This window comes from Psittacula echo (genome assembly GCF_963264785.1).
Source record: "Psittacula echo genome assembly, chromosome: 19".
Taxonomy (NCBI): domain Eukaryota; kingdom Metazoa; phylum Chordata; class Aves; order Psittaciformes; family Psittacidae; genus Psittacula; species Psittacula echo.
Genome location: NC_137755.1, coordinates 5,881,900 through 6,025,333, shown reverse-complemented (window position 1 = coordinate 6,025,333; position 143,434 = coordinate 5,881,900). Strand labels below are relative to the sequence as shown.

At 50.8% G+C, this 143,434-nt stretch overlaps 1 protein-coding gene and 1 pseudogene across 2 annotated transcripts; one reads left to right on the top strand and one right to left on the bottom strand.

Moving 5' to 3' along the window:
• Nucleotides 1-54,961: 54,961 nt before the first annotated feature.
• Nucleotides 54,962-129,445, bottom strand: LOC308228605 (olfactory receptor 14C36-like; the record flags this gene model as incomplete). The annotated part of the gene is made up of 3 exons (XM_080631977.1): nt 54,962-55,095; nt 85,028-85,519; nt 128,959-129,445. 3 exons carry the CDS (start codon nt 129,443-129,445, stop codon nt 54,962-54,964), a joined length of 1,113 nt encoding a protein of 370 aa, XP_080488103.1.
• Nucleotides 93,631-125,108, top strand: LOC308228513 (olfactory receptor 14J1-like; annotated as a pseudogene). The gene is made up of 2 exons: nt 93,631-94,597; nt 124,975-125,108. The product of its transcript is annotated as an olfactory receptor 14J1-like (transcript).
• Nucleotides 129,446-143,434: the final 13,989 nt, after the last annotated feature.

The following is a 143,434-nucleotide window of genomic DNA, read 5'->3' as shown; positions in this document are numbered from 1 at the left end:
AGTTGAGGTCCGAGGTCGAGAAGTCACCTCTTCTTCTTCTTCGTCATGTGATGATGACTCCTGATCAGATGGTGGCCCGGCTGGTGAACACATTGTTTCTTCATCTCGCTTCACCCTTCTTGCCTCTTTTTTGCTTTTTCTCTTGCGTATGGGGGCAATCGATATTGGTACGAATTGGTCCTCTGGTTTAGCTGCAGTGATTATCACTGTGGTTTGAGTAGCAACAGTACTTGTCGTGGGGGGTGGTGTAGCTGCTGTGCTTGGAGCTGGGGTAGTTTTGCTGTCTTGCAGTCGAAGTTTGAGTAGCTGCTGTAGTTGTCGCTGGGGTAGCTGCACTGTCTGTTGCAGTCAAAGTTTGAGTAGCTGTTGTACTTGTCGCTGGGGGTGGTGTAGCTGCTGTGCTTGGAGCTGGAGTAGCTGCGCTGTCTGTTGCTTTGCCCTCAAATCCAGGGACATTTTTTTCCTTTTGAAGGCGCTGGATAGTGTTGAACAAGGCCCGGTAAGCATAGGCCAAGCCCCAGCACGTTGACATGATTTGTCCCTCTCTGGTATGACCAGGATGACAACACACCTCATTTAAGTGTTTTACTAATTCCTCTGGATTTTGCAGTTGTTCGGTGGTGAAATTCCAAAGCACTGGAGGGGCCCACTGACCTAGATACTTGCCCATACTATCCCACACACCCTGCCACTCGTGGCTGTCCAGCCTCGGGGAAAATCTCTCGGTCCCCCTATATCGTCTTCTAACCCCAGACAAGACCCAAACCTGACTCTGCTTAACTCTTGAGATCAGACGTAATGGTTGTGGACAAAACACACTCTGTATGCGTGCCAACATGGTGATCCCCATCACAATCAGCAAACAGGTCTCAACAATATTAAAAGGCCATTCAAAAACTTCAAAACTCTCAAACGATGCTGTAAACGGTCTGGGAGGGGCACTGGGAGGGTAAGAGAATGTCTCCTTCATAGGTTGACCACCCAGGAAGGAGAAAAAAGATGTGTAATTGCTAAGCACTTCTATTATATACTTCCCAAAGTATAAAGGTGGTGACCACACTGGGAACATACGCCAGATCAGTTTCATGATCAATGATTCTATTGTATTACAAGTCATTACCATAAAATACAATGAGACAAGAACCTTAGCCCAAGCCCCACACTTGAAAAACACTAACACAGCAAATACTGGCTCTAAGTAAGCTACGGCATATTGAAACTGTGAGATCAAAAACAACAATTTTGAGAGCCAATAAATCAGCATTGTGACAAATGACTATTAATCCAAAACACTGAAAGCTTATAACAAATACGATTAGACACACTCCAGTCAGATCTGTCGTTATCTCAACCCTTCGAGCCCCACGTTGGGCGCCAAAAAGAATTGTCGTGGTTTAAGCCAGTCGGCAAGTCAGCCACACAGTTTCTACTGCCCACCCACCCCCCCCCAGAGGGATGGGGAGGAGAATCGAAAGAATGTCACTCCCACGGGTTGGGATGAAAACAGTCCAGTAACTAAGGTATAACACAAATCACTACTGCTAACACCAATAATAATAATGATAAGGGAAATAGCAAGGGAAGAGAATACGATACCGCCTGCCGGAAAAGAGCCCCACAGAGAAGAGGACGTGCCCTTCCAGGGCACTCCCAGTTACATCCTCGGGCATGACATGCTGCGGTATGGAATACCTCTTTGGCTAGTTTGGGTCAGGTGTCCTGTCCCTGCTTCCTCCCGGCTTCTCCTCCTCCCTGGCAGAGCATGAGACTCACAAAGTCCTTGGTCAGGGTAAACATTCTGACCAGCAACTGAAAACATCGGCTTTATCAGTATTATTCCCAGGCCGAAAGTCAAAACCACAGCGCTGCACCAGGTACTAAGAAGGAGGAAAACTTACTGCTGCTGCTGAACCTAGAAGAGTGTGAAACCCACGGGTGGAGATGAGAACAGGTCAGCAACTGAAATCAAGCACAATATGTAATGTTAATAATAATACCAGCAGCACGAATAATGATAATAATAATATTAATAATAACAATAATAAGGGGTCACCCAAGATCTCCATTTTCCCCCTCCCCAATGATCTGTGGGGTGATTTCTGGTGGCTTTAGCCCCTGTTTGAAGGCTCTGGTGGTCCCTCAAATTACTCTCACACCCACCCCCCCCGAGTTTGGGGACCTCCCCATGAGCCCCTACATTCCCTCCATTTACCTCCATAGGCCAACATGGGGCACCAAAGAGAGACTCAGGGTGCCCTGGGACAGATGTACCCCTATTTTGGGACATGGAGGGGTTCACTGAATTCCTTCATCCCCCTGGGGAGTTTTGGGGAGATTCCTGAACCTCAGAATCCCCCCTGAGCCTCCAGATCCCTTCTGAACCCCCAGGTTCTCTTCCTCCATCACAGCTCCTCCACTGGGGAACATGGGGCACCAAGGAGAGACTCGGGGTGCCCTGGAATGGATGTACACCACCATGTTGTGGGACATGGGGAGGTCTCCCAAATTACTGTGCCCACTATGGGGAATCTTAGAAACCCCCCCCATGAACCCTGAAATTTCCCATGAACCCCCAAATCCCTCTGAAGCCCCAAATTCACCCCATTTATGGCAAAGGGACCACATGGAGCATCCCATGATGTCCCAGGTGCCCTGGGATGGATATACCCTCCATTTTCAGGAGATGGGGTTCCCCCAAATTCCTGCAACCCCAGAGAGTCTTTGGGACCTCCCCAAACCCCAAAACTCCCCTGAATCCCCAAATCTTCCCCTGAACCCTCAAATTCTCCCCACTTTCTGCCATGGGGAAACACAGGGCATCTGATGAGACTCAGGGTCCCGAGGGACAAAGGTGCCTCCACTGAGGGACGTGGGGGTCCCCCAGATTTCTCCCCCCGCAGAGCTTTTGCCCCTACACACACCACCCCCCCTCCCCGCATAGGTCTCCGCAGTAGCTGCAGGAGCTGCAGCAGCACGAGGCTGACGTGAAGCTGCTGCAGCAGCAGCGCCAGGACCTGAAGAGGCTGCACGAGAAGCACCTCAAGAGGCTCTTGGCTCTGCACAAGCACCTGCAGCCAGGTGGGACCCCAGAACCCAGCACCCCTGAACCCAGCCCCCCTGCACCCCAAAATCCCAGCGGGGAGCCCCAAATCCCCCCAAACCCAAACTCTGCAGCTCCAAATCCACCCTGGCTCAGCGCAGCAGCCAGGAGTTCCCTGAAAAAGGAGAGGTCTGAAAAGTGGGGTCCACCCAGCACCTGCCCTGGGGTCCCCCAAAACTCTCTGGGACTTCAAATCTACTGGGGGGACCCCAACATTGCTTTGGGTTCAGCAGTGAATTCAGGGGGTCAGACGGGGTGGATCCTCCAAAAGTGGCACCCCAATAAAGGGGCACCCCAAAACAATGCTGCCCCCCCAAAGGGCCCTAGAGATACCCAAAGCAATTGTGGTGCTCCCAAAATCCTGGGGAACCCCAAATCTCCTTGAAGCAACAGACAAGCAGGCAGGACCCCCAAAGAGAAGGCCTGTAGCACCCCCAAAGTGAACTGCACCCCACCATCACCACGGGCCCTGCCAAATGAACCCATGGACCAAAAATTCTGGAGGTGCCCCACCAAACAACCCGCCCCCAACTGGGGGTTCCCCTAGAAAGCTGCTCCCCCACCAAAGCCACCCAGCCCCAAATTGCTCCTTGTTGCCCCCAAACCATACCCCATGGGGCACCCCTACTCCCCCCACTCTGGTATCAGGGAGCCGGGGAGGGCAGCCCCAGAGTTGGGGGTGCCTAATTTGGGGTCCCCCAAAAGACCACCAGCAAGAAGGTCATGTGGGGAATGAGCAGGAGCACGTGTGGCAGGGACTGAGAGCACTGGGAGGGACTGGGAGGGACTGGGAAGGACTGAGAGGGACTGGAAGCACCTGCAGCAGGTAGTGGGAGCATTGGGAGGGACTGGGAGTTGAGCACAGCTGCAAGCGGGAAGACCTGCGGCAGGGACTGGGAGCACTGGGACATTGAAACCCTGGCAGTATCTGGGGCCATAGTGGCCTATGTTGTTCTGTATTGGTGCAGACTGGTCCATACTGCTTCATACTGGTATGTGTGAATTTTCAGCCAACACCAAGTTGGGTGGGAGCATTGATCTGCTGGTTTCTACTTGGTTTCTGTCATTGCTCAGGTGGAACTTTGACATCACATAGTGCTTCCCACACTGCTGTTGCTGCTTCCTCTGCCTCTGTGAGGGAATCTCCTCTGATTAAGACATCATCTCTAGAATGGTACATTTTCACCTTCTGAGGAAGTGAGACCTCCTCCTGTGGGTTTGTGGTGTTCATGGGATGGAGCTGAGTCCCCTTCTAGCCCCAGGGCTACAACCCCAGGATAAGGTGCCTCAACTGATGGGGCTGAATCCCTTCCTTCAGCAGGGGTAAAGGAGATCCCAGCCTGGCCTGGCCTGCCTGTCCTCTTTGATGATGGGACAAGAAACAGGCTGCCCGCTGAAGTGGTTGTTGTCACCATCCCTGGAGGTATATAAAAGACATGTTCTAAGGGACGTGGTTAATGTGTTGACTTGCCAGTGTTTGGTTAATGCTGGACTCGTTATTCTTAAGGGTGTTTTCCATCCTAAATGGTTCCATAATTCTACAAAATCTCATTGTTCAGATCAAACTCTGTCTCTCATCAGAGAAATGACACTGCAGGCAGGCAGTGTGTCTGCCAGCTGAGGGAGGGAACATCAGGGCTTGCTTCGGGCTGTTTCCCATGGTGTTCCCCTGGAACCCCAGGGAGCCCAAGGATGCTCTGGGTTAGCTGGTGCGTGGATGTGTTTCAGCAGCCATACACTGCCTGCTTTCCTCTGCAGAGGGCTCCAAGTGTAGGTCATGACAGGCCACGTCTGTCTTTGCTGGTTTGCAGTTGCGTTTTTTTCCACTTGTGATGTTTCTGTCTTCAAAGACATGTCAGTTTTCATCTCCTGCTACTTACATATCCATGTACCTTGTCTGACCCATAGTCTTTGTGTCAGTGGGGGTCTGGCATTGTATTTGAGCTGGGGATGTCCAGCATGGAGAAGAGGAGGCTCCAGGGAGACCTTAGTAAGCCCATACCTAAAAAAGCCTACAAGAAATCTGGAGAGGGGCTTTTTACAAGGGCCTGTAGGGACAGGACAAGGGGAATGGCTTTAACCTAACAAAGGGGAGACTGAGATGAGCTCTTAGGCAGAAGCTCTTCCCTGTGAGGGTGCTGAGGCGCTGGCACAGGGTGCCCAGAGAAGCTGTGGCTGCCCCATCCCTGGCAGCGTTCAAGGCCAGGTTGGACACAGGGGCTTGGCGCAAGCTGTTCTAGTGGAAGGGGTCCCTGCCTGTGGCAGGGGTTGGAACTGGATGAGCTTTAAGGTCCCTCCCAAGCTTGTACATAAATATTTAGTGCCTCTCCAACTGAAGTGTTCCAGGCAGGTCAGGTTTTGATAAAAGCTACTGGTGTGCTGAATGCACAGTGGGTTGGTGTGATTCTGAAAAGGGATTAGAGCTCAGCTGAAGCAGTGACCCCTGGTGTCACAGAGAAGAGTGTGTGTTTCCTTCCTGTCACTGGGGGATTTCTTGGGAGAAAAAATCCCAGCTATTTCTGGAGTCCCCAGCTGTGCAGTTCCCAGCAGGGCACTGCAGGTACAGCTGAAAATTACCTGCCTGTTTCCTTGGTACGTGGTTGAGTTGCTTTGGAGTTAAATTCTACCCTACAGATCTAACCCCAAAAGGAATTGTTCCATATTTTCTGTGGTAATTGGAATGTATTTTTGTTATTAAAGGTAATATTTCATTCCCTCCTCCCCTGTGTCCTAGGAGAAAAAGCAACAAAGGTCCCCCTCAATCCATCCTTCTCATAGAGTGGTGTGGTCATCCCTTGTCTCTGTGCCTCCAAAGAGAGTAGTGCTGAATTCCAGTTACAAATTGAGGGAAATGTTTGGTTGTTGTACTCAGTTATTAAGAGATTGTTAAATGTGTTTAAGTCCCATGATCTATGCGAGGGGGTTTCTGCAGTAACTTAACTTGTCCAGCTGATTTCCATGCTCTAATGTAGAGCAAAATGTTTAATAACAAACAGGATAGAATAGAAATGAGTGAAATTATGGTAGGCTGTAGAATTTGACTTGGTTCCAGTTGCTGTTGGTAACCATCCAAACAGGGTATCCCACAGGGATGTTGTCATGGTCAGCGTGTGGGCTTGTTCGGGACAGGTTAATGGTTGGACTCGATGCTCTCAAGGGTCTTTTCAAATGCAATGATTCTGTGATTCTACGAAAAGTTGATTTTCAGCCTTAACTCTGTCTCTCAGCAGAGAAATGACACTGCAGGAAGGCAGTGTGTCTGCCAGCTGAGGGAGGGAACATCAGTGCTTGCTTCAGGCTGTTTCATTTTTGGGTTGTTTTATTCTCCCCCCTCTCAGGAGACTGATCCCCCTGGGATGGCATCTTTGCTGCCTCTCGTCACCCTGTCACTGCCATTTGGGACCCTGGTTGGTGGGACCCACAAGGCATGTGATGAAAATTCTCTTCCACCTAACTACCAGATCAACCAGTCTTTAAAGTATTCATAGGTCTTTTATTTATACGTGTGTCTCTATATATTTATATGTACACTGTAATGTGATGAGGTAGTGGATTTTTCCTGGAAGCTTCATCCCAGCCCTGGAACTAGGACTTTCCTTTAGGGTATCTTAGAGCTGTCTGTGAAGGAGAAGGGGTATTGCAGCACAGCAGAAATAATGGCAGAATCCCAGCCCCTCCAGCATGTCTTTGAAACCCTCCCACTGTCCCGCACACCATTAATCAGTATCTCTTGCAGGACTGGCTGCAGGGACATCTGCCTCAATAGACAAGAGCAGGACTGCAGCAGAAGTAGCATGAGCGCCTGGCAGAGTTTGACTAGGACTAGTAATTGGTAGTGAGGGTGCTAGTGCTCAGTCCAAGTGTGTGGTACGTGAACGTTTGAAGGGCGTGAGATCCCTGTGTAAAACCACATTTAGGGTTCCCCAGTGTGACTGGGACACCCTTGTAATTCTCTGCTGTGTATCCCAGCCTCTGGGCACAGTGGGCACGGGCCACTTGCGGATTGTGGTGGCAGTTTGTGAAGGCAGATGGGACACAGCCGACTGCCTGAGCCAGCGTCTCCCCAGAACCTGGGCCCCGATGATTCGCAGTGCTGGCTGGAGGTGAGTTCACCTCCAGATACTGAGGTGTCAGGGCAGTGGGTTCTCCATAGCTATGCTATGCTCTGCTGTTCTATGACATGCTGTGCCTTGCTATATGCTGCATGCTGTGCTCGGACCTCCCCGAGCCGGCTGGGCCGAGGCTGGACCTCCCGCGGCTACTCCCGAAGCACCCCTGGGTGCCCAGTGCCATGGGCACGATGCTGCCACCACCACAAAGCCGTGGTGGTCGCTGTGGAGACGCCCATTGTGACGGGGCCCTCACACTGAGCGTGGGCTATTTAAGGAGCCAGAGCCCTGCAGGAACCAGTGCAGAGGAGACCCCTCCCTCGGGAGGCTGCATCTCCCGTGGCTGCCCTGCGCATCCAGGTACGTGTTCTTTGACTTTGTAATCCTCTTTTAGTGTTGGCTTGAAACACATGGTGGGTGCAAAGCAGGAGCCTTCTGTGTGCAGGAGGCATGTGTGTAACCCACCATCCTTCATCGGGCTTCTTGGCTCCTAAGAATAGGTAATTTCCCATCCTCTGTTTGATAACTTGGAACTTCATTACCCAAGCTCTGATACTTATGAGGCAATAGTAATGAAAGGTCCCCATCCACAGCTTCTTCAGCTGCTTTGTCAGCAACATGATTGCCAATATTCTCTGGAGTGTTATCAAACTGATGTGCCTCAAAAGCAAATTTTGACTTTCTGACAATTTCAGAAGTGTCAGTAGCACCATCAGCTCAGCTTTCTGTGCTGATGTGTTGGGGGAGGAGGAATGTAGGGCTTTAGCCTCTATTATGTTTGGTTTAGCTCTATTATGTTATGGTCTGTAAACAGTTGTGAGTCAGCTCTCCTGCTTCTGGATCTGTTGTCAAAACCACTGCTGCTACAAACGGTTTGATACTTTCAAGTCTACGTCCTCTTGTCATAGAGGAATAGTTAACGCTTCTGCATCTCATGATGGTCCTTGTGCTTCGGCAGCCCATACTTGCGGATATACCCACTTTCTCTGTGATATCCAGCTCTGTGCCTGGTTTCTGTAACAAAAACTCTTAACTCCGCAGCTTTTTTTTTTTCATTACGAACACAGACCAGAATTTTCCTTCCTTAACCCTAATGGATGCATGTAATTTACTCAGTATATCTCTATCCAATAACAGCACGGGGCACTCGGGCATGCAAAGAACTTGATTCTCAACATCTGTTTGCCAGTTTCTCAAATGTAAAGGAAGGCCGGGTTCCTGTCCACCTGTGGCACCAATGCCTGAAGCTGTTTGTTTGCTTAATTGCCCTTTACAAGTATTTATAACAGAATAAGTAGCTTCTGTTTCTACAAGGAATTTTACCTTCTCATTCCCCAACCTAACTGTAGCCAGGGGCTCTGCTGGGGAGGGATTCGAATCTTCCCCCGCTCCTCCTCAATCTTCATCTAAAGGAATCATTCTCTCTGCCTGTCGTGATGGTCCACTAAATCTCCAGTGTTTCTTTTGATCTGAGGGCGTTTTCCCTTTGAGTGCAACCTGTGGAGTCTGTTCACAACCCTTTCCATGTAATCCTTGTTTCTTCTCCTCCTGGGCCAATCCCCCCTTTCCTGCTTTCTTGTGGGATAGCTACAGGAAGCAATTTTTCTCTCTTTTTTTTTCTCCTAAAGATTCCAGTTTTACTCTGGAGCTTATCTTATGCCCCCACATATACATTAACAAATTCCTGGTTGAAACCTGACACACTATAACCAACAAAACACAATGTTGTATTATATTAATAATTATATGAATTCTATTAATAATACCTATATTAATAATCAGGGATTGAAAGCCCTCCCCAGTACTATTGAACCACTTGAACCATTTCAGAGAACTTGCACCAGAGCAATAGTGGTCCGATTGTGATAGGTCTCCAAGGCCACATCCATTGTTTTTACCAAATCACATTGGTCCTCCCCCTGAAGATTTTGTACCTTTTTCCTTATGTCTTCCCTGGATTGACTTTTTGTTAAATGGCCTAACTCTTTCCTTCTTTCCTCTGCTGCAGGATCAATAGTAGCATATTTATGCATCACATCTTTTAATCTTCCCACAAATCCAGAAGGTGATTCATTTACATCTTGCTTTATTTCATATAGCTTAGACCAGGTCACTGCCTTGGGGATCGCATTCCTAATGCTGAATAAAATCCACCTCCGCTATTGTTTCAAAGCTTGCCTGTCCCGATTATGGTCCCAGTTCAGATCAGGGGTAGGTACGTGAAGATTCCCTGTACCTGTCGCTGTGCCTGCTGTTATTTGTTGCTGTACTGCAGTCTGAGCCTTACGAATAATCATATTCCTGTCAACACTCTAGAAATCATGATGCGTAATTACCAGCCACTTGTTTCCAACTCTTCAAATCGATAATAGTAAAGGGAATCTTCATTATGAGCAGACCATCATTACGCACACCTTGACTTAGAGGTGCAATCACAGTTTCCCCTCATTTTCCCCTAGTTTGCTCTGGTGTAGGGCAAAATCCTTCAGCCCATTGCCCCCTGCCCCCCTCCCCCCTTTATCTGAGGTGCCTGTGCTGGTGCTTGTGCTTGATTCTCATTGTCAGCACCTTCAGCCCCATTATTCACAGTACCCCTTCACCAGGGGGCTACCATCAATTCCAAATCCTCCTCCGCATTCCTCAAATGTTTAGTGCATAGTCGCCCTATGGTGAGGCACTGGGAGATGACAACTGCTCCTTGGAACACAAGCTGCTGGTGGAGGAGGCAAGAGCAGCTTCTATCCTGGTTCCTGTCTTGGTGCCTGGACAGGCAGCGGGGCTGCTGTGACACACTGTGACATCACCTGCCACACACTGTGACGTCACCTGCCATGCACTAGGACATCACGGCTCCCACTGCTTATATTGCATGCAGTGACTCCCCACGGCAGTCACTGTGCAGAGACGACTCTGAGAACTTCCCAAAGCAGCACCTGCAGCATCCTTGGGCAGCATCCGAGAGGAGGGACCTTCTGCATTGGCAGCGCCAGCATCCCCAGGTGCATCAACCTTACATGATGGCCCAAGGGCTCATGGGGATCTTCTATCTTCTGCCTGGGAGTCCCTGTTCCAGGGGCACCCACAGTTCCTGCAGTTGCTGCAGCCCTGGCTTGTCTTAGGAACTGAAGCAGTTCTTTGGTGTGAAGGGTTTCATGGCTGCCTGGTCAGGCAGCAGGGCTGGTGCTGACATCGGGGTTGAGCTCCCAGCCCCCTGGGTGGTGTTTTGGCTGGGATAGAATTAATTCTCTTTCCTGTGGCTGGTGCAGTGCTGTGTTCTGCCTATATTCTGGCAATAACGTTCGTAACACACTGATGCTTTCGTTGTTGCTCAGTAGCACTTACCCTGATCAAGGACTTTTCAGTCTCTCATGCTCTGCAGTGAGGAGGGGCACAAAAAGCCAGGAGGAAGCAGACAGGACCCCTGACCCAAACTAGCCAAAGGGGTATTCCATCCCACAGCACGTCATGCCCAGGATAGAAACTGGGGGAGTCATCCTGAAGGGATGGGATTGGGTCAGGCTGGGTATCGCTCAGTGGGTACTGAGCAATTGCATTGGGCATCACTGCTGGTTAGCATTATCCTTTCTCCTGTCTAGTTTTATGCTCTGTCCCTTTTAAACCACAACAGCTCTACAGCAGCAAAGTTTGCTGTACAGCTCTTCATAGTGATTTTAGCGATAGAAGATTTTACCTTTCCTGTTGTTACTCTGATTCTCAGTCTACAACTGAGGGTTGCTATTTTGCGGGGGGGTCTTGTCTGGGGCTGGGGCAGGGTGGGGGCTGGCCCTGGCAGTCTGCCCTATCGGGTCTGGCCGTAGGACTGCATTATTGAGTCAGTGGGATTTGTGCTCACAGTAAATAGCGCACAGTGTAGGGAACATAGGAATCTGGTTTGTTTTCTATGCGGATTGAAGTAAAAGGAAGCACTTGGCGGGATGGAGCCATCCCTTTCTTCTAGGGTTGTGGGATGAAGGATGCTGCGAGCGTGCTGTGTGCAGGGGAGCTCAGTGTGGCTGCTGCAGGGCTTGAGGTTTGTCTTTTACTGAGACTGAACCTACGGCTCTGGCAGCAGAGGGCAGAGGCTGGTCCCCCCATGTCCACTCCCAGAGCACCCCTGGGTGCCCAGTGCCACGGGCACGATGCTGCCGCCATCACAAAGCCGTGGTGGTCGCTGCGGAGACGCCCATTGTGACGGGGCCCCCACGCTGAGCGTGGGCTATTGAAGGAGCCAGAGCCCTGCAGGAACCAGTGCAGAGTAGAGCCCTCCCTCGGGAGGCTGCATCTCCCGTGGCTGCCCTGCGCATCCAGGTACATGTTCTTTGACTTTGCAATCCTGTTTTAGTGCTGGCTTGAAACACATGGTGGGTGCGTGCTCTAAAGGGAGGAGAAGCTGTCAGGAGATGTGCTGGTGCCATCCCAGCTGTAGGAGCAGGGGATGGGTGAGGAGCAGGCGCTGGGCTTGTTCCTGTGCTTGGAGCTCAGCTCTGCCTGCAGAGGTGCTGGGGGCGAAGCAGGAGCCTTCTGTGTGCAGGAGCTGCTGGTGTCAGAGGTGCTGAGAAGGTGTCAGGGCAGGAGCAGCCCCTGGGCAGTGCAGCTGCTGGTGCTGTCACTGGGAGCTCAGCACAAGGGGACCTGCCTGGCTCTGGCCAGGCCCGCGCAAGCCCCCCGAGCATTGCGGAAGGCGGCAGGAGGGGTGCTGGCAGGTTCTAGTGATCCCTGTGCCAGGCATTCCACAAGTCACAGAAATTTCTAAACTGAAAAGTAGAGAAAAAAAAACCCTCAAAATAACTTTTATCCGTTGCCCTTTGCAATCTTCCTGCACTCGGAATCCTAAAATGTGCTGTGCAATCTGCAAGGCTTGACAAATCCCAAAGGTTTTAATGAGCCCCATGGTGTATTTGGGCTGAGTCCATGAACCTCAGGTGCTGAGAGGAGACTGAGGAAACCTTTCAAGAAGTCCAAGTCAGAAACAAAACCCCAAGGCCCTTCAGCATTAATGGACCCCACTGAGGGCTCTTACTGACAAAGCCTCCCCAGGGACTCGTTAAAACAAGTAACTGGAGGCTGTGACTCCTGGGAGACAAGATGCAGGTATCTGGTGGTGAGAAAACCCTTGGTTTGTTTGATGAAGCAGAAAGGCCAAGCCCTGACCACAGCCCTTGGAGAAGAAGAGCCTGAAATCCTGAGAAAGAAAGTTCTCCTCAAAGGCCTTGATGAAAGAGGCAACTGCCATAGCCCAGGGCAACAGAGACCTTTTGTTCTTTTGGGCCTTCCAGCCTTGCCAGAATCCTCACTCATCTCTGCTGCAGGCTGTCCTGCACTGGCCCATGCCTGCACCTCTTTCCCTTCAGGCTGTTGACACCCATCTTGCTTTCCCACCTGGCTCTCACCTGGCATTTCTGTACCTTCAGTCACATCTCTGCACCCATCGCTGCCTGCTCCTTGAAACACAAAGCCATGGGCTGAGCCAGACTCCCTCTGGGTGACCTCCTGCACCACAACTCCACCTTTGGAGAGACATTTCCCTTTCCTAACTTCTAGTCTGAACCTTCTAAATGGCACTTTGCAGAGGTTTCCTTCTCTTCCTGCTAGCAAGAAAACTCCATCATCTCTGAAGCCACATTTCAAGTAGTTGTAGGCTGCTACTATAGTGTCAATTCAGCAGGTGGAGTGAATATCCCTCAGCAAGGCCATCTACAGGAGGCTTCTAGAGGAATGGGTGATGCCATCAGGATAGAGAGCTAAGCAGCATGGGAGAGCAGTGGGAAAAGCCAATGGTCTGGATTGAGAACTTCCTGGCAAAAGCCAGAAGTAAAGGTGGTGTCCTTGGGTGCAAGGTACCCCATGTTCAGGGGACAGGGCACCTCATTTGGGACAGCTTCCTGCCTGTAGCACCCTCTCTCACTGCAGGAGGTTCCTGCATTCTCCAGGCTCAGGGATGGATCCTGCATTCCAGGCAAGTTTGGGTAGTGCAGGAGAGGGAGACAGGGAGGTCGGCTCATGGGGCATGAGGAGCAGTGTTCAGGCACCCCCAGCAGTGGGCATTCCCCATGGGCCACGCTGAGGCATGTTCCCATGAGGGAAACTTCTCAGACAGCCTCTGCTTTGTCCAGGCTCTGCAGCCACACTCCAGGAACACCTACTCCTCCTCCACCTACAGACATCAACTGCTCTCCATTGCTGGGCTCCATCCTGCTTGTAAGGATTGGTTAAAGCCCTGAACCATCACCTTGCTTCTTGCTGACTTCCCTCCACCCTCCCTCACCTCCCTGCACACTGCTCATTGCCACCAGTAACTCACTGAAGAGTTAAGAAGCTCTCAAGGCTTTCCTCAGGGGGTGACCATGTTTCTCCATTCACCATTGATGGATCCATGGAGTGCCAGGTGTGAGGTTCCTGCAGAGGCAGAGCTGCCCCTGGGCAGAGCCCTGCTGCCGGGAGGGGTGTGCAGGGCAGAGCTGAGCACACAGCCCATGGGATGGGCTCTGGGAGCACTGAGAGGGAGCAGAGCTGGGCCCAGAGCAGCAGCTCCTGGCAGGGACAGCTCCAGGCAGCAGAGACATGGGCAGGGAGTGGGGGAAAGTGCAGCCCAGGCCTGGGGAGGGTGCGTTCAGGCAGCTCTCTTGGTGCCTGGCACTGGAGGTGGCTGCTGGCCATGCTCTGCTGGGCACAGTCCTTTGCTTCTGCCCATGAGAGCTCCATGATCTGCCCTTTGAAACCGTGCTGCCCTGCTCTCAGCTCTGGACAGGGACCCAAATCCTGGAAGTGCCCCACCAAGCCCCCCCACCCTAAATGGGGATGCCCCCAGAAATCTGCTCCCCCCAAATCCACCAGTACCAAAACGCTCCTTGTTGTTCCCAATCCACACCCCATGGGGCATTCAAACACCCCCATCCCCCAACACCCCCCCGTACCAGGGACTGGGGGGGCAGACCCAGGGTGGGAGGGTGCCTGATTTGGGGTGTGCCCCCAAAAAAGACCAAGGAGGTCTGGTGGGGGAGGGGCAGGAGCACCGGTGGCAGGGACTGGGAGCACTGGGAGGGACTGGGGAGGATTGAGAGGGACTGGGAGCACCTGCAGCAGGTAGTGGGAGCACCGGGAGGGATTGGAAGTTGAGCATGGCTGCAAATGAGAAGACCTGCGGCAGGGACTGCGAGCACTGGGATATTGAAACCCCAGCAGTATCTGGGGCCGTAGTGGCCTATATTGGTTTGTACTGGTACAAACTGGTCTGTACTGCTCCATACTGGGATGTGTAAATTTGCAGATGACACCAAATCGGGTGGGAGCGTTGATCTGCTGGAGGGTAGGAAGCTCTGCAGAGGGATCTGGACAGCCTGGATCCATGGGCTGTGGCCAACGGGATGAGGTTCCAGAAGGCAAAGTGCTGGGTCCTGCACTTGGGCCACAACAACCCTCTGCAACGCTCCAGGCTTGGGGAAGAGCGGCTGGAAACTGCTCATGGGAAAGGAGCTGGGGGTGCTGATTGATGGAGCTGAACAGGAGCAGCTTATGCCCAGGCAGCCAGGAAGCCACCAGCATCCTGGCCTGGATCAGCACCAGTGTGGCAGCAGGGCCAGGGCAGTGACTGTGCCCTGCACTGGGCACTGGTGAGGCTGCAGCTCGAATCCTGTGTTCAGTTCTGGGCCCCTCACTACAAGAGAGACATTGAGGTGCTGGAGCAGGGCCAGAGAAGGGCACGGGAGCTGGTGCAGGGCCTGCAGCACAGTGTGATGGGGAGTGGCTGAGGGACCTGGGGGGTTCAGTCTGGAGAAGAGAAGGCTCAGGGGGGACCTGACAGGAGGATGGAGCCAGGAGGGGCTGGGCTCTGCTCCCAAGGAACAAGGGATGGGACAAGAGGAAACGGCCTCAAGCTGTACCAGGGCAGGTTTAGATGGAGCTGAGGACCAATTCCTTCCCCAGAGGGTGCTCAGGCATTGGAACAGGCTGCCCAGGGCAGGGCTGGAGTCACCCTCCGTGCAAGTGTTCACACACTGTGTAGATGAGGCCCTCAGTGCCATGGGTTATTGGTGGCCTTGGCAGTGCTGGGGTAAGGGTTGGACTGGAAGAGCTTAAAGGTCTTTTCCAACCTGGATGATTCTATGACACTATGATCCTTTTTGCTGAGGCACCGGGAAACCAGGTATTTTCTTTTGGTGCTCCCTCGGTGAAGGGAGGTGCTCCTAAACCTGGTGAGGGTTTGAAAGGTTCTTGTAACGCTGATGGCTCTGCATTTGCAAGCGTCTTCAGTGCTCTAGAAACTTCAGTCTGTCCTTCAAGTAATTTCAGTTCCTCTGCAACCCCTGGTAGGTAGGCGTGCCATTTTCTGCCAGTGGGTTTGTGCAACTCCATCCTGAGGAGCAGTTCCCTTTGGGATACTGTCAATTGAATGGATTGAATGGATAGTTTGTACTGGTTGTTCTTGATCATGTTCTCAGTTTGTTTTACTGATGTAATTAAAGTCAAGAGTCTCTTTTCCCACTCAGAATGTGTCGGTTTAGTGTCTTATAAAGAGGCGACTTGAACATTAAAGTTCTTCTTAGTCCATCAGGGCCAGTTTGAATAGGTCACAGGAAGAGCCATGCTCAGCAAAACCCCATTCTACTATGAGAGGGTGGTGGGGTTGTACAGGCCTCAGTGACTGGTATGGTTTTAATTCCTGTATTAGGTATTTCCTGCTTCCTCATGCTCTGGAATCCATTCCCATGGTTTTCCCTTTCGTAACAGTGAGTACAGGGGGCAGGCAACAATAGAGAATCCAGGTCCATGTTTATTCCAATGTCCTGGAGCACACATAAGTTGTTGTAATTCCTTCCTAGAGTGGGGCATCTGCCCTTGTTCTGTTTTTCTGCAGGTGTCTGCAGGAGTCACTGCACTGCTGCTATCCACCAAGTACCCCCTGATTTGACTGCTTTCTGCTTGGTTTCTGACATTCCTTAGGTGGAACTTCAACTTCTGCACCAGGGAGTGCTTGCCACACTGCTGTTGCTGCAGTTCTTTGGGGCAACCTCCTCTGATTAAGACATCATCTATATAATGGTACATTTTTCACCTTCTGAGGAAGTGAGAGCTCCTGTGGGTTTGTGGTGTTCATGGGAGGGAGCTAAGTCCCATTCCAGCGCCAGGGTTACAACCCCAGGATGAGATGCCTCAGCTGAGCAGGCTGAATCCCTTCCTTCAGCAGGGGTAAAGGAGATCCCAGACTGTCCTGGCCTGCCTATCCTGTCTGATGATGGGACAAGAAACAGGCTGCCCACAGAAGTGGTTGTGTCACCATCCCTGAGGGTACATAAAACACATGTTCTAAGGGCCATGGTTCATGTGTTGACTTGCCATTGTTCTGTTAATCATAGAATCATAGAATAGTTAGGGTTGGAAAGGACCTTAAGATCATCTAGTTCCAACCACCCTGCCATGGGCAGGAACACCTCACACTAAACCATGCCACCCAAGGCTTTGTCCAACCTGGCCTTGAACACTGCCAAGGATGGAGCACTCACAACCTCCCTGGGCAACCCATTCCAGTGCCTCATCACCCTAACAGTAAAGAATTTCTTCCTTAGATCCAACCTAAACTTCCCCTGCTTAAGTTTTAACCCGTTAGCCTTTGTCCTGTCACTACAGTCCCTAATGAAGAGTCCATCCCCAGCTTTCTTGTAGGCCCCCTTCAGATACTGGAAGGCTGCTCTGAGATCTCCACACAGCCTTCTCTTCTCCAGGCTGAGCAGCCCCAACTTTCTCAGCCTATCTTCATACGGGAGGTGCTCCAGTCTCCTGATTGTCCTCGTGGCCCTCCTCTGGACTTGTTCCAACAGTTCACAGTATCACAGTATCACAGTATGTTAGAGATTGGAAGGGACCTCAAAAGATCATCTAGTCCAATCCCCCTGCCAGAGCAGGAACACCTAAATAAGGTTACATAGGAATGTGTCCAGGTGGGTTTTGAATGTCTCCAGAGAAGGAGACTCCACAACCTCCCTGGGCAGCCTGTTCCAGTGTTCTGTCACCCTCACTGAGAAGAAGTTTCTTCTCAAGTTTAAGTGGAACCTCTTGTGTTCCAGTTTATACCCATTACCCCTTGTCCTATCATTGTTTGCCACTGAGAAGAGCCTGGCTCCATCCTCGTGACACTCCCCCTTTATATATTTATATACACAAATAAGGTCCCCCCGCAGTCTCCTCTTCTCCAAACTATAGAGACCCAGCTCCCTCAGCCTTTCCTCATAAGGGAGATGCTCCACTCCCTTAATCATCTTAGTCGCCCTGTGCTGGACTCTCTCCAGCAGGTCCCTGTCCTTCTTGAACTGAGGGGCCCAGAACTGGACACAATATTCCAGGTGCGGTCTCACCAGGGCAGAGTAGAGGGGAAGGAGGACCTCTCTCGACCTACTGACCACCCCCCTTCTAATACACCCTAGGATGCCATTGGCCTTCTTGGCCACAAGGGCACAGTGTTGGCTCATGGTCATCCTGCCATCCACTAGGACCCCCAGGTCCCTCTCCCCTACACTACTCTCTAACAGGTCGTTCCCCAACCTATATTGGAACCTGGGGTTGTTCCTGCCCAGATGCAGGACTCTACACTTTCCCTTGTTATATTTCATCAAGTTTCTCCCTGCCCAACTCTCCAGCCTGTCCAGAGCTCGCTGGATGGCAGCACAGCCTTCTGGCGTGTCAGCCACTCCTCCCAGCTTAGTGTCATCAGCAAACTTGCTGATAGTACACTCAATTCCCTCATCTAAATCATTGATGAATATATTAAATAATACTGGTCCCAGTACTGACCCTTGAGGCACTCCACTAGATACCGGCCTCCAACTAGACTCCGCCCCATAGACTACAACTCTCTGGCTTCTGTCCTTCAGCCAGTTCGCAGTCCACCTCACTACCTGATCATCCAGGCCACACTTCCTCAATTTAGCTATGAGGATGCTGTGGGAGACTGTGTCAAATGCTTTGCTGAAGTCAAGGTAGACCACGTCCACCGCTCTGCCATCATCCATCCACAATGTTATTTCCTCATAAAAGGCTATGAGGTTGGTCAAGCATGACTTCCCCTTGGTAAAGCCATGTTGACTGCCCCTCATAACCTTCTTATCCTTGACATGCCTTAAGATGGCATCAAGGATAAGGTGTTCCATCACTTTCCCAGGGATGGAAGTGAGGCTGACCGGTCTATAGTTACCCGGGTCCTCCTTCTTGCCCTTTTTGAAGACCACGGCCTGTGACTGTGAGGCCGCTCTCAGCTGCCTGTAGAAAGCCTTGTCAACTTCCTCACCCTGATCTGGTGGCCTGTAACAGACACCCACAACAGTACCGCCCCTGCCAGCCTGCCCCTTAATTCTCACCCAGAAACTCTCAACTCACTCGTCCCCTGTCCCTGGACAGAACTCAGTACATTGCAGCTGCTCTCGCACATAAAGAGCAACCCCACCACCCCGCCTGGCTGGCCTGTCTTTCCTGAAAAGGACATAGCCCTCCATGAGTATATTCCAGTCATGTGAGCTGTCCCACCACGTCTCTGTAATTGCCACCAGATCATAATCTCCTGACTTAACACAGGTCTCCAACTCCTCCTGCTTATTTCCCATGCTGCACGCATTGGTGTACAGGCATTTCAAGGAGGGAGCTGAGCTCACTAATTTCACCATAGGATTATAGGAGGCCTCCCAATCTTCATCGATTCTAGAGTGCTGCCCCACTGGGGCAAGCCCAGTTACAACCCCATCCCCCTTCGAATCTAGTTTAAAGCTCTCCAAATGAGCCCTGTTAATTCATGCCCCAGCATCCTTTTGCCTCTGTGAGTTAAACCTTTCCCACGTGCCATCATTCGGACTGGAGCCTTATAAAACCAGCTATTATCAAAGAACCCAAAGCCCTGCCTAAAGCACCAGTCTCGTAGCCAATCGTTTACAGACTGAATTTTCCCATTCAGTCCCACATCATCACCGGAAGATGGAAGAAGCGAGGAGAAGATCACTTGAGCCCCAGACTCTTTCACCATCCGCCCCAAGGCCCTGTAGTCTTTCTTCATCCCCCTCAGACTGCGGGAAGCAGCTTCCCCCCCACCTGTCTGGAAGACCAGCAGCGGGTAGTAGTCTGTGGGGTGCACCAGGCTGGGGAGCGCCTTGGTGATATCCCTGATCCAGGCTCCAGGCAGACTACACACTTCCATGTCCTTTTGATGTTGAGGACACCAGAACTGCACACAATACTCCAAGTGAGGTCTCACAAGAGCAGAGTAGAGGGGCAGGATCACCTCCTTCGACCTGCTGGTCACGCTCCTCTTGATGCAGCCCAGGATACGGTTGGCTTTCTGGGCTGCGAGTGCACACTGAAGCCGGCTCATGTTCGTTTTCTCATCGACCAACACCCCCAAGTCCTTCTCCGCAGGGCTGCTCTGAATCTCTGCTCTGCCCAACCTGTAGCCGTGCCTGGAATTGCTCCAACCCAGGTGTAGGACCTTGCACTTGGCATGGTTAAACTTCAGAAGGTTGGCATCAGCCCACCTCACAAGCGTGTCGAGGTCCCTCTGAATGACATCCCTTCCCTCCAGCGTATCAACCGAACCACACAGCTTGGTGTCATCGGCAAACTTGCTGAGGGCGCACTCAATCCCACTGTTCATGTCACCTACAAAGATGTTGAACAAGGTCGGTCCCAACACTGATCCCTGAGGGACACCACTCATACCGATCTCCAGCCGGACATCGAGCCATTGACGACAACTCTTTGCTTGCGGCCATCCAGCCAGTTCTTTTTCCACCGAGTGGTCCACCCATCAAATTCATATCTCTCCAATTTAGAGACAAGGATGTCATGTGGGACAGTGTCGAACGCTTTGCACAAGTCCAGGTAGATGACATCAAATGCTCTGCCCCTGTCCATCAGTTTTATAGCCCCATCATAGAAGGCAACCAAATTGGTCAGGCAGGATGTCCCCTTAGTGAAGCCATGCTGGCTGTCACCAACCACCTTGTTGTTTTTCATGTGCCTTAGCATGCCTTCCAGGAGAATCTGCTCCAAGATTTTGGCAGGCGCAGAGGTGAGACTGACTGGTCTGTAATTCCCCGGCTCATCCATTTTCCCCTTCTTGAAAAAGGGGGTCATATTTCCCTTTCTCCAGTCGTCAGGAACTTCACCTGACTGCCATGATTTTTCAAATATGATGGCCAGTGTCTTAGCAGCTTCATTTGCCAGCTCCTTCAGGACCCGCAGATGGATGTCATCAGGTCCCATGGACTTGTGTACGTTTAGGTTTTAAGATGGTCTCGAACCAGATCCTCTCCTACAGTGGGCCCAAGGTCTTCATTCTCACATTCCCTGTGTTTGCATTCCAAGACTTGGGTGGTGCAGTCAAAGCCTTTGCCAGTGAAGACCGAGGCAAAGAAGTCATTAAGAGCCTCAGCCTTCTCCAAATCCAGGGCAGTCAGTTCTCCTGATATCTTCCGGAGGGGGCCTACGTTGTCCCTAGTCTGTCTTTTATTCGCTACATACCTACAGAATCCCTTCCTGTTATCCTTAAAATCCCTAGCCAAGTTCAGTTCTAACTGGTCCTTAGCTTTCTTAACCTGGTCCATAGCTTCCCAAACAACATCCCTGGATTCTTCCCAGGCTGCCTGTCCTTGCTTCCACTTTTTATAAGCCTCTTTTTTCCTTTGAATTTTCCTCAGCAGCTCCTTATCCATCCAGTCAGGTCTCCTGGCCGTCCTGCTGCACTTCCTTCTAGTTGCGATGCAACACTCCTGAGCTTGTAGCAGGTGATCCTTGAATATCAACCAACAGCCTTGGGCTCCCCTGCCCTCTAGGGCTATATCCCATGGAACCTTACTAAGCAGGTTCCTGAAGAGGCCAAAGTCTGCTCTCTTGAAGTCCAGGGCAGTGAGCTCGCTGCACGCTCTTCTCACTGTCCTGAGGATCTCAAATTCGACCATCTCATGATCGCTGCAACCAAGGCTGCTCTGGAGTGTCACATTTCCAACGAGCCCTTCCCTGGTGGTGAGTACGAGATCAGGCATGGCACCTCTCCTTGTTGGCTCCTCTATCACTTGCAGAAGGAAGTTATCTTCCACACAATCGAGAAACCTCCTGGATTGCTTGTGCTGGGCCGTACCATTGCTCCAACAGATATCAGGGTGGTTGAAGTCCCCCATGAGAACAAGGGCCTGCGAGCGTGAGGCTGTTCCTATCTGTCTGTAGAGTGCTTCATCCACAGAGTCCTCTTGATCAGGTGGTCTGTAGCAGATGCCCACAGTAATGTCTCCCATGGCTGTTCTCCCTTTAAACCTGACCCATCAACTCTCTGTTGACTGCTCACCTGTCCACAGGCAGAGTTCCATGCTCTGAAGCCATCACAAAGGCCTGGCGGTCGCTGTGGAGACACCTATTGTGACGGGGCCCCCACGCTGAGCGTGGGCTATTTAAGGAGCCAGAGCCCTGCAGGAACCAGTGCAGAGGAGATCCCTCCCTCAGGAGGCTGCATCTCCCATGGCTGTCTTGCTCATCCAGGTACTTGTTCTTTGACTTTGCAATCCTGTTGTAGTGTTGGCCTGAAACACATTGTGGGTGCGTGTTGTAAGGGGAGGAGAAGCTGTCAGGAGATGTGCTGGTGCCATCCCAGCTGTAGGAGCAGGGGCTGGGTGAGGAGGAGGCGCTGGGCTTGTTCATGTGCTTGGAGCTGAGCTCTGCCTGCAGAGGTGCTGGGGGCGAAGCAGGAGCCTTCTGTGTGCAGGAGCTGCTGGTGTCAGAGGTGCTGAGAAGGTGTCAGGGCAGGAGCAGCCCCTGGGCAGTGCAGCTGCTGGTGCTGTCCCTGGGAGCTCAGCACAAGGGGACCTCCCTGTCTCCATCAAGGCCCGCGGAAGGCAGGAGGGGTGCTGGCAGGTTCCAGTGATCCCTGTGCCAGGCATTCCACAAGTCACAGAAATTTCTAAACTGAAAAGTAAGAAAATAAACACTTTCAAATAACTTTTATCAGACGCTCTTTGTAATCTTCCTGCACTTTGAAACCTCCAACGTGCAGTGCCATCTGAAAGACTTCACAAAACCCAAAGATTTTAATGAGCCCCATGATATCTTTGGGCTGAGTCCATGAACCTCAGGTGCTGAGAGCAGACTGAAGAAACCTCTCAAGAAGTCCAAGTCAGAAACAAAGCCCCAAGGCCCTTCAGCATTAATGGACCCCACTGAGGGCTCTTACTGACAAAGCCTCCCCAGGGACTCGTTAAAACAAGTAACTGGAGGCTGTGACTCCTGGGAGACAAGATGCAGGTGTCTGATGGTGAGAAAACCTTGGTTTGTTTGATGAAGCAGAAAGGCCAAGCCCTGACCACAGCCCTTGGAGAAGAAGAGCCTGAAATCCTGAGAATGAAAGTTCTCCTCAAAGGCCTTGATGAAAGAGGCAACTGCCATAGCCCAGGGCAACAGAGACCTTTTGTTCTTTTGGGCCTTTCAGCCTTGCCAGAATCCTCACTCATCTCTGCTGCAGACTGTCCTGCACTGGCCCATGCCTGCACCTCTTTCCCTTCAGGCTCTTGACACCCATCTTGCTTTCCCACCTGGCTCTCACCTGGCATTTCTGTACCTTCAGTCACATCTCTGCACCCATCCCTGTCTGCTCCTTGAAACACAAAGCCATGGGCTGAGCCAGACTCCCTCTGGGTGACCTCTTGCACCACAACTCCACCTTTGGAGAGACATTTCTCTTTCCTAACTTTGAGTCTGAACCTTCTAAATGGCACTTTGCAGAGGTTTCCTTCTCTTCCTGCTAGCAAGAAAACTTCCATCATCTCTGAAGCCACATTTCAAGTAGTTGTAGGCTGCTACTATAGTGTCAATTCAGCAGGTGGAGTGAATATCCCTCAGCAAGGCCATCTACAGGAGGCTCCTAGAGGAATGGGTGATGCCATCAGGATAGAGAACTAAGCACCATGGGAGAGCAGTGGGAAAAGCCAATGGTCTGGATTGAGACCTTCCTGGCAAGAGCCAGAATTAAAGGTGGTGTCCTTGGGTGCAAGGTACCCCATGTTCAGGGGACAGGGCACCTCATTTGGGACAGCTTCCTGCCTGTAGCACCCTCTCTGCTGCGCACACCCCACTCTCTGCTCAAGCTCACAAGTGTCTCACAGAAGCTTTGCACTTCCCCTGCAGCAGCAACCCCTCACTGCAGGAGTTTCCTGCATTCTCCATGCTCAGGGATGGATCCTGCATTCCAGGCAAGTTTGGGTAGTGCAGGAGAGGCAGACAGGAAGGTCGGCTCATGGGGCATGATGAGCAGTGTTGGACTGGACTCTGCTCCTAAGGAACAAGGGATGGGACAAGAGGAAATGGCCTCAAGCTGCACCAGGGCAGGTTTAGATGGAGCTGAGGACCAATTCCTTCCCCAGAGGGTGCTCAGGCATTGGAACAGGCTGCCCAGGGCAGGACTGGAGTCACCGTCCCTGCAAGTGCTCACACCCCGTGGAGACAAGGCCCTCAGTGCCATGGGCTAGTGGTGGCCTCGGCAGTGCTGGGGTAAGGGTTGGACTGGACGAGCTTAAAGGTCTTTTCCAGCCTGGATGATTCTATGATTCTATGATCCCTTTCGCTGAGGCATCAGTGAACCAGTGAACCATTCTGTTGAAGTTCTATCATTGAAAGAGGGGTGCTCCTAAATGTGGTGAGGGTTTGAAAGGTTTCTTTAATGCTAATGGCTCTGCATTTGGAGTCATCTGCAGTAGTCTGGAAACTTCAGTCTGTCCTTCAGGTAATTTCACTTTCTCTGCAACCCCCGATAGGTAGGCATGCCATTTTCTGCCAGTGGGTTTGTGCAACTCCGTCCTGAGGAGCAGTTCCCTTTGGGATACTGTCAAGTCAATTGGATGGATTGAATGGATAGTTTGTACTGCTTGTTCTTGATCAATGTTCTCAGTTTGTTTAACTGATGTAATTAAAGTCAAGAGTCTCTTTTCCCACTCAGAATGTGTCGGTTTAGTGTCTTATAAAGAGGCGACTTGAACATTAAAGTTCTTCTTAGTCCATCAGGGCCAGTTTGAATAGGTCACAGGAAGAGCCATGCTCAGCAAAACCCCATTCTACTGTGAGAGGGTGGTGGGGTTGTACAGGTGCCACTGACTGGTATGGTTTTAATTCCTGTATTAGGTATTTCCTACTTCCTCATGATCTGGATTCAATATGCATGGTTTTCCCTTTTGTAAGTACAGTGGGTGAGCAACGATAGAGAATCCGGGTCCATGTTTCCTCCAGTATCCTGGAGGACACATAAGTTGTTGTAATTCCTTCCCAGAGTGCGGCATCTGCCCTTGTTCTGTTTTTCTGCAGGTGTCTGCAGCAATCACTGCACTGCTGCTATCCACCAAGTACCCCCCGATTTGACTGCTTTCTGCTTGGTTTCTAACATTCCTTAGGTGGAACTTCAACTTCTGCACCATGGAGTGCTTGCCACACTGTGGTTTCTGCAGTTCTTTGGGGCAACCTCCTCTGATTAAGGCATCATCTCTAGAATGGTACATTTTCACCTTCTGAGGAAGTGAGACCTCGTGTGGGTTTGTGGTGTTCATGGGGAGGAGTTGAGTCCCCTTCCAGCCCCAGGGCTACAATCCTAGGATGAGATACGCCAACTGACCAGGCTGAATCCCTTCCTTCAGCAGGGGTAAAGGGGATCCCAGACTGTCCTGGCCTGCCTGTCCTGTCCTGTCTGATGAGGGTACAAGAAACAGGCTGCCTACTGAAGTGGTTGTGTCACCATCCCTGGAGGTATATAAAAGACATGTTCTAAAAGACATGGTTAACGTGTTGAATTGCAAGTGAGCTGGTGCCTGGATGTGTTTCAGCAGCCATACACTGCGTGCTGTCCTCTGCAAAGGGCTCCAAGTGTAGGTCATGACAGATCACATCTGTCTTTGCTGCTTTACAGTTGTTTTTCCACTTGTGCCATTGCTATCTTCAATGACGTGTCGGGTTTCATCTCCTGCTACTTACATATCCAAGCAACTTGTCTGACCCACAGACTTTGTGTCAGTGAGGGTCTGTCACTGTATTTGATCTAGGGGTGTCCAGCATGGAGAAGAGGAGGTTCCAGGGAGACCTTACTAAGCCCATACCTAAAGAGGGCCTACAAGAAATCTGGAGAGGGGCTTTTTACAAGGGCCTGTAGGGACAGGACAAGGGGAATGGCTTTAACCTCACGGAGGAGAGACTGAGATGAGCTCTTAGGCAGAAGCTCTTCCCTGTGAGGGTGCTGAGGCGCTGGCACAGGGTGCCCAGAGGAGCTGTGGCTGCCCCATCCCTGGCAGTGCTCAAGGCCAGGTTGGACACAGGGGCTTGGAGCAAGCTGCTCTAGTGGAAGGTGTCCCTGCCCATGGCAGGGGTTTGGAATTGGATGAGCTTTAAGGTCAGAGCGCAACACACACTGCAGCACGGGCTGGGCCATTGCTCTGGCTCCGGACAAGGCACAACTGCCATTGGAAGCTGCCAGCGAATAACAAGAGCTGAGAAGCGGCTGCTGAAGGGCTCTGCTGCGGGGCTGAAAGCCAAGGGTGGTGCAGGGGAAAGGAGAGACTGCAGAGCCTCAGCCCTGGGGCTTCTTTCAGAGGAGGTGGCGGTGCCACCCTTGATCCTGGCTGTTCTCTAGGCCTGACCTGCCCCCAGTGGTCTCCAGTGACCTCTGCCGAGGCCAGCAGCAGAGACAGGATGTTCCTGCACAAATGTCTGCACCTGATCCTGGGCCTGACTCAGTGCTGAGAACTCTTCTGCAGCCAAATGCAGATCCTGTTTTACAGTCATACAGTCACAGCCTGGTTTGGGCTGGAAGGGACCTTAAAGCTCACCTATTGCCAGCCCCTGGGTGCCCAGTGCCATGGGCACGATGCTGCCGCCATCACAAAGCCGTGGCGGTTGCTGTGGAGACACCCATTGTGACGGGGCCCCCACACTGAGCGTGGGCTATTTAAGGAGCCAGAGCCCTGCAGGAACCAGTGCAGAGGAGTCCTCTTGCTAGGAGGCTGCATCTCCCGTGCCTGCCCTGCGCATCCAGGTACGGGTTCTTTGACTTTGCAATCCTGTTTTAGTGTTGCCTTGAAACACATGGTGGGTGCGTGCTCTAAAGGGAGGAGAAGCTGTCAGGAGATGTGCTGGTGCCATCCCAGCTGTAGGAGCAGGGGCTGGGTGAGGAGGAGGCGCTGGGCTTGTTCATGTGCTTGGAGCTCAGCTCTGCCTGCAGAGGTGCTGGGGGCGAAGCAGGAGCCTTCTGTGTGCAGCAGCTGCTGGTGTCAGAGGTGCTGAGAAGGTGTCAGGGCAGGAGCAGCCCTTGGGCAGTGCAGCTGCTGGTGCTGTCACTGGGAGCTCAGCTCAAGGGGACCTGCCTGGCTCCGGCAAGGCCCGCGCAAGCCCCCCGGGCATTGTGGAAGGCGGCAGGAGGGGTGCCGCTGGGCTCTGGTAAAGGCCAGGCCAGCACCGGGCATTGCGCAAGGCTCCAGTGCTCTGCTGGGCTCTGCCAATGCATTCGGGAAGGTGACAAAGGCCCTGGCAGGCGCAGGCACAGCCCAGAAGCCCAGCGGGCACTGCGCAAGGTGGGAAGGAGCTGGTGGGCTCTGGGCACACCTGCGCAATCCTGACTGCGGCAATGCCCGCGGGAGCCCCTCTGCTCCCCCAGCAACAGGGCCAGGACAGGAGCTGTTGCTGGGCCTCCCCTGTCCTTGGCAAGCACTGTCCCAGCCCCAGCAACACTCGGGAGCTGCGCTTCCTGAGCCAAGGAATGCTGCTTCCAGCTGCGTGCCCATACAAAGAGCCCAGCTCCAAGAGTGCAAACGTCCAGCCCCTGCTGCCACAGCAAAGGGGCCAGGACAGGGGCAGTGTTGAACCCCAGCCGGGAACTCAGCACAAGCAGCCGCTCGCTCAGCACCTGGTTGGAATGGGGAGGAGAATGGGAACAGTGTGAAACCCACAGGTGGAGATGAGAACAGGTCAGGAACTGAAATCAAGCACAATATAATATTAGTGTTATTGTTATTGATAAGAATGGAAACAACAAGGGGAGACATACAGAACCAAAAGGGGAAAGAAAGCTCCTATAGTAAGCAGTGACGCCTAATACCATTGCTCAGCACCCACTGAGCGACATCCAGCCCGACCCAACCAGAAAGGTGTCCCTTCTTGGTGACTCCCCCACTTTCTATGGCCTGGGGTGTCATGGGCCCACTGGGCTGAAAAGCATTTATTGTAGAGTATATGAATTATAATGGTAATATATATGTTGCCATAAAAGTCAGCCAGAGAAATTCTCTAAGGCTCAATTTGGAGTTTCAGAAAGCAGCATTCTTTATTGCAGCGCTGGGTGCACAAGTGAATCGTTTCACAAAGGTGAGCACACCCGGTACTTGCCAACAGCATCTCTATATTTAGCAAACTCATGCATATCCACAGCTTTTCCAGGAACTAGTTATAATATTTGCATCCTAGTTACACATGCGCTTTCTTGCTGAGTGGGAGTCTTTGGTGGGCACCGATAGTCTTCCTCACTGTGTTTACTGAATGACCTCAGTGCTTGCGCACACTCACAAGGCCCGAGTGCCCAGTTAGCAGTTGGTATGTCCTTGCTTCTGCTCTGTTCCAGTCTCGCTCCACACTGAGCGCCACTCTGCTGTCTTGAAGGCTGGCATCCTTGGTCTTATTTACTGTCTCCTTAGCTGTTATCAGTCCCATGATGTTCCTTTCCCCCATCAGCCAAACATTCCTTTCTCTCTACGTGTTAATAAGTTAGAACAGTTTGGCCTATTCTACTATGTTAAAGGCACACACATTATTGTTAGTTTAAGATTTACGGTTACAGTTCGATCAGCTGTATCTTTATCCTTACCAAAGCAATTGGTAGGGCTTGTATCCAAGTTCAACAAGTTTCTTGACATATTTTACTTAATTGTAACTTGAGTGTCTGATTCGTATGTTCCACTTTTCCACTAGCCTGAGGTCTCTATAGGGTATGCAGATCACGCTTCATTCCCAAACACTCTCCCACCTTCCTATTTACTTCTGCAACAAAATGCAGACCTCTGTCCAAGGAGAAGCCTGCTGGTACACCATATCAGGGTATTATCTGATTCCAAATATGTTTTTCTACTTCACGAGCCATATTGGTGCGACAGTGGAAAGCCTCTAGCCAAGCAGAAAATGTATCTATCAGTAGCTATATATATATATATATATATATGTATATACACTCAGAACTTGGAGCTTTAAAGCCTCAGTCATTGATTCTGTTCCCCCTTGAGCTGCCTGGTGGTTTTCTTCTCATAAGAGGCAGGGCAATTATTACTTCCTTGTTTGGTGTAACCCACCATCCCTCATTGTGCTTCTAGGCTCCTAAGACTAGGTAATTTCCCATCCTCTGTTTGATAACGTGGAACTTCATTATCCAAGCTCTGATACTTATGAGGCAATATTAATGAAAGGTCCCCACCCACAGCTTCTTCGGCTGCTTTGTCAGCAGCGTGATTAACTGGAATGTTATCTGATTCATTGATGACTGGAATGTTATCAAACTGACGTGCCTTAAAAGCAAATTTTGACTTTTTGACAATTCCAGTCATTTCTGCAGAAGCTATTTCATCCCCCTTTCCTTCTCGTCTCAAGGATAATATCCACCATTGATGACAGTATTTTACTAGAGTCTCTCAAGTAACCGAACCCCTCAGGGACCACCACTTTGTTCCAAAGTCTCCCCAGTGACCGGGGTTCACTGATTTGTTTCCAGTGTTGTGAAATGCAACCCAATAGGTATTTCTTCAAACCCCCTGTGGAGGCATTGGTCCTGACCTCCACCCAGATTGTTGTAAAATGCAACCCAAGGGGGACTTTTTTAGGATTCTCCCTTGGAGGCAGTGGTACCCATGATCCTGACCTCCATCAAATACCAAAATCCAGACAACCAAAACCAAACAACCATTGCCTGTGGGGAGATGCTGGGGAATCTGGGCTTGTCCAGCCCGGAGAAGGGAAGGCTGATGGGGACCTGAGATCTTGGGAAGGGAAGGCTGTTGGGGACTGGCTGCCTGTACCAGCAAGGAGGACATGGAGAATACAGAACCAGGCTCCTGACAATGGTGCCTGGTGTGAAAACAAAAGGCAATGGGGGAGAGTGACAGAGGAGAGGTTGAGCCAGGACTTGAGGAAACCTTGTTCCCATAGGCTCAGGCAAGTGCTGCATCAGGTCACCCAGAGAGGCTGTGCAGTCTCTGACCTTGGGGATTTCCAACTCAGACTAATCAAGCCTTGAACAGCTTGCTCTGACCATGTTCCTGACAGGTGGACTTGAGACCTCCCTTCCAACCTCTCTTCTCTTAAGATCCTGTGATGATGTTTGGCCCTAATACTAACTGGAGCAGAGCAGATACTGATGGGACATGAATCCTCTGGTAGGTGACCATCTCAACTGACATCCTCAACAGCAAAGAGGTGCTGACACTTCAGCAACTCGCTCTCTGCAAAGAGAGGAGTCCTGGGCAAGATTTTCAGTGCACCCACCTCTCTGTGCAGGACACAAATGATCTTGTTTTAATGCCTGGAGGCCTGTCAGTCGTCAGTTGATGTCTGTGAATATGAAATACTCACACAAATAAACAAGCACATTTCCATCAGCTCAATCACTTGAGTACAGTCAAGACCTGGCAATATTTTCCCACCATGACGGAATGGGAAATTCCAGGCAGTGTATTAATGGCAAGAGCAGAAATCTTGATCTTCCCCCTGTACCTGTATTATGCGTACTCTGTCTATCATTTCATCGCCCTCACCATTAAGGTTCTTCCTCCGCTCCTGATCAAATGGCCATGTCTAAGGACATCTTCCCAGCACACTATATGGACATGTGCCCTTCCCATTGCTCTCAGGTTTCCTCCTCCACTTGCTCTTTGGTCATTCAGATCCTCTCAACTCTGGTTCCTGCTTTGAGCTGCAGGGAGTTGGGAACTTCGCCTTTTCTCAGAAGTCTGGTTAGCCCTTTGGTCAACACCTTCATTGTGTTTATGTCTCTCCTTTCATAATTCTCATTTTGAAACTGTTCTGTGCAAACCCCTTATGAAAGGGTGGTCACGTTAGATGCTGCTTGGACTTGTCATAAAGCCGAGGAGTTCTTATGTAGTGTGTAACTTGTGTCTGTAGGCACTGAAGAGAAAGCTTCTCTGTGCCTGGTGCAGCCCAGTTGCCCAAGGAAAGCTGGAGGGAGCTGGTGCAAGGGAGCTGCACCATCCAGCTGCGGAGCTCAGTGGAGCAGTCGCGTGTGAGGAAAAGCACGGCAAGTGCCAGAGGCCGCTGAGGGCACAGTCCCCACACACCCCGGAACATGTCTGGCTGGTGGGGGGACACATACAATTGGGTAAGTTATATAACTGTAGTCCTCTTGTCCTACTGCTACTAACCCCTAACTTGGGTTAGGGCTACAGTGACAGTCTGTTGGTTACCTTTGAGCTTTCAACTGCTAGTACCTGTGAGCTACGTGCTTAGTTCTCTGTTGAAACTGTTACCGTATGTTACCATTAGGGATGTCCCTGCTTAGAAGCAATTTCCAGAAGCAGATGCAAGGTGTCTACAGGCCCAAATTCTAATGCATTGTTTATCATGCCTCACCCGAAGGGCAGGTTCCCACCCTCAGAGGGGCCCCTGTAGAGCGAGCATTCACGTTTAGGTGCTAAGTCACACTCCTGCTAAAAAGTCAAGTTATTTCAGCTAGGAGCTAGTGGCTTGCTCTCAATTATCCCCCTTTTCTTTAAAATTGTGCAAATTCTTTTGCATGGTCAATTGTACGCACACTTGTTGAGCTACCACACGAACTTTCCTCTGCCTCCACAAATTAACAATTGTTTATAAAGCCGTAGTCAGTAGTAGCACAAGCACAGGGTGGACCAGTATATTAAAAAGTTGAGTTGCTCTAGGAGCTTGCCATTTCATCCCTACCAAGAAAATTTCCCACCAGTGGTGCTCTTCAGTTTTTTTGGTGTCAGGGATGATTTCTTTAATTTTTTCTACATTATGCTCATCAGTCCGTAATGCTTGGTGAGAAGTTTCATTGACCTCCTGTATCATCTTCTTGAGGTCTGGGTGGTACATTTTCTTCAGCATTTCTATTTTCATTCCAATCTGTAGGTCAGGTATATCATGGTATAACACATAGGTATCTTGTATTAGTTGGTTAGTAGTTACAGGGATGGTGTAGTTAAAATTGCATCCAATGATTTTGGTAAAATTGCACGCACAAAACTTAGTAGCATTTGTTTCTTCAATACAGCTATCAATTGCTACATTCTCACACACGGTTCTTATACAAGCACATCCTTGTCCAATATAATACACTTGGGATCTTGCACAAGTGACAGGGATCATTTAGAAAATGCAAGTACTATCCTCAGTATCGAGACAGAGATCTTCGTTTTCAGTTATGGGATTATCGCAGATAAACCCTCACTGTTCTCTTGAGGTACATGCCTCTGTACTTCCAGTTTGTCAATTTGAGGTCCTGGTGTTGTATCTTGCCCATACATTGTGGCCCATCATCCCGGTGTATCATCCCTAGAGACAATACAGGAAATATGTCTAATATTTTGGCATACTCAATTGTCAACACAAAAGCAGTAATTTGTCTTTGAAATGGGTTATACATGTTTCCACCATGCTTGATAAGTTTTCTTGAACTTTGTGTTAGCACGATTTCTAGCCACCTCTTGTGGCTAAAGTCCTATTTCTCCTTCCCTAATAATAGCTGCTGCAACAGACTGTAACCAAAATTGTGACTGTATACAGCTTAAGGCTAGGGACACTTTTCCTTGCAAATTCCCTAGGAAGTTAGTAACGTGATAGAGGTCCTGGGAGGTGCGTTCTGCTAACCCTGTTGTAAGATCACTTACAAACTGCTGTGTTTCAGCAATGGTAAGGAGAGATGATCTGAGCGAAATTTCTATATTTCCTAACTCTGAGGTGACTGTACTTAATTTATTTCCTAAGACTTCTTGATCAGCAGAGTTTAAGACCATCCCGTCATATCCCTTCTAAGTCTAGTACAGGGCGTGCTAGACTGAATCCAGGTTCCCCATCCTATAAGGCTTTGGTTAATAAAAGATACACCTTCCAATTTTATGGTTGAGATATGGCTTGTAGCTTTACCACCACTTTTTTTAAAGAGTATTTGGGGTGTAGCATGAATTTTTGTTCATTTGATTGCCTTACCACATAAGGTCCTGCAAATGAGAGGTTGCGATATTTGACTGTGCATTCTAAAAGGGAGAAGGGTGTAGGGGAGAAGGGTGTAGGGGAGAAGGGAGTAGGTGTAGTATGTGTGGAGACTTCCACTCTCAGCCTAATTGTTATTCTATCAAGTCCTTGTTTCCAGTTAAATGCTAGAGTATTTGGTTTGGTCACTGCAAGATTAAGTCGGCAAGTTTCCCTAGAAGAACAGCTAATTAAAATTTGATTTTGATCTGGTCTTATTCGAGATATTGCAAACTCAGGGGTATAGTTTTTAGGCCCCTTAAAGAAAAGTTTAGGATAGGATATGTTTCCATATATTTGGGCACATATCAGAATCTGGGTGTTATTTTTCCCAGATATTGTTGTGGGGTATTTCCCCCAGCGAGGTCTTACAGGTATCTTACGGGTCTTATCTTGAGTATTGGGTCCAACCGTATGTTGTAAATAAATTCCTCCTTCCATCTTTCCCCTGAAGGAAAGGTTCGAATTACATTTCTTAGAGGATTGATTTTGTGGTATTTTAACGTTAATTTGCCTAGAGGCTCGTCTCCATCTGTGGTTCTCTACTACATATCCTACACAAGATAAAGCGCAGTCTTCCTAGATATTTAAAAGAGTAAGAACACTCTGCACTCATGCAAGATACAGATAAGGTACGGTCTGGATTTTGGCTAGGTATCGCGTAAAGATTTACCGTAATAACTGGCCATGCAATCGATTTTAGTTCGAATTGGCATGCAAGAGTGACAGGTTGGGAACATCTCTTGATAAATATCGGCACAAGCTGTCATTTTTCCCATTCTTTATAAGTGGCTGTGTGACTGTTTATGGTCAGGAGAATATATATTATTTTTGTGACCTCACTCTTGTCATCTGTGTAATCAGTCCAATGTTTCCATTGTATGCAGTGGTCCAATCTAGTGAGTCATCATATTCTATATCAAAGCGCTTTTTACATACCCTGGAAGTCTCGGCGGTTCTCTGAGTTACAAGGTGAATACAGTCACTGCCGTATAATCACGGGAGTGGTTCCAATAAGCTCTGCTTTCCGTGTCACCGTAGACTTTTCTGGTGCAGGGTCTTTCTTTATCTTGGAGTAGTGCAGGCAAGTAGCTATCCAGCAAGCGGTTATCCCGCAAGCTTTCACTGCAGTGTATGTCGTCAGGAGTGTCTGGTACAGTCCTTTCCACTTTTCACCTACTGGATGCTCTGTGAATGATTTAATGTAAATCCAGTCTCCCAGCTTACACATCATGTAATGGGTGATCAGGACCTCCTGATCGAGTGTACCTTACCTGTTTGTTAACTTTCAGTCGTCGTATACTTAATTCTGTAACATAATCCCTCACATACTCTTCTGCCGCCTGATTTAAATCTTCCCCTTGATATTGTACAGTATACAGTCATCCATAAAGCATTTCAGAAGGGCTTAGTTTTTCTTTTAATGGCGGTTTAACCCTTATTCGCAACAAGGCTAGAGGTAATGCTTGACTCCAGTTTAAATTAGTTTCTTGACAAACCTTTGCTAATTGTTGTTTAATCAGGTGATTCATTTTCTCTACCTGCCCACTAGCCTGTGGTCATAAAGGGGTATGTAGCTGCCAATCAATTTGTAATATCTGACAGATTGGCTGTACAATTTGTGCACAAAAATGAACACCTCTATCTGAGGATATGGTTGCTGTCACTCCAAATCTGGGGATTATTTCATTAAGGAGCACCTTGGTTCTTTGTCGAGCCTCATTGCTCCAGGTTGGTAAAGCTGCTGGCCGGCCAGAGAAGGGATCTGTTAGTACTGAAAGGTATGTGTACCCCCTTTTCTGGGTAATTCAGAGTAATCAATTTGCCACTGTTGTCCAGGGACGTTGCCCTTCCCAATTGCCCTTAAATTGGGTTTACTAGTAGTCTGGGGTTTATTATGGAGAAAGAGTTTACATTGTTTTGTTATTTGTGTTACTGTGATGTACAGGTTACGTCTCACTATTTGTCTCCTTAAAGTATTATATAGGGCGTCTGCTTCCCAGTGTGTCTTATGTTCTTCTTGAACTATTTTCCACAATATTCATCCTGGCACTACTAATTGTCCTTCAGGAAGAACGTACATTTTATCTTGAAGTTGTGGCTTTAAATCCTGAGCTAGTTTTAAATCTTCCTTTGAATGAGAAATTTCAGAATTAGTACTTACTACCTTTCCATCTGCTATTGTGACCAATAGGTTTACCTCTCCTTCTTCTGCCCCTCTTTTTGCCTCTAAATCTGCCAGCTGGTTCCCTTTCTCCTGATCTGTGTCATCCATGTCCTCTGCAGTGCATCACTGCCCCTTGATTCGGCAATCTTATAGCTTCAAGAAGCCTCAGTATTTCCGCAGAGTGGTTGACTTGTTTTCCGTGGGGCGTCAAAAGCCCGCGCTCTTTCCACACAGCCCCATGGAAGTGAACTACTCCAAACACATCTTTTGAGTCTGCCCAAATATTAATGTCTCTTCATTGGCTAATTCTAGTGCTCCTGTTAGAGCAGTAATTTCAGCTTTTTGCGCTGATGTTCCCGCTGGGAAGGCTCGGGCTTCAATGATTCTCTGAGCAGTCGTTACAGCATCTCCTGCTGTCTGAACTCCCTTTCTAACAAAGCTGCTTCCATCAGTGAACCAGGCTTCTGTTCTCAGCAAGGGTTCTTCTTTTAAATCAGGCCGGCTTGAGGAAGTGGTTTTGATGGTTTCTAGGCAGTCATGAGTTACAGGTTCCCCGATTGCTGCGGCATTGCTGAGAAAGGAGGCTGGGTTGACAATATTAGTAGTGACTGTATCTACATCATCTGGTTCTAGCAATATCACTTGGTACTTAAGGAACTGAGAGGGAGACAGCCAATGCCCCCTTTTTGTTCCAGTAGCACAGATAAGGTATGAGATACCAGGACAGTCATCTTTTGTCCCATCGTAAATTTCAAGCTTCCTGGATATTTAGGACTATGGCTGCTACTGCCCGTAAGCATCCAGGCCATCCTTTGTTTACTTCTTCTAGTTGCTTTGAGAAGTAAGCTAGAGCCCTTTTATAGGGTCCTATATTTTGAGCTAGGACCTCGAGGGCTATTCCTTGTCTCTCATGTGAAAATAACCAAAAGGGTTTGGTGACATGTGGCAGTCTGAGGGTTGGGGCGCTCATTAATTCCTTCTTAAATTCATTAAATGCCTGTTTTGCTTCCCCAGTCCACTGTAATTCCCTCATTTCTGTTTGCAGCGATTGGTATAGGGGTTTTACTAATATACCATAATTATAGATCCAGAGTCGACACCAACATGTCATCCCAAGAAATGTCCAGAGTTCCTCAGGTGTCTTGGGTCCTGACACGGTCCAGGTGAATTGGGTTTTCCAACCTGATCTGGATTTTCCCATTCAAGAGCAAACTACTTTTGTCTCTCTGGCTCCAAGGGTAGGCAGAAGAAGGCATCTTTTAAGTCTAAAACAGTAAACCAAACAAGATTCTCTCTTAGTTTTGTTAACAAAGCATAAGGGTTGGCCACGACAGGATAAAGATCTTCTATAATTTTATTGATAGCTCTTAGGTCTTGTACTAATCGATAACTTTTCCCATCCAGTTTCTGGACTGGCAAAATAGGGGTGTTATATTCAGATTCACATTCTACTAAAAGGCCTGATTTGAGAAAGGAATCTATGACAGGTTTAATTTCTTTCCTGTCTTCTAGTTTGAGGGGGTATTGTTTGATTCTTACTGGTTGTGCCCCAGGCTTCAGCCTTACTTGGATCGGTTTGGCATGCTTTGCCTTACCCAGTATTCCATCAGCCCACGCTCCTGGATAGGCTTGATCCAGGATGTCCAAGGGGACCTGCTTTGTAACCTGTGGCTGGATTAGAGCTAAACTTAACATTTCGATTAATTGATCATCTCTAATTTGTATCTCACCATTTTTAAACTTGATCTCTGCTTCCAATTTTTCTAATAGATCCCTTTGTAATAATGATTTTGGGGCATTTGGCATACATAAAAATTTATGCGTTCCTATCATTTTACACATTTTATATCGGAGAGGTTGCATGTATGGTGCCTTCTGTTGCGGGCCTGTTGCCCCAATCCCATTTAAAGATTCATTATCAATCTAAGCTAATTGTTGATTTAACACAGGAAACGTAGCTCCGGTGTCTACTAGAAATGCTACATTGGTGTCTTCTTTCTCCAGCTTCATTAAAAACAGGGGATTGGCTGGGGTTCAACCCTCTGGTCCCCCCTATTCTATTTCTAATTCAGCAGGGTGTGGGAGGTGTCCCTCCTCCCGTCTCAGTTTGGGACACTGCCTTTTCCAGTGCCCTTCCTGTTTACAAAATGCACACTGATTAGGCCTTACCCTGTTGTTAGGCACCCTCGTTCTACGACCCCGAAAGCAATCTTTCCATGTGCCGTGAGTTTTTCCATTTCCCTGATAGTTTCCCTAAGGCTGCAGTGATCGCATGAGTAACGGTTTGACTTAATAATTTTTAGCTTTCATTACTGTCTCGGTTGTGATACACCCTCCATGCTTCCTCAATCAGCTTTTCGGTATCTCCCTGGTCCTCTGCTCTGAGTTTTTGTAGTTTCTTTCTAATATCATCTGAGCATTGTCCTAGAAGGAGGGATATCAGCTGCTGCCTTCCCTGGTCTCCGAAGGGGTCTATGGTAGTACAATTTTGCATTGCCTCCCATAATCTATCAAAAAATTCTGTAGGAGTTTCACCTGTGGTTTTTTTTGACATCATATAAAGCTCTCCAATTCACAGACTTAGGAATTGCGTGCTCCGATCTAAATGCAGTCCATGTTTGATATCTTTTGAGAAGTTGATAATGGTTGGGGATATTCTAATCCCATTGTGATTTAGCTGTAGGGACATAACCATCTGCATTTCCCTGCAGTGTTTGTGCAGCGATTAATGCCTGAACATGGGTTCTGGCGGCTTTAAGTATTAGTTTCTTTTCAGTGTCTGTGAGCGAACTCATGTCATAGATGTTGGGGATGGTGTCCTCACTGTCTGCCAGGCCTGCCACCACTGCTGGCTCCTTGGGGGCAGCCACCCTCCACGATGTTCTCAGACAGGTAAGGAAGCACACTGAGCAAAGCACTCATATCATAGATGTTCCCCACTACCACCGCTGGCTCCCTGAGGAAGCCACCCTCCACCATGGATCTGGACAGGTCAGGGAGAGCATAGAGCAAGGCAGACAGATCATAGACACCAGGGACGGTGTCCTCATTGTCTGCATGCTCTGCCACCGCTGCTGGCTCCTTGCGGCAGCTGCCTTCCACCACGTTCTCAGACACATTAGGGAGAGCACTGAGCAAGGCACTCATACCATGGGTGTTGGGGATGCTGTTCTGATTGTTCCCCAGCCCTGCCACTGCTGCTGGCTCCTTGCAGCAATCACCCTCCACCGCGTTCTTAGACAGGTCAGGGAGAGAACTGAGAAAGGCAGTAAAATCATAGACGTCAGGGATGGTGTCCTCACTTTTCTGCAGCCCTGCCACAGCTGCTGGCTCCTTGGGGAGCTGCTGGACATGGGCAGGCTCAGCGGAGACCGGCAGCTCCGGGACAGAGGGCAGCACACAGGCATGCACAGGAGGCAGCATGGCCGGAGCAGTGAAGCTCACATCAGGCACCTCCAATGCCATGGGCAGCTGGAGAGGGAGCCTCTCTGTTGGGAGAAGCAGAGAGGTGCTGGGGTGAGAGCTTGGCAGGCAGAGGCGGCTGGGGGTTACCTGGAGGGCAGGAGCAGCAGGAGGATGGGAGCTGCTGCTGTACCTGCCATGGCAGTTGATCAGTGTCGGTTGGGCGGGGGCCAACTGCCCCCTCCCTTGGGTTTAGCCCCAGTTCCACCAGTCCTGGCTACTTCAGCAGCCTTGCAGGGCTTTGGTTTGTCAGACACAGCAGCTGCCCCTCACAATGCTTTCCTGCCCTGCTGCTGATCTCCTGTCCTAAACGAGGGTTTCCCATGCCCACGAGGGTTTCCCATCCCAGCTGTGGTATTTGGGGAGGTGAATTGCAAGTCCAAGGGGAAGGGATGGGGCCGACGCCGCTGGCCCTGTGACGCTGACATGTGTGCTTCCCAATCTTCCCCAGTGGTGGAAGTGGGAAGGGGGCTTGTGGCACTTTTGGGTTGTTTTTTCCTCCCCCCTCTCAGGAGACTGATCCCTCGGGGATGGCATCTCTGCTGCCTCTCGTCACCCTGTCACTGGCGTTTGGGACCCTGGTTGGTGGGACCCACAAGGCATGTGATGAAAATTCTCTTCCCTCTAACTGCTAGATCAGCCAGTCATTCAAGTATTAATAGGTCTTTTATTTATACATGTATCTCTACATATTTATATGTACACTGTAATGTGATGAGGTAGTGGATTTTTCCTGGAAGCTTCAGCTCAGCCCTGGAACGAGGACTTTTCTTTAGGGTATCTTAGAGCTGTCTGTGAAGGAGAAGGGGTATTGCAACACAGCAGAAATAATGGCAGAATCCCAGCCCCTCCAGCATGTCTTTGAAACCTTCCCACTGTCCCACACACCATTAATCAGTATCTCTTGCAGGACTGGTCCAGGAACATCTGCCTCAATAGACAAGAGCAGGACTGCAGCAGAAGTAGCATGAGCGCCTGGCAGAGTTTGACTACAACTAGTAATGAGGGTGCTAGTGCTCAGTCCAAGTGTTTGGTACGTGACCGTTTGAAGGTTGTGAGAACCCTGTGTAAAACCACATTTGGGATTCCCCAGTGTGACTGGGACACCCTTGTAATTCTCTGCTTTGCATCCCAGCCTCTGGGCACAGTGGGCATGGGCCACTTGCGGATTGTGGTGACAGTTTGTGAAGGCAGATGGGACACAGCCGACTGCCTGAGCCAGCGTCTCCCTAGAACCTGGGCCCAGAATATTTGCAGTGCGGGATGAGTGTGAGTTCACCTTCAGATACTGAGCTATCAGGGCAGTAGGATCTCCATAGCTGTGCTACGCTGTGCTGTTCTATGCTGTGCTACGCTGTGCTGTTCTATGCTGTGCTACGCTGTGCTGTGCTATGCTGTGCGGTGCTGTTCTATGCGGTTCTATGCTATTCCATTTTAATCCCTGCACTGACCACTAGTCAAATAATGATGAGCCTGTTATTTGCCCGAAATGTCAGATGTTTTATTCAGGTCCAGAATCATTTTTAAGGACACACAATGGGTCCAAGTGGAAACAGGATTTAATTTCATTTAATTTCATTTAATTTCATTTCATATTAGGAAAATACTCATCACATTCAGGGTAGTGAGACAGTGGCAAACTCTTGCCCAGAGTACCTGTGGCTACTCCATTCCTGGCAGTGCTCAAGGCAGGTTGAACACAAGGGCTTGGAGCAAGCTGCTCTAGTGGAAGGTGTCCCTGCCTGTGGCAGGGGTTGGAGCTGGATGAGCTTTAAGGTCCCTTCCACACCAACCCAGTCTGGGATTCCATGATTCCCTGCTGTGCCAATGTCGGTCACTCTGCACTTGTCGTAGGTGGCCGTGACGCCCTGTTCCATTGCCCAGGTTGAGCTGTGACCCCTCGCATGCTCCACTTCCGGACTAAAAGGCACTGAAGAAGAGCAGCCTGTGAGGGACATCCCTGAGCCATCTGGGCAGAGGCTGGTCCCCCCACAGTGACTCCTGGAGAACCCCTGGGTGCCCAGTGCCATGGGCACGATGCTGTGGCCATCACAAAGCCGTGGTGGTTGCTGTGGAGACGCCCATTGTGACGGGGCCCCCACGCTGAGCGTGGGCTATTTAAGGAGCCAGAGCCCTGCAGTAACCAGTGCAGAGGAGAGCCCTCCCTCGGGAGGCTGCATCTCCCGTGCCTGCCCTGCGCATCCAGGTACGTGTTCTTTGACTTTGCCATCCTGTTTTAGTGTTGGCTTGAAACACATGGTGGGTGCAAAGCAGGAGCCTCCTGTGTGCAGGAGGCATGTGTGTAACCCACCATCCTTCATCGGGCTTCTTGGCTCCTAAGAATAGGTAATTTCCTATCCTCTGTTTGATAACTTGGAACTTCATTATCCAAGCACTGACACTTATGAAGCAATATTAATGAAAGGTCCCCACCCACAGCTTCTTCAGCTGCTTTGTCATCAATGTGATTACCAATATTCTCTGGAGTGTTATCAAACTGATGTGCCTTAAAAGCAAATTTTGACTTTCTGACGATTTCAGAAGTCTCAGCTTTCTGTGCTGATGTGTTGGGGGAGGAGGAATGCAGGGCTTTAGCCTCTATTATGTTTGGTTATCACAATGTATCCTGCTTTCCAGTTTCCATTTTCATAAATCTGCTCCCATTCACAAACAGTTCATAGTCCATGTCCTTCAGGATGCTGTTTCTGTCATAACTGTGTGATGTTTGCTTTCAGAGGAATAGTTACTGCTCCTGCATCTCCTGATGCTTTGGCAGCCCATACTTGCAGATATACCCACTTCCTCTGGGATATCCGGCTCTGTGCCTGGTTTCTGTAACCTAAAAACTCGGGCCTCCACAGCCTTTTCATCAGGAACATGGACCTGAATTTTCTTTCTTTAACCCTAATGGATGCATGTAATTTACTCAGTAAATCCCTATCCAATAACAGCACTGGGCACTCGGGCATGCAAAGAAGTTGATGGCTCAATCTCTGTTTGTCAGTTTCTCAAATGTAAAGGAAGGCCGAGTTCCTGTCCACCTGCGGCACCAATGCCTGAAGCTGTTTGTTTGCTTAATTGCCCTTTACAAGTATCTATAACAGAATAAGTAGCTTCTGTTTCTAGAAGGAATTTTACCTTCTCATTCCCCAACCTAACTGTAGCCAGGGGCTCTGCTGGGGAGGGATTCGAATCTTCCCCCGCTCCTCCTCAATCTCCATCTAAAGGAATCATTCTCTCTGCCTGTCCTGACGGTCCACTAAATCTCCAGTGTTTCTTTTGATTCTGAGGGCATTTTCCCTTTGAGTGCAACCTGTGGAATCTGTTCTCAAACCTTTCCATGCAATCCTTGTTTCCTCTCCTCCTGGGCCACTCCCCCCTTTCCTGGTTTCTTGTGGGATAGCTACAAGCAGCAATTTTTCTCTCTGTTTCTTTTCCCTAAAAATTACAGCTTTATTCTGTAGCTTATCTTATGTCCCCACATATACATTAACAAATTCCTAGTTGAAACCTGACACACTCTAACCCACAAAACATAATATTTTATTATATTAATAATTATATTCTATTAACAACATATATATGAATAATCAGGGACTCAAACTGCTTCCCAGCACCGTTGAATCATTTGAACCATTTCAGGGAACTTGCACCAGAGTAATAGTGGTCTGATTGTGATAGATCTCCAAGGCCGCCTCCATTATTTTTACCAAATCATGCTGGTCCTCCCTCTTAAGATTTTCTACTTTTTTCCTTATGTCTGCTGTGGATTGACCTTTTACTAAATGGCCTAATTCTTTCCTTCCTTCCTCCAATTCAGGATCAATAGTAGTATATTTATGCATCAACTCTTTTAATCTTCCCACGAATCCAGAAGGTGATTCATTTACATCTTGCTTTATTTCATATAGCTTAGACCAGCTCACTGCCTTGGGGACCGCATTCCTAATACCGAATAAAATCCACCTCCGCTATTGTTTCAAAGCTTGCCTATCCCAGTTAGGGTTCCAGTTAGGATTGACATCTCAAAGTGAAAAACATTTCTGCATCAGCTGCTTCGTCCCACTTTCCTTCTCATCTTAAGAATAACATCCACCACTGACGACAGTATTTTACCAGGGTTTCCCGAGTAACCAAACCACTCGGGGGTCCACCACTTTGTTCCAAAATCTCCCGAGTGACCAAACCACCCGGGGGTTCACCGATTTGTTTCCAGTGTTGTGAAATGCAACCCAATGGAGATTTCTTCAACCCCCCTGTGGAGGCAGTGGTCCTGACCTCCACTCGGATTGTTGTAAAATGCAACCCAATGGGGACCTTTTCAGAATCCCCCCTTTGGAGGCAGTGGTACCCATGATCCTGACCTCCACCAAATACCAAAGTCCAGACAACCAAAACTAAACTGCCTTTTACCCACCGCGCAGGGCGTCCCTCTGTGCCTTATGTGGAAAGGGACCAAAAAGAATGCCTTTTTAACGAAATTAAATCAGGGTCTCACCAAGGTCCTGAATCAGTCCTGAAGAGCTGGGTTTCCTTTCAGGCAAACTCCCCTGATGCTGGCATGAAGGTCCCAGAGACTCCTCAGATCTGTGGGAAACACAGCTGGGTGTCCCTGTTCTGGAGACAAATTGTTACCATCAAAGTCGGTCAGAGAAACTCTCTAAGGCTCAATTTGGAGTTTCAGAAAGTAGCATTCTTTATTGCAGCACTGGGCGCACAAGTGAATCGCTTCACGAAGGTGAGCACACCTGAACTTGCCAACAGCAGCTCTATATTTAGCATACTCATGCATATTCACAGCTTTTCCCAGGAACCAGCTATAATATTTGCATCCTAGTTACACGTGCGCTTTCTTGCTGAGTGGGGGTCTTTGGTGGGCACCGATAGTCTTCCTCACTGTGTTTACTGAATGACCTCAGCGCTTGCGCACGCTCCAAGGTCCTAGTACCCAGTTAGCAGTTGGTATGTCCTTGCTTCTGCTCTGTTCCAGTCTCGCTCCATGCTGGGCACCACTCTGCCATCTTGAAGGCTGGCATCCTTGGTCTTATTTACTGTCTCCTTAGTTGTTATCAATCCCATGATGTTCCTTCCCCCCGGGTAGTCACTGTAGGGAGACAACTCTGAGAACTTCCCAAAGCAGCACCTGCAGCTTCATCGGGCAGCACTCAAGAGGAGGGACCTTCTGCACTGCATCCCCTGGGTGCATCAACCCTGCATGATGGCTCCAGGGTTCGTGGGGATATTCCAACCTCTGCCTGGGAGTCACTGTTCCAGAGGCACCCACAGCTCCTCCGGTAGCGGCAGCCCTGGCTTGTCTTGGGAACTGGAGCAGTTCTTTGGTGTGAAGGGTTTCAAGGCTGCCTGGGCAGGCAGGGGGGTTGGTGCTGGCCTCAGGGCTCAGCTAGCATACCCTGGTCAGGCAGCGGGACTGGTGCTGGCCTCAGAGTTGAGCTCCCAGCCCCCTGGGTGGTGTTTTGGCTGGGATAGAATTAATTCTCTTTCTTGTAGCTGATGCAGTGCTGTGTTCTGGCTTTATTCTGGCAATAACGTTGGTAACACATTGATGGTTTAGTTGTTGCTCAGGAGCACTTACCCTGATCAAGGACTTTTCAGTCTCTCACGCTCTGCAGTGAGGAGGGGCACAAGAAGCCAGGAGGAAGCAGACAGGACACCTGACCCAAACTAGCCAAAGGGGTATTCCATCCCACAGCAGTCATGTCCAGTATAGAAACTACATGGAGTCACCCTGAAGTAATGGTATTGGGTCGGGCTGGGTATCACTCAGTGGGTACTGAGCAATTGCATTGGGCATCATTGCTGGTTAGCATTATCCTTTCTCCTGTCTAGTTTTATGCTCTGCCCCTTTTAAACCACAACAGCTCTACAGGAGCAAAATTTGCGTAGAGCTCTTAAGGTAAAATATTCTATTACTAAAATCACTGTTGTTGCTCCAGGTCTGGTTTTTCATTTGGTCCATTGTCTGTTTTGATTTGTTTTGGAATGCCAAGCCATGCCATGACCGACAACCAATGTTGAATAGTTGCTTTAGAGCTCGCTTTAAGATGTTGGGTGGCGGCGATTACTCCGCTGTATGTGTCCACGGTCACTGCTAGCCACGCTCGAGGCTTCAGTAATTGGCAAAGTGTAAAATCTGTCTGCCATATTTCGGAGGCTTTAAGGCCTCTGGGGTTGACTCCGCAGGGCCACAGTGGTGCTTTCTGACAATGAGGGCACGTTGCCACTATGTGTTTTGCGTCGGTGACTGAAAGTCCGCATCTCTTTGCTAACGCTTTGGCTCCGATATGGAGGGATTCATGTAACTGACAGGCTTCTCTTAGTGTCCACAGGCCTTTTGCGGCAGCATCTGCTTTGTCATTGCCAATTTGAAAAAATCCCTTAACTGGGTCATGACTATTGATGTGAATAACTGATATGGTACCTTGTCGGGTGGAAAGCGCTTCTTCCAGCATAAGAGCTATTGAAGATGTTGACACACCAGGCCCCGACATAGCTAGGCAGAGTTTGGCTACAAACATTGAATCAGTGACTATATGAAGATGCTCCGTTGGGAACAGTCCACACGCTAGCACTACGGCTGCTGCTTCTAACTGTTGAACCGAAAGTGTGTGGTCGGTCATTTTTACGCAGTGCCATTCTTCCTTTGATTGCCACACCGCTGCTGCGGTTGAAGTCGCTGAGGATGCGTCTGTAAAAACTGTAGGTCCCTGTTGAGGCCGATCCAGGATTTTCTGTGGAAGGTCAATGTCGATGACCGCCAGCATTTGAGTCCAGGGGGGCTTTGCAGCATATCGGACTTCTCCGCCGAATCCAACGAGGGCTATAGCTAAATGCTTTGACATCGCCACCGATTGCGTCGAGAGCTGTTTACGAAAGGGTAGGAATATCTTGGCAGGTTCGATGCCTAGGTGTCTTAAAGCGAGTTTTCTACCTTTCATGATAAGGTTACCAAGGCACTCGACTCCGGGGGAAAATGCACGTGACGGTTTTCCGAGAACTACCCACTGTATTGGGTGTGCCTTGTCAGGGGGTCCCTGAGCCAGTGCTCCCACTCCCCCTCCTTTGGTGAAATGCACATACAGGTCAAGCGACACATCTGGGTTCCATCTGGCGAGTGTGCTTGACGACGCCTGTTTTTCAATGAAGTCAAGACTGTCCATTGCTTCTGGTGTTAGTACCTTCTGTTCCCATGGGTGTTTTCCTTTCAAAAGGTCATACAGCGGGGCCATGATATTCGGAGGGATCAGGACAATGTTGCGAAGCCATTGTAGGGACCCCACTAGCTGTTGCATATCGTGGAGTGTTTTGACATGTCGGTGAATTTTTACTTGGGGTGGAGTTATATAGGAACTCGTGATTTCTACTCCCAACAAGCTCACGCATGGTCCCCTTTTAATTTTCGCACTTGCAATTTCGAACCCATTTGTTTTTAAGGTTTCAGAAACCAGTGATATTAACTGGTCCACCTGCTTTCCTGATGGTGCGGCGATTAAGATATCGTCCATATATTGAATGATGGTCTCAGTTGGGTCGTTATGTCGGATCGGTGCCAAGGCTCGATCTACTGTAATCTGACAGATGGTGGGTGAATTGACCATTCCTTGAGGCAGCACTTTCCACTGGAAATGTAAATTAGGACGTTGGCTATTTGGGAATACGACAGAAAAAGCAAACCGCTCTTTGTCCTCTTCATGTAAGGGTATGGAGAAAAAACAGTCCTTAATATCAAGAACGGCACAAGGTTGTCCTTTTGGTATCATAGAGTTCATGGGTAACAGCGTTTGAATGGGACCCATAGGCTGGATAGTCTTATTTACCTCACGTAGGTCATGAAGAAGGCGAAATCCTTCACCATGACTTTGTTCTTGTATTTTTAAAGAGCTCTGGCTGATGGGTGAGTTATTTCTCTTTCTATAATTCTTGCGGATTTCCAACCTGCGCCTTGCTCCTTTCCATGTGGGTCCTTCCCTCTCTGTGCGTTCCGTGCCTCTCCTGGGTCTGTAGTGTTCCGTCAGCAGACTGGTGGAGGTGCAGAGCGGCTCCTGCTCCCCAGCTCCCTGTGGCCATAGTTGTGGTCGCTGCCGTTTCCTTGGCAAGGGCAGATTATCAGTCTGCAGCTGAGGGTTGCTTTTCCACAGCGGAGTCTTGTCTGGGGCTGGGGCAGGGTGGGGGCTGGCCCTGGAAGTTTGCACTGTCAAGTCTGGCCGTGGACCGCATGTTGAGTCAGTGGGATTTGTGCTCGCAGTTAATAGTGCACAGTGTAGGGAACACAGGGATCTGATTCGGTTTCCACATGGAATGAAGTAAAAGGAAGCACTTGGCGGGATGGAGCCATCCCTTTCTTGTGAGGCTGCGGGATGAAGGATGCTGCGAGCATGCGGGGTGCGGGGCATCCCAGCATGGCTTCTGAGGGGCCGGAGGTTTGTCTCCCACTGAGACTGACTCTGCGGCTCTGGCAGCAGAGGGCAGAGGCTGGTTCCCCCATGGCCACTCCCGGAGCACCCCTGGGTGCCCAGCGCCATGGGCACGATGCTGCTGCCATCACAAAGCCGTGGTGGTCGCTGTGGAGACGCCCATTGTGACCGGGCCCCCACACTGAGCGTGGGCTATTTAAGGAGCCAGAGCCCTGCAGTAACCAGTGCAGAGGAGATCCCTGCCTCGGGAGGCTGCATCTCCCGTGGCTGCCCTGCGCATCCAGGTACGTGTTCTTTGACTTTGCAATCCTGTTTTAGTGTTGCCTTGAAACACATGGTGGGTGCGTGCTCTAAAGGGAGGAGAAGCTGTCAGGAGATGTGCTGGTGCCATCCCAGCTGTAGGAGCAGGGGCTGGGTGAGGAGGAGGCGCTGGGCTTGTTCATGTGCTTGGAGCTGAGCTCTGCCTGCAGAGGTGCTGGGGGCGAAACAGGAGCCTTCTGTGTGCAGGAGCTGCTGGTGTCAGAGGTGCTGAGAAGGTGTCAGGGCAGGAGCAGCCCCTGGGCAGTGCAGCTGCTGGTGCTGTCACTGGGAGCTCAGCACAAGGGGACCTGCCTGGCTCCGGCAAGGCCCGCGCAAGCCCCCCGGGCATTGCGGAAGGCAGGAGGGGTGCTGGCAGGTTCCAGTGATCCCTGTGCCAGGCATTCCACAAGTCACAGAAATTTCTAAACTGAAAAGTAAGAAACACTTTCAAATAACTTTTATCAGATGTTCTTTGTAATCTCCCTGCACTCAGAAACCTCCAAAGTGCGGTGCAATCTGCAAGGCTTGACGAAACCCAAAGATTTTAATGAGCCCCATGATATCTTTGGGCTGAGTCCATGAAACTCAGGTGCTGAGAGCAGACTGAGGAAACCTCTCAAGAAGTCCAAATCAGAAACAAAGCCCCAAGGCCCTTCAGCATTAATGGGCCCCACTGAGGGCTGTTACTGACAAAGCCTCCCCAGGGACTTGTTAAAACAAGTAACTGGAGGCTGTGACTCCTGGGAGACAAGATGCAGGTATCTGGTGGTGAGAAAACCCTTGGTTTGTTTGATGAAGCAGAAAGGCCAAGCCCTGACCACAGCCCTTGGAGAAGAAGAGCCTGAAATCCTGAGAAAGAAAGTTCTCCTCAAAGGCCTTGATGAAAGAGGCAACTGCCATAGCCCAGGGCTATATTGTTCTTTTGGGCCTTCCAGCCTTGCCAGAATCCTCACTCATCTCTGCTGCAGGCTGTCCTGCACTGGCCCATGCCTGCACCTCTTTCCCTTCAGGCTGTTGACACCCATCTTGCTTTCCCACCTGGCTCTCACCTGGCATTTCTGTACCTTCAGTCACATCTCTGCACCCATCGCTGACTGCACCTTGAAACACAAAGCCATGGGCTGAGCCAGACTCCCTCTGGGTGACCTCCTGCACCACAACTCCACCTTTGGAGAGACATTTCTCTTACCTACCTTTGAGTCTGAACCTGCCAAGCTGCACTTTGTAGAGGTTTCCTTCTCTTCCTGCTAGCAAGAAAACTCCATCATCTCTGAAGCCACATTTCAAGTAGTTGTAGGCTGCTACTATAGTGTCAATTCAGTAGGTGGAGTGAATATCCCTCAGCAAGGAATTCTGTTCCTTCTAGAGGAATGGGTGATGCCATCAGGATAGAGAACTAAGCAGCATGAGAGAGCAGTGGGAAAAGCCAATGGTCCGGATTGAGACCTTCCTGGCAAGAGCCAGAAGTAAAGGTGGTGTCCTTGGGTGCAAGGTACCCCATGTTCAGGGGACAGGGCACCTCATTTGGGACAGCTTCCTGCCTGTAGCACCCTCTCTGCTGCGCACGCTCTTTTCTCTGCCCACGCTCACAAGTGTCTCACAGAAGCTTTGCACTTGCCCTGCAGCAGCGACCCCTCACTGCAGGAGGTTCCTGCATTCTGCAGGCTCAGGGATGGATCCTGCATTCCAGGCAAGTTTGGGTAGTGCAGGAGAGGCAGACAGGGAGGTCGGCTCATGGGGCATGAGGAGCAGTGTTCAGGCACCCCCAGCAGTGGGCATTCCCCATGGGCCACGCTGAGGCATGTTCCCATGAGGGAAACTTCTCAGACAGCCTCTGCTTTGTCCAGGCTCTGCAGCCACACTCCAGGAACACCTACTCCTCCTCCACCTACAGACATCAACTGCTCTCCATTGCTGGGCTCCATCCTGCTTGTAAGGATTGGTTAAAGCCCTGAACCATCACCTCGTTTCTTGCTGACTTCCCTCCACCCTCCCTCACCTCCCTGCACATTGCTCATTGCCACCAGTAACTCACTGAAGAGTTAAGAAGCTCTCCAGGCTTTCCTCAGGGGGTGACCATGTTTCTCCATTCACCATTGATGGATCCATGGAGTGCCAGGTGTGAGGTTCCTGCAGAGGCAGAGCTGCCCCTGGGCAGAGCCCTGCTGCCGGGAGGGGTGTGCAGGGCAGAGCTGAGCACACAGCCCATGGGATGGGCTCTGGGAGCACTGAGAGGGAGCAGAGCTGGGCCCAGAGCAGCAGCTCCTGGCAGGGACAGCTCCAGGCAGCAGAGACATGGGCAGGGAGTGGGGGGAAAGTGCAGCCCAGGCCTGGGGAGGGTGCGTTCAGGCAGCTCTCTTGGTGCCTGGCACTGGAGGTGGCTTCTGGCCATGCTCTGCTGGGCAAGGAGCTGACTGCCTCTCAGAACATCTCCTCTGCACTTCCCTGTCTGCTCTGCCTGTCCTGCTGGGCTTGTGACCTGCCCCCAGACAGGCACAGCTCTCCCATGGGGTTCTTGGGAGTGCGGAGTCTTCCCTTGGTGTCAGCACTCTGCGCTCTGAGTTCTTTACTTCTGCTTCCAAGGGCTGTGTCCTGCTCTGTGTGTCACAGCTGCACCCTGGGATGCAAGGGAGAAGTTCTGCCCTTTGAAACAGCAGGGCTCCCTACCTGGCACCAGAGTCCAGTTGTTCTTTATCTCATTCTTTCTCCTTTTATTCTATTTATCTGTGTGTGGAGTAATACTTGGGCTATCACAAGGACAAGTGCAGGGTGTTGTGGTTTAAGCCCAGGCCATAAATTAGAACCATGCAGTCTACTTCCCACCTCCACCCTTTCCCCTCCCCCCCCCCCCCCCCGGCGACTCCTGGAGGGGCGGGGAGAAGAATAGAAAGAATGCAACTCCCAGGGGTTGAGATAAGAACAGTTTAGTAACTAAGCTATAACACAAATCACTACTGCTAACACCAATAATAATAATGATAAAGGAAATAACAAGGGAAGAGGATACAACACCTTACCACCCGCCGACCGATAACTCGCCCTCCACCCAGCCGAGTTCATGCCCTTCCGAGTAATTCTCAGTTACATCCCGGGCATGATGTGCTGTGGTATGGAATACCTCTTTGGCTAGTTTGGGTTAGGTGTCCTGTCCCCGCTTCCTCCCAGCTTCCCCTCCTCCCTGGCACAGCATGAGACTCACATAGTCCTTGGTCAAGGTAAACATCAGTGTTATCAGCTCTGTTCCCAGGCCGAAAGTCAAAAACACAGCGCTGCGCCAGGTACGAAGAAGGAGAAAAAATGACTGCTCCTGCTAAACCAGGACACAGGGCAGCTGGAAACAAGAGTGATGGAGTCTGCAGCTCTCCAGACTATGCACTCATCCACGAGCCATGCGTTCAGTTACAAAAATTAGGATTTCTACACCTCAAATAGCACTTGTCAGCTGAGAAATTCCTGAGAAAATCCTGATAAAGTCACGCTGAGGCTCTGCTCTGCAGCCACAATTGTCATAGTTGTGAGGGCAGACACTGAAACTCTGTTACATCTGACATCCCTGGTGGGTATCGGAGCTTTCGCAGCGCGGCTTCATGAAAACCCCGCAGCGATACAGAGCTTAGTCCTTGGAGCCACATTGCTTCTGCCAGCACACTTAGCCAGCAGCACCAGGAAAGGGAAAATGCATTTGAACTTGAGGGGATGGTGGAAATCTTGTGGGAAATGAACTGGTTTTATCCTGAGAAGTCTCCTGTAACCTGTCACTGCCTTTTCCTCCTCTGACAGTGCCCCATGCCCAGCGGCAGCAAATGTCCAACGGCAGCTCCATCACCCACTTCCTCCTCCTGCCATTTGCAGACACGCGGGAGCTGCAGCTCTGGCACTTCTGGCTCTTCCTGGGCATCTTCCTGGCTGCGCTCCTGGGCAACGGCCTCATCATCACCAGCACAGCCTGCGACCAGCACCTCCACACCCCCATGTACTTCTTCCTCCTCAACCTCTCCCTGCTGGACCTGGGCTGCATCTCCACCACTGTCCCCAAATCCATGGCCAATTCCCTGTGGGACACCAGGGCCATCTCCTACACAGGTTGTGCTGCACAGCTCTTTTTCTTTCTCTTTTTCACTTCTGCAGAGTATTTCCCCCTCACTCTCATGTCCTACGACCGCTATGTGGCCATCTGCAAGCCCCTGCTGCACTACGGGAGCCTCCTGGGCAGCAGAGCTTGTGTCCACATGGCAGCAGCTGCCTGGGGCGCTGGGTTTCTCTATGCTCTTCTGCACACAGCCAATACATGTTCATGCTCCCTCTGCCAAGGCAATGCAGGAGTGGATTTAGCAATGGGCCCCCAGGACAGGCAGGAACTGGAGCACAGTGCCTGTATGGAGAGGCTGGAGGAGCTGGGCTTGTCTAGTCCAGAGAAGGGAAGGTTGATGGGGACCTGAGAGCTTGGGAAGAGAAGGCTGTCAAGAACTGAACCACTTGCTCTGACCCTGTTCCTGACGGGTTGGACTTCAGAAATCCTGGTGTCCCTTCCAACCTCTGTTCTCTTATAATCCTAAAATGATGGGCTCCAGGAAGTCCTTACTAAGCCCATACCTAAACAGGGCCTACAAGAAATCGGGAGAGGAGTTTTTTACAAGGGTCTGCAATGATAAGGGGGAACTGCTTGAAGATGAAAGAGGGAAGATTTAGATTAGACATTAGGAAGGAATTCTTCACTGTGAAGGTGCTGAGGTGCTGGCACAGGGCGCCCAGTGAAGCTGTGCCTGCCCCATCCCTGGTTTCAGGCCAGGTTGGACAGGGCTTGGAGCAAGCTGCTCTAGTGGACCTCTCTAAAACACCTCCATAACACCCAGAAACACCCCTGAAACATCTCAAAAAACCCCTAAACCACCTCTGCAACTTCCGATGGACACCCTAAAACATCCCCAGAGCCCCCAAAACACCACTGCAACCCCCAAACTCCTCACGTCCTTGTCACCTCCCTGCTTTGAGACTGTGGCCTAACACAAACCCTAACCCATGACTATAAATGCTATTTGTGACCAGAACCCCTGTTCCTGACCCAAAGTCAAATCTAACCTTCTCTTCTTTTTATAAGAAGCTATAATGCAAATAAAAGTATTATCTATTATAATAATAGAACTGATTCTATATCAATATGACCATTATAAATTATACACTCTAATATAAATGCTTTTCAGTCCAGTGGGCCCATGGCACCTCAGGCCACAGAAACTGGAGGGAGTCAGCAAGAAGGGACACGTCGCTGCTTGGGTCGGCCTGGGTATCACTCAGTGGGTGCTGAGCAATTGTGTTGAGCATCACTGCTCGCTAGGGAAGCTTTCCTTCCCCTTTTGGTTCTGTATGTCTCCCCTTGTTGTTTCCATTCTTATCAATAACAATAACACTAATATTACATTGTGCTTGATTTCAGTTCCTGACCTGTTCTCATCTCCCCCTGTGGGTTTCGCACTGTTCCCATTCTCCTCCCCATTCCACCTGGGTGCTGAGCGAGCGGCTGCTGGTGCTGAGCGAGCGGCTGGGTTTCAACACTTCCCCTGTCCTGGCCCCTTTGCTGTGGCAGCAGGGGCTGGACGTTTGCACTCTTGGAGCTGGGCTCTCTGTATGGGCACGCAGCTGGAAGCAGCATTCCTTGGCTCAGGAAGCGCAGCTCCCAAGTGTTGCTGGGGCTGGGGCAGTGCTTGCCAAGGGCAGGGGAGGCCCAGCAACAGCTCCTGTCCTGGCCCTGTTGCTGGGGGAGCAGAGGGGCTCCCGCGGGCATTGCCGCAGTCAGGATTGCGCAGGTGTGCCCAGAGCCCACCAGCTCCTTCCCACCTTGCGCAGTGCCCGCTGGGCTTCTGGGCTGTGCCTGGGCCTGCCAGGGCCTTTGTCACCTTCCCGAATGCATTGGCAGAGCCCAGCAGAGCACTGGAGCCTTGCGCAATGCCCGGTGCTGGCCTGGCCTTTACCAGAGCCCAGCGGCACCCCTCCTGCCTTCCGCAATGCCCGGGGGGCTTGCGCGGGCCTTGCCGGAGCCAGGCAGGTCCTCTTGTGCTGAGCTCCCAGTGACAGCACCAGCAGCTGCACTGCCCAGGGGCTGCTCCTGCCCTGACACCTTCTCAGCACCTCTGACACCAGCAGCTGCTGCACACAGAAGGTTCCTGCTTCGCCCCCAGCACCTCTGCAGGCAGAGCTGAGCTCCAAGCACATGAACAAGCCCAGCGCCTCCTCCTCACCCAGCCCCTGCTCCTACAGCTGGGATGGCACCAGCACATCTCCTGACAGCTTCTCCTCCCTTTAGAGCACGCACCCACCATGTGTTTCAAGCCAACACTAAAAGAGGATTGCAAAGTCAAAGAACATGTACCTGGATGCGCAGGGCAGCCACGGGAGATGCACCCTCCCGCGGGAGGGCTCTCCTCTGCACTGGTTACTTCAGGGCTCTGGCTCCTTCAATAGCCCACGCTCAGCGTGGGGGCCCCGTCACAATGGGCGTCTCCACAGCGACCACCACGGCTTTGTGATGGCGGCAGCATCGTGCCCATGGCACTGGGCACCCAGGGGTGCTCCGGGAGTGGACATGGGGGGACCAGCCTCTGCCCTCTGCTGCCAGAGCCACAGAGTCAGTCTCAGTAAGAGACAAACCTCAAGCCCCGCAACAGCCATGCTGGGCTCCCCTGCACACAGCACGCTTGCAGCATCCTTCATCCCACAACCCCACAAGAATGAAATGGCTCCATCCCACCAAATGCTTCCTTTTACTTCAATCCGCATGGAAAACAAACCAGATTCCTGCGTTCCCTACACTGTGCACTATTAGTAACTTTGAGCACAAATCCCACTCACTCAACACACAGTCCCACGGCCAGACACGACAGCGCAGACTGCCGGGGCCAGCCCCCACCCTGCCCCAGCCCCAGACAAGACCCCCCTGTTGAAAAGCAACCCTCAGCTGCAGACTGAGAATCTGCCCTTGCCAGGGAAACGGCAGCGACCACAACTATGGCCACAGGGAGCTGGGGAGCAGGAGCCACTCCGCACCTCCGCCAGGCTGCTGACAGGAACACTACAGACCTGGGACGGGCACAGGACGCACACAGAGGGAAGGAGCCCATGGCTCTGGACACCCAGGGGTGCCTCGGGAGTGGCCACGGTGGGACCAGCCTCTGCCCTTTGCTACCAGAGCCCCATATTCAGTCTCAGTGGAAGACAAACCTCCACGCCCCACAGCAGCCTCGCTGTACTCCCCCGCAACCCACATGTTCGCAGCGTCCTTCATCCTGCAACCCCAAAGGAAAGGGATGGCTCTGATATGCGGATAGACTCCCCAGCTTGTTAAAGTTGTAAAGTAGGTATGCCTTTATTCAGCTGAGGCGCATGGGGGATCGCTCCTCCAAAAGCATGCGCAACCCAGTATCCTTTTCCCTCTATATTTATTTTCTAAAGGTATACATATTAATCAGGTTACACAACATGCCTATACCTATTAATGGTCTATCTCCGCTTCATATTATAATGAGGGAGAAAAGTTCTTTGCGCTTGCGCAGTGCCTCCTGGTTGTCGTGGGCGAGGGTCTCAAGACGCAGTAAATGAGGCTTCCTCGGGTCTGAACTTTTCACCTCTAGTCGTCACGCATGCTCCCTGGTCCCTTGGTCTTGGTCCAAGCTCAGAGGCTGGTTTCAGCCGGCTTAGGGGTCCAAGGAGCAGGAACCGAGTCACAGTTCCTTTCCTTTTATCAAAAGCCTTGCATCCTTCCAACCTGCCTTGGCAAGCACAGTAAATATTAAGCAAGCAGTGTACATTGTTTAGCAAATAGCTGTAGCCCCTAATAAATCATGGTAAGGCATGGTAGGCATTAAGCAAGCAATGTACTCTAAGCAATACCCCCCTGTACAACCCCCCTGTACAATAGTCCATATCAGCTCCATCCCTTCAAGTGCTTCCTTTTATTTCAATCTGCATGGAAAACAAACCAGATTCCTATGTTCCCTACACTGTGCACTATTAACTGTGAGCACAAATCCCATCGGCCCCACAAATCCCATGCGGTCCCACGGCCATTGCATCACAATGACCATGGTGACTGAGGACCACAGTGGTGGCTGATTCTGGAACTCCTTGTGTTCGTGTTTGTGCGGCCTCAGAACCCCATGAAACCCTTCAGTGGAGGCACCGAGAGACCATAGCTGCCCCGCGGAACACAAGCTACTCGTGAAGGAGGCAAGAGCAGCTCCTCTGGTGGTTCCCGTCTCGGTGTCTCAGAGCTGGTGACGCCTGTGGACACAGGAGCGTGGAACGAGGTGGGTGGCAATGGCGATCTTGGGGTGCTTTAGGAGTTGCCAAGAACACCTCAAGTGACTTCCCCAGAGTGGCTGCTTTGGACTCGGTGTGCGAGTTGTGCTGGCTGAGCCGGCAGCGGAGCGCTGCGGCTGCTGAGGGGAGATCCTGGGATCTGCCCTCATTTCTTGTGTGGTGAAGGGCCTGTGGGGATGGGACAAGGGGGAAGGGCTTTAACCTGACAGAGAGGCGAGATTGAGATGAGATCTTAGGAAGTTGTTCCCTGTGAGGGTGGTGGGACACTGGCACAGGGTGGGTGATGGGATAGAAATAGTTAATAAAATGGATCCAGGCGTTATCACCCTGGTCCAGCTTAAGGCTTGGGAACAGTAAAGAAAACACCAGGTGCTATTGCCCTGGTCGGGCTTAAGCCTTGGGAACAGTCAAGAGAACAATGAAGTGCCAAGATCACTTAGCAAAATGAAGGGGGCGTTTTGCAAGCTAAAGCAGGGTGTGTATCTCAGAAACAGACCAAACAATGTAAATATTTGTAACCCTTAGTAGTTTCTCGCTGAATCGGGATGATAAGGAAGTAACAGAGTGCAAAGTTACTGCTTAGCACTTAGTAGACTATGAAAGGGATGGGAGACGCAAAATAAATGTCTTCAGATTTCACCAGAACTGGAGTTCATCTTTGGTACGCTACAGCACAGGGTGCCCAGAGAAGCTGTGTCTGCCCCATGGCTGGTCGTGTTCAAAGCCAGGTTGAACACAGGGGCTTGAAGCAACCTGCTCTAGGGGAAGGTGTCCCTGCCCATGCCTGGGGTTGAAGATGGATGAGCTCTAAGGTGTGAGGATGGAAGGCACGGAGCCTGCTACAAGCTGGATCTTTTATTACAAGGATTACATGATATTTGTATGCATCCAAGCAATTAGTTAAGCACATCTGTGTCTGCCTTGCAGTTATATTTATGACTTTGGGCAAAAGGTCTATCTGATTTTTCTCATCAACATCCTCTATCCAGTTCCGACATCCTTATTCCTTGCCAGTTCCAACATCTTCCAAGTACCAGTCAGGGACGGGTCACTCCTAATTGCCTGCTGTAGTTCTTCCTTCCCATGGTCTCTGACAGTTTCAATACAACCCCCACACTAAGGCCCCTCCCAACCCAAACTGGGTGGCAGCCCATGATGCTGGCACGCAGTGCTGTGGGCTCGCTGGCAGGTGATTGCTGGGCCTGGCTCTTGCCCTGGCTTTTTGGCCATTGCAGTGAATGCTGTATGCGAGGAGGGATGTGGGAAGAGGCTCTGTGCTGGCTGAGGTGGCATGGTCATGCTGGGACCTGCACCCAGGAACCCTATGGGTAGGGACTGGGGCTTTGTCACTGCTGTCATTGCAAGCAGGGCATCCCCTATCCAAGGAGGTTGTGTTGTTCTCCGCTCCCTTCCCACTTCTGCCTAGGTCACCTCATGTCTGCAGCCCAGCAGTGCTGCCTGTAGCACCCCCAAAAGTGAACCTCACCCCACCATCATCATGGGTCCTGCCAAATGAAACTGGGGACCCAAAATCCTGGAGTGGCCCGACCCCCACCCCAACTGGTGATGCCCCAAAAAAGCTGTTGCCCCCCAAAGACACCAGCCCCAAAACGCTCCTTGTTGCCCCCAAACCACACACCATGGGGCACACCTAACCCCTACCTGCTCCGGTATCAGGGAACTGCGGGGGGGGAGGGAGGGTGCAACCCTAGAGTGGGGGGGTGCCTAATTTGGGGTGTCCCCCCCAAAAGAGCCCGAGCCAGGAGGTCGAGGGGGGGATGAGCACTGGGATATTGAAACCCCAGCAGGATCTGGGGCCATAGAGCTTATGTTGGTCTGTCATGGTGCAAACTGGTCCATACTGCTCCATACTGGGATGTGTAAATTTGAGGCCAACACCAAGCTGGGTGGGAGGGTTGACCTGCTGGTTTCTACTTGGTTTCTGACATGGCTCACGTGGAACTTTGACATCACGCAGTGCTTCCCACACTGCTGTTGCTGCTTCCTCTGCCTCCGCAGTCAATTGTTAATCATCTTCTTCAAGCAGGTTCCTGACTTGCCAAACTGGTGAGTTCCATAGGGAGTGAGTTCTGGAAATGATCTTTTGCTTTTCCAAATCAGCTGTGACTTCAGAGATCCCCTTTTGTGCTGTTGCAGACACTGGGGATTGTGGTACAAGGGTAATCTTTGAATCCCACCTCCTGTGGGTTTGTGGAGAGCATGGGAGGGAGCTGAGTCCCCTTCCAGCCCCATGGCTACAATCCCAGGATAAGATGCCTCACCTAACCAGGCTGAATCCCTTCCTTCAGCGGGGGTAAAGGAGATCCCAGCCTGTCCTGGCCTGCCTGTCCTGTCTGATGATGGGACAAGAAACAAGCTGCCCACAGAAGTGCTTGTGTCACCGTCCCTGGAGGTGTATAAAAGACCTCTCAGGTATATAAAAAGACCTTTTATATACATGGATGTGGATGATTTTCTGGCAAAGAACAGCCACATACTCAGATCAGCAAGTGCCTATGTGGAGTTCGACATGAACCGAGGGACAACTAAAGATGAAGGAGGATGGGAGTGAGGCACTGGGAGTAAGAATCCCAGCAAGATAAGAAAGAGCTGGAATTTACTGAGTTGCTAAATTGAGGACTGTTGGAAAACTTTGAAGGTCAGGTTCTCACACCTGTGCTAACCAATTCTATGTTAGTTGTTAAGGGCTTCACAGATATGTATCCAATCACAATGTGCCAAGTTAGTGCAAACAACTTTAAGAAATAGTATATAAAGAGTTAGTTTTCTATAATAAATGGCTTTTGTCTGATCACATTGATCTCCGACTGAGTCCATTCTGCGACACATGGTGCCTGAACAGGCTTTTTCACACTGAAAACGAAGAACGCAGTGCCGCAGGGAAGTCGATCCGACAGGACCGGGATTCATCTGGCAGGACTGGGATCCGGCAGGACCGGAACAGAATGGAGCCTTTGAGCCCGGGAGGCAGAAGCCTCAGAACGGAATGGAGCCTTTGAGCCCAGGAGACACTACAGTGGAATTCAGGTGAGCAGCCGAGTGTTCAGAAAGGGATTAAAATGGGGATTCAATTGAGTAAAGAAGCAGCAATATTTAAGCTTTTCCAGCATATCCTCTTTATGAGAGGGATAGAGTATGATGACTCTATGTTAAAGAGGTTGTTGCTCTGGAGTAAAGAGAAAAACTTAATCCAGGGTGTTGGCGAAGCCTTTGAGCTTGGGACTTGGGAAAAGATCGGGGCACGCCTGTGGGACGAAATTACCCTTGGGTCTAAAGAAGAAAAATCTCTAGCTACCCTGTGGTGGTTACTAAAAGAAACCATATCCACGATGAAGGTTGAGCAACAAGTAGTAAAGTCAGCTTTTGCGGCTTTTTCTGGCTCACCTTCACAAAACCATGGGGGACCGGCTGCTGTGAGTCCGACACCTGACGCCGTAGTTAAGGGGGAACTGCCTGCCGCTTCAAGCGCAAAACATCTGGTTTGAAAGCTTGTGCACCCTAGAGTGCGAATGTTTGAGGATCCAGCGCATCCTCCCTATCCTGTGCTGACAACGCCTTCACCGGCGGCAGCAATAACTAGTGATCGGGATTTTGAAAAGGATGATGTACCGCCAAAACGCCCTGACTCGAATCCTTCTTGTGCTACTACTGCCCCTGAGCCCAGCCCCCAAATTCCCCTGCCCGCCCCTCACATTGATACTGGCCTGCCCACCCCTCACGCCGCCATCACAGCCCCCTCCACCGCCCTTCCACCGCCTGATGCAGAAGAATGGGAACCTCCAGAGGAGGACAGTGAGACTCCGAATTTATACCCACCCGTACCATGTACACCATCGTTAGCGTTGCCCCAACTGGGGCCAAAAATTAAACAGGATTGGGGGCAGTGGACTAAGCTTTTAAATAAAAAATTACAGGAGCTATGAGACCAATTAGAGCAAAGAGAGAGGGGCACGAATCAGAGAAGTTAAACAAGGTTAATCCTTTTGTTACACCCTTGCCACCGCCCTCAAAGCCCCCTCTGCAAACTAACCCTAGTGCCTTGAGATGGCGAGGTCTTATTCAAGACGCAATCATAGACGGCACTGTTCTGCCGATTGACGTTCTCGCTGCATTTCCGGTTATTATGAATGCTCAGGGACAAACCCAATGGACTCCTATGGACTGGAAAATCATAAAGGAACTTAAGGGAGCAATTTCTTAATATGGGTCGTCTTCTCCGTATACACAACAAATGTTAACTGCCTTGTTTTCTAGTATGGTCTTAACTCCCAATGATTGTCTTAAGGTAACTTCAGTCCTGTTAACTCCTTCGCAGCTATTACATTTTGAAAGTGGGTTTGAGGAGCTTGCTGAAAGAGCCATTGATGATAATTTAGGTTGCAATCCTAATGATCCCTTACATGGTGTTACATCTGAAATGTTAATAGGGAAGGGACAATTTCACCCTGATGCAGTACAGGCTTGTATGAGAACCGAGGTGTTACAGCAAGCGCAGCAATTGGCCTTAGCTGCTTTGAAAGCTGTGCCAGAAGCAGGAAAAGCTAATCCCTCCTATATATTGATAAAACAGGGAATTACTGAGCCATATATGCAATTTATTGATAGATTGTCAGCAGCTATTGAGAAAAATATTGATTTGGCACCTAATGCTAAAGAATCTGTGCTTATGTCCTTGGCTGTGGAAAATGCTAACCCAGCTTGTAAGTGTATTTTACAGGTTTTACCGAAATCTGCTGGCTTGCAGGAAATGATGGACGCTTGTTCTAAGGTGGGCACGGCCGAGGAAAAGGCAGAATACATGGCTACTGCCTTTGCCGCTGCTGTCAAACCTCTGTTACAGCAAGGTTGAGGTGATCGAGGGGGTATGAAGGGCATGAGATGTTTTAATTGTGGGAGAATGGGACATCACAGAAAACAATCTACAGTAAAGAAAACTAACCCAGCAGGTGGTGCTTCAGGTTTTACAGGTGGTTGTACTAGATGCGACAAACATGGCCATAGGGCAACTGAATGTCACTTGAAGTATAAGAAAGATGGAACTCCATTGGGAAACTTGAATGTGAGCGTGACGCCACCCCGCGCGATGACACAAAATCAGGGTGTTTGGACTGCATCCAATCCGCTACAGCAGGGAGTGCCGGAGTGGATGTGGCAACAGCAATGGATTTTACCATAACGGATACCTCTCCAAACTGGCAAAAGTACGTTTAGTAATTGCACCTGAAAAGGTACAGCGTAATGCCCCATGGAGACACCTGGGGTGGATTATTTCCGGAACTGATGTTAGGCCCCAGAAGATGAAGATTACTACAGAGATAAGAACCTTGTCAGACGTGCAGAAATTGATAGGTGACATTCAGTGACATTCAGTGGATCTGTTCCTTACGTGGAATTACTAATGACGATTTGGCAGAACTAATACCTCTTTTGAAGAGCAAACCACAGACAGAGGAAAAGGGAACTCTGTCAAAAATCCAGCATGAGGCCCTAGCCCATATTATGGCTAAAATATCTACTTCTTATGCTTCCCAATGGAACCCAGATTTATCTATAGCTTTGTTTGTTGCAAACAATCAGTATCATCCGTTTAGTCTGTTGGCACAATGGACTCCGCAGTCACTCGGGCCTCCCAGGGAGCCTTAGTGATGGTAATGACAAAGCAGATAAATTAGTTGCTCCAGCTTGGGCAGGACCACCGGTAGATATTTTTCAACAAGCCCGAGCATCTCACGCCTTCTTTCACCAATCAGCAAAAATGTTAGTTCGGCAGTTTGGCTTCTCCCTGACAGATGCCCGAGGCATTGTACAGTCTTGTCCTGATTGTCAGGGCCAGACAATAGGCATAGGCCTTGGAGTCAATCCTCGAGGTCTCCAACCTCTCCAACTTTGGCAGATGGATGTAACCCATGTATCATCTTTTGGAAAATTGAAGTATGTCCATGTTACTATCAACACCTTTTCTCACTTTGTTTGGGCTACCCCTCTGGCTGGCGAAACCGCACACCACGTGATCACGCATTTGCGTGGCTGTTTCACAGTTATGGGAGTACCTTTGCAGCTTAAAACGGATAATGCACCTAGCTACACTTCTTCAATGCTGTCTAAATTTTTAAATAATTGGGGCATTGCTCATATCACTAGTATTCCTCATTCTCCTACAGGTCAGGCTATTATTGAACGGACGCATCAGACTTTGAAACAATTGTTAGAAAAACAAAAAACGGGGGAAGAAGGTCTTACCCCGGCAGCAAGAATACAGAAAGCTGTGTATGTTATGAACTTTTTGCAATTGGTAGGAGACTCCAGTGACCCTCCTGCTGTAATACATGGTCAAGCGTTAGGGTCAGGTTATGTGAATAAGACTCAGGGTATACTGGTCCAGTATAAGGATCTGGAAACTGGTATCTGGAAGGGTCCTGTGGAAGTAAAACTAACTGGTAGAGGCTATATGTGTGTAATCACAGACTCTGGTCTGTGTTGGGTACCGGCTCGATGGGTGAAACCTTGGAAGGAGCCAGCGTTGCCAGAAGGAGCCAGCATTGCCAAAAGAAGCCAGAACACCCTCATTGCCAGTGAATGAATCGGCTGGATGACGAGGCACGAGCCAGGTTTCACGCCTAGAATTTTTGAAGGAGAGTTTGAGCTGCAGAGACGGGTATTGAGGCAGAAGAAGCAGATACGCATTATTCAATTTGAATGTTCAAAGCCCTTACTGGTGCCATACAAATGGCAGATTCCTCCTGAGCATTGGGAGGGGACTATGCGAAGTTGTGCTAAGCCATTTGCTTAGAAGCACGAAGATAGACATAGTCATGAGTGTAAATAGAACCTTCTTTCTTTCAATATTCATGTTTATGTTACAGATAGCTATACTACTTTTAAGGCTAATGTTTATGTAGATCTGTTAGAAAAGGTAGTTAATTATACGCAAGTGAAAAACTGTTGGGTGTGTGGAAATATAGAGCAATTTCGTGTACCGTTATTAGGAGTCCCTTTAAGTAAATGGGCAAGTATTAACCCTTATAGCCTTTTGAACACGTTATATGAGTACCATGACGGACTGTGGTCTTGGGACCCCATATAAAACTCATTTGATAGTCTCTCTGTGATCCACATGTACTAGAAGATAGCAAATATAAGTATATCCATGTTTCTATCAACTCTTGGAGACTTTTATGGATATTGCTGACCACTTCTTCTACAGAAGAAGTACTACATCTTCTACACAGATGTAGGCTGGCCACCTGCATTGGAATGAGTGTGCATTTTGGTCAGTGTAAAAGCCCAAGGCTCATGCAATGTGGGGGAGGCAGAGCCTCTGCAGGGATGCCTGCTGAAGTTGAGCCTGCCACCTCGCACTGTGGTGATGCTTCTTGGAGCTAGTTTCTTGATTGTCTTCACAGGGTCCTTACGCCACGTTCCATATGAGGGACCATGTAGTGGGAGTAATGATTGTCTGGGTTTTGTGTTTTGAATATTGTAATTGTATGGAGTTTGCTTGTGGGATCCCATGCGTGAGTGTGTGTGTATGTGTGTGTGTGTGTTCAGGGCAGGTGGTGTTTTGTGTATTTTATTGCCGTGTATTTTTCAATGTATTCAATGCATGGTTTTGAATGCTACAAAGCGCGTATGGCTTGTGTAAAAAGAAAAAGGGGGAGATGTGGATGACTTTCTGGCAAAGAATGGCCATGTACCCAGATCAGCAAGTGCCTACATGGAGTTCGACATGAACAAAGGAACAGCAAAAGGTGAAGGAGGATGGGAGAGAGGCACTGGGAGTGAGAAACCCAGCAAGATAAGAAAGAGCTGGAATTTACTGAGTTGCTAAATTGAGGACTGTTGGAAAACTTTGAAGGTCAGGTTCTCACACCTGTGCTTAACCAATTCTATGTTAGTTGTTAAGGGCCTCACAGATATGTATCCAATCACAATGTGCCAAGTTAGTGCAAACAACTTTAAGAAATAGTATATAAAGAGTTAGTTTTCTATAATAAATGGCTTTGTCTGATCACATTGATCACTGACTGAGTCCATTCCGCGACAACAGGCCACGTCTGTCTTTGCTGCTTTACAATTTGGGTAATATTTCACTTTTGGTGATATTGTCTTCAAAGCCATATCAGTTTTCCCCCCCTGCTACTTCAGTATCTTCCCTCCTTGTCTGACCCACAGTGTGTCACTGAAAATCTCTCATTGTATTTAAGCACAATAAACCATCCTGCAGCAACTTCTTCTCTGTGCTATGTGCTCACATGGCAGGAATGAAGGGGAATGAAATCAGCTTTCTGGCTGCTCCAGCTCTGGGATGGCTGCTCTGTGCCTGGAGCAGGAAGAGCTCTTGAGGAGCCCAAGGGCCAGGGCTGTTGTGCTGGTGTGGTAAGATGGGATGGCATGGGGGGGCTGCAGAGCTCTCAGGGTGTCCTGGGCAGGAGAGCAGGGGACAGAGGGGTCCCTACAGGGGACTCCCCTGCAATGGCACAGGCTGGGGCTGCCTGGCTGGGAGCAGCCCATGGGAAAGAACTGGGTGGGCAGGAGCTGGACAGGAGGCAGCGTGTGCCCTGGCAGCAAGGGAGGACAGCAGCATGGCGGGCTGTATGACCAGGAGCACGGCAGGAGAACAAGGGAAGGGATGCTCTGGAATACTCCATCCAGGTTTCAGATCCCCAATTCAGGAACGCTATTGGCAAGCAGGAGTGGGTTTAGCAATGGGCCCTCAGGACAGGTGGGGACTGGAGCACGGTGCCTGTGGGGAGAGGCTGGGGGAGCTGGGCTTGTCCAGCCTGGAGAAGGGAAGGCTGATGGGGACCTGAGATCTTGGGAAGGGAAGGCTGTTGAGGACTGGCTGCATGTACTGGCAAGGAGGACATGGAGCATACAGAGCCAGGCTCCTGACAATGGTGCCTGGTGGGAGGACAAAAGGCAATGGGGGAGAGTGACAGAGGAGAGGTTCAGGCAGGACAGAAGGAAAACATGTTCCCCTAGGCTCAGGCAAGTGCTGCATCAGGTCACCCAGAGAGGCTGTGCAGGCTCTGGCCTTGGGGATTTCCAACTCAGACTGAATCAAGCCTTGAACCACTAGCTGTGACCCTGTTCCTGACGAGTTGGACTTGAGACCTTCTGGGGTCCCTTCCAAACACTGTTCTCTTATGATCCTACAAAGATGGGTTTATGAAGGGCCCTGAAGTTGCTCTGAGGGCTGGAGCTCATCTCCAATGATGACAGCTGAGAGAGCTGAGGGTGCTGAGCCTGGAGAAGGCTGCAGGGAGACATCCTAGCAATCTGCCCATACTTAGACAGGGCCTACAAGAAATCTGGAGAGGGGCTTTCTGCAAGGGTGTGCAGTGACAGGACAAGGGGGAATGGCTTCAGCTGAAAAAAAGGCAGGTTTAGCTAGGACATTAGGAGGAAGTTCTTCTCTGTGAGGGTGCTGAGGAGCTGGCACAGGGTGCTCAGAGAAGATGTGGCTGCCCCATCCCTGGCAGTGTTCAAGGCCAGGTTGGATGGGAGTCAGGTTTGCTCTGAAGCTGTGCTTTGCCCAGCTCTGACGTTCACAAGGGATGTCAGATGAAATCCAGATTGATTGTAAAGTCCTCTACATGTACTCATGACTCCGATGAGTCTGGTCTGTGCAAGAGAGGCTCAGCAAGGCCTTAGACTCTTTGACTGTGTTATTTATTTACTGGCATAGCACTGCTGAGGTTTGTGAGGGTTTTTTTTGAGGGGGTGTTATAAAACATTCTCTGTATGACTGAAAACCTGAAGAGTACTGAAATAGGGAGAAGTCCTCAGCTTTTTGCAGATTAGTGCAGAGGCAGGAGAGCTGCAGTGTCCATCAGACCTTTCCCATCTGCCCTGTGCTGAAACTCCCACTGCCTGCAAGGTGCCTTCACACACAAATTGCTCTTAAGAACCCCCACAAAAACCTGTCCCGTGCTGAGAGCAGGGCAGCACGGTTTAAAGGGACAGATCATGGAGCTCTCATGGGCAGAAGCAAAGGACTGTGCCCAGCAGAGCATGGCCAGCAGCCACCTCCAGTGCCAGGCACCAAGAGAGCTGCCTGAACGCACCCTCCCCAGGCCTGGGCTGCCCTTTCCCCCCACTCCCTGCCCATGTCTCTGCTGCCTGGAGCTGTCCCTGCCAGGAGCTGCTGCTCTGGGCCCAGCTCTGCTCCCTCTCAGTGCTCCCAGAGCCCATCCCATGGGCTGTGTGCTCAGCTCTGCCCTGCACACCCCTCCCGGCAGCAGGGCTCTGCCCAGGGGCAGCTCTGCCTCTGCAGGAACCTCACACCTGGCACTCCATGGATCCATCAATGGTGAATGGAGAAACATGGTCACCCCCTGAGGAAAGCCTGGAGAGCTTCTTAACTCTTCAGTGAGTTACTGGTGGCAATGAGCAGTGTGCAGGGAGGTGAGGGAGGGTGGAGGGAAGTCAGCAAGAAACGAGGTGATGGTTCAGGGCTTTAACCAATCCTTACAAGCAGGATGGAGCCCAGCAATGGAGAGCAGTTGATGTCTGTAGGTGGAGGAGGAGTAGGTGTTCCTGGAGTGTGGCTGCAGAGCCTGGACAAAGCAGAGGCTGTCTGAGAAGTTTCCCTCATGGGAACATGCCTCAGCGTGGCCCATGGGGAATGCCCACTGCTGGGGGTGCCTGAACACTGCTCCTCATGCCCCATGAGCCGACCTCCCTGTCTGCCTCTCCTGCACTACCCAAACTTGCCTGGAATGCAGGATCCATCCCTGAGCCTGCAGAATGCAGGAACCTCCTGCAGTGAGGGGTCGCTGCTGCAGGGCAAGTGCAAAGCTTCTGTGAGACACTTGTGAGCGTGGGCAGAGAAAGGAGCGTGCGCAGCAGAGAGGGTGCTACAGGCAGGAAGCTGTCCCAAATGAGGTGCCCTGTCCCCTGAACATGGGGTACCTTGCACCCAAGGACACCACCTTTACTTCTGGCTTTTGCCAGGAAGTTCTCAATCCAGACCATTGGCTTTTCCCACTGCTCTCCCATGGTGCTTAGTTCTCTATCCTGATGGCATCACCCATTCCTCTAGAAGCCTCCTGTAGATGGCCTTGCTGAGGGATATTCACTCCACCTGCTGAATTGACACTATAGTAGCAGCCTACAACTACTTGAAATGTGGCTTCAGAGATGATGGAGTTTTCTTGCTAGCAGGAAGAGAAGGAAACCTCTGCAAAGTGCCATTTAGAAGGTTCAGACTCAAAGTTAGGAAAGAGAAATGTCTCTCAAATGTGGAGTTGTGGTGCAAGAGGTCACCCAGAGGGAGTCTGGCTCAGCCCATGGCTTTGTGTTTCAAGGAGCAGACAGCGATGGGTGCAGAGATGTGACTGAAGGTGCAGAAATGCCAGGTGAGAGCCAGGTGGGAAAGCAAGATGGGTGTCAACAGCCTGAAGGGAAAGAGGTGCAGGCATGGGCCAGTGCAGGACAGCCTGCAGCAGAGATGAGTGAGGATTCTGGCAAGGCTGGAAGGCCCAAAAGAACAAAAGGTCTCTGTTGCCCTGGGCTATGGCAGTTGCCTCTTTCATCAAGGCCTTTGAGGAGAACTTTCATTCTCAGGATTTCAGGCTCTTCTTCTCCAAGGGCTGTGGTCAGGGCTTGGCCTTTCTGCTTCATCAAACAAACCAAAGGTTTTCTCACCACCAGATACCTGCATCTTGTCTCCCAGGAGTCACAGCCTCCAGTTACTTGTTTTAACGAGTCCCTGGGGAGGCTTTGTCAGTAACAGCCCTCAGTGGGGTCCATTAATGCTGAAGGGCCTAGGGGTTTTGTTTCTGACTTGGACTTCTTGAAAGGTTTCCTCAGTCTCCTCTCAGCACCTGAGGTTCATGGACTCAGCCAAAATACACCATGGGGCTCATTAAAACCTTTGGGATTTGTCAAGCCTTGCAGATTGCACAGCACATTTTAGGATTCCGAGTGCAGGAAGATTGCAAAGGGCAACGGATAAAAGTTATTTTGAGGGTTTTTTTTTTTCTCTACTTTTCAGTTTAGAAATTTCTGTGACTTGTGGAATGCCTGGCACAGGGATCACTAGAACCTGCCAGCACCCCTCCTGCCTTCCGCAATGCCCGGGGGGCTTGCGCGGGCCTGGCCAGAGCCAGGCAGGTCCCCTTGAGCTGAGCTCCCAGGGACAGCACCAGCAGCTGCACTGCCCAGGGGCTGCTCCTGCCCTGACACCTTCTCAGCACCTCTGACACCAGCAGCTCCTGCACACAGAAGGTTCCTGCTTCGCCCCCAGCACCTCTGCAGGCAGAGCTCAGCTCCAAGCACAGGAACAAGCCCAGCGCCTCCTCCTCACCCAGCCCCTGCTCCTACAGCTGGGATGGCACCAGCACATCTCCTGACAGCTTCTCCTCCCTTTAGAGCACGCACACAAAATGTGTTTCAAGCCAGCACTAAAACAGGATTGAAAAGTCAAAGAACCCGTACCTGGATGCACAGGGCAGCCACGGGAGATGCAGCCTCCCAAGGGAGGGGTCTCCTCTGCACTGGTTACTGCAGGGCTCTGGCTCCTTCAATAGCCCACGCTCAGCGTGGGGGCCCCATCACAATGGGCGTCTCCGCAGCGACCACCACAGCTTTGTGATGGCGGCAGCATCGTGCCCGTGGCACTGGGCACCCAGGGGTGCTCCGGGAGTGGACATGGGGGGACCAGCCTCTGCCCTCTGCTGCCAGAGCCGTAGGTTCAGTCTCAGTAAAAGACAAACCTCAAGCCCTGCAGCAGCCACACTGAGCTCCCCTGCACACAGCACGCTCGCAGCATCCTTCATCCCACAACCCCAGAAGAAAGGGATGGCTCCATCCCGCCAAGTGCTTCCTTTTACTTCAATCCGCATAGAAAACAAACCAGATTCCTATGTTCCCTACACTGTGCGCTATTTACTGTGAGCACAAATCCCATCTACTTAATATGCAGTCCTACGGCCAGACCCGATAGGGCAGACTGCCAGCGCCAGCCCCCACCCTGCCCCAGCCCCAGACAAGACCCCCCCGCAAAATAGCAACCCTCAGTTGTAGACTGAGAATCAGAGCAACAACAGGAAAAGTAAAATCTTCTATCACTAAAATCACTATGAAGAGCTGTACAGCAAACTTTGCTGCTGTAGAACTGTTGTGGTTTAAAAGGCACAGAGCATAGAACTAGACAGGAGAGAGGATAAAGCTAACCAGCAGTGATGCCCAATGCAATTGCTCAGTACCCACTGAGCGATACCCAGCCTGACCCAATCCCATCCCTTCAGGGTGACTCCCCCAGTTTCTATGCTGGGCATGACGTGCTGTGGGATGGAATACCCCTTTGGCTAGTTTGGGTCAGGTGTCCTGTCTGCTTCCTCCTGGCTTTTTGTGCCCCTCCTCACTGCAGAGCATGAGAGACTGAAAAGTCCTTGATCAGGGTAAGTGCTACTGAGCAACAACGAAAGCATCAGTGTGTTACGAACGTTATTGCCAGAATAATGCGAGAACACAGCACTGCATCAGCTACAGGAAAGAGAATTAATTCTATCCCAGCCAAAACACCACCCAGGGGGCTGGGAGATCAACTCCGATGTCAGCACCAGCCCTGCTGCCTGACCAGGGGATGGGAGCTCAGCCCTGAGGCCAGCACCAGCCCCGCTGCCTGCCCAGGCAGCCATGAAACCCTTCACACCAAAGAACTGCTCCAGTTCCCAAGACAAGCCAGGACTGCAGCAACCGGAGGAACTGTGGGTGCCCCTGGAACAGGGACTCCCAGGCAGAGGTTGGAAACTCCCCACAAACCCTTGGGCCATCGTGGAGGGTTGATGCACCTGGGGATGCTGGCGCTGGCAGTGCAGAAGGTCCCTCCTCTTGGATGCCACCCGATGATGCTGTACGTGCTGCTTTGGGAAGTTCTCAGAGTCATCTCTGCACAGTGACTGCCGTGGGGAGTCACTGCATGCAATATAAGCAGTGGGAGCCGTGATGTCCTAGTGCATGGCAGGTGACGTCACAGTGTGTGGCAGGTGATGTCAGAGTGTGTCACAGCAGCCCCGCTGCCTGTCCAGGCACCAAGACAGGAACCAGGATAGGAGCTGCTCTTGCCTCCTCCACCAGCAGCTTGTGTTCCAAGGAGCAGTTGTCATCTCCCAGTGCCTCACCATAGGGCACTATGCACTAAACATTTGAGGAATGCGGAGGAGGATTTGGAATTGATGGTAGCCCCCTGGAGAAGGGGTACTGTGAATAATGGGGCTGAAGGTGCTGACAATGAGAATCAAGCACAAGCACCAGCACAGGCACCGGAGATTTTTTTTTCGGGGGGGGGCACAGGCCGAAGGATTTTGCTCTTCAGCAGAGCAAACTAGGGGAAAATTAGGGGAAAATCTGATTACGCCTTTAAGTCAAGCTGTGTGTAATGATGGTCTACTCATTATGAAGATTCCCTTTACCATTATAGATTTGAAGAGTTGGAAACAAGTGTCTGGTAATTATGCATCTTGCTTTCCAGAGTGTTGACACAAACATAATTATTCATATAGCTCAGACCGCAGTAGAACAACAAATAACAGCAGGCACAGCAACAGGTTCAGTGAATCTTCACGTACCTACCCCTGATCTGAACTGGGACCATAATCGGGACAGGCAAGCTTTGAAACAATAGCGGAGGTGGATTTTATTCAGCGTTAGGAATGCGGTCCCCAAGGCAGTGAGCTGGTCTAAGCTATATGAAATAAAGCAAGATATATATGAACCACCACCTGGATTCGTGGGAAGATTAAAAGATGTGATGCATAAATATACTACTATTGATCCTGCAGAAGAGGAAAGAAGGAAAGAGGCCATTTAACAAAAAGTCAATCCACGGAAGATATGAGGAAAAAGGTACAAAATCTTCACGGGGAGGACCAATGTGATTTGGTAAAAAATAAGGGATATGGCCTTGGAGACCTATCACAATCGGACCACTATTGCTCTGGTGCAAGTTCTCTGAAATGGTTCAAGTGGTTCAATAGTACTGGGGAGGGCTTTCAGTCCCTGATTATTAATATAGGCATTATTAATAGAATTAATATAATTATTAATATAATACAATATTGTGTTTTGTGGGTTAGAAAGTTTCAACTAGGAATTTGTTAATATATATGTGGAGCCATAAGATAAGCTCCAGAGTAAAACTGGGACCTTTAAGGGAAAAAAAAGAGAGAAAACTTGCTGCCTGTAGCTATCCCACAAGAAACCAGGAAACGAGGGAGTGGTCCAGGAGGAGTGGAAACAAGGATTACATGGAAAGGTTTGTGAACAGATTCCACAGGTTGCACTCGAAGGGAAAATGCCCTCAGAATCAAAAGAAACACTGGAGATTTAGTGGACCGTCAGGACAGGCAGAGAGAATGATTCCTTTAGATGGAGATTGAGGAGGAGCGGGGGAAGATTCGAATCCCTCCCCAGCAGAGCCCCTGGCTACAGTTAGGTTGGGGAATGAGAAGGTAAAATTCCTTGTAGAAACAGAAGCTACTTATTCTGTTATAGATACTTGTAAAGGGCAATTAAGCAAACAAACCGCTGCAGGCATTGGTGCCACAGGTGGACAGGAACCCGGCCTTCCTTTACATTTGAGAAACTGGCAAACAGATGTTGAGCCATCAACTTCTTTGCATGCCCGAGTGCCCCGTGCTGTTATTGGATAGGGATTTACTGAGTAAATTACATGCATCCATTAGGGTTAAAGAAAGAAAATTCAGGTCCATGTTCCCGATGAAAAGGCTGTGGAGGCCCGAGTTTTTATGTTACAGAAACCAGGCACAGAGCCGGATATCCCAGAGGAAGTGGGTACATCCACAAGTATGGGCTGCCGGAGCTCCGGGACCATCACGAGCTGCAGAAGCAGTAACTATTTCTCTGAAACCAAACATGACACCGCTAAAACAGAAACAGGATCCTATAAAACTGGAAGCAAGAAAAGGACTAGAGACCCAAATAGAAAAGTTTATCAAATACTTTGGGACAAAAATGGACCGTATTTGTACTTCACAGGCTAACAACCATTCTGGAACAGAAAAGCAGTCATTGGCTTTCCCCAAGCAGGCTGTGATTCTATGACAAGAAGACGTAGACTTCAAAGTATCAAACATTTTGAAGCAGCAGTGGTTTTGACAACAGATTCAGAAGCAGGAGAGCTGACCCACAACTGTTTACAGACCATAACATAATAGAGCTAAACCAAACATAATAGAGGCTAAAGCCCTACATTCCTCCTGCCCCAACACATCAGCACAGAAAGCTGAGCTGATGGTGCTACTGAGACTTCTGAAATCGTCAGAAAGTCAAAATCTGCTTTTAAGGCACATCAGTTTGATAACACTCCAGAGAATATTGGTAATCACATTGCTGACAAAGCAGCTGAAGAAGCTCTGGGTGGGGACCTTTCATTACTATTGCCTCATAAGTATCAGAGCTTGGATAATGAAGTTCCAATTTATCAAACAGAGGATGGGAAATTACCTAGTCTTAGGAGCCAAGAAACCCGATGAAGGATGGTGAGTTACACACATGCCTCCTGCACACAGAAGGCTCCTGCTTTGCACCCACCATGTGTTTCAAGCCAACACTAAAAGAGGATTGCAAAGTCAAAGAACACATACCTGGATGCGCAGGGCAGGCACGGGAGATGCAGCCTCCCGAGGGAGGGGTCTCCTCTGCACTGGTTCCTGCAGGGCTCTGGCTCCTTCAATAGCCCACGCTCAGCGTGGGGGCCCCATCACAATGGGCGTCTCCACAGCAACCGCCACGGCTTTGTGATGGCAGCAGCATCGTGCCCATGGCACTGGGCATGCAGAGGCTGGGACTGGATGAAACAACTCTGGGCTGCGCATGCTTTCGGAGGAACGATTCCCCATGCATCTCAGCGCTGAATAAAGCATACCTACTTTACAACTTTAATGAGTTGTGGAGTTTATCCGCATATCACTGTGACTGTATGACTGTAAAACAGGATCTGCATTTGGCTGCAGAAGAGCTCTCAGCACTGAGTCAGGCCCAGGATCAGGTGCAGACATTTATGCAGGAACATCCTGTCTCTGCTGCTGGCCTCAGCAGAGGCCACTGGAGCCCATTGAGGGCAGGTCAGGCCCGGAAAATAGCCAGGATCAAGGGCAGCAGCGCCACCTCCTCTGAAAGAAGCCCCAGGGCTGAGGCTCTGTAGTTTCTCCTTTCCCCCGCACCACCCCTGGCTTTCAGCCCCACAGCAGGGCTCTTCTGCAGCCTCTTCTCAGCTCTTGTTGTTCGCTGGCAGCTTCCAAAGGCAGTTGTGCCTCTGACGGAGCCACAGCAATGGCCCAGCCCGTGCTGCGGTGTGTGGAGTGCTCTGATGGCACCATCAAGTGCCTGTAGGGCTCGGCAGCGCTGGCAGGAGCAGAGCTGTGGGGCCTGACCCTGCTCCCGGGGCAGAGGCAGGTGAGTTCCAGCACTTGGTGTTTCTTGGCAGGAACCTTTGGAGCCAGGATCGAACCGGGTACGAGCGAAATGGAGCTGGGATTGAACCGGGCATAGAGCCAGGATCAAACTAGGAATGAGCAGGATGGAGCCGAGATGGAGCAAGATGGAGCCAGAACTGAACCAGGATCGGGTGGGATGGAGCCCAAAGGAGGCAGTCAGGAGCAGAGTGAGCAGGGCTGTGTCAGGGATTGAGTGGGAAGGGCACGGCTGTGGGTTGGGATTGAGATGGGAGGCAGGGGGTCGGGGGCAGAGATGCAGTGGAGCTGTGTCAGGGCTGTGGGAGGGGATGGAGCGGGGTGGGCAGGGGGTACAGCAGGGATGCAGTGGGGTGAGGTGGGCTGGGCTGTGCCAGGAGGGCACAAAAAGCGAGGCCTGACCCAGCAGGGGAGGTGCAGGCAGGGATGGAGCCCACTCTGGGGCAGGGGCTGGGCATGCTGGGGATGGCGGCAGGACCTGCCAGTGAATGCACCCACTTGCATTGGATGGGAGTCACCAACAGCTCCCCAGCTGCAGCCTCAAACCAACATCTGCATAAAGGTACTTGAGACTAAATCTAACAAAAGAGCAATTTTCTTGTGGCATGCAAGTTTCTAAAAGATGACTTCTTTAAAAATAGTTTGATCCATCTTGGGTTTCTCTAATTACATTGTGACAGCTTTAAGGGTTAGTAGGATTCAAACCACCTTGACTAGAAATAAGCATTAAAGGTAAACCACGTAAGCTCAAGAAGGCAATTTGAAGGGGTTGAGCTCCCAGCCCCCTGGGTGGTGTTTTGGCTGGGATAGAATTAATTCTCTTTCCTGTAGCTGATGCAGTGCTGTGTTCTCGCATTATTCTGGCAATAACGTTCGTAACACACTGATGCTTTCGTTGTTGCTCAGTAGCACTTACCCTGATCAAGGACTTTTCAGTCTTTCATGCTCTGCAGTGAGGAGGGGCACAAAAAGCCAGGAGGAAGCAGACAGGACACCTGACCCAAACTAGCCAAAGGGGTATTCCATCCCACAGCACGTCATGCCCAGCATAGAAACTGGGGGAGTCACCCTGAAGGGATGGGAGTGGGTCAGGCTGGGTATCCCTCAGTGGGTACTGAGCAATTGCATTGGGCATCACTGCTGGTTAGCTTTATCCTCTCTCCTGTCTACTTTTATGCTCTGTGCCTTTTAAACCACAACAGTTCTACAGCAGCAAAGTTTGCTGTACAGCTCTTCATAGTGATTTTAGCGATAGAAGATTTTACTTTTCCTGTTGTTGCTCTGATTCTCAGTCTACAACTGAGGGTTGCTATTTTGCGGGGGGGTCTTGTCTGGGGCTGGGGCAGGGTGGGGGCTGGCGCTGGCAGTCTGCCCTATCGGGTCTGGCCGTAGGACTGCATATTAAGTAGATGGGATTTGTGCTCACAGTAAATAGCGCACAGGGTAGGAACATAGGAATCTGGTTTGTTTTCTATGCGGATTGAAGTAAAAGGAAGCACTTGGCGGGATGGAGCCATCCCTTTCTTGCGAGGCTGCGGGATGAAGGATGCTGCGAGCGTGCTGTGTGCAGGGGAGCTCAGTGTGGCTGCTGCAGGGCTTGAGGTTTGTCTTTTACTGAGACTGAACCTACGGCTCTGGCAGCAGAGGGCAGAGGCTGGTCCCCCCATGTCCACTCCCAGAGCACCCCTGGGTGCCCAGTGCCATGGGCACGATGCTGCCACCATCACAAAGCCGTGGAGGTCGCTCGATTTTTACCAAATCACATTGGTCCTCCCCGTGAAGCGTTTGTACCTTTTTCCTTATGTCTTCCGTGGATTGACTTTTTGTTAAATGGCCTAACTCTTTTCTTCCTTCCTCTGCTTCAGGATCAATAGTAGTATATTTATGCATCACATCTTTTAATCTTCCCACGAATCCAGGTGGTGGTTCATATATATCTTGCTTTATTTCATATAGCTTAGACCAGCTCACTGCCTTGGGGACCGCATTCCTAACGCTGAATAAAATCCACCTCCGCTATTGTTTCAAAGCTTGCCTGTCCCGATTATGGTCCCAGTTCAGATCAGGGGTAGGTACGTGAAGATTCACTGAACCTGTTGCTGTGCCTGCTGTTATTTGTTGTTCTACTGCGGTCTGAGCCATACGAATAATTATATTTCACAGTATCACAGTATCACAGTATGTTAGAGATTGGAAGGGACCTCAAAAGATCATCTAGTCCAATCCCCCTGCCGGAACAGGAACATCTAGATAAGGTTACATAGGAATGTGTCCAGGCGGGTTTTGAATGTCTCCAGAGAAGGAGACTCCACAACCTCCCTGGGCAGCCTGTTCCAGTGTTCCGTCACCCTCACTGGGAAGAAGTTTCTTAAGTTTAAGTGGAACCTCTTGTGTTCCAGTTTGTACCCATTACCCCTTGTCCTATCATTGTTTGCCACTGAGAAGAGCCTGGCTCCATCCTCGTGACACTCCCCCTTCATATATTTATATACACTAATAAGGTCACCCCTCAGTGTCCTCTTCTCCAAACTATAGAGACCCAGCTCCCTCAGCCTTTCCTCATAAGGGAGATGCTCCACTCCCTTAATCATCTTAGTTGCCCTGCGCTGGACTCTCTCCAGCAGATCCCTGTCCTTCTTGGACTGAGGGGCCCAGAACTGGACACAATATTCCAGATGTCGTCTCACCAGGGCAGAGTAGAGGGGCAGGAGAACCTCTCTCGACCTACTGACCACCCCCCTTCTAATACACCCCAGGATGCCATTGGCCTTCTTGGCCACAAGGGCACAGTGTTGGCTCATGGTCATCCTGCCATCCACTAGGACCCCCAGGTCCCTCTCCCCTACACTACTCTCTAACAGGTCGTTCCCCAACCTATATTGGAACCTGGGGTTGTTCCTGCCCAGATGCAGGACTCTACACTTTCCCTTGTTATATTTCATCAAGTTTCTCCCTGCCCAACTCTCCAGCCTGTCCAGAGCTCGCTGGATGGCAGCACAGCCTTCTGGCGTGTCAGCCACTCCTTCCAGCTTAGTGTCATCAGCAAACTTGCTGACAGTACACTCAATTCCCTCATCTAAATCATTGATGAATATATTAAATAATACTGGTCCCAGTACTGACCCTTGAGGCACTCCACTAGATACAGGCCTCCAACTAGACTCCGCCCCATAGACTACAACTCTCTGGCTTCTGTCCTTCAGCCAGTTTGCAGTCCACCTCACTACCTGATCATCCAGACCACACTTCCTCAATTTAGCTATGAGGATGCTGTGGGAGACTGTGTCAAATGCTTTGCTGAAGTCAAGGTAGACCACATCCACCGCTCTGCCATCATCCATCCACAATGTTATTTCCTCATAAAAGGCTATGAGGTTGGTCAAGCATGACTTCCCCTTGGTAAAGCCATGTTGACTGCCCCTCATAACCCTCTTATCCTTGACATGTCAACACTCTGGAAAGCATGATGCATAATTACTAGCCACTTGTTTCCAACTCTTCAAATCTATAATGGTAAAGGGAATCTTCATAATGAGTAGACCATCATTACACACAGCTTGACTTAAAGGTGTAATCAGAGTTTCCCCTAATTTTCCCCTAGATTGTTCTGCTGAAGAGCAAAATCCTTCAGCCCACTGCCGCCTCCCCCCCTCCCCCCATAATCTCTGGTGCCTGTGCTGGTGCTTGTGCTTGATTCTCATTGTCAACACCTTCAGCCCCATTATTCACAGTACCCCTTCTCCAGGGGGCTACCATCAATTCCGAATCCTCCTCTGCTTTCCTTGAATGTTTAGTGCATAGTCGCCCTATGGTGCACAAAGAGCAACAGTGTTTAAGCAAATCTTGCTGTCTTTCTCCAAGGACAATACTAACAGGTCCTGGAGTGCAAAATTAAAACTGCAATCCCCTTGTCATTCCAGATGATATCTCAAAGTGAAACACATGCATAAGCTGCTTCATCCCACTTTCCTTCTCATCTCAAGACTAACATCCACCAATGACGACAGTATTTTACCAGAGTCTCCCAAGTAACCAAACCCCTCAGGGGTCCACCACTTTGTTCCAAAGTCTCCCCAGTGACCGAACCCCCCGGGGGTTCACCGATTTGTTTCCAGTGTTGTGAAATGCAACCCAATGGGGTTTCTTCAACCCCTTTGTGGAGGCAGTGGTCCTGTCCTCCACCAGGATTGTTGCAAAATGCAACCCAAGGGAGACCTTTCCGGAATCCCCCCTTTGGAGGCAGTGGTACCCATGATCCTGACCTCCACCAAATACCAAAGTCCAGACAAACAAAACTAAACTACGTTTCATTCATTGCACAGGGCGTCCCTCTGTGCCTTACGTGGAAAAGGACCAAAAAGGATGGCTTTTTAAAGAAATGAAATCAGGGTCTCACTGATGTCTAGAGATTGGTTCTGGGAGCTGGGATTCCTTTCAGGCAAACTCCCCTGATGCTGGCGTGAAGGTCCCAGGGACTCTCCGAATCTGTGGGAAACACAGCTGAGCGTCCCTGTTCCGGAGACAAATTGCTACCATCAAAGTCGGTCAGAGAAACTCTCTAAGGCTCAATTTGGAGTTTCAGAAAGCAGCATTCTTTATTGCAGCGCTGGGCGCACGCATGAATCGTTTCACAAAGATGAGCATACCCGTACTTGCCAACAGCAGCTCTGTATTTAGCATAGTCATGCATATTCACAGCTTTTCTACGAACTAGTTATAATACTTGCATCCTAGTTACGCATGTGCTTTCTTGCTGAGTGGGGGTCTTTGGTGGGCACCGATAGTCTTCCTCACTGTGTTTACTGAATGACCTCAGTGCTTGCACATGCTCGCAAGGCCCAAGTGCCCAGTTAGGAGTTGGTATGTCCTTGCTTCTGCTCTGTTCCAGTCTCACTCCACGCTGGGTGCCACTCTGCTGTCTTGAAGGCTGGCATCCTTGGTCTTATTTACTGTCTCCTTAGTTGTTATCAGTCCCATGATGTTCCTTCCCCCAGCAGCCAAACATTCCTTTCTCTCTACAAGTGAGTAAGTTAGAACAGTTTGGTCTATTCTACTATGCTAAAGGCACACACACTATTGTTAGATTAAGCTGTAAGGTTATAACACAGTGACCACAGGGATGTGCTGGGGACAGGGTGCCCATAGGGACATGGTGGGTCACATGGGGACCATGGGGACACAGACATCACAATGACCATGGAGATATGGGACCACAGGGGTGGCTGATTCTGGAACACCCCATGTTCAGGTGTGCAAGGCCACGGAACCCCACGGAACCCTTCACCAGAGGTGCTGGGAGATGACAACTGCTCCTTGGAACACAAGCTATGGGTGGAGGAGGCAAGAGCAGCTCCTATCCTGGTTCCCGTCTTGGTGCCTGGACAGACAGGAGGGCTGCTCTGACACACTGTGACATTGTTAGCGTCAGGACAAACACATACCCATCGGAATGGTTATATGAGGTGCTTTATTAAGGCGCCGAGAACCAGGGGTACGCACCCAAATCTGGTTCTAACCCCGTCACATCGCGTTCGCAATTTATAAGTTAGAAGTTTCGCAATAGGTATCAGGGATTACTTCATCAGTCCCTTACGACATCAGCCTCTCCTGCGCTTGCGCGGCCCCCTCTGGTGGTCGTCTGGTGGTCGTCCTGATGAAGTAAGGAGTCTTCCTCACTCTGTCCTCTTTTTACCTTGTTCTTTGGACAAGTCCCAACCATTATGTGGATACAGCATTCTTTTATCTTCCTTTGGTATGTGGTTCAGGCCTAATCTTTGGTTCTGCTAAGTTGGAGTTTCTCAGTATATTCTTTTCTACATTTCCTTTATTTTACAAGGTTATATTTGTTTCTATTCCTAAAGTCACCATTGTAGTGTTTAGTTATAAAGTAGCTAGGATACAAACCAGCACAATTGCAGCATTCAGTGTATGAAGCTTCTTTATTGATTTATGATTTCTAAACACAATCGCTTACTGGAATAGTGTCTAAAATACAGAACAGCAAAGTTACAAAATTTTAACATATATACAAAGGCTTTCTTTGCAAACTGCAAACTTTTCAAATATAATCACCGTTAGAATGGTTTCAGAAAATTTCACCTTCCTCTAACAACATCACCTGCCACACACTGTGACGTCACCTGCCATGCACTATGACATCACCGCTCCCACTGCTTATATTGCATGCAGTGACTCCCCACGGCAGTCACTGTGCAGAGACGACTCTGAGAACTTCCCAAAGCAGCACCTGCAGCATCCTTGGGCAGCATCCAAGAGGAGGGACCTTCTGCACTGGCAGCGCCAGCATCCCCAGGTGCATCAACCCTACATGATGGCCCAAGGGCTCATGGGGATCTTCTATCTTCTGCCTGGGAGTCCCTGTTCCAGGGGCACCCACAGTTCGTCCGGTTGCTGCAGCCCTGGCTTGTCTTGGGAACTGGAGCAGTTCTTTGGTGTGAAGGGTTTCAAGGCTGCCTGGTCAGGCAGCGAGGCTGGTGCTGGCCTCAGGGCTGAGCTCCCATCCCTTGGTCAGGCAGCAGGGCTGGTGCTGACATCGGGGTTGAGCTCCCAGCCCCCTGGGTGGTGTTTTGGCTGGGATAGAATTAATTCTCTTTCCTGTAGCTGGTGCAGTGCTGTGTTCTGCCTATATTCTGGCAATAACGTTTGTAACACACTGATGCTTTCGTTGTTGCTCAGTAGCACTTACCCTGATCAAGGACTTTTCAGTCTCTCATGCTCTGCAGTGAGGAGGGGCACAAATAGCCAGGAGGAAGCAGACAGGACACCTGACCCAAACTAGCCAAAGGGGTATTCCATCCCACAGCATGTCATGCCCAGGATAGAAACTGGGGGAGTCACCCTGAAGGGATGGGATTGGGTCAGGCTGGGTATCGCTCAGTGGGTACTGAGCAATTGCATTGGGCATCACTGCTGGTTAGAATTACCCTTTCTCCTGTCTAGTTTTATGCTCTGTCCCTTTTAAACCACAACAGCTCTACAGCAGCAAAGTTTGCTGTACAGCTCTTCATAGTGATTTTAGCGATAGAAGATTTTACCTTTCCTGTTGTTACTCTGATTCTCAGTCTACAACTGAGGGTTGCTATTTTGCGGGGGGGTCTTGTCTGGGGCTGGGGGAGGGTGGGGGCTGGCCCTGGCAGTCTGCCCTATCGGGTCTGGCCATAGGACTGCATTATTGAGTCAGTGGGATTTGTGCTCACAGTAAATAGCGCACAGTGTAGGGAACATAGGAATCTGGTTTGTTTTCTATGCGGATTGAAGTAAAAGGAAGCACTTGGCGGGATGGAGCCATCCCTTTCTTCTGGGGTTGTGGGATGAAGGATGCTGCGAGCGTGCTGTGTGCAGGGGAGCTCAGTGTGGCTGCTGCAGGGCTTGAGGTTTGTCTTTTACTGAGACTGAACCTACGGCTCTGGCAGCAGAGGGCAGAGGCTGGTCCCCCCATGTCCACTCCCGAAACACCCCTGGGTGCCCAGTGCCATGGGCACGATGCTGCCGCCATCACAAAGCTGTGGTGGTTGCTGTGGAGACGCCCATTGTGATGGGGCCCCCACGCTGAGCGTGGGCTATTGAAGAAGCCAGAGCCCTGCAGGAACCAGTGCAGAGGAGACCCCTCCCTCGGGAGGCTGCATCTCCCGTGGCTGCCCTGCGCATCCAGGTACATGTTCTTTGACTTTGCCATCCTGTTTTAGTGTTGCCTTGAAACACATTGTGGGTGCGTGCTCTAAAGGGAGGAGAAGCTGTCAGGAGATGTGCTGGTGCCATCCCAGCTGTAGGAGCAGGGGCTGGGTGAGGAGGAGGCGCTGGGCTTGTTCATGTGCTTGGAGCTGAGCTCTGCCTGCAGAGGTGCTGGGGGCGAAGCAGGAGCCTTCTGTGTGCAGGAGCTGCTGGTGTCAGAGGTGCTGAGAAGGTGTCAGGGCAGGAGCAGCCCCTGGGCAGTGCAGCTGCTGGTGCTGTCCCTGGGAGCTCAGCTCAAGGGGACCTGCCTGGCTCTGGCCAGGCCCGCGCAAGCCCCCCGAGCATTGCGGAAGGCGGCAGGAGGGGTGCTGGCAGGTTCTAGTGATCCCTGTGCCAGGCATTCCACAAGTCACAGAAATTTCTAAACTGAAAAGTAGAGAAAAAAAACCCCTCAAAATAACTTTTATCCGTTGCCCTTTGCAATCTTCCTGCACTCGGAATCCTAAAATGTGCTCAAATCCCAAAGGTTTTAATGAGCCCCATGGTGTATTTTGCCTGAGTCCATGAACCTCAGGTGCTGAGAGGAGACTGAGGAAACCTTTCAAGAAGTCCAAGTCAGAAACAAAACCCCAAGGCCCTTCAGCATTAATGGACCCCACTGAGGGCTGTTACTGACAAAGCCTCCCCAGGGACTCGTTAAAACAAGTAACTGGAGGCTGTGACTCCTGGGAGACAAGATGCAGGTATCTGGTGGTGAGAAAACCTTTGGTTTGTTTGATGAAGCAGAAAGGCCAAGCCCTGACCACAGCCCTTGGAGAAGAAGAGCCTGAAATCCTGAGAATGAAAGTTCTCCTCAAAGGCCTTGATGAAAGAGGCAACTGCCATAGCCCAGGGCAACAGAGACCTTTTGTTCTTTTGGGCCTTTCAGCCTTGCCAGAATCCTCACTCATCTCTGCTGCAGGCTGTCCTGCACTGGCCCATGCCTGCACCTCTTTCCCTTCAGGCTGTTGACACCCATCTTGCTTTCCCACCTGGCTCTCACCTGGCATTTCTGCACCTTCAGTCACATCTCTGCACCCATCGCTGTCTGCTCCTTGAAACACAAAGCCATGGGCTGAGCCAGACTCCCTCTGGGTGACTTCTTGCACCACAACTCCACATTTGAGAGACATTTCTCTTTCCTAACTTTGAGTCTGAACCTTCTAAATGGCACTTTGCAGAGGTTTCCTTCTCTTCCTGCTAGCAAGAAAACTTCCATCATCTCTGAAGCCACATTTCAAGTAGTTGTAGGCTGCTACTATAGTGTCAATTCAGTAGGTGGAGTGAATATCCCTCAGCAAGGCCATCTACAGGAGGCTTCTAGAGGAATGGGTGATGCCATCAGGATAGAGAACTAAGCACCATGGGAGAGCAGTGGGAAAAGCCAATGGTCTGGATTGAGAACTTCCTGGCAAAAGCCAGAAGTAAAGGTGGTGTCCTTGGGTGCAAGGTACCCCATGTTCAGGGGACATGGCACCTCATTTGGGACAGCTTCTTGCCTGTAGCACCCTCTCTCACTGCAGGAGGTTCCTGCATTCTCCAGGCTCAGGGATGGATCCTGCATTCCAGGCAAGTTTGGGTAGTGCAGGAGAGGCAGACAGGCAGGTCGGCTCATGGGGCATGAGGAGCAGTGTTCAGGCACCCCCAGCAGTGGGCATTCCCCATGTGCCACGCTGAGGCATGTTCCCATGAGGGAAACTTCTCAGACAGCCTCTGCTTTGTCCAGGCTCTGCAGCCACACTCCAGGAACACCTACTCCTCCTCCACCTACAGACATCAACTGCTCTCCATTGCTGGGCTCCATCCTGCTTGTAAGGATTGGTTAAAGCCCTGAACCATCACCTTGCTTCTTGCTGACTTCCCTCCACCCTCCCTCACCTCCCTGCACACTGCTCATTGCCACCAGTAACTCACTGAAGAGTTAAGAAGCTCTCAAGGCTTTCCTCAGGGGGTGACCATGTTTCTCCATTCACCATTGATGGATCCATGGGGTGCCAGGTGTGAGGTTCCTGCAGAGGCAGAGCTGCCCCTGGGCAGAGCCCTGCTGCCGGGAGGGGTGTGCAGGGCAGAGCTGAGCACACAGCCCATGGGATGGGCTCTGGGAGCACTGAGAGGGAGCAGAGCTGGGCCCAGAGCAGCAGCTCCTGGCAGGGACAGCTCCAGGCAGCAGAGACATGGGCAGGGAGTGGGGGGAAAGGGCAGCCCGGGCCTGGGGAGGGTGCGTTCAGGCAGCTCTCTTGGTGCCTGGCACTGGAGGTGGCTGCTGGCCATGCTCTGCTGGGCACAGTCCTTTGCTTCTCCCCATGAGACCTCCGTGTTCTGTCCCTTTAAACCGTGCTGCCCTGCTCTCAGCACGGGACAGGTTTTTGTGGGGGTTCTTAAGAGCAATTTGTGTGTGAAGGCACCTTGCAGGCAGTGGGAGTTTCAGCACAGGGCAGATGGGAAAGGTCTGATGGACACTGCAGCTCTCCTGCCTCTGCACTAATCTGCAAAAAGCTGAGGACTTCTCCCTATTTCAGTACTCTTCAGGTTTTCAGTCATACAGAGAATGTTTTATAACACCCCCTCAAAAAAAACCCTCACAAACCTCAGCAGTGCTATGCCAGTAAATAAATAACACAGTCAAAGAGTCTAAGGCCTTGCTGAGCCTCTCTTGCGCAGACCAGACTCATCGGAGTCATGAGTACATGTAGAGGACTTTACAATCAATCTGGATTTCATCTGACATCCCTTGTGAACGTTAGAGCTGGACAAAGCACTGTTTCACACATAACATGACTCCCAACCAACATGAACACTGCCAGGAATGAGGCAGCCACGGATCCTCTGTGCACCCTGTGCCAGTGTCCCACCACTCTCAAATAGAAAAAAATTCCTCCAAATGTCCAAGCTAAATCTCCCTTTTTTCAGCTTAAATCTATTGCCCCTCGTCCTGTCACTGCACACCCTTCTAAAAAGCCCCTCTCCAGATTTCTCATAGGCCCTGGTTAGCTATGGGCAGATGCTAAGATGTCTCCCTGGAACCTTCTCTTCTCCAGGCGGAACACCCCCATCTCTCTCAGCCTGCCTTCATCGGAGACGTGCTCCAGCCCTTAGAGCACAGCAGTTAATGGCTGGACTCGATGTTCTCAAGGGTCTTTTCAAATGAAATGATTCTGGGATTTCATCTGACATCCCTTGTGAACGTCAGAGCTGGGCAAAGCACAGCTTCAGAGCAAACCTGACTCCCATCCAACCTGGCCTTGAACACTGCCAGGGATGGGGCAGCCACATCTTCTCTGAGCACCCTGTGCCAGCTCCTCAGCACCCTCACAGAGAAGAACTTCCTCCTAATGTCCAAGCTAAATCTGCCTTTTTTTCAGCTGAAGCCATTCCCCCTTGTCCTGTCACTGCACACACTTGCAGAAAGCCCCTCTCCAGATTTCTTGTAGGCCCTGTCTAAGTATGGGCAGATTGCTAGGATGTCTCTCTGCAGCCTTCTCCAGGCTCAGCACCCTCAGCTCTCTCAGCTGTCATCATCAGAGACGTGCTCCAGCCCTCAGAGCAACTTCAGGGCCCTTCATAAACCCATCTTTGTAGGATCATAAGAGAACAGTGTTTGGAAGGGACCCCAGAAGGTCTCAAGTCCAACCGCTCCGGAACAGGGTCACGGCTGGTGGTTCAAGGCTTGATTCAGTCTGAGTTGGAAATCCCCAAGGCCAGAGCCTGCACAGCCTCTCTGGGTGACCTGATGCAGCACTTGCCTGAGCCTATGGGAACAAGGTTTCCTTCTGTCCTGCCTGAACCTCTCCTCTGTCACTCTCCCCCATTGCCTTTTGTTTTCACACCAGGCACCATTGTCAGGAGCCTGGCTCTGTATTCTCCATGTCCTCCTTGCTGGTACAGGCAGCCAGTCCCCAACAGCCTTCCCTTCCCAAGATCTCAGGTCCCCATCAGCCTTCCCTTCTCCAGGCTGGACAAGCCCAGCTCCCCCAGCCTCTCCCCACAGGCACCGTGCTCCAGTCCCCACCTGTCCTGAGGGCCAATTGCTAAACCCGCTCCTGCTTGCCAATAGCGTTCCTGAACTGGGGATCTGAAACCTGGATGGAGTATTCCAGAGCATCCCTTCCCTTGTTCTCCTGCCGTGCTCCTGGTCATACAGCCCGCCATGCTGCTGTCCTCCCTTGCTGCCAGGGCACACGCTGCCTCCTGTCCAGCTCCTGCCCACCCAGTTCTTTCCCATGGGCTGCTCCCAGCCAGGCAGCCCCAGCCTGGGCCATTGCAGGGGAGTCCTCTGCAGGGACCCCTGTGTCCCCTGCTCTCCTGCCCAGGACACCCTGAGAGCTCTGCAGCCCCCCCATGCCATCCCATCTCCCCACACCAGCACAACAGCCCTGGCCCTTGGGCTCCTCAAGAGCTCTTCCTGCTCCAGGCACAGAGCAGCCACCCCAGAGCTGGAGCAGCCAGAAAGCTGATTTCATTCCCCTTCATTCCTGCCATGTGAGCACATATCACAGAGAAGAAGTTGCTGCAGGATCATTTATTTCCCTTAAATACAATGAAAGAACCCCACTGACACAAAGTCTGTGGGTCACACAACATGGGTGGCTAGTTAAGCTGGAGATGAAAACTGACATTTCTATGAAGACAACATAACTACAAATTGAAACAGGAAACCAAATGTAAAGAAAGAAACTCAGACGTGGCCTATCATGACCTACACTGGCAGCCCTTTCCAGGGTAAAGCAAGCAGTACATGGCTGCTGAAACACATCCAGTCACCAGCTTCCTCACAGCATCCTTGAGCTCCTGGTTCCTCAGGCTGTAGATGAGGGGGTTCACTGCTGGAGGCACCACCGAGTACAGCACTGACACCACCAGATTCAAGGATGGGGAGGAGATGGAGAGGGGCTTCAAATAGCCAAAGGTAGCAGTGCTGACAAAGAGGGAGAGCACGGCCAGGTGAGGGAGGCACGTGGAAAAGGCTTTGTGGCGTCCCTGCTCAGAGGGGATCCTCAGCACAGCCCTGAAGATCTGCACATAGGACCCCACAATGAACACAAAACAGCCAAGTGCCAAACAGAAACCAAGCACATGAAGCCCAACTCCCCTGAGGTAGGAATGTGAGCAGGAGAGCTTGAGGATCTGGGGGATTTCACAGAAGAACTGCTCCACAGCATTGCCTCGGCAGAGGGGGAGTGAAAATGTATTGGCTGTGTGCAGCAGGGCAGTGAGAAACCCAGCGCCTCAGGCAGCTGCTGCCATGTGGACACAAGCTCTGCTGCCCAGGAGGCTCCCGTAGTGCAGGGGCTTGCAGATGGCCACGTAGCGGTCGTAGGACATGACAGTGAGGAGGGAAAACTCGGCTGACATGAAAAAGAGAAAGAAAAAGGCCTGTGCAGCACAACCTGTGTAGGAGACGGCCCTGGTGTCCCACAGGGAATTGGCCATGGATTTGGGGACAGTGGTGGAGATGCAGCCCAGGTCCAGCAGAGAGAGGTTAAGGAGGAAGAAGTACATGGGGGTGTGGAGGTGCTGGTCGCAGGCTGTGCTGGTGATGATGAGGCCGTTGCCCAGGAGCGCAGCCAGGAAGATGCCCAGGAAGAGCCAGAAGTGCCAGAGCTGCAGCTCCCGCCTGTCTGCGAATGGCAGGAGGAGGAAGTGGGTGATGGAGCTGCCGTTGGACATCTGCTGCCTCTGGGCATGGGGCACTGTCAGAGGAGAAAAAGACAGTGACAGGTTAGGACAGGAGGGATGTCAGATACAGAAGTTCAATTTACACACTCACGACTCTGGACACTTTCGGTCTGCATAGGAGAGGCTCAGTGTGACTTCGTCATGATTGTGTCTGAGGTTGGTTTTTTTGTTTGTTTTCCCAGTGTCACATCTGAAGACTGACTCTATTAGGGATAAAATTCCTAATTAAGTTTTTGAAGGCAACTGTGAAGAGTCTGAGCATGGGAGAGACAAAAGGGCTCAGCTGTCTGTGGGGAAGTCATTGCTAGGCCACTCTCCATCATCTTTACCAAGTCTTGGGAAACAGGAGAGGTGCCTGAGGACTGGAGGAAAGCAAATGTCACTCCAGTCTTCAAAAAGGGCAAGAAGGAGGACCTGGGTAACTATAGACCGGTCAGCCTCACCTCCATCCCTGGGAAAGTGATGGAACACCTTATCCTTGATGCCATCTTAAGGCATGTCAAGGATAAGAAGGTTATGAGGGGCAGTCAACATGGCTTTACCAAGGGGAAGTCATGCTTGACCAACCTCATAGCCTTTTATGAGGAAATAACATTGTGGATGGATGATGGCAGAGCGGTGGATGTGGTCTACCTTGACTTCAGCAAAGCATTTGACACAGTCTCCCACAGCATCCTCATAGCTAAATTGAGGAAGTGTGGTCTGGATGATCAGGTAGTGAGGTGGACTGCAAACTGGCTGAAGGACAGAAGCCAGAGAGTTGTAGTCTATGGGGCGGAGTCTAGTTGGAGGCCTGTATCTAGTGGAGTGCCTCAAGGGTCAGTACTGGGACCAGTATTATTTAATATATTCATCAATGATTTAGATGAGGGAATTGAGTGTACTGTCAGCAAGTTTGCTGATGACACTAAGCTGGGAGGAGTGGCTGACACGCCAGAAGGCTGTGCTGCCATCCAGCGAGCTCTGGACAGGCTGGAGAGTTGAGCAGGACTTGATGAAATATAACAAGGGAAAGTGTAGAGTCCTGCATCTGGACAGGGACCTGCTGGAGAGAGTCCAGCGCAGGGCAACTAAGATGATTAAGGGAGTGGAGCATCTCCCTTATGAGGAAAGGCTGAGGGAGCTGGGTCTCTATAGTTTGGAGAAGAGGACACTGAGGGGTGACCTTATTAGTGTATATAAATATATGAAGGGGGAGTGTCACGAGGATGGAGCCAGGCTCTTCTCAGTGGCAAACAATGATAGGACAAGGGGTAATGGGTACAAACTGGAACACAAGAGGTTCCACTTAAACTTGAGAAGAAACTTCTTCTCAGTGAGGGTGACGGAACACTGGAACAGGCTGCCCAGGGAGGTTGTGGAGTCTCCTTCTCTGGAGACATTCAAAACCCGCCTGGACACATTCCTATGTAACCTTATCTAGATGTTCCTGTTCCGACAGGGGGATTGGACTAGATGATCTTTTGAGGTCCCTTCCAATCTCTAACATACTGTGATACTGTGACAGCACTGGGCATCCATGGCTGCACACCCACATTCACACCATGCAGCCAGCCCCGGGAAAAGGGACCTGCCTTGTCCTGTCCCTCGCATGGTGCAGAGAGAAGCCCTGCTCTGCAGCACATCCTCCTCCTTATCTACACAGAGAAACCAAGAGAGTCCTCCTGACAGATCCCATGGCCTGTCCGAGGCAGCAGCTTGAGGAGATCCCTCCAGGAACTGCAGCTGCATTGCCCTGCACCCAGAGCCTTACCATGCACAGGGCTGGGAAGGTTTCTCCTGCAGGGAGCTCTCAGCATCCTCCCCTGCCAAGTGCCTTTAAGCTTTCTGAGGCTCGCAGGTCTCCCCTTGGTCCCAGCTCATCAGGAGAGGCCCAGCCGAGGTGGCTCTGCCTCTGCCCCACTGGGCTCCCTCCAGGGCTCCCCCCAGGTCTCCCTGGGGCTCCAGAGGAACCCCATGGTTAAGAGCATGAAGCATGTACTGATGTTCCCTCCCTCAGCTGGGAGACACACTGCCTTCCTGCAGCGTCATTTCTCTGCTGAGAGATGGAATTTGGTGTAAACAAAGTTTATCAGAATTACAGAATCGTTTAGATTCAAAAAGACACTGAAGATCAACTCTAGCTATCAACCAAAAACTGTCAAGTCCACCTCTGATCCATGTCAACAAGTGCCACATCTCCATGTCTTTTAAAGGCCTCCAGGAATGGTGACACAACCACTTCTGTGGGCAGCCTGTTTCTTGTCCCATCATTAGGACAGCCAGGCAAGGACAGGCTGGAATCTCCTTTACCCTTGCTGATGGAGTGGATTCACCCTGGTTAGTTGAGGCATCTCCTCCTAACTGGAAGGGGACTCAGCTCCCTCCCATGAACACCACAAACCCACAGGAGGTAGGATTCCTCCTGCCTCTGGTCAGGTCTTCCTTGAAAAGGCACCTACATGAGGGAGCTTTGTCTCAGCATTAACATTGACTGGGGCCAGGAGTGACCTGTCTGGGTGCAAATCTCTGGTGACAGTTGGTATTACAGGGCTGGTCAAAGTTACATGCAAGTTATAGAGACAGGCCAAAGATACGTGCAGGCTGATATAGAGACAAGATAATATCGTTGGGAATATTCTTGTAAGCGCTCAGAGGCATCAGGCATCAGTTGCTATCAGTGATGCCAGGTCTGTCCTTTCTGCCACCCTTTAGCTGCAGGCATTGAGTGAACACAAAGTACATCACTGCAGGGTCTCTACTCACTCCCTTGATGATTCAGCTAAGGGACAGCCCAAGCATTTTAACTGTGTGCTTGGCTACATCTGGCTTTCAGAGACAGCATCCTTTATGCACAGCGATGGGTCATAGCAAATCTCAGACAAGCTCAAACAGGAATTCAAGAGCACCAGGATGAGATGCTCCTACTTCGGGAACAGTTAAAGAAGAAACAAGATAACACAGGACCACCACTAAATAAAGCAAGAGTACATGCAGGTAGATCTCAGACAGCCTATCTCCTCTTTGCCTCAGTTACCACCAGCAAGATCTCTCAGGACTTTGTGCTTTGAGAAAGGACCCTGGATGGGAAAGGGAAACAACCAGCACTGGATGGGGATCAAGTCAGGGGTTAGGGTCTTTGCAGACTACAGCCTTACCAGTTCATGAGACCAAAGGGGCAGCATCCAAGGTGCTGAGAGAATGTTTTTCACCAGGACCTGCTGGTCTGTTGCTGTCCCAGGAGAAAATGCACTGGACTCTGTGAGGCATCATTTAAAATGCAGTTCCCTAGATCTAGCTCTGTAAGGACAGAATTATACAGGTAGTCTCATGTCCCTTTGATGGCTGGAACCCCAAGAGATGTAGCATGGAGACAAGAAGGATGAGGAGGGTGGATGCCCCCTGCATGAAGGGGAAACCTGGATTTCTGGAGGTCCTCTGTGTGACAGGGAACAGGTTGGGTTGGCTTTTGTGACTGAGGATCAGAGGAGTCGGTAAGAGCGACATTGTTCTCACAGTTACAAACTACTTGCTCAGGGAGGGGAAACAGAAAAGGTCTTTTGCCAGCAGCTAAGGAAGTCTCCAGGCTAATGAGCTGGTACCTTGCAGGTAATTGCCCTGGCAGTTCCTGGCCATGCAAAGCAACAGGGTGCAACAGTGTGGAGGGTCTTGGCACAACGGGTTAACACAGGTGCAGGGCGGGGCAAGAGGGGTGATGCACCCCTGGAAAAGCTGGTCAGGATGTGATCATCAGTGTCAGCCTTGGCTGCCATGAGCATGCAATAGTGGGGACTCAGATGCTAAAGGGCATGAGGAAGGCCAGCAGCAGAGAACAGACTCTGGACTTACTTGGGGACAATTCCAGGAGTTTCCGTGGGAAGCGGCTCTGATGGTGAAGGAGCATGAGCAAGTCTGATAACGATCCCTGAGGCTGGAATACCTGGAGGGCTTCCAAGGTCCACCATGGCTTTTGCCACCTTTCTGAATGGTGGTCAGGCTCCTGAGGGCTTTAGCACAGTTCCAGAGCACCTGCGCATTCTGGAATGCCCGGTGTTATTCCACAGCCTTGCCAGAGCCTGCTGAGGCCTCTGCCTCCATCTAGAATGCTTGAGGAGATTCTGCAGGGTTGGTGCAGACTGCCAGGGCCCTGCCATGTTCTGCAATGTTGGGTGTCCTTCCAAGCATGCTGGTGGAAGCACTTCCGTGGGCATTGCTGAAACCCTCCAGTTTCCCAGCAGGGCCTTCGCCGCCTTCCAGCAGCCCCGATGTGCTGCCGCGGTGCCGTGGCACCCCCAAGTCTTTCTCCACAGGGCTGCTCTGAATCTCTGCTCTGCCCAACCTGTAGCCGTGCCTGGGAATGCTCTAACCCAGGTGTAGGACCTTGCACTTGGCATGGTTAAACTTCAGAAGGTTGGCATCAGCCCACCTCACAAGCATGTCAAGGTCCCTCTGGATGGCATTCCTTCCCTCCAGCGTATCAACCGAACCACACAGCTTGGTGTCATCGGCAAACTTGCTGAGGGCGCACTCAATCCCACTGTTCATGTCACTGACAAAGATGTTGAACAAGACCGGTCCCAACACCGATCCCTGAGGGACACCACTTGTTACCGGTCTCCAGACAGACATCGAGCCATTGAAGGCATCTCTTTGCTTGCGGCCATCCAGCCAGTTCTTTATCCACTGAGTGGTCCACCCATCAAATTGATGTCTCTCCAATTTAGAGACAAGGATGTCGTGTGGGACAGTGTCAAACGCTTTGCACAAGTCCAGGTAGATGACATCAACTGCTCTGCCCCTGTCCGTCAGTTTTGTAGCCCCACCATAGAAGGCAACCAAATTGGTCAGGCAGGATGTCCCCTTAGTGAAGCCATGCTGGTTGTCACCAACCACCTTGTTGTTTTTCATGTGCCTTAGCATGCCTTCCAGGAGAATCTGCTCCAAGATTTTGGCAGGCACGGAGGTGAGACTGACTGGTCTGTAATTCCCCGGCTCATCCATTTTCCCCTTCTTGAAAATGGGGGTTATATTTCCCTTTCTCCAGTCGTCAGGAACTTCACCTGACTGCCATGATTTTTCAAATATGATGGCCAGTGTCTTAGCAACTTCATTTGCCAGCTCCTTCAGGACGCGCAGATGGATGTCAGGTCCCATGGACTTGTGTACGTTCAGGTTTTTAAGATGGTCTTGAACCAGATCCTCTCCTACAGTGGGCCTAGGGTCTTTATTCTCACAGTCCCTGCGTCTGCCTTCCAAGACTTGGGTGGTGGGGTCAGAGCCTTTGCCAGTGAAGACCGAGGCAAAGAAGTCATTAAGAACCTCAGCCTTCCCCAAATCCATGGTAGCCAGTTCTCCCGATATCTTCTGGAGGGGACCTACATTGTCCCTAGTCTGTCTTTTATTCGCTACGTACCTATAGAATCCCTTCCTGGACTTAATGTTCTTAAGGGTCTTTTCCAATCTAAACGGTTCCATGATTCTACAAAATCTTATTTTTCAGACCAAACTCTGTCTCATCAGAGAAATGACACTGGAGGCAGGCAGTGTGTCTGCCAGCTGAGGGAGGGAACATCAGGGCTTGCTTCAGGCTTTTTCCCATGGAGTTCCCCTGGAGCACCAGGGAGCCCTGGAGGGTGCCCAGCAGGGCAGAGGCAGAGCCACCTTGGGATGGGCCCCTGCTGCTGAGCTGGGCTGGGCTCCTGGGACGCAGATAGATGCTGGCAAGCGGGCAGTGCTGCAGAGAGACAGCTCTGGCCAGGAGCAGGGCTGGGGCACTGCCTGCAGGCACCCAGGGGAGACCTGCGAGCCTCAGAGAGCTTAAAGGCACTTGGCAGGGGAGGATGCTGAGAGCTCCCTGCAGGAGAAACCTTCCCAGCCCTGTGCATGGTAAGGCTCTGGGTGCAGGGCAATGCAGCTGCAGTTCCTGGAGGGATCTCCTCAAGCTGCTGCCTCGGACAGGCCATGGGATCTGTCAGGAGGACTCTCTTGGTTTCTCTGTGTAGATAAGGAGGAGGATGTGCTGCAGAGCAGGGCTTCTCTCTGCACCATGCGAGGGACAGGACAAGGCAGGTCCCTTTTCCCGGGGCTGGCTGCATGGTGTGAATGTGGGTGTGCAGCCATGGATGCCCAGTGCTGTCACAGTATCACAGTATGTTAGAGATTGGAAGGGACCTCAAAAGATCATCTAGTCCAATCCCCCTGTCGGAACAGGAACATCTAGATAAGGTTACATAGGAATGTGTCCAGGCGGGTTTTGAATGTCTCCAGAGAAGGAGACTCCACAACCTCCCTGGGCAGCCTGTTCCAGTGTTCCGTCACCCTCACTGAGAAGAAGTTTCTTCTCAAGTTTAAGTGGAACCTCTTGTGTTCCAGTTTGTACCCATTACCCCTTGTCCTATCATTGTTTGCCACTGAGAAGAGCCTGGCTCCATCCTCGTGACACTCCCCCTTCATATATTTATATACACTAATAAGGTCACCCCTCAGTGTCCTCTTCTCCAAACTATAGAGACCCAGCTCCCTCAGCCTTTCCTCATAAGGGAGATGCTCCACTCCCTTAATCATCTTAGTTGCCCTGCGCTGGACTCTCTCCAGCAGGTCCCTGTCCAGATGCAGGACTCTACACTTTCCCTTGTTATATTTCATCAAGTCCTGCTCAACTCTCCAGCCTGTCCAGAGCTCGCTGGATGGCAGCACAGCCTTCTGGCGTGTCAGCCACTCCTCCCAGCTTAGTGTCATCAGCAAACTTGCTGACAGTACACTCAATTCCCTCATCTAAATCATTGATGAATATATTAAATAATACTGGTCCCAGTACTGACCCTTGAGGCACTCCACTAGATACAGGCCTCCAACTAGACTCCGCCCCATAGACTACAACTCTCTGGCTTCTGTCCTTCAGCCAGTTTGCAGTCCACCTCACTACCTGATCATCCAGACCACACTTCCTCAATTTAGCTATGAGGATGCTGTGGGAGACTGTGTCAAATGCTTTGCTGAAGTCAAGGTAGACCACATCCACCGCTCTGCCATCATCCATCCACAATGTTATTTCCTCATAAAAGGCTATGAGGTTGGTCAAGCATGACTTCCCCTTGGTAAAGCCATGTTGACTGCCCCTCATAACCTTCTTATCCTTGACATGCCTTAAGATGGCATCAAGGATAAGGTGTTCCATCACTTTCCCAGGGATGGAGGTGAGGCTGACCGGTCTATAGTTACCCAGGTCCTCCTTCTTGCCCTTTTTGAAGACTGGAGTGACATTTGCTTTCCTCCAGTCCTCAGGCACCTCTCCTGTTTCCCAAGACTTGGTAAAGATGATGGAGAGTGGCCTAGCAATGACTTCCCCACAGACAGCTGAGCCCTTTTGTCTCTCCCATGCTCAGACTCTTCACAGTTGCCTTCAAAAACTTAATTAGGAATTTTATCCCTAATAGAGTCAGTCTTCAGATGTGACACTGGGAAAACAAACAAAAAAACCAACCTCAGACACAATCATGACGAAGTCACACTGAGCCTCTCCTATGCAGACCGAAAGTGTCCAGAGTCGTGAGTGTGTAAATTGAACTTCTGTATCTGACATCCCTCCTGTCCTAACCTGTCACTGTCTTTTTCTCCTCTGACAGTGCCCCATGCCCAGAGGCAGCAGATGTCCAACGGCAGTTCCATCACCCACTTCCTCCTCCTGCCATTCGCAGACAGGCGGGAGCTGCAGCTCTGGCACTTCTGGCTCTTCCTGGGCATCTTCCTGGCTGCGCTCCTGGGCAACGGCCTCATCATCACCAGCACAGCCTGCGACCAGCACCTCCACACCCCCATGTACTTCTTCCTCCTTAACCTCTCTCTGCTGGACCTGGGCTGCATCTCCACCACTGTCCCCAAATCCATGGCCAATTCCCTGTGGGACACCAGGGCCGTCTCCTACACAGGTTGTGCTGCACAGGCCTTTTTCTTTCTCTTTTTCATGTCAGCCGAGTTTTCCCTCCTCACTGTCATGTCCTACGACCGCTACGTGGCCATCTGCAAGCCCCTGCACTACGGGAGCCTCCTGGGCAGCAGAGCTTGTGTCCACATGGCAGCAGCTGCCTGAGGCGCTGGGTTTCTCACTGCCCTGCTGCACACAGCCAATACATTTTCACTCCCCCTCTGCCGAGGCAATGCTGTGGAGCAGTTCTTCTGTGAAATCCCCCAGATCCTCAAGCTCTCCTGCTCACATTCCTACCTCAGGGGAGTTGGGCTTCATGTGCTTGGTTTCTGTTTGGCACTTGGCTGTTTTGTGTTCATTGTGGGGTCCTATGTGCAGATCTTCAGGGCTGTGCTGAGGATCCCCTCTGAGCAGGGACGCCACAAAGCCTTTTCCACGTGCCTCCCTCACCTGGCCGTGCTCTCCCTCTTTGTCAGCACTGCTACCTTTGGCTATTTGAAGCCCCTCTCCATCTCCTCCCCATCCTTGAATCTGGTGGTGTCAGTGCTGTACTCGGTGGTGCCTCCAGCAGTGAACCCCCTCATCTACAGCCTGAGGAACCAGGAGCTCAAGGATGCTGTGAGGAAGCTGGTGACTGGATGTGTTTCAGCAGCCATGTACTGCTTGCTTTACCCTGGAAAGGGCTGCCAGTGTAGGTCATGATAGGCCACGTCTGAGTTTCTTTCTTTACATTTGGTTTCCTGTTTCAATTTGTAGTTATGTTGTCTTCATAGAAATGTCAGTTTTCATCTCCAGCTTAACTAGCCACCCATGTTGTGTGACCCACAGACTTTGTGTCAGTGGGGTTCTTTCATTGTATTTAAGGGAAATAAATGATCCTGCAGCAACTTCTTCTCTGTGATATGTGCTCACATGGCAGGAATGAAGGGGAATGAAATCAGCTTTCTGGCTGCTCCAGCTCTGGGGTGGCTGCTCTGTGCCTGGAGCAGGAAGAGCTCTTGAGGAGCCCAAGGGCCAGGGCTGTTGTGCTGGTGTGGGGAGATGGGATGGCATGGGGGGGCTGCAGAGCTCTCAGGGTGTCCTGGGCAGGAGAGCAGGGGACACAGGGGTCCCTGCAGAGGACTCCCCTGCAATGGCCCAGGCTGGGGCTGCCTGGCTGGGAGCAGCCCATGGGAAAGAACTGGGTGGGCAGGAGCTGGACAGGAGGCAGCGTGTGCCCTGGCAGCAAGGGAGGACAGCAGCATGGCGGGCTGTATGACCAGGAGCACGGCAGGAGAACAAGGGAAGGGATGCTCTGGAATACTCCATCCAGGTTTCAGATCCCCAGTTCAGGAACGCTATTGGCAAGCAGGAGCGGGTTTAGCAATTGGCCCTCAGGACAGGTGGGGACTGGAGCACGGTGCCTGTGGGGAGAGGCTGGGGGAGCTGGGCTTGTCCAGCCTGGAGAAGGGAAGGCTGATGGGGACCTGAGATCTTGGGAAGGGAAGGCTGTTGGGGACTGGCTGCCTGTACCAGCAAGGAGGACATGGAGAATACAGAGCCAGGCTCCTGACAATGGTGCCTGGTGTGAAAACAAAAGGCAATGGGGGAGAGTGACAGAGGAGAGGTTCAGGCAGGACAGAAGGAAACCTTGTTCCCATAGGCTCAGGCAAGTGCTGCATCAGGTCACCCAGAGAGGCTGTGCAGGCTCTGGCCTTGGGGATTTCCAACTCAGACTGAATCAAGCCTTGAACCACCAGCCGTGACCCTGTTCTGGAGCGGTTGGACTTGAGACCTTCTGGGGTCCCTTCCAAACACTGTTCTCTTATGATCCTACAAAGATGGGTTTATGAAGGGCCCTGAAGTTGCTCTGAGGGCTGGAGCACGTCTCTGATGATGACAGCTGAGAGAGCTGAGGGTGCTGAGCCTGGAGAAGGCTGCAGGGAGACATCCTAGCAATCTGCCCATACTTAGACAGGGCCTACAAGAAATCTGGAGAGGGGCTTTCTGCAAGTGTGTGCAGTGACAGGACAAGGGGGAATGGCTTCAGCTGAAAAAAAGGCAGATTTAGCTTGGACATTAGGAGGAAGTTCTTCTCTGTGAGGGTGCTGAGGAGCTGGCACAGGGTGCTCAGAGAAGATGTGGCTGCCCCATCCCTGGCAGTGTTCAAGGCCAGGTTGGATGAGAGTCAGGTTTGCTCTGAAGCTGTGCTTTGCCCAGCTCTGACGTTCACAAGGGATGTCAGATGAAATCCCAGAATCATTTCATTTGAAAAGACCCTTGAGAACATCGAGTCCAGCCATTAACTGCTGTGCTCTAAGGGCTGGAGCACGTCTCCGATGAAGGCAGGCTGAGAGAGATGGGGGTGTTCCGCCTGGAGAAGAGAAGGTTCCAGGGAGACATCTTAGCATCTGCCCATAGCTAACCAGGGCCTATGAGAAATCTGGAGAGGGGCTTTTTAGAAGGGTGTGCAGTGACAGGACGAGGGGGAATAGATTTAAGCTGAAAAAAGGGAGATTTAGCTTGGACATTTGGAGGAATTTTTTTCTATTTGAGAGTGGTGGGACACTGGCACAGGGTGCACAGAGGATCCGTGGCTGCCTCATTCCTGGCAGTGTTCATGTTGGTTGGGAGTCATGTTATGTGTGAAACAGTGCTTTGTCCAGCTCTAACGTTCACAAGGGATGTCAGATGAAATCCAGATTGATTGTAAAGTCCTCTACATGTACTCATGACTCCGATGAGTCTGGTCTGCGCAAGAGAGGCTCAGCAAGGCCTTAGACTCTTTGACTGTGTTATTTATTTACTGGCATAGCACTGCTGAGGTTTGTGAGGGTTTTTTTTGAGGGGGTGTTATAAAACATTCTCTGTATGACTGAAAACCTGAAGAGTACTGAAATAGGGAGAAGTCCTCAGCTTTTTGCAGATTAGTGCAGAGGCAGGAGAGCTGCAGTGTCCATCAGACCTTTCCCATCTGCCCTGTGCTGAAACTCCCACTGCCTGCAAGGTGCCTTCACACACAAATTGCTCTTAAGAACCCCCACAAAAACCTGTCCCGTGCTGAGAGCAGGGCAGCACGGTTTAAAGGGACAGAACACGGAGGTCTCATGGGGAGAAGCAAAGGACTGTGCCCAGCAGAGCATGGCCAGCAGCCACCTCCAGTGCCAGGCACCAAGAGAGCTGCCTGAACGCACCCTCCCCAGGCCCGGGCTGCCCTTTCCCCCCACTCCCTGCCCATGTCTCTGCTGCCTGGAGCTGTCCCTGCCAGGAGCTGCTGCTCTGGGCCCAGCTCTGCTCCCTCTCAGTGCTCCCAGAGCCCATCCCATGGGCTGTGTGCTCAGCTCTGCCCTGCACACCCCTCCCGGCAGCAGGGCTCTGCCCAGGGGCAGCTCTGCCTCTGCAGGAACCTCACACCTGGCACCCCATGGATCCATCAATGGTGAATGGAGAAACATGGTCACCCCCTGAGGAAAGCCTTGAGAGCTTCTTAACTCTTCAGTGAGTTACTGGTGGCAATGAGCAGTGTGCAGGGAGGTGAGGGAGGGTGGAGGGAAGTCAGCAAGAAGCAAGGTGATGGTTCAGGGCTTTAACCAATCCTTACAAGCAGGATGGAGCCCAGCAATGGAGAGCAGTTGATGTCTGTAGGTGGAGGAGGAGTAGGTGTTCCTGGAGTGTGGCTGCAGAGCCTGGACAAAGCAGAGGCTGTCTGAGAAGTTTCCCTCATGGGAACATGCCTCAGCGTGGCACATGGGGAATGCCCACTGCTGGGGGTGCCTGAACACTGCTCCTCATGCCCCATGAGCCGACCTGCCTGTCTGCCTCTCCTGCACTACCCAAACTTGCCTGGAATGCAGGATCCATCCCTGAGCCTGGAGAATGCAGGAACCTCCTGCAGTGAGAGAGGGTGCTACAGGCAAGAAGCTGTCCCAAATGAGGTGCCATGTCCCCTGAACATGGGGTACCTTGCACCCAAGGACACCACCTTTACTTCTGGCTTTTGCCAGGAAGTTCTCAATCCAGACCATTGGCTTTTCCCACTGCTCTCCCATGGTGCTTAGTTCTCTATCCTGATGGCATCACCCATTCCTCTAGAAGCCTCCTGTAGATGGCCTTGCTGAGGGATATTCACTCCACCTACTGAATTGACACTATAGTAGCAGCCTACAACTACTTGAAATGTGGCTTCAGAGATGATGGAAGTTTTCTTGCTAGCAGGAAGAGAAGGAAACCTCTGCAAAGTGCCATTTAGAAGGTTCAGACTCAAAGTTAGGAAAGAGAAATGTCTCTCAAATGTGGAGTTGTGGTGCAAGAAGTCACCCAGAGGGAGTCTGGCTCAGCCCATGGCTTTGTGTTTCAAGGAGCAGACAGCGATGGGTGCAGAGATGTGACTGAAGGTGCAGAAATGCCAGGTGAGAGCCAGGTGGGAAAGCAAGATGGGTGTCAACAGCCTGAAGGGAAAGAGGTGCAGGCATGGGCCAGTGCAGGACAGCCTGCAGCAGAGATGAGTGAGGATTCTGGCAAGGCTGAAAGGCCCAAAAGAACAAAAGGTCTCTGTTGCCCTGGGCTATGGCAGTTGCCTCTTTCATCAAGGCCTTTGAGGAGAACTTTCATTCTCAGGATTTCAGGCTCTTCTTCTCCAAGGGCTGTGGTCAGGGCTTGGCCTTTCTGCTTCATCAAACAAACCAAAGGTTTTCTCACCACCAGATACCTGCATCTTGTCTCCCAGGAGTCACAGCCTCCAGTTACTTGTTTTAACGAGTCCCTGGGGAGGCTTTGTCAGTAACAGCCCTCAGTGGGGTCCATTAATGCTGAAGGGCCTTGGGGTTTTGTTTCTGACTTGGACTTCTTGAAAGGTTTCCTCAGTCTCCTCTCAGCACCTGAGGTTCATGGACTCAGCCCAAATACACCATGGGGCTCATTAAAACCTTTGGGATTTGAGCACATTTTAGGATTCCGAGTGCAGGAAGATTGCAAAGGGCAACGGATAAAAGTTATTTTGAGGGGTTTTTTTTCTCTACTTTTCAGTTTAGAAATTTCTGTGACTTGTGGAATGCCTGGCACAGGGATCACTAGAACCTGCCAGCACCCCTCCTGCCGCCTTCCGCAATGCTCGGGGGGCTTGCGCGGGCCTGGCCAGAGCCAGGCAGGTCCCCTTGAGCTGAGCTCCCAGGGACAGCACCAGCAGCTGCACTGCCCAGGGGCTGCTCCTGCCCTGACACCTTCTCAGCACCTCTGACACCAGCAGCTCCTGCACACAGAAGGCTCCTGCTTCGCCCCCAGCACCTCTGCAGGCAGAGCTGAGCTCCAAGCACATGAACAAGCCCAGCGCCTCCTCCTCACCCAGCCCCTGCTCCTACAGCTGGGATGGCACCAGCACATCTCCTGACAGCTTCTCCTCCCTTTAGAGCACGCACCCACAATGTGTTTCAAGGCAACACTAAAACAGGATGGCAAAGTCAAAGAACATGTACCTGGATGCGCAGGGCAGCCACGGGAGATGCAGCCTCCCGAGGGAGGGGTCTCCTCTGCACTGGTTCCTGCAGGGCTCTGGCTTCTTCAATAGCCCACGCTCAGCGTGGGGGCCCCATCACAATGGGCGTCTCCACAGCAACCACCACAGCTTTGTGATGGCGGCAGCATCGTGCCCATGGCACTGGGCACCCAGGGGTGCTTTGGGAGTGGACATGGGGGGACCAGCCTCTGCCCTCTGCTGCCAGAGCCGTAGGTTCAGTCTCAGTAAAAGACAAACCTCAAGCCCTGCAGCAGCCACACTGAGCTCCCCTGCACACAGCACGCTCGCAGCATCCTTCATCCCACAACCCCAGAAGAAAGGGATGGCTCCATCCCGCCAAGTGCTTCCTTTTACTTCAATCCGCATAGAAAACAAACCAGATTCCTATGTTCCCTACACTGTGCGCTATTTACTGTGAGCACAAATCCCACTGACTCAATAATGCAGTCCTATGGCCAGACCCGATAGGGCAGACTGCCAGGGCCAGCCCCCACCCTGCCCCAGCCCCAGACAAGACCCCCCCGCAAAATAGCAACCCTCAGTTGTAGACTGAGAATCAGAGTAACAACAGGAAAGGTAAAATCTTCTATCGCTAAAATCACTATGAAGAGCTGTACAGCAAACTTTGCTGCTGTAGAGCTGTTGTGGTTTAAAAGGGACAGAGCATAAAACTAGACAGGAGAAAGGATAATGCTAACCAGCAGTGATGCCCAATGCAATTGCTCAGTACCCACTGAGCGATACCCAGCCTGACCCAATCCCATCCCTTCAGGGTGACTCCCCCAGTTTCTATCCTGGGCATGACATGCTGTGGGATGGAATACCCCTTTGGCTAGTTTGGGTCAGGTGTCCTGTCTGCTTCCTCCTGGCTATTTGTGCCCCTCCTCACTGCAGAGCATGAGAGACTGAAAAGTCCTTGATCAGGGTAAGTGCTACTGAGCAACAACGAAAGCATCAGTGTGTTACAAACGTTATTGCCAGAATATAGGCAGAACACAGCACTGCACCAGCTACAGGAAAGAGAATTAATTCTATCCCAGCCAAAACACCACCCAGGGGGCTGGGAGCTCAACCCCGATGTCAGCACCAGCCCTGCTGCCTGACCAAGGGATGGGAGCTCAGCCCTGAGGCCAGCACCAGCCTCGCTGCCTGACCAGGCAGCCTTGAAACCCTTCACACCAAAGAACTGCTCCAGTTCCCAAGACAAGCCAGGGCTGCAGCAACCGGACGAACTGTGGGTGCCCCTGGAACAGGGACTCCCAGGCAGAAGATAGAAGATCCCCATGAGCCCTTGGGCCATCATGTAGGGTTGATGCACCTGGGGATGCTGGCGCTGCCAGTGCAGAAGGTCCCTCCTCTTGGATGCTGCCCAAGGATGCTGCAGGTGCTGCTTTGGGAAGTTCTCAGAGTCGTCTCTGCACAGTGACTGCCGTGGGGAGTCACTGCATGCAATATAAGCAGTGGGAGCGGTGATGTCATAGTGCATGGCAGGTGACGTCACAGTGTGTGGCAGGTGATGTTGTTAGAGGAAGGTGAAATTTTCTGAAACCATTCTAACGGTGATTATATTTGAAAAGTTTGCAGTTTGCAAAGAAAGCCTTTGTATATATGTTAAAATTTTGTAACTTTGCTGTTCTGTATTTTAGACACTATTCCAGTAAGCGATTGTGTTTAGAAATCATAAATCAATAAAGAAGCTTCATACACTGAATGCTGCAATTGTGCTGGTTTGTATCCTAGCTACTTTATAACTAAACACTACAATGGTGACTTTAGGAATAGAAACAAATATAACCTTGTAAAATAAAGGAAATGTAGAAAAGAATATACTGAGAAACTCCAACTTAGCAGAACCAAAGATTAGGCCTGAACCACATACCAAAGGAAGATAAAAGAATGCTGTATCCACATAATGGTTGGGACTTGTCCAAAGAACAAGGTAAAAAGAGGACAGAGTGAGGAAGACTCCTTACTTCATCAGGACGACCACCAGACGACCACCAGAGGGGGCCGCGCAAGCGCAGGAGAGGCTGATGTCGTAAGGGACTGATGAAGTAATCCCTGATACCTATTGCGAAACTTCTAACTTATAAATTGCGAACGCGATGTGACGGGGTTAGAACCAGATTTGGGTGCGTACCCCTGGTTCTCGGCGCCTTAATAAAGCACCTCATATAACCATTCCGATGGGTATGTGTTTGTCCTGACGCTAACAATGTCACAGTGTGTCAGAGCAGCCCTCCTGTCTGTCCAGGCACCAAGACGGGAACCAGGATAGGAGCTGCTCTTGCCTCCTCCACCCATAGCTTGTGTTCCAAGGAGCAGTTGTCATCTCCCAGCACCTCTGGTGAAGGGTTCCGTGGGGTTCCGTGGCCTTGCACACCTGAACATGGGGTGTTCCAGAATCAGCCACCCCTGTGGTCCCATATCTCCATGGTCATTGTGATGTCTGTGTCCCCATGGTCCCCATGTGACCCACCATGTCCCTATGGGCACCCTGTCCCCAGCACATCCCTGTGGTCACTGTGTTATAACCTTACAGCTTAATCTAACAATAGTGTGTGTGCCTTTAGCATAGTAGAATAGACCAAACTGTTCTAACTTACTCACTTGTAGAGAGAAAGGAATGTTTGGCTGCTGGGGGAAGGAACATCATGGGACTGATAACAACTAAGGAGACAGTAAATAAGACCAAGGATGCCAGCCTTCAAGACAGCAGAGTGGCACCCAGCGTGGAGTGAGACTGGAACAGAGCAGAAGCAAGGACATACCAACTCCTAACTGGGCACTTGGGCCTTGCGAGCATGCGCAAGCACTGAGGTCATTCAGTAAACACAGTGAGGAAGACTATCGGTGCCCACCAAAGACCCCCACTCAGCAAGAAAGCACATGCGTAACTAGGATGCAAGTATTATAACTAGTTCGTAGAAAAGCTGTGAATATGCATGACTATGCTAAATACAGAGCTGCTGTTGGCAAGTACGGGTATGCTCATCTTTGTGAAACGATTCATGCGTGCGCCCAGCGCTGCAATAAAGAATGCTGCTTTCTGAAACTCCAAATTGAGCCTTAGAGAGTTTCTCTGACCGACTTTGATGGTAGCAATTTGTCTCCGGAACAGGGACGCTCAGCTGTGTTTCCCACAGATTCGGAGAGTCCCTGGGACCTTCACGCCAGCATCAGGGGAGTTTGCCTGAAAGGAATCCCAGCTCCCAGAACCAATCTCTAGACATCAGTGAGACCCTGATTTCATTTCTTTAAAAAGCCATCCTTTTTGGTCCTTTTCCACGTAAGGCACAGAGGGACGCCCTGTGCAATGAATGAAACGTAGTTTAGTTTTGTTTGTCTGGACTTTGGTATTTGGTGGAGGTCAGGATCATGGGTACCACTGCCTCCAAAGGGGGGATTCCGGAAAGGTCTCCCTTGGGTTGCATTTTGCAACAATCCTGGTGGAGGACAGGACCACTGCCTCCACAAAGGGGTTGAAGAAACCCCATTGGGTTGCATTTCACAACACTGGAAACAAATCGGTGAACCCCCGGGGGGTTCGGTCACTGGGGAGACTTTGGAACAAAGTGGTGGACCCCTGAGGGGTTTGGTTACTTGGGAGACTCTGGTAAAATACTGTCGTCATTGGTGGATGTTAGTCTTGAGATGAGAAGGAAAGTGGGATGAAGCAGCTTATGCATGTGTTTCACTTTGAGATATCATCTGGAATGACAAGGGGATTGCAGTTTTAATTTTGCACTCCAGGACCTGTTAGTATTGTCCTTGGAGAAAGACAGCAAGATTTGCTTAAACACTGTTGCTCTTTGTGCACCATAGGGCGACTATGCACTAAACATTCAAGGAAAGCAGAGGAGGATTCGGAATTGATGGTAGCCCCCTGGAGAAGGGGTACTGTGAATAATGGGGCTGAAGGTGTTGACAATGAGAATCAAGCACAAGCACCAGCACAGGCACCAGAGATTATGGGGGGAGGGGGGGAGGCGGCAGTGGGCTGAAGGATTTTGCTCTTCAGCAGAACAATCTAGGGGAAAATTAGGGGAAACTCTGATTACACCTTTAAGTCAAGCTGTGTGTAATGATGGTCTACTCATTATGAAGATTCCCTTTACCATTATAGATTTGAAGAGTTGGAAACAAGTGGCTAGTAATTATGCATCATGCTTTCCAGAGTGTTGACATGTCAAGGATAAGAGGGTTATGAGGGGCAGTCAACATGGCTTTACCAAGGGGAAGTCATGCTTGACCAACCTCATAGCCTTTTATGAGGAAATAACATTGTGGATGGATGATGGCAGAGCGGTGGATGTGGTCTACCTTGACTTCAGCAAAGCATTTGACACAGTCTCCCACAGCATCCTCATAGCTAAATTGAGGAAGTGTGGTCTGGATGATCAGGTAGTGAGGTGGACTGCAAACTGGCTGAAGGACAGAAGCCAGAGAGTTGTAGTCTATGGGGCGGAGTCTAGTTGGAGGCCTGTATCTAGTGGAGTGCCTCAAGGGTCAGTACTGGGACCAGTATTATTTAATATATTCATCAATGATTTAGATGAGGGAATTGAGTGTACTGTCAGCAAGTTTGCTGATGACACTAAGCTGGAAGGAGTGGCTGACACGCCAGAAGGCTGTGCTGCCATCCAGCGAGCTCTGGACAGGCTGGAGAGTTGGGCAGGGAGAAACTTGATGAAATATAACAAGGGAAAGTGTAGAGTCCTGCATCTGGGCAGGAACAACCCCAGGTTCCAATATAGGTTGGGGAACGACCTGTTAGAGAGTAGTGTAGGGGAGAGGGACCTGGGGGTCCTAGTGGATGGCAGGATGACCATGAGCCAACACTGTGCCCTTGTGGCCAAGAAGGCCAATGGCATCCTGGGGTGTATTAGAAGGGGGGTGGTCAGTAGGTCGAGAGAGGTTCTCCTGCCCCTCTACTCTGCCCTGGTGAGACGACATCTGGAATATTGTGTCCAGTTCTGGGCCCCTCAGTCCAAGAAGGACAGGGATCTGCTGGAGAGAGTCCAGCGCAGGGCAACTAAGATGATTAAGGGAGTGGAGCATCTCCCTTATGAGGAAAGGCTGAGGGAGCTGGGTCTCTATAGTTTGGAGAAGAGGACACTGAGGGGTGACCTTATTAGTGTATATAAATATATGAAGGGGGAGTGTCACGAGGATGGAGCCAGGCTCTTCTCAGTGGCAAACAATGATAGGACAAGGGGTAATGGGTACAAACTGGAACACAAGAGGTTCCACTTAAACTTAAGAAACTTCTTCCCAGTGAGGGTGACGGAACACTGGAACAGGCTGCCCAGGGAGGTTGTGGAGTCTCCTTCTCTGGAGACATTCAAAACCCGCCTGGACACATTCCTGTGTAACCTTATCTAGATGTTCCTGTTCCGGCAGGGGGATTGGACTAGATGATCTTTTGAGGTCCCTTCCAATCTCTAACATACTGTGATACTGTGATACTGTGAAATATAATTATTCGTATGGCTCAGACCGCAGTAGAACAACAAATAACAGCAGGCACAGCAACAGGTTCAGTGAATCTTCACGTACCTACCCCTGATCTGAACTGGGACCATAATCGGGACAGGCAAGCTTTGAAACAATAGCGGAGGTGGATTTTATTCAGCGTTAGGAATGCGGTCCCCAAGGCAGTGAGCTGGTCTAAGCTATATGAAATAAAGCAAGATATATATGAACCACCACCTGGATTCGTGGGAAGATTAAAAGATGTGATGCATAAATATACTACTATTGATCCTGAAGCAGAGGAAGGAAGAAAAGAGTTAGGCCATTTAACAAAAAGTCAATCCACGGAAGACATAAGGAAAAAGGTACAAACGCTTCACGGGGAGGACCAATGTGATTTGGTAAAAATCGAGCGACCTCCACGGCTTTGTGATGGTGGCAGCATCGTGCCCATGGCACTGGGCACCCAGGGGTGCTCTGGGAGTGGACATGGGGGGACCAGCCTCTGCCCTCTGCTGCCAGAGCCGTAGGTTCAGTCTCAGTAAAAGACAAACCTCAAGCCCTGCAGCAGCCACACTGAGCTCCCCTGCACACAGCACGCTCGCAGCATCCTTCATCCCGCAGCCTCGCAAGAAAGGGATGGCTCCATCCCGCCAAGTGCTTCCTTTTACTTCAATCCGCATAGAAAACAAACCAGATTCCTATGTTCCTACCCTGTGCGCTATTTACTGTGAGCACAAATCCCATCTACTTAATATGCAGTCCTACGGCCAGACCCGATAGGGCAGACTGCCAGCGCCAGCCCCCACCCTGCCCCAGCCCCAGACAAGACCCCCCCGCAAAATAGCAACCCTCAGTTGTAGACTGAGAATCAGAGCAACAACAGGAAAAGTAAAATCTTCTATCGCTAAAATCACTATGAAGAGCTGTACAGCAAACTTTGCTGCTGTAGAACTGTTGTGGTTTAAAAGGCACAGAGCATAAAAGTAGACAGGAGAGAGGATAAAGCTAACCAGCAGTGATGCCCAATGCAATTGCTCAGTACCCACTGAGGGATACCCAGCCTGACCCACTCCCATCCCTTCAGGGTGACTCCCCCAGTTTCTATGCTGGGCATGACGTGCTGTGGGATGGAATACCCCTTTGGCTAGTTTGGGTCAGGTGTCCTGTCTGCTTCCTCCTGGCTTTTTGTGCCCCTCCTCACTGCAGAGCATGAAAGACTGAAAAGTCCTTGATCAGGGTAAGTGCTACTGAGCAACAACGAAAGCATCAGTGTGTTACGAACGTTATTGCCAGAATAATGCGAGAACACAGCACTGCATCAGCTACAGGAAAGAGAATTAATTCTATCCCAGCCAAAACACCACCCAGGGGGCTGGGAGCTCAACCCCTTCAAATTGCCTTCTTGAGCTTACGTGGTTTACCTTTAATGCTTATTTCTAGTCAAGGTGGTTTGAATCCTACTAACCCTTAAAGCTGTCACAATGTAATTAGAGAAACCCAAGATGGATCAAACTATTTTTAAAGAAGTCATCTTTTAGAAACTTGCATGCCACAAGAAAATTGCTCTTTTGTTAGATTTAGTCTCAAGTACCTTTATGCAGATGTTGGTTTGAGGCTGCAGCTGGGGAGCTGTTGGTGACTCCCATCCAATGCAAGTGGGTGCATTCACTGGCAGGTCCTGCCGCCATCCCCAGCATGCCCAGCCCCTGCCCCAGAGTGGGCTCCATCCCTGCCTGCACCTCCCCTGCTGGGTCAGGCCTCGCTTTTTGTGCCCTCCTGGCACAGCCCAGCCCACCTCACCCCACTGCATCCCTGCTGTACCCCCTGCCCACCCCGCTCCATCCCCTCCCACAGCCCTGACACAGCTCCACTGCATCTCTGCCCCCGACCCCCTGCCTCCCATCTCAATCCCAACCCACAGCCGTGCCCTTCCCACTCAATCCCTGACACAGCCCTGCTCACTCTGCTCCTGACTGCCTCCTTTGGGCTCCATCCCACCCGATCCTGGTTCAGTTCTGGCTCCATCTTGCTCCATCTCGGCTCCATCCTGCTCATTCCTAGTTTGATCCTGGCTCTATGCCCGGTTCAATCCCAGCTCCATTTCGCTCGTACCCGGTTCGATCCTGGCTCCAAAGGTTCCTGCCAAGAAACACCAAGTGCTGGAACTCACCTGCCTCTGCCCCGGGAGCAGGGTCAGGCCCCACAGCTCTGCTCCTGCCAGCGCTGCCGAGCCCTACAGGCACTTGATGGTGCCATCAGAGCACTCCACACACCGCAGCACGGGCTGGGCCATTGCTGTGGCTCCGTCAGAGGCACAACTGCCTTTGGAAGCTGCCAGCGAACAACAAGAGCTGAGAAGAGGCTGCAGAAGAGCCCTGCTGTGGGGCTGAAAGCCAGGGGTGGTGCGGGGGAAAGGAGAAACTACAGAGCCTCAGCCCTGGGGCTTCTTTCAGAGGAGGTGGCGCTGCTGCCCTTGATCCTGGCTATTTTCCGGGCCTGACCTGCCCTCAATGGGCTCCAGTGGCCTCTGCTGAGGCCAGCAGCAGAGACAGGATGTTCCTGCATAAATGTCTGCACCTGATCCTGGGCCTGACTCAGTGCTGAGAGCTCTTCTGCAGCCAAATGCAGATCCTGTTTTACAGTCATACAGTCACAGTGATATGCGGATAAACTCCACAACTCATTAAAGTTGTAAAGTAGGTATGCTTTATTCAGCGCTGAGATGCATGGGGCATCGTTCCTCCGAAAGCATGCGCAGCCCAGAGTTGTTTCATCCAGTCCCAGCCTCTGCATGCCCAGTGCCATGGGCACGATGCTGCTGCCATCACAAAGCCGTGGCGGTTGCTGTGGAGACGCCCATTGTGATGGGGCCCCCACGCTGAGCGTGGGCTATTGAAGGAGCCAGAGCCCTGCAGGAACCAGTGCAGAGGAGACCCCTCCCTCGGGAGGCTGCATCTCCCGTGCCTGCCCTGTGCATCCAGGTATGTGTTCTTTGACTTTGCAATCCTCTTTTAGTGTTGGCTTGAAACACATGGTGGGTGCAAAGCAGGAGCCTTCTGTGTGCAGGAGGCATGTGTGTAACTCACCATCCTTCATCGGGTTTCTTGGCTCCTAAGACTAGGTAATTTCCCATCCTCTGTTTGATAACTTGGAACTTCATTACCCAAGCTCTGATACTTATGAGGCAATAGTAATGAAAGGTCCCCACCCAGAGCTTCTTCAGCTGCTTTGTCAGCAATGTGATTACCAATATTCTCTGGAGTGTTATCAAACTGATGTGCCTTAAAAGCAGATTTTGACTTTCTGACGATTTCAGAAGTCTCAGTAGCACCATCAGCTCAGCTTTCTGTGCTGATGTGTTGGGGCAGGAGGAATGTAGGGCTTTAGCCTCTATTATGTTTGGTTTAGCTCTATTATGTTATGGTCTGTAAACAGTTGTGGGTCAGCTCTCCTGCTTCTGAATCTGTTGTCAAAACCACTGCTGCTTCAAAATGTTTGATACTTTGAAGTCTACGTCTTCTTGTCATAGAATCACAGCCTGCTTGGGGAAAGCCAATGACTGCTTTTCTGTTCCAGAATGGTTGTTAGCCTGTGAAGTACAAATACGGTCCATTTTTGTCCCAAAGTATTTGATAAACTTTTCTATTTGGGTCTCTAGTCCTTTTCTTGCTTCCAGTTTTATAGGATCCTGTTTCTGTTTTAGCGGTGTCATGTTTGGTTTCAGAGAAATAGTTACTGCTTCTGCAGCTCGTGATGGTCCCGGAGCTCCGGCAGCCCATACTTGTGGATGTACCCACTTCCTCTGGGATATCCGGCTCTGTGCCTGGTTTCTGTAACATAAAAACTCGGGCCTCCACAGCCTTTTCATCGGGAACATGGACCTGAATTTTCTTTCTTTAACCCTAATGGATGCATGTAATTTACTCAGTAAATCCCTATCCAATAACAGCACGGGGCACTCGGGCATGCAAAGAAGTTGATGGCTCAACATCTGTTTGCCAGTTTCTCAAATGTAAAGGAAGGCCGGGTTCCTGTCCACCTGTGGCACCAATGCCTGCAGCGGTTTGTTTGCTTAATTGCCCTTTACAAGTATCTATAACAGAATAAGTAGCTTCTGTTTCTACAAGGAATTTTACCTTCTCATTCCCCAACCTAACTGTAGCCAGGGGCTCTGCTGGGGAGGGATTCGAATCTTCCCCCGCTCCTCCTCAATCTCCATCTAAAGGAATCATTCTCTCTGCCTGTCCTGACGGTCCACTAAATCTCCAGTGTTTCTTTTGATTCTGAGGGCATTTTCCCTTCGAGTGCAACCTGTGGAATCTGTTCACAAACCTTTCCATGTAATCCTTGTTTCCACTCCTCCTGGACCACTCCCTCGTTTCCTGGTTTCTTGTGGGATAGCTACAGGCAGCAAGTTTTCTCTCTTTTTTTTCCCTTAAAGGTCCCAGTTTTACTCTGGAGCTTATCTTATGGCTCCACATATATATTAACAAATTCCTAGTTGAAACTTTCTAACCCACAAAACACAATATTGTATTATATTAATAATTATATTAATTCTATTAATAATGCCTATATTAATAATCAGGGACTGAAAGCCCTCCCCAGTACTATTGAACCACTTGAACCATTTCAGAGAACTTGCACCAGAGCAATAGTGGTCCGATTGTGATAGGTCTCCAAGGCCATATCCCTTATTTTTTACCAAATCACATTGGTCCTCCCCCTGAAGATTTTGTACCTTTTTCCTCATATCTTCCGTGGATTGACTTTTTGTTAAATGGCCTCTTTCCTTCTTTCCTCTTCTGCAGGATCAATAGTAGTATATTTATGCATCACATCTATTAAACTTCCCACGAATCCAGGTGGTGGTTCATATATATCTTGCTTTATTTCATATAGCTTAGACCAGCTCACTGCCTTGGGGACCGCATTCCTAACGCTGAATAAAATCCACCTCCGCTATTGTTTCAAAGCTTGCCTGTCCCGATTATGGTCCCAGTTCAGATCAGGGGTAGGTACGTGAAGATTCACTGAACCTGTTGCTGTGCCTGCTGTTATTTGTTGTTCTACTGCGGTCTGAGCTATATGAATAATTATGTTTGTGTCAACACTCTGGAAAGCAAGATGCATAATTACCAGACACTTGTTTCCAACTCTTCAAATCTATAATGGTAAAGGGAATCTTCATAATGAGTAGACCATCATTACACACAGCTTGACTTAAAGGCGTAATCAGATTTTCCCCTAATTTTCCCCTAGTTTGCTCTGCTGAAGAGTAAAATCCTTCGGCCTGTGCCCCCCCCCGAAAAAAAAATCTCCGATGCCTGTGCTGGTGCTTGTGCTTGATTCTCATTGTCAGCACCTTCAGCCCCATTATTCACAGTACCCCTTCTCCAGGGGGCTACCATCAATTCCAAATCCTCCTCCGCATTCCTCAAATGTTTAGTGCATAGTGCCCTATGATGAGGCACTGGGAGATGACAACTGCTCCTTGGAACACAAGCTGCTGGTGGAGGAGGCAAGAGCAGCTCCTATCCTGGTTCCTGTCTTGGTGCCTGGACAGGCAGCGGGGCTGCTGTGACACACTCTGACATCACCTGCCACACACTGTGACGTCACCTGCCATGCACTATGACATCACGGCTCCCACTGCTTATATTGCATGCAGTGACTCCCCACGGCAGTCACTGTGCAGAGATGACTCTGAGAACTTCCCAAAGCAGCACGTACAGCATCATCGGGTGGCATCCAAGAGGAGGGACCTTCTGCACTGCCAGCGCCAGCATCCCCAGGTGCATCAACCCTCCACGATGGCCCAAGGGTTCGTGGGGATATTCCAACCTCTGCCTGGGAGTCCCTGTTCCAGGGGCACCCACAGTTCCTCCGGTTGCTGCAGTCCTGGCTTGTCTTGGGAACTGGAGCAGTTCTTTGGTGTGAAGGGTTTCATGGCTGCCTGGGCAGGCAGCGGGGCTGGTGCTGGCCTCAGGGCTGAGCTCCCATCCCCTGGTCAGGCAGCAGGGCTGGTGCTGACATCGGAGTTGATCTCCCAGCCCCCTGGGTGGTGTTTTGGCTGGGATAGAATTAATTCTCTTTCCTGTAGCTGATGCAGTGCTGTGTTCTCGCATTATTCTGGCAATAACGTTCGTAACACACTGATGCTTTCGTTGTTGCTCAGTAGCACTTACCCTGATCAAGGACTTTTCAGTCTCTCATGCTCTGCAGTGAGGAGGGGCACAAAAAGCCAGGAGGAAGCAGACAGGACACCTGACCCAAACTAGCCAAAGGGGTATTCCATCCCACAGCACGTCATGCCCAGCATAGAAACTGGGGGAGTCACCCTGAAGGGATGGGATTGGGTCAGGCTGGGTATCGCTCAGTGGGTACTGAGCAATTGCATTGGGCATCACTGCTGGTTAGCTTTATCCTCTCTCCTGTCTAGTTCTATGCTCTGTGCCTTTTAAACCACAACAGTTCTACAGCAGCAAAGTTTGCTGTACAGCTCTTCATAGTGATTTTAGTGATAGAAGATTTTACTTTTCCTGTTGTTGCTCTGATTCTCAGTCTACAACTGAGGGTTGCTATTTTGCGGGGGGGTCTTGTCTGGGGCTGGGGCAGGGTGGGGGCTGGCGCTGGCAGTCTGCCCTATCGGGTCTGGCCGTAGGACTGCATATTAAGTAGATGGGATTTGTGCTCACAGTAAATAGCGCACAGTGTAGGGAACATAGGAATCTGGTTTGTTTTCTATGCGGATTGAAGTAAAAGGAAGCACTTGGCGGGATGGAGCCATCCCTTTCTTGCGAGGCTGCGGGATGAAGGATGCTGCGAGAGTGCCGTGTGCAGGGGAGCTCAGTGTGGCTGCTGCAGGGCTTGAGGTTTGTCTTTTACTGAGACTGAACCTACGGCTCTGGCAGCAGAGGGCAGAGGCTGGTCCCCCCATGTCCACTCCCGGAGCACCCCTGGGTGCCCAGTGCCACGGGCACGATGCTGCCGCCATCACAAAGCTGTGGTGGTCGCTGCGGAGACGCCCATTGTGATGGGGCCCCCACGCTGAGCGTGGGCTATTGAAGGAGCCAGAGCCCTGCAGTAACCAGTGCAGAGGAGACCCCTCCCTTGGGAGGCTGCATCTCCCGTGGCTGCCCTGCGCATCCAGGTACGGGTTCTTTGACTTTTCAATCCTGTTTTAGTGCTGGCTTGAAACACATTTTGTGTGCGTGCTCTAAAGGGAGGAGAAGCTGTCAGGAGATGTGCTGGTGCCATCCCAGCTGTAGGAGCAGGGGATGGGTGAGGAGGAGGCGCTGGGCTTGTTCCTGTGCTTGGAGCTGAGCTCTGCCTGCAGAGGTGCTGGGGGCGAAGCAGGAACCTTCTGTGTGCAGGAGCTGCTGGTGTCAGAGGTGCTGAGAAGGTGTCAGGGCAGGAGCAGCCCCTGGGCAGTGCAGCTGCTGGTGCTGTCCCTGGGAGCTCAGCTCAAGGGGACCTGCCTGGCTCTGGCCAGGCCCGCGCAAGCCCCCCGGGCATTGCGGAAGGCAGGAGGGGTGCTGGCAGGTTCTAGTGATCCCTGTGCCAGGCATTCCACAAGTCACAGAAATTTCTAAACTGAAAAGTAGAGAAAAAAAAAACCCTCAAAATAACTTTTATCCGTTGCCCTTTGCAATCTTCCTGCACTCGGAATCCTAAAATGTGCTGTGCAATCTGCAAGGCTTGACAAATCCCAAAGGTTTTAATGAGCCCCATGGTGTATTTTGGCTGAGTCCATGAACCTCAGGTGCTGAGAGGAGACTGAGGAAACCTTTCAAGAAGTCCAAGTCAGAAACAAAACCCCAAGGCCCTTCAGCATTAATGGGCCCCACTGAGGGCTCTTACTGACAAAGCCTCCCCAGGGACTCGTTAAAACAAGTAACTGGAGGCTGTGACTCCTGGGAGACAAGATGCAGGTATCTGGTGGTGAGAAAACCTTTGGTTTGTTTGATGAAGCAGAAAGGCCAAGCCCTGACCACAGCCCTTGGAGAAGAAGAGCCTGAAATCCTGAGAATGAAAGTTCTCCTCAAAGGCCTTGATGAAAGAGGCAACTGCCATAGCCCAGGGCAACAGAGACCTTTTGTTCTTTTGGGCCTTCCAGCCTTGCCAGAATCCTCACTCATCTCTGCTGCAGGCTGTCCTGCACTGGCCCATGCCTGCACCTCTTTCCCTTCAGGCTGTTGACACCCATCTTGCTTTCCCACCTGGCTCTCACCTGGCATTTCTGCACCTTCAGTCACATCTCTGCACCCATCGCTGCCTGCTCCTTGAAACACAAAGCCATGGGCTGAGCCAGACTCCCTCTGGGTGACCTCTTGCACCACAACTCCACATTTGAGAGACATTTCTCTTTCCTAACTTTGAGTCTGAACCTTCTAAATGGCACTTTGCAGAGGTTTCCTTCTCTTCCTGCTAGCAAGAAAACTCCATCATCTCTGAAGCCACATTTCAAGTAGTTGTAGGCTGCTACTATAGTGTCAATTCAGCAGGTGGAGTGAATATCCCTCAGCAAGGCCATCTACAGGAGGCTTCTAGAGGAATGGGTGATACCATCAGGATAGAGAACTAAGCAGCATGAGAGAGCAGTGGGAAAAGCCAATGGTCTGGATTGAGAACTTCCTGGCAAAAGCCAGAAGTAAAGGTGGTGTCCTTGGGTGCAAGGTACCCCATGTTCAGGGGACATGGCACCTCATTTGGGACAGCTTCCTGCCTGTAGCACCCTCTCTGCTGCGCACGCTCCTTTCTCTGCCCACACTCACAAGTGTCTCACAGAAGCTTTGCACTTGCCCTGCAGCAGCGACCCCTCACTGCAGGAGGTTCCGGCATTCTGCAGGCTCAGGGATGGATCCTGCATTCCAGGCAAGTTTGGGTAGTGCAGGAGAGGCAGACAGGGAGGTCGGCTCATGGGGCATGAGGAGCAGTGTTCAGGCACCCCCAGCAGTGGGCATTCCCCATGGGCCACGCTGAGGCATGTTCCCATGAGGGAAACTTCTCAGACAGCCTCTGCTTTGTCCAGGCTCTGCAGCCACACTCCAGGAACACCTACTCCTCCTCCACCTACAGACATCAACTGCTCTCCATTGCTGGGCTCCATCCTGCTTGTAAGGATTGGTTAAAGCCCTGAACCATCACCTCGTTTCTTGCTGACTTCCCTCCACCCTCCCTCACCTCCCTGCACACTGCTCATTGCCACCAGTAACTCACTGAAGAGTTAAGAAGCTCTCAAGGCTTTCCTCAGGGGGTGACCATGTTTCTCCATTCACCATTGATGGATCCATGGAGTGCCGGGTGTGAGGTTCCTGCAGAGGCAGAGCTGCCCCTGGGCAGAGCCCTGCTGCCGGGAGGGGTGTGCAGGGCAGAGCTGAGCACACAGCCCATGGGATGGGCTCTGGGAGCACTGAGAGGGAGCAGAGCTGGGCCCAGAGCAGCAGCTCCTGGCAGGGACAGCTCCAGGCAGCAGAGACATGGGCAGGGAGTGGGGGGAAAGGGCAGCCCGGGCCTGGGGAGGGTGCGTTCAGGCAGCTCTCTTGGTGCCTGGCACTGGAGGTGGCTGCTGGCCATGCTCTGCTGGGCACAGTCCTTTGCTTCTCCCCATGAGACCTCCGTGTTCTGTCCCTTTAAACCGTGCTGCCCTGCTCTCAGCACGGGACAGGTTTTTGTGGGGGTTCTTAAGAGCAATTTGTGTGTGAAGGCACCTTGCAGGCAGTGGGAGTTTCAGCACAGGGCAGATGGGAAAGGTCTGATGGACACTGCAGCTCTCCTGCCTCTGCACTAATCTGCAAAAAGCTGAGGACTTCTCCCTATTTCAGTACTCTTCAGGTTTTCAGTCATACAGAGAATGTTTTATAACACCCCCTCAAAAAAAACCCTCACAAACCTCAGCAGTGCTATGCCAGTAAATAAATAACACAGTCAAAGAGTCTAAGGCCTTGCTGAGCCTCTCTTGCGCAGACCAGACTCATCGGAGTCATGAGTACATGTAGAGGACTTTACAATCAATCTGGATTTCATCTGACCTCCCTTGTGAACGTTAGAGCTGGACAAAGCACTGTTTCACACATAACATGACTCCCAACCAACATGAACACTGCCAGGAATGAGGCAGCCACGGATCCTCTGTGCACCCTGTGCCAGTGTCCCACCACTCTCAAATAGAAAAAAATTCCTCCAAATGTCCAAGCTAAATCTCCCTTTTTTCAGCTTAAATCCATTCCCCCTCGTCCTGTCACTGCACACCCTTCTAAAAAGCCCCTCTCCAGATTTCTCGTAGGCCCTGTTTAGCTATGGGCAGATGCTAAGATGTTTCCCTGGAACCTTCTCTTCTCCAGGCGGAACACCCCCATCTCTCTCAGCCTGCCTTCATCGGAGACGTGCTCCAGCCCTTAGAGCACAGCAGTTAATGGCTGGACTCGATGTTCTCAAGGGTCTTTTCAAATGAAATGATTCTGGGATTTCATCTGACATCCCTTGTGAACGTCAGAGCTGGGCAAAGCACAGCTTCAGAGCAAACCTGACTCCCATCCAACCTGGCCTTGAACACTGCCAGGGATGGGGCAGCCACATCTTCTCTGAGCACCCTGTGCCAGCTCCTCAGCACCCTCACAGAGAAGAACTTCCTCCTAATGTCCAAGCTAAACCTGCCTTTTTTTCAGCTGAAGCCATTCCCCCTTGTCCTGTCACTGCACACCCTTGCAGAAAGCCCCTCTCCAGATTTCTTGTAGGCCCTGTCTAAGTATGGGCAGATTGCTAGGATGTCTCCCTGCAGCCTTCTCCAGGCTCAGCACCCTCAGCTCTCTCAGCTGTCATCATTGGAGATGAGCTCCAGCCCTCAGAGCAACTTTAGGGCCCTTCATAAACCCATCTCTGTAGGATCATAAGAGAACAGTGTTTGGAAGGGACCCCAGAAGGTCTCAAGTCCAACTCGTCAGGAACAGGGTCACAGCTAGTGGTTCAAGGCTTGATTCAGTCTGAGTTGGAAATCCCCAAGGCCAGAGCCTGCACAGCCTCTCTGGGTGACCTGATGCAGCACTTGCCTGAGCCTAGGGGAACATGTTTTCCTTCTGTCCTGCCTGAACCTCTCCTCTGTCACTCTCCCCCATTGCCTTTTGTTTTCACACCAGGCACCATTGTCAGGAGCCTGGCTCTGTATTCTCCATGTCCTCCTTGCCAGTACATGCAGCCAGTCCTCAACAGCCTTCCCTTCCCAAGATCTCAGGTCCCCATCAGCCTTCCCTTCTCCAGGCTGGACAAGCCCAGCTCCCCCAGCCTCTCCCCACAGGCACCGTGCTCCAGTCCCCACCTGTCCTGAGGGCCCATTGCTAAACCCACTCCTGCTTGCCAATAGCGTTCCTGAACTGGGGATCTGAAACCTGGATGGAGTATTCCAGAGCATCCCTTCCCTTGTTCTCCTGCCGTGCTCCTGGTCATACAGCCCGCCATGCTGCTGTCCTCCCTTGCTGCCAGGGCACACGCTGCCTCCTGTCCAGCTCCTGCCCACCCAGTTCTTTCCCATGGGCTGCTCCCAGCCAGGCAGCCCCAGCCTGTGCCATTGCAGGGGAGTCCCCTGCAGGGACCCCTCTGTCCCCTGCTCTCCTGCCCAGGACACCCTGAGAGCTCTGCAGCCCCCCCCATGCCATCCCATCTTACCACACCAGCACAACAGCCCTGGCCCTTGGGCTCCTCAAGAGCTCTTCCTGCTCCAGGCACAGAGCAGCCACCCCAGAGCTGGAGCAGCCAGAAAGCTGATTTCATTCCCCTTCATTCCTGCCATGTGAGCACATAGCACAGAGAAGAAGTTGCTGCAGGATGGTTTATTGTGCTTAAATACAATGAGAGATTTTCAGTGACACACTGTGGGTCAGACAAGGAGGGAAGATACTGAAGTAGCAGGGGGGGAAAACTGATATGGCTTTGAAGACAATATCACCAAAAGTGAAATATTACCCAAATTGTAAAGCAGCAAAGACAGACGTGGCCTGTTGTCGCGGAATGGACTCAGTCAGTGATCAATGTGATCAGACAAAGCCATTTATTATAGAAAACTAACTCTTTATATACTATTTCTTAAAGTTGTTTGCACTAACTTGGCACATTGTGATTGGATACATATCTGTGAGGCCCTTAACAACTAACATAGAATTGGTTAAGCACAGGTGTGAGAACCTGACCTTCAAAGTTTTCCAACAGTCCTCAATTTAGCAACTCAGTAAATTCCAGCTCTTTCTTATCTTGCTGGGTTTCTCACTCCCAGTGCCTCTCTCCCATCCTCCTTCACCTTTTGCTGTTCCTTTGTTCATGTCGAACTCCATGTAGGCACTTGCTGATCTGGGTACATGGCCATTCTTTGCCAGAAAGTCATCCACATCTCCCCCTTTTTCTTTTTACACAAGCCATACGCGCTTTGTAGCATTCAAAACCATGCATTGAATACATTGAAAAATACACGGCAATAAAATACACAAAACACCACCTGCCCTGAACACACACACACACATACACACACACTCACGCATGGGATCCCACAAGCAAACTCCATACAATTACAATATTCAAAACACAAAACCCAGACAATCATTACTCCCACTACATGGTCCCTCATATGGAACGTGGCGTAAGGACCCTGTGAAGACAATCAAGAAACTAGCTCCAAGAAGCATCATCACAGTGCGAGGTGGCAGGCTCAACTTCAGCAGGCATCCCTGCAGAGGCTCTGCCTCCCCCACATTGCATGAGCCTTGGGCTTTTACACTGACCAAAATGCACACTCATTCCAATGCAGGTGGCCAGCCTACATCTGTGTAGAAGATGTAGTACTTCTTCTGTAGAAGAAGTGGTCAGCAATATCCATAAAAGTCTCCAAGAGTTGATAGAAACATGGATATACTTATATTTGCTATCTTCTAGTACATGTGGATCACAGAGAGACTATCAAATGAGTTTTATATGGGGTCCCAAGACCACAGTCCGTCATGGTACTCATATAACGTGTTCAAAAGGCTATAAGGGTTAATACTTGCCCATTTACTTAAAGGGACTCCTAATAACGGTACACGAAATTGCTCTATATTTCCACACACCCAACAGTTTTTCACTTGCGTATAATTAACTACCTTTTCTAACAGATCTACATAAACATTAGCCTTAAAAGTAGTATAGCTATCTGTAACATAAACATGAATATTGAAAGAAAGAAGGTTCTATTTACACTCATGACTATGTCTATCTTCGTGCTTCTAAGCAAATGGCTTAGCACAACTTCGCATAGTCCCCTCCCAATGCTCAGGAGGAATCTGCCATTTGTATGGCACCAGTAAGGGCTTTGAACATTCAAATTGAATAATGCGTATCTGCTTCTTCTGCCTCAATACCCGTCTCTGCAGCTCAAACTCTCCTTCAAAAATTCTAGGCGTGAAACCTGGCTCGTGCCTCGTCATCCAGCCGATTCATTCACTGGCAATGAGGGTGTTCTGGCTTCTTTTGGCAATGCTGGCTCCTTCTGGCAACGCTGGCTCCTTCCAAGGTTTCACCCATCGAGCCGGTACCCAACACAGACCAGAGTCTGTGATTACACACATATAGCCTCTACCAGTTAGTTTTACTTCCACAGGACCCTTCCAGATACCAGTTTCCAGATCCTTATACTGGACCAGTATACCCTGAGTCTTATTCACATAACCTGACCCTAACGCTTGACCATGTATTACAGCAGGAGGGTCACTGGAGTCTCCTACCAATTGCAAAAAGTTCATAACATACACAGCTTTCTGTATTCTTGCTGCCGGGGTAAGACCTTCTTCCCCCGTTTTTTGTTTTTCTAACAATTGTTTCAAAGTCTGATGCGTCCGTTCAATAATAGCCTGACCTGTAGGAGAATGAGGAATACTAGTGATATGAGCAATGCCCCAATTATTTAAAAATTTAGACAGCATTGAAGAAGTGTAGCTAGGTGCATTATCCGTTTTAAGCTGCAAAGGTACTCCCATAACTGTGAAACAGCCACGCAAATGCGTGATCACGTGGTGTGCGGTTTCGCCAGCCAGAGGGGTAGCCCAAACAAAGTGAGAAAAGGTGTTGATAGTAACATGGACATACTTCAATTTTCCAAAAGATGATACATGGGTTACATCCATCTGCCAAAGTTGGAGAGGTTGGAGACCTCGAGGATTGACTCCAAGGCCTATGCCTATTGTCTGGCCCTGACAATCAGGACAAGACTGTACAATGCCTCGGGCATCTGTCAGGGAGAAGCCAAACTGCCGAACTAACATTTTTGCTGATTGGTGAAAGAAGGCGTGAGATGCTCGGGCTTGTTGAAAAATATCTACCGGTGGTCCTGCCCAAGCTGGAGCAACTAATTTATCTGCTTTGTCATTACCATCACTAAGGCTCCCTGGGAGGCCCGAGTGACTGCGGAGTCCATTGTGCCAACAGACTAAACGGATGATACTGATTGTTTGCAACAAACAAAGCTATAGATAAATCTGGGTTCCATTGGGAAGCATAAGAAGTAGATATTTTAGCCATAATATGGGCTAGGGCCTCATGCTGGATTTTTGACAGAGTTCCCTTTTCCTCTGTCTGTGGTTTGCTCTTCAAAAGAGGTATTAGTTCTGCCAAATCGTCATTAGTAATTCCACGTAAGGAACAGATCCACTGAATGTCACTGAATGTCACCTATCAATTTCTGCACGTCTGACAAGGTTCTTATCTCTGTAGTAATCTTCATCTTCTGGGGCCTAACATCAGTTCCGGAAATAATCCACCCCAGGTGTCTCCATGGGGCATTACGCTGTACCTTTTCAGGTGCAATTACTAAACGTACTTTTGCCAGTTTGGAGAGGTATCCGTTATGGTAAAATCCATTGCTGTTGCCACATCCACTCCGGCACTCCCTGCTGTAGCGGATTGGATGCAGTCCAAACACCCTGATTTTGTGTCATCGCGCGGGGTGGCGTCACGCTCACATTCAAGTTTCCCAATGGAGTTCCATCTTTCTTATACTTCAAGTGACATTCAGTTGCCCTATGGCCATGTTTGTCGCATCTAGTACAACCACCTGTAAAACCTGAAGCACCACCTGCTGGGTTAGTTTTCTTTACTGTAGATTGTTTTCTGTGATGTCCCATTCTCCCACAATTAAAACATCTCATGCCCTTCATACCCCCTCGATCACCTCAACCTTGCTGTAACAGAGGTTTGACAGCAGCGGCAAAGGCAGTAGCCATGTATTCTGCCTTTTCCTCGGCCGTGCCCACCTTAGAACAAGCGTCCATCATTTCCTGCAAGCCAGCAGATTTCGGTAAAACCTGTAAAATACACTTACAAGCTGGGTTAGCATTTTCCACAGCCAAGGACATAAGCACAGATTCTTTAGCATTAGGTGCCAAATCAATATTTTTCTCAATAGCTGCTGACAATCTATCAATAAATTGCATATATGGCTCAGTAATTCCCTGTTTTATCAATATATAGGAGGGATTAGCTTTTCCTGCTTCTGGCACAGCTTTCAAAGCAGCTAAGGCCAATTGCTGCGCTTGCTGTAACACCTCGGTTCTCATACAAGCCTGTACTGCATCAGGGTGAAATTGTCCCTTCCCTATTAACATTTCAGATGTAACACCATGTAAGGGATCATTAGGATTGCAACCTAAATTATCATCAATGGCTCTTTCAGCAAGCTCCTCAAACCCACTTTCAAAATGTAATAGCTGCGAAGGAGTTAACAGGACTGAAGTTACCTTAAGACAATCATTGGGAGTTAAGACCATACTAGAAAACAAGGCAGTTAACATTTGTTGTGTATACGGAGAAGACGACCCATATTAAGAAATTGCTCCCTTAAGTTCCTTTATGATTTTCCAGTCCATAGGAGTCCATTGGGTTTGTCCCTGAGCATTCATAATAACCGGAAATGCAGCGAGAACGTCAATCGGCAGAACAGTGCCGTCTATGATTGCGTCTTGAATAAGACCTCGCCATCTCAAGGCACTAGGGTTAGTTTGCAGAGGGGGCTTTGAGGGCGGTGGCAAGGGTGTAACAAAAGGATTAACCTTGTTTAACTTCTCTGATTCGTGCCCCTCTCTCTTTGCTCTAATTGGTCTCATAGCTCCTGTAATTTTTTATTTAAAAGCTTAGTCCACTGCCCCCAATCCTGTTTAATTTTTGGCCCCGGTTGGGGCAACGCTAACGATGGTGTACATGGTACGGGTGGGTATAAATTCGGAGTCTCACTGTCCTCCTCTGGAGGTTCCCATTCTTCTGCATCAGGCGGTGGAAGGGCGGTGGAGGGGGCTGTGATGGCGGCGTGAGGGGTGGGCAGGCCAGTATCAATGTGAGGGGCGGGCAGGGGAATTTGGGGGCTGGGCTCAGGGGCAGTAGCAGCACAAGAAGGATTCGAGTCAGGGCGTTTTGGCGGTACATCATCCTTTTCAAAATCCCGATCACTAGTTATTGCTGCCGCCGGTGAAGGCGTTGTCAGCACAGGATAGGGAGGATGCGCTGGATCCTCAAACATTCGCACTCTAGGGTGCACAAGCTTTCAAACCAGATGTTTTGCGCTTGAAGCGGCAGGCAGTTCCCCCTTAACTACGGCGTCAGGTGTCGGACTCACAGCAGCCGGTCCCCCATGGTTTTGTGAAGGTGAGCCAGAAAAAGCCGCAAAAGCTGACTTTACTACTTGTTGCTCAACCTTCATCGTGGATATGGTTTCTTTTAGTAACCACCACAGGGTAGCTAGAGATTTTTCTTCTTTAGACCCAAGGGTAATTTCGTCCCACAGGCGTGCCCCGATCTTTTCCCAAGTCCCAAGCTCAAAGGCTTCGCCAACACCCTGGATTAAGTTTTTCTCTTTACTCCAGAGCAACAACCTCTTTAACATAGAGTCATCATACTCTATCCCTCTCATAAAGAGGATATGCTGGAAAAGCTTAAATATTGCTGCTTCTTTACTCAATTGAATCCCCATTTTAATCCCTTTCTGAACACTCGGCTGCTCACCTGAATTCCACTGTAGTGTCTCCTGGGCTCAAAGGCTCCATTCCGTTCTGAGGCTTCTGCCTCCCGGGCTCAAAGGCTCCGTAGTGTTCCGGTCCTGCCGGATCCCAGTCCTGCCAGATGAATCCCGGTCCTGTCGGATCGACTTCCCTGCGGCACTGCGTTCTTCGTTTTCAGTGTGAAAAAGCCTGTTCAGGCACCATGTGTCGCAGAATGGACTCAGTCGGAGATCAATGTGATCAGACAAAAGCCATTTATTATAGAAAACTAACTCTTTATATACTATTTCTTAAAGTTGTTTGCACTAACTTGGCACATTGTGATTGGATACATATCTGTGAAGCCCTTAACAACTAACATAGAATTGGTTAGCACAGGTGTGAGAACCTGACCTTCAAAGTTTTCCAACAGTCCTCAATTTAGCAACTCAGTAAATTCCAGCTCTTTCTTATCTTGCTGGGATTCTTACTCCCAGTGCCTCACTCCCATCCTCCTTCATCTTTAGTTGTCCCTCGGTTCATGTCGAACTCCACATAGGCACTTGCTGATCTGAGTATGTGGCTGTTCTTTGCCAGAAAATCATCCACATCCATGTATATAAAAGGTCTTTTTATATACCTGAGAGGTCTTTTATACACCTCCAGGGACGGTGACACAAGCACTTCTGTGGGCAGCTTGTTTCTTGTCCCATCATCAGACAGGACAGGCAGGCCAGGACAGGCTGGGATCTCCTTTACCCCCGCTGAAGGAAGGGATTCAGCCTGGTTAGGTGAGGCATCTTATCCTGGGATTGTAGCCATGGGGCTGGAAGGGGACTCAGCTCCCTCCCATGCTCTCCACAAACCCACAGGAGGTGGGATTCAAAGATTACCCTTGTACCACAATCCCCAGTGTCTGCAACAGCACAAAAGGGGATCTCTGAAGTCACAGCTGATTTGGAAAAGCAAAAGATCATTTCCAGAACTCACTCCCTATGGAACTCACCAGTTTGGCAAGTCAGGAACCTGCTTGAAGAAGATGATTAACAATTGACTGCGGAGGCAGAGGAAGCAGCAACAGCAGTGTGGGAAGCACTGCGTGATGTCAAAGTTCCACGTGAGCCATGTCAGAAACCAAGTAGAAACCAGCAGGTCAACCCTCCCACCCAGCTTGGTGTTGGCCTCAAATTTACACATCCCAGTATGGAGCAGTATGGACCAGTTTGCACCATGACAGACCAACATAAGCTCTATGGCCCCAGATCCTGCTGGGGTTTCAATATCCCAGTGCTCATCCCCCCCTCGACCTCCTGGCTCGGGCTCTTTTGGGGGGGACACCCCAAATTAGGCACCCCCCCACTCTAGGGTTGCACCCTCCCTCCCCCCCCGCAGTTCCCTGATACCGGAGCAGGTAGGGGTTAGGTGTGCCCCATGGTGTGTGGTTTGGGGGCAACAAGGAGCGTTTTGGGGCTGGTGTCTTTGGGGGGCAACAGCTTTTTTGGGGCATCTCCAGTTGGGGTGGGGGTCGGGCCACTCCAGGATTTTGGGTCCCCAGTTTCATTTGGCAGGACCCATGATGATGGTGGGGTGAGGTTCACTTTTGGGGGTGCTACAGGCAGCACTGCTGGGCTGCAGACATGAGGTGACCTAGGCAGAAGTGGGAAGGGAGCGGAGAACAACACAACCTCCTTGGATAGGGGATGCCCTGCTTGCAATGACAGCAGTGACAAAGCCCCAGTCCCTACCCACAGGGTTCCTGGGTGCAGGTCCCAGCATGACCATGCCACCTCAGCCAGCACAGAGCCTCTTCCCACATCCCTCCTCGCATGCAGCATTCACTGCAATGGCCAAAAAGCCAGGGCAAGAGCCAGGCCCAGCAATCACCTGCCAGCGAGCCCACAGCACTGCGTGCCAGCATCATGGGCTGCACCCAGTTTGGGTTGGGAGGGGCCTTAGTGTGGGGGTTGTATTGAAACTGTCAGAGACCATGGGAAGGAAGAACTACAGCAGGCAATTAGGAGTGACCCGTCCCTGACTGGTACTTGGAAGATGTTGGAACTGGCAAGGAATAAGGATGTCGGAACTGGATAGAGGATGTTGATGAGAAAAATCAGATAGACCTTTTGCCCAAAGTCATAAATATAACTGCAAGGCAGACACAGATGTGCTTAACTAATTGCTTGGATGCATACAAATATCATGTAATCCTTGTAATAAAAGATCCAGCTTGTAGCAGGCTCCGTGCCTTCCATCCTCACACCTTAGAGCTCATCCATCTTCAACCGCAGGCATGGGCAGGGACACCTTCCACTAGAGCAGGTTGCTTCAAGCCCCTGTGTTCAACCTGGCTTTGAACACGACCAGCCATGGGGCAGACACAGCTTCTCTGGGCACCCTGTGCTGTAGCGTACCAAAGATGAACTCCAGTTCTGGTGAAATCTGAAGACATTTATTTTGTGTCTCCCATCCCTTTCATAGTCTACTAAGTGCTAAGCAGTAACTTTGCACTCTGTTACTTCCTTATCATCCCGATTCAGCGAGAAACTACTAAGGGTTACAAATATTTACATTGTTTGGTCTGTTTCTGAGATACACACCCTGCTTTAGCTTGCAAAACGCCCCCTTCATTTTGCTAAGTGATCTTGGCACTTCATTGTTCTCTTGACTGTTCCCAAGGCTTAAGCCCGACCAGGGCAATAGCACCTGGTGTTTTCTTTACTGTTCCCAAGCCTTAAGCTGGACCAGGGTGATAACGCCTGGATCCATTTTATTAACTATTTCTATCCCATCACCCACCCTGTGCCAGTGTCCCACCACCCTCACAGGGAACAACTTCCTAAGATCTCATCTCAATCTCGCCTCTCTGTCAGGTTAAAGCCCTTCCCCCTTGTCCCATCCCCACAGGCCCTTCACCACACAAGAAATGAGGGCAGATCCCAGGATCTCCCCTCAGCAGCTGCAGCGCTCCGCTGCCGGCTCAGCCAGCACAACTCGCACACCGAGTCCAAAGCAGCCACTCTGGGGAAGTCACTTGAGGTGTTCTTGGCAACTCTTAAAGCACCCCAAGATCGCCATTGCCACCCACCTCGTTCCACGCTCCTGTGTCCACAGGCGTCACCAGCTCTGAGACACCGAGACGGGAACCACCAGAGGAGCTGCTCTTGCCTCCTTCACGAGTAGCTTGTGTTCCGCGGGGCAGCTATGGTCTCTCGGTGCCTCCACTGAAGGGTTTCATGGGGTTCTGAGGCCGCACAAACACGAACACAAGGAGTTCCAGAATCAGCCACCACTGTGGTCCTCAGTCACCATGGTCATTGTGATGCAATGGCCGTGGGACCGCATGGGATTTGTGGGGCCGATGGGATTTGTGCTCACAGTTAATAGTGCACAGTGTAGGGAACATAGGAATCTGGTTTGTTTTCCATGCAGATTGAAATAAAAGGAAGCACTTGAAGGGATGGAGCTGATATGGACTATTGTACAGGGGGGTTGTACAGGGGGGTATTGCTTAGAGTACATTGCTTGCTTAATGCCTACCATGCCTTACCATGATTTATTAGGGGCTACAGCTATTTGCTAAACAATGTACACTGCTTGCTTAATATTTACTGTGCTTGCCAAGGCAGGTTGGAAGGATGCAAGGCTTTTGATAAAAGGAAAGGAACTGTGACTCGGTTCCTGCTCCTTGGACCCCTAAGCCGGCTGAAACCAGCCTCTGAGCTTGGACCAAGACCAAGGGACCAGGGAGCATGCGTGACGACTAGAGGTGAAAAGTTCAGACCCGAGGAAGCCTCATTTACTGCGTCTTGAGACCCTCGCCCACGACAACCAGGAGGCACTGCGCAAGCGCAAAGAACTTTTCTCCCTCATTATAATATGAAGCGGAGATAGACCATTAATAGGTATAGGCATGTTGTGTAACCTGATTAATATGTATACCTTTAGAAAATAAATATAGAGGGAAAAGGATACTGGGTTGCGCATGCTTTTGGAGGAGCGATCCCCCATGCGCCTCAGCTGAATAAAGGCATACCTACTTTACAACTTTAACAAGCTGGGGAGTCTATCCGCATATCAGAGCCATCCCTTTCCTTTGGGGTTGCAGGATGAAGGACGCTGCGAACATGTGGGTTGCGGGGGAGTACAGCGAGGCTGCTGTGGGGCGTGGAGGTTTGTCTTCCACTGAGACTGAATATGGGGCTCTGGTAGCAAAGGGCAGAGGCTGGTCCCACCGTGGCCACTCCCGAGGCACCCCTGGGTGTCCAGAGCCATGGGCTCCTTCCCTCTGTGTGCGTCCTGTGCCCGTCCCAGGTCTGTAGTGTTCCTGTCAGCAGCCTGGCGGAGGTGCGGAGTGGCTCCTGCTCCCCAGCTCCCTGTGGCCATAGTTGTGGTCGCTGCCGTTTCCCTGGCAAGGGCTGATTCTCAGTCTGCAGCTGAGGGTTGCTTTTCAACAGGGGGGTCTTGTCTGGGGCTGGGGCAGGGTGGGGGCTGGCCCCGGCAGTCTGCGCTGTCGTGTCTGGCCGTGGGACTGTGTGTTGAGTGAGTGGGATTTGTGCTCAAAGTTACTAATAGTGCACAGTGTAGGGAACGCAGGAATCTGGTTTGTTTTCCATGCGGATTGAAGTAAAAGGAAGCATTTGGTGGGATGGAGCCATTTCATTCTTGTGGGGTTGTGGGATGAAGGATGCTGCAAGCGTGCAGAATGCAGGGGAGCCCAGCATGGCTGTTGCGGGGCTTGAGGTTTGTCTCTTACTGAGACTGACTCTGTGGCTCTGGCAGCAGAGGGCAGAGGCTGGTCCCCCCATGTCCACTCCCGGAGCACCCCTGGGTGCCCAGTGCCATGGGCACGATGCTGCCGCCATCACAAAGCCGTGGTGGTCGCTGTGGAGATGCCCATTGTGACGGGGCCCCCACGCTGAGCGTGGGATATTGAAGAAGCCAGAGCCCTGCAGGAACCAGTGCAGAGGAGACCCCTCCCGCGGGAGGGTGCATCTCCCGTGCCTGCCCTGCGCATCCAGGTACATGTTCTTTGACTTTGCAATCCTCTTTTAGTGTTGGCTTGAAACACATGGTGGGTGCGTGCTCTAAAGGGAGGAGAAGCTGTCAGGAGATGTGCTGGTGCCATCCCAGCTGTAGGAGCAGGGGCTGGGTGAGGAGGAGGCGCTGGGCTTGTTCATGTGCTTGGAGCTCAGCTCTGCCTGCAGAGGTGCTGGGGGCGAAGCAGGAACCTTCTGTGTGCAGGAGCTGCTGGTGTCAGAGGTGCTGAGAAGGTGTCAGGGCAGGAGCAGCCCCTGGGCAGTGCAGCTGCTGGTGCTGTCACTGGGAGCTCAGCACAAGGGGACCTGCCTGGCTCCGGCAAGGCCCGCGCAAGCCCCCCGGGCATTGTGGAAGGCAAGAGGGGTGCTGGGGGGCTCTGGTAAAGGCCAGGCCAGCGCCGGGCATTGCGCAAGGCTCCAGTGCTCTGCTGGGCTCTGCCAATGCATTCGGGAAGGTGACAAAGGCCCTGGCAGGCCCAGGCACAGCCCAGAAGCCCAGCGGGCATTGCGCAAGGTGGGAAGGAGCTGGTGGGCTCTGGGCACACCTGCGCAATCCTGACTGCGGCAATGCCCGCGGGAGCCCCTCTGCTCCCCCAGCAACAGGGCCAGGACAGGAGCTGTTGCTGGGCCTCCCCTGCCCTTGGCAAGCACTGCCCCAGCCCCAGCAACACTTGGGAGCTGCGCTTCCTGAGCCAAGGAATGCTGCTTCCAGCTGCGTGCCCATACAGAGAGCCCAGCTCCAAGAGTGCAAACGTCCAGCCCCTGCTGCCACAGCAAAGGGGCCAGGACAGGGGAAGTGTTGAAACCCAGCCGCTCGCTCAGCACCAGCAGCCACTCGCTCAGCACCCAGGTGGAATGGGGAGGAGAATGGGAACAGTGCGAAACCCACAGGGGGAGATGAGAACAGGTCAGGAACTGAAATCAAGCACAATGTAATATTAGTGTTATTGTTATTGATAAGAATGGAAACAACAAGGGGAGACATACAGAACCAAAAGGGGAAGGAAAGCTTCCCTAGCGAGCAGTGATGCTCAACACAATTGCTCAGCACCCACTGAGTGATACCCAGGCCGACCCAAGCAGCGACGTGTCCCTTCTTGCTGACTCCCTCCAGTTTCTGTGGCCTGAGGTGCCATGGGCCCACTGGACTGAAAAGCATTTATATTAGAGTGTATAATTTATAATGGTCATATTGATATAGAATCAGTTCTATTATTATAATAGATAATACTTTTATTTGCATTATAGCTTCTTATAAAAAGAAGTGAAGGTTAGATTTGACTTTGGGTCAGGAACAGGGGTTCTGGTCACAAATAGCATTTATAGTCATGGGTTAGGGTTTGTGTTAGGCCACAGTCTCAAAGCAGGGAGGTGACAAGGACGTGAGGAGTTTGGGGGTTGCAGTGGTGTTTTGGGGGCTCTGGGGATGTTTTAGGGTGTCCATCGGAAGTTGCAGAGGTGGTTTAGGGGTTTTTTGAGATGTTTCAGGGGTGTTTCTGGGTGTTATGGAGGTGTTTTAGAGAGGTCCACTAGAGCAGCTTGCTCCAAGCCCTGTCCAACCTGGCCTGAAACCAGGGATGGGGCAGGCACAGCTTCACTGGGCGCCCTGTGCCAGCACCTCAGCACCTTCACAGTGAAGAATTCCTTCCTAATGTCTAATCTAAATCTTCCCTCTTTCATCTTCAAGCAGTTCCCCCTTATCATTGCAGACCCTTGTAAAAAACTCCTCTCCGGATTTCTTGTAGGCCCTGTTTAGGTATGGGCTTAGTAAGGACTTCCTGGAGCCCATCATTTTAGGATTATAAGAGAACAGAGGTTGGAAGGGACACCAGGATTTCTGAAGTCCAACCCGTCAGGAACAGGGTCAGAGCAAGTGGTTCAGTTCTTGACAGCCTTCTCTTCCCAAGCTCTCAGGTCCCCATCAACCTTCCCTTCTCTGGACTAGACAAGCCCAGCTCCTCCAGCCTCTCCATACAGGCACTGTGCTCCAGTCCCTGCCTGTCCTGGGGGCCCATTGCTAAATCCACTCCTGCATTGCCTTGGCAGAGGGAGCATGAACATGTATTGGCTGTGTGCAGAAGAGCATAGAGAAACCCAGCGCCCCAGGCAGCTGCTGCCATGTGGACACAAGCTCTGCTGCCCAGGAGGCTCCCGTAGTGCAGCAGGGGCTTGCAGATGGCCACATAGCGGTCGTAGGACATGAGAGTGAGGGGGAAATACTCTGCAGAAGTGAAAAAGAGAAAGAAAAAGAGCTGTGCAGCACAACCTGTGTAGGAGATGGCCCTGGTGTCCCACAGGGAATTGGCCATGGATTTGGGGACAGTGGTGGAGATGCAGCCCAGGTCCAGCAGGGAGAGGTTGAGGAGGAAGAAGTACATGGGGGTGTGGAGGTGCTGGTCGCAGGCTGTGCTGGTGATGATGAGGCCGTTGCCCAGGAGCGCAGCCAGGAAGATGCCCAGGAAGAGCCAGAAGTGCCAGAGCTGCAGCTCCCGCGTGTCTGCAAATGGCAGGAGGAGGAAGTGGGTGATGGAGCTGCCGTTGGACATTTGCTGCCGCTGGGCATGGGGCACTGTCAGAGGAGGAAAAGGCAGTGACAGGTTACAGGAGACTTCTCAGGATAAAACCAGTTCATTTCCCACAAGATTTCCACCATCCCCTCAAGTTCAAATGCATTTTCCCTTTCCTGGTGCTGCTGGCTAAGTGTGCTGGCAGAAGCAATGTGGCTCCAAGGACTAAGCTCTGTATCGCTGCGGGGTTTTCATGAAGCCGCGCTGCGAAAGCTCCGATACCCACCAGGGATGTCAGATGTAACAGAGTTTCAGTGTCTGCCCTCACAACTATGACAATTGTGGCTGCAGAGCAGAGCCTCAGCGTGACTTTATCAGGATTTTCTCAGGAATTTCTCAGCTGACAAGTGCTATTTGAGGTGTAGAAATCCTAATTTTTGTAACTGAACGCATGGCTCGTGGATGAGTGCATAGTCTGGAGAGCTGCAGACTCCATCACTCTTGTTTCCAGCTGCCCTGTGTCCTGGTTTAGCAGGAGCAGTCATTTTTTCTCCTTCTTCGTACCTGGCGCAGCGCTGTGTTTTTGACTTTCGGCCTGGGAACAGAGCTGATAACACTGATGTTTACCTTGACCAAGGACTATGTGAGTCTCATGCTGTGCCAGGGAGGAGGGGAAGCTGGGAGGAAGCGGGGACAGGACACCTAACCCAAACTAGCCAAAGAGGTATTCCATACCACAGCACATCATGCCCGGGATGTAACTGAGAATTACTCGGAAGGGCAGGAACTCGGCTGGGTGGAGGGCGAGTTATCGGTCGGCGGGTGGTAAGGTGTTGTATCCTCTTCCCTTGTTATTTCCTTTATCATTATTATTATTGGTGTTAGCAGTAGTGATTTGTGTTATAGCTTAGTTACTAAACTGTTCTTATCTCAACCCCTGGGAGTTGCATTCTTTCTATTCTTCTCCCCGCCCCTCCAGGAGTCGCCGGGGGGGGGGGGGGGGGGGGGGGAAAGGGTGGAGGTGGGAAGTAGACTGCATGGTTCTAATTTATGGCCTGGGCTTAAACCACAACACCCTGCACTTGTCCTTGTGATAGCCCAAGTATTACTCCACACACAGATAAATAGAATAAAAGGAGAAAGAATGAGATAAAGAACAACTGGACTCTGGTGCCAGGTAGGGAGCCCTGCTGTTGCAAAGGGCAGAACTTCTCCCTTGCATCCCAGGGTGCAGCTGTGACACACAGAGCAGGACACAGCCCTTGGAAGCAGAAGTAAAGAACTCAGAGCGCAGAGTGCTGACACCAAGGGAAGACTCCGCACTCCCAAGAACCCCATGGGAGAGCTGTGCCTGTCTGGGGGCAGGTCACAAGCCCAGCAGGACAGGCAGAGCAGACAGGGAAGTGCAGAGGAGATGTTCTGAGAGGCAGTCAGCTCCTTGCCCAGCAGAGCATGGCCAGCAGCCACCTCCAGTGCCAGGCACCAAGAGAGCTGCCTGAACGCACCCTCCCCAGGCCTGGGCTGCACTTTCCCCCCACTCCCTGCCCATGTCTCTGCTGCCTGGAGCTGTCCCTGCCAGGAGCTGCTGCTCTGGGCCCAGCTCTGCTCCCTCTCAGTGCTCCCAGAGCCCATCCCATGGGCTGTGTGCTCAGCTCTGCCCTGCACACCCCTCCCGGCAGCAGGGCTCTGCCCAGGGGCAGCTCTGCCTCTGCAGGAACCTCACACCTGGCACTCCATGGATCCATCAATGGTGAATGGAGAAACATGGTCACCCCCTGAGGAAAGCCTTGAGAGCTTCTTAACTCTTCAGTGAGTTACTGGTGGCAATGAGCAATGTGCAGGGAGGTGAGGGAGGGTGGAGGGAAGTCAGCAAGAAACGAGGTGATGGTTCAGGGCTTTAACCAATCCTTACAAGCAGGATGGAGCCCAGCAATGGAGAGCAGTTGATGTCTGTAGGTGGAGGAGGAGTAGGTGTTCCTGGAGTGTGGCTGCAGAGCCTGGACAAAGCAGAGGCTGTCTGAGAAGTTTCCCTCATGGGAACATGCCTCAGCGTGGCCCATGGGGAATGCCCACTGCTGGGGGTGCCTGAACACTGCTCCTCATGCCCCATGAGCCGACCTCCCTGTCTGCCTCTCCTGCACTACCCAAACTTGCCTGGAATGCAGGATCCATCCCTGAGCCTGGAGAATGCAGGAACCTCCTGCAGTGAGAGAGGGTGCTACAGGCAGGAAGCTGTTCCAAATGAGGTGCCCTGTCCCCACAGCATGGGGTACCTTGCACCCAAGGACACCACCTTTCCTTCTGGCTCTTGCCAGGAAGGTCTCAATCCGGACCATTGGCTTTTCCCACTGCTCTCTCATGCTGCTTAGTTCTCTATCCTGATGGCATCACCCATTCCTCTAGAAGGAACAGAATTCCTTGCTGAGGGATATTCACTCCACCTGCTGAATTGACACTATAGTAGCAGCCTACAACTACTTGAAATGTGGCTTCAGAGATGATGGAGTTTTCTTGCTAGCAGGAAGAGAAGGAAACCTCTACAAAGTGCAGCTTGGCAGGTTCAGACTCAAAGTTAGGAAAGAGAGATGTCTCTCCAAAGGTGGAGTTGTGGTGCAAGAGGTCACCCAGAGGGAGTCTGGCTCAGCCCATGGCTTTGTGTTTCAAGGAGCAGGCAGCGATGGGTGCAGAGATGTGACTGAAGGTACAGAAATGCCAGGTGAGAGCCAGGTGGGAAAGCAAGATGGGTGTCAACAGCCTGAAGGGAAAGAGGTGCAGGCATGGGCCAGTGCAGGACAGCCTGCAGCAGAGATGAGTGAGGATTCTGGCAAGGCTGGAAGGCACAAAAGAACAATATAGCCCTGGGCTATGGCAGTTGCCTCTTTCATCAAGGCCTTTGAGGAGAACTTTCTTTCTCAGGATTTCAGGCTCTTCTTCTCCAAGGGCTGTGGTCAGGGCTTGGCCTTTCTGCTTCATCAAACAAACCAAGGGTTTTCTCACCACCAGATACCTGCATCTTGTCTCCCAGGAGTCACAGCCTCCAGTTACTTGTTTTAACGAGTCCCTGGGGAGGCTTTGTCAGTAAGAGCCCTCAGTGGGGCCCATTAATGCTGAAGGGCCTTGGGGCTTTGTTTCTGATTTGGACTTCTTGAGAGGTTTCCTCAGTCTGCTCTCAGCTCCTGAGGTTCATGGACTCAGCCCAAATACACCATGGGGCTCATTAAAATCTTTGGGTTTCGTCAAGCCTTGCAGATTGCACCACACTTTGGAGGTTTCTGAGTGCAGGGAGATTACAAAGAACATCTGATAAAAGGTATTTGAAAGTGTTTCTTACTTTTCAGTTTAGAAATTTCTGTAACTTGTGGAATGCCTGGCACAGGGATCACTAGAACCTGCCAGCACCCCTCCTGCCTTCCGCAATGCCCGGGGGGCTTGCACGGGCCTTGCCGGAGCCAGGCAGGTCCCCTTGTGCTGAGCTCCCAGGGACAGCACCAGCAGCTGCACTGCCCAGGGGCTGCTCCTGCCCTGACACCTTCTCAGCACCTCTGACACCAGCAGCTCCTGCACACAGAAGGTTCCTGCTTCGCCCCCAGCACCTCTGCAGGCAGAGCTCAGCTCCAAGCACAGGAACAAGCCCAGCGCCTCCTCCTCACCCAGCCCCTGCTCCTACAGCTGGGATGGCACCAGCACATCTCCTGACAGCTTCTCCTCCCTTTAGAGCACGCACCCACCATGTGTTTCAAGCCAACACTAAAACAGGATTGCAAAGTCAAAGAACACGTACCTGGATGCGCAGGGCAGCCACGGGAGATGCAGCCTCCCGAGGCAGGGATCTCCTCTGCACTGGTTCCTGCAGGGCTCTGGCTCCTTAAATAGCCCACGCTCAGTGTGGGGGCCCCGTCACAATGGGCATCTCCACAGCGACCACCACAGCTTTGTGATGGCAGCAGCATCGTGCCCATGGCGCTGGGCACCCAGGGGTGCTCCGGGAGTGGCCATGGGGGAACCAGCCTCTGCCCTCTGCTGCCAGAGCCGCAGAGTCAGTCTCAGTGGGAGACAAGCCTCCGGCCCCTCAGAAGCCATGCTGGGATGCCCCGCACCCCGCATGCTCGCAGCATCCTTCATCCCGCAGCCTCACAAGAAAGGGATGGCTCCATCCCGCCAAGTGCTTCCTTTTACTTCATTCCATGTGGAAACCGAATCAGATCCCTGTGTTCCCTACACTGTGCACTATTAACTGCGAGCACAAATCCCACTGACTCAACATGCGGTCCACGGCCAGACTTGACAGTGCAAACTTCCAGGGCCAGCCCCCACCCTGCCCCAGCCCCAGACAAGACTCCGCTGTGGAAAAGCAACCCTCAGCTGCAGACTGATAATCTGCCCTTGCCAAGGAAACGGCAGCGACCACAACTATGGCCACAGGGAGCTGGGGAGCAGGAGCCGCTCTGCACCTCCACCAGTCTGCTGACGGAACACTACAGACCCAGGAGAGGCACGGAACGCACAGAGAGGGAAGGACCCACATGGAAAGGAGCAAGGCGCAGGTTGGAAATCCGCAAGAATTATAGAAAGAGAAATAACTCACCCATCAGCCAGAGCTCTTTAAAAATACAAGAACAAAGTCATGGTGAAGGATTTCGCCTTCTTCATGACCTACGTGAGGTAAATAAGACTATCCAGCCTATGGGTCCCATTCAAACGCTGTTACCCATGAACTCTATGATACCAAAAGGACAACCTTGTGCCGTTCTTGATATTAAGGACTGTTTTTTCTCCATACCCTTACATGAAGAGGACAAAGAGCGGTTTGCTTTTTCTGTCGTATTCCCAAATAGCCAACGTCCTAATTTACATTTCCAGTGGAAAGTGCTGCCTCAAGGAATGGTCAATTCACCCACCATCTGTCAGATTACAGTAGATCGAGCCTTGGCACTGATCCGACATAACGACCCAACTGCGACCATCATTCAATATATGGACGATATCTTAATCGCCGCACCATCAGGAAAGCAGGTGGACCAGTTAATATCACTGGTTTCTGAAACCTTAAAAACAAATGGGTTCGAAATTGTGAGTGCGAAAATTAAAAGGGGACCATGCGTGAGCTTCTTGGGAGTAGAAATCACGAGTTCCTATATAACTCCACCCCAAGTAAAAATTCACCGACATGTCAAAACACTCCACGATATGCAACAGCTAGTGGGGTCCCTACAATGGCTTCGCAACATTGTCCTGATCCCTCCGAATATCATGGCCCCGCTGTATGACCTTTTGAAAGGAAAACACCCATGGGAACAGAAGGTACTAACACCAGAAGCAATGGACAGTCTTGACTTCATTGAAAAACAGGCGTCGTCAAGCACACTCGCCAGATGGAACCCAGATGTGTCGCTTGACCTGTATGTGCATTTCACCAAAGGAGGGGGAGTGGGAGCACTGGCTCAGGGACCCCCTGACAAGGCACACCCAATACAGTGGGTAGTTCTCGGAAAACCGTCACGTGCATTTTCCCCCGGAGTCGAGTGCCTTGGTAACCTTATCATGAAAGGTAGAAAACTCGCTTTAAGACACCTAGGCATCGAACCTGCCAAGATATTCCTACCCTTTCGTAAACAGCTCTCGACGCAATCGGTGGTGATGTCAGAGCATTTAGCTATAGCCCTCGTCGGATTCGGCGGAGAAGTCCAATATGCTGCAAAGCCCCCCTGGACTCAAATGCTGGCGGTCATCGACATTGACCTTCCACAGAAAATCCTGGATCGGCCTCAACAGGGACCTACAGTTTTTACAGACGCATCCTCAGCGACTTCAACCGCAGCAGCGGTATGGCAATCAAAGGAAGAATGGCACTGCGTAAAAATGACCGACCACACACTTTCGGTTCAACAGTTAGAAGCAGCAGCCGTAGTGCTAGCGTGTGGACTGTTCCCAACGGAGCATCTTAATATAGTCACTGATTCAATGTTTGTAGCCAAACTCTGCCTAGCTATGTCGGGGCCTGGTGTGTCAACATCTTCAATAGCTCTTATGCTGGAAGAAGCGCTTTCCACCCGACAAGGTACCATATCAGTTATTCACATCAATAGTCATGACCCAGTTAAGGGATTTTTTCAAATCGGCAATGACAAAGCAGATGCTGCCGCAAAAGGCCTGTGGACACTAAGAGAAGCCTGTCAGTTACATGAATCCCTCCATATCGGAGCCAAAGCGTTAGCAAAGAGATGCGGACTTTCAGTCACCGACGCAAAACACATAGTGGCAACGTGCCCTCATTGTCAGAAAGCACCACTGTGGCCCTGCGGAGTCAACCCCAGAGGCCTTAAAGCCTCCGAAATATGGCAGACAGATTTTACACTTTGCCAATTACTGAAGCCTCGAGCGTGGCTAGCAGTGACCGTGGACACATACAGCGGAGTAATCGCCGCCACCCAACATCTTAAAGCGAGCTCTAAAGCAACTATTCAACATTGGTTGTCGGTCATGGCATGGCTTGGCATTCCAAAACAAATCAAAACAGACAATGGACCAAATGAAAAACCAGACCTGGAGCAACAACAGTGATTTTAGTAATAGAATATTTTACCTTAAGAGCTCTACGCAAATTTTGCTCCTGTAGAGCTGTTGTGGTTTAAAAGGGGCAGAGCATAAAACTAGACAGGAGAAAGGATAATGCTAACCAGCAATGATGCCCAATGCAATTGCTCAGTACCCACTGAGTGATACCCAGCCCGACCCAATACCATTACTTCAGGGTGACTCCATGTAGTTTCTATACTGGACATGACTGCTGTGGGATGGAATACCCCTTTGGCTAGTTTGGGTCAGGTGTCCTGTCTGCTTCCTCCTGGCTTCTTGTGCCCCTCCTCACTGCAGAGCGTGAGAGACTGAAAAGTCCTTGATCAGGGTAAGTGCTCCTGAGCAACAACTAAACCATCAATGTGTTACCAACGTTATTGCCAGAATAAAGCCAGAACACAGCACTGCACCAGCTACAAGAAAGAGAATTAATTCTATCCAAGCCAAAACACCACCCAGGGGGCTGGGAGCTCAACTCTGAGGCCAGCACCAGCCCCGCTGCCTGACCAGGGTATGCTAGCTGAGCCCTGAGGCCAGCACCAACCCCCCTGCCTGCCCAGGCAGCCTTGAAACCCTTCACACCAAAGAACTGCTCCAGTTCCCAAGACAAGCCAGGGCTGCCGCTACCGGAGGAACTGTGGGTGCCTCTGGAACAGTGACTCCCAGGCAGAGGTTGGAATATCCCCACGAACCCTGGAGCCATCATGCAGGGTTGATGCACCCAGGGGATGCAGTGCAGAAGGTCCCTCCTCTTGAGTGCTGCCCGATGAAGCTGCAGGTGCTGCTTTGGGAAGTTCTCAGAGTTGTCTCCCTACAGTGACTACCCGGGGGGAAGGAACATCATGGGATTGATAACAACTAAGGAGACAGTAAATAAGACCAAGGATGCCAGCCTTCAAGATGGCAGAGTGGTGCCCAGCATGGAGCGAGACTGGAACAGAGCAGAAGCAAGGACATACCAACTGCTAACTGGGTACTAGGACCTTGGAGCGTGCGCAAGCGCTGAGGTCATTCAGTAAACACAGTGAGGAAGACTATCGGTGCCCACCAAAGACCCCCACTTCAGCAAGAAAGCGCACGTGTAACTAGGATGCAAATATTATAGCTGGTTCCTGGGAAAAGCTGTGAATATGCATGAGTATGCTAAATATAGAGCTGCTGTTGGCAAGTTCAGGTGTGCTCACCTTCGTGAAGCGATTCACTTGTGCGCCCAGTGCTGCAATAAAGAATGCTACTTTCTGAAACTCCAAATTGAGCCTTAGAGAGTTTCTCTAACCGACTTTGATGGTAACAATTTGTCTCCAGAACAGGGACACCCAGCTGTGTTTCCCACAGATCTGAGGAGTCTCTGGGACCTTCATGCCAGCATCAGGGGAGTTTGCCTGAAAGGAAACCCAGCTCTTCAGGACTGACTCAGGACCTTGGTGAGACCCTGATTTAATTTCGTTAAAAAGGCATTCTTTTTGGTCCCTTTCCACGTAAGGCACAGAGGGACGCCCTGCGCGGTGGGTAAAAGGCAGTTTAGTTTTGGTTGTCTGGACTTTGGTATTTGGTGGAGGTCAGGATCATGGGTACCACTGCCTCCAAAGGGGGGATTCTGAAAAGGTCCCCATTGGGTTGCATTTTACAACAATCCGAGTGGAGGTCAGGACCACTGCCTCCACAGGGGGGTTGAAGAAATCTCCATTGGGTTGCATTTCACAACACTGGAAACAAATCGGTGAACCCCCAGGTGGTTTGGTCACTCGGGAGATTTTGGAACAAAGTGGTGGACCCCCGAGTGGTTTGGTTACTCGGGAAACCCTGGTAAAATACTGTCGTCAGTGGTGGATGTTATTCTTAAGATGAGAAGGAAAGTGGGACAAAGCAGCTGATGCAGAAATGTTTTTCACTTTGAGATGTCAATCCTAACTGGAACCCTAACTGGGATAGGCAAGCTTTGAAACAATAGCGGAGGTGGATTTTATTCGGTATTAGGAATGCGGTCCCCAAGGCAGTGAGCTGGTCTAAGCTATATGAAATAAAGCAAGATGTAAATGAATCACCTTCTGGATTCGTGGGAAGATTAAAAGAGTTGATGCATAAATATACTACTATTGATCCTGAATTGGAGGAAGGAAGGAAAGAATTAGGCCATTTAGTAAAAGGTCAATCCACAGCAGACATAAGGAAAAAAGTAGAAAATCTTAAGAGGGAGGACCAGCATGATTTGGTAAAAATAATGGAGGCGGCCTTGGAGATCTATCACAATCAGACCACTATTACTCTGGTGCAAGTTCCCTGAAATGGTTCAAATGATTCAACGGTGCTGGGAAGCAGTTTGAGTCCCTGATTATTCATATATATGTTGTTAATAGAATATAATTATTAATATAATAAAATATTATGTTTTGTGGGTTAGAGTGTGTCAGGTTTCAACTAGGAATTTGTTAATGTATATGTGGGGACATAAGATAAGCTACAGAATAAAGCTGTAATTTTTAGGGAAAAGAAACAGAGAGAAAAATTGCTGCTTGTAGCTATCCCACAAGAAACCAGGAAAGGGGGGAGTGGCCCAGGAGGAGAGGAAACAAGGATTGCATGGAAAGGTTTGAGAACAGATTCCACAGGTTGCACTCAAAGGGAAAATGCCCTCAGAATCAAAAGAAACACTGGAGATTTAGTGGACCGTCAGGACAGGCAGAGAGAATGATTCCTTTAGATGGAGATTGAGGAGGAGCGGGGGAAGATTCGAATCCCTCCCCAGCAGAGCCCCTGGCTACAGTTAGGTTGGGGAATGAGAAGGTAAAATTCCTTGTAGAAACAGAAGCTACTTATTCTGTTATAGATACTTGTAAAGGGCAATTAAGCAAACAAACAGCTTCAGGCATTGGTGCCGCAGGTGGACAGGAACTCGGCCTTCCTTTACATTTGAGAAACTGACAAACAGAGATTGAGCCATCAACTTCTTTGCATGCCCGAGTGCCCAGTGCTGTTATTGGATAGGGATTTACTGAGTAAATTACATGCATCCATTAGGGTTAAAGAAAGAAAATTCAGGTCCATGTTCCTGATGAAAAGGCTGTGGAGGCCCGAGTTTTTAGGTTACAGAAACCAGGCACAGAGCCGGATATCCCAGAGGAAGTGGGTATATCTGCAAGTATGGGCTGCCAAAGCATCAGGAGATGCAGGAGCAGTAACTATTCCTCTGAAAGCAAACATCACACAGTTATGACAGAAACAGCATCCTGAAGGACATGGACTATGAACTGTTTGTGAATGGGAGCAGATTTATGAAAATGGAAACTGGAAAGCAGGATACATTGTGATAACCAAACATAATAGAGGCTAAAGCCCTGCATTCCTCCTCCCCCAACACATCAGCACAGAAAGCTGAGACTTCTGAAATCGTCAGAAAGTCAAAATTTGCTTTTAAGGCACATCAGTTTGATAACACTCCAGAGAATATTGGTAATCACATTGATGACAAAGCAGCTGAAGAAGCTGTGGGTGGGGACCTTTCATTAATATTGCTTCATAAGTGTCAGTGCTTGGATAATGAAGTTCCAAGTTATCAAACAGAGGATAGGAAATTACCTATTCTTAGGAGCCAAGAAGCCCGATGAAGGATGGTGGGTTACACACATGCCTCCTGCACACAGGAGGCTCCTGCTTTGCACCCACCATGTGTTTCAAGCCAACACTAAAACAGGATGGCAAAGTCAAAGAACACGTACCTGGATGCGCAGGGCAGGCACGGGAGATGCAGCCTCCCGAGGGAGGGCTCTCCTCTGCACTGGTTACTGCAGGGCTCTGGCTCCTTAAATAGCCCACGCTCAGCGTGGGGGCCCCGTCACAATGGGCGTCTCCACAGCAACCACCACGGCTTTGTGATGGCCACAGCATCGTGCCCATGGCACTGGGCACCCAGGGGTTCTCCAGGAGTCACTGTGGGGGGACCAGCCTCTGCCCAGATGGCTCAGGGATGTCCCTCACGGGCTGCTCTTCTTCAGTGCCTTTTAGTCCGGAAGTGGAGCATGCGAGGGGTCACAGCTCAACCTGGGCAATGGAACAGGGCGTCACGGCCACCTACGACAAGTGCAGAGTGACCGACATTGGCACAGCAGGGAATCATGGAATCCCAGACTGGGTTGGTGTGGAAGGGACCTTAAAGCTCATCCAGCTCCAACCCCTGCCACAGGCAGGGACACCTTCCGCTAGAGCAGCTTGCTCCAAGCCCTTGTGTTCAACCTGCCTTGAGCACTGCCAGGAATGGAGTAGCCACAGGTACTCTGGGCAAGAGTTTGCCACTGTCTCACTACCCTGAATGTGATGAGTATTTTCCTAATATGAAATGAAATTAAATGAAATTAAATGAAATTAAATCCTGTTTCCACTTGGACCCATTGTGTGTCCTTAAAAATGATTCTGGACCTGAATAAAACATCTGACATTTCGGGCAAATAACAGGCTCATCATTATTTGACTAGTGGTCAGTGCAGGGATTAAAATGGAATAGCATAGAACCGCATAGAACAGCACCGCACAGCATAGCACAGCACAGCGTAGCACAGCATAGAACAGCACAGCGTAGCACAGCATAGAACAGCACAGCGTAGCACAGCTATGGAGATCCTACTGCCCTGATAGCTCAGTATCTGCAGGTGAACTCACACTCATCCCGCACTGCAAATATTCTGGGCCCAGGTTCTAGGGAGACGCTGGCTCAGGCAGTCGGCTGTGTCCCATCTGCCTTCACAAACTGTCACCACAATCCGCAAGTGGCCCATGCCCACTGTGCCCAGAGGCTGGGATGCAAAGCAGAGAATTACAAGGGTGTCCCAGTCACACTGGGGAATCCCAAATGTGGTTTTACACAGGGTTCTCACAACCTTCAAACGGTCACGTACCAAACACTTGGACTGAGCACTAGCACCCTCATTACTAGTTGTAGTCAAACTCTGCCAGGCGCTCATGCTACTTCTGCTGCAGTCCTGCTCTTGTCTATTGAGGCAGATGTTCCTGGACCAGTCCTGCAAGAGATACTGATTAATGGTGTGTGGGACAGTGGGAAGGTTTCAAAGACATGCTGGAGGGGCTGGGATTCTGCCATTATTTCTGCTGTGTTGCAATACCCCTTCTCCTTCACAGACAGCTCTAAGATACCCTAAAGAAAAGTCCTCGTTCCAGGGCTGAGCTGAAGCTTCCAGGAAAAATCCACTACCTCATCACATTACAGTGTACATATAAATATGTAGAGATACATGTATAAATAAAAGACCTATTAATACTTGAATGACTGGCTGATCTAGCAGTTAGAGGGAAGAGAATTTTCATCACATGCCTTGTGGGTCCAACCAACCAGGGTCCCAAACGCCAGTGACAGGGTGACGAGAGGCAGCAGAGATGCCATCCCCGAGGGATCAGTCTCCTGAGAGGGGGGAGGAAAAAACAACCCAAAAGTGCCACAAGCCCCCTTCCCACTTCCACCACTGGGGAAGATTGGGAAGCACACATGTCAGCGTCACAGGGCCAGCGGCGTCGGCCCCATCCCTTCCCCTTGGACTTGCAATTCACCTCCCCAAATACCACAGCTGGGATGGGAAACCCTCGTGGGCATGGGAAACCCTCGTTTAGGACAGGAGATCAGCAGCAGGGCAGGAAAGCATTGTGAGGGGCAGCTGCTGTGTCTGACAAACCAAAGCCCTGCAAGGCTGCTGAAGTAGCCAGGACTGGTGGAACTGGGGCTAAACCCAAGGGAGGGGGCAGTTGGCCCCCGCCCAACCGACACTGATCAACTGCCATGGCAGGTACAGCAGCAGCTCCCATCCTCCTGCTGCTCCTGCCCTCCAGGTAACCCCCAGCCGCCTCTGCCTGCCAAGCTCTCACCCCAGCACCTCTCTGCTTCTCCCAACAGAGAGGCTCCCTCTCCAGCTGCCCATGGCATTGGAGGTGCCTGATGTGAGCTTCACTGCTCCGGCCATGCTGCCTCCTGTGCATGCCTGTGTGCTGCCCTCTGTCCCGGAGCTGCCGGTCTCCGCTGAGCCTGCCCATGTCCAGCAGCTCCCCAAGGAGCCAGCAGCTGTGGCAGGGCTGCAGAAAAGTGAGGACACCATCCCTGACGTCTATGATTTTACTGCCTTTCTCAGTTCTCTCCCTGACCTGTCTAAGAACGCGGTGGAGGGTGATTGCTGCAAGGAGCCAGCAGCAGTGGCAGGGCTGGGGAACAATCAGAACAGCATCCCCAACACCCATGGTATGAGTGCCTTGCTCAGTGCTCTCCCTAATGTGTCTGAGAACGTGGTGGAAGGCAGCTGCCGCAAGGAGCCAGCAGCGGTGGCAGAGCATGCAGACAATGAGGACACCGTCCCTGGTGTCTATGATCTGTCTGCCTTGCTCTATGCTCTCCCTGACCTGTCCAGATCCATGGTGGAGGGTGGCTTCCTCAGGGAGCCAGCGGTGGTAGTGGGGAACAATGAGGACACTGTCCCCGACATCTATGATATGAGTGCTTTGCTCAGTGTGCTTCCTTACCTGTCTGAGAACATCGTGGAGGGTGGCTGCCCCCAAGGAGCCAGCAGTGGTGGCAGGCCTGGCAGACAGTGAGGACACCATCCCCAACATCTATGACATGAGTTCGCTCACAGACACTGAAAAGAAACTAATACTTAAAGCCGCCAGAACCCATGTTCAGGCATTAATCGCTGCACAAACACTGCAGGGAAATGCAGATGGTTATGTCCCTACAGCTAAATCACAATGGGATTAGAATATCCCCAACCATTATCAACTTCTCAAAAGATATCAAACATGGACTGCATTTAGATCGGAGCACGCAATTCCTAAGTCTGTGAATTGGAGAGCTTTATATGATGTCAAAAAAAACCACAGGTGAAACTCCTACAGAATTTTTTGATAGATTATGGGAGGCAATGCAAAATTGTACTACCATAGACCCCTTCGGAGACCAGGGAAGGCAGCAGCTGATATCCCTCCTTCTAGGACAATGCTCAGATGATATTAGAAAGAAACTACAAAAACTCAGAGCAGAGGACCAGGGAGATACCGAAAAGCTGATTGAGGAAGCATGGAGGGTGTATCACAACCGAGACAGTAATGAAAGCTAAAAATTATTAAGTCAAACCGTTACTCATGCGATCACTGCAGCCTTAGGGAAACTATCAGGGAAATGGAAAAACTCACGGCACATGGAAAGATTGCTTTCGGGGTCGTAGAACGAGGGTGCCTAACAACAGGGTAAGGCCTAATCAGTGTGCATTTTGTAAACAGGAAGGGCACTGGAAAAGGCAGTGTCCCAAACTGAGACGGGAGGAGGGACACCTCCCACACCCTGCTGAATTAGAAATAGAATAGGGGGGACCAGAGGGTTGAACCCCAGCCAATCCCCTGTTTTTAATGAAGCTGGAGAAAGAAGACACCAATGTAGCATTTCTAGTAGACACCGGAGCTACG